Here is a 139,767-nt window from a genome sequence, read left to right as displayed (position 1 = left end):
ATTATAAGCAGCTGGCAGCTGTAGACAAAGGTCATATTTGCTCTTAGTGTGAAAATAGGATCCCAGGACAAGAAATGCTGTTTAGCGGCGTATCAGTTCTGGGCTTGCTATTAAAGTTGCTGTATAATGTGTGTGTGTGTGTGTTCGTGTAGGCATTTGTACACATGTCAGTTATATATTTATATGTAAAATTTCTCGCATATGCCCTGTGGTCCTGGAACTTTTCCAGGGCTTATTAAAACTTAGTCACATCAAAGGATGGGAAAGGCCTGCCTGAGTTTAGGAACTTGGAGAGCTTAACAATTATTTTGCACTAATTCACTCCTAATTTATCATCTGCTCTTGCCCTGATGAAAAGCACCCCTGTTTGATAGCAGCGAAGGTAATGGGCTCCTTTGAAAAACTGATTTTTGGCAATTTCAGCATGGCAGGAAAATGGGCAACTACCATTTTTGAAAGAATGCTATACATATTAGCAGAGTAATTACTATGATTATTCCACTTAGCATAGCCAAGCGCTCTAGCTGTGCGAGCGGAGCTGGTAATTTGGGCTGCGTGGTGAGCGCGCTGGAGGCGGCGGCTGTGCGGGGGCTGGCGTGCCGCAGGGCTCCCGGCAGGAACGGACCTGACGGGGCAAAGCCCGGACACGGGTCTCCGACCTCCACGGTGGCTCTTGCCTGAGGGACTGTCGGGCAGATCCAAGCTACCTTTCAGCCCCAATGCATATGAATAATTTGTGACCTGGGATAAAGCGTGTGTCAGTGAGTTGTATGGTGTGTTTTTCTTTTTTCCGGAGCCGCTGTGCCACAGTGGATGGGAGAGGAGAAGGTTGCTTGCTGCTGTCCATGCGGACCAGCCTCTGCCCGGGACTCGCAGGGTGACTTGTGATGTGTTGCTGGCTCCTCAGCAGCACTGATTTATCCCACCATCCACAGGGGAGCTGGGGCACAGAGCTTTAATGCATCTGTATCTCCAAAGCATAGAAGGTTGGTGGTTCTTGGAAGCAAACACTGGTTTGGGGTGACCAGCCGAGAGCGGTTCCCGGGACTGCGTTTCTGTAGCCTTCACCCACGTTTGAGAGGAGCAGATAAGCCACTTATGTGCCTGCAGGAAAGTGCGAGTCTCCTTGTCTGCGTTAAATCAGCCGCTGGCTGGCTGGCTCGGGCTGTTACTTGACCCGGCGTTCACTCTTTAAAGCCGAGAGAGCATGGTTTCATCTGGGGTTATTATTAGACTGCAGCGACAGGGCTGAAACAGCATAAGCCCAACTTCTAAAGCATGCAAATGCGTATCTCATCCCGGGAACCTTCTCCGCTGGCGTAATTTAAGGCCACTCGTTTCAGCTTGGGAGTTTTAATTTGAAATCGTAAATCATTAAGCTACCGAAATCAGGGTGCCTTGGTACGCGGTGCCTGCTGTTCCCGCGCCAGAGACGGTGAGCAGATGCACGCCGCCTCCGAAACCAGGGCGCGTGGTCGGGGCGAGCATCCTGGGTCGACCGCGGCAGCCGAGACGCTGCGCTCTTGCCCTGTTTTTAGTCTTCTGGCTTTTCTTGCGCAAGGTAGTGTAACGCTGTCACGTTTTAGTCCGTGCTGTTCACAGTTGCAAAACGACTGTTGCCGTTTCTGGTTCAAGCAAATCCCTCCTTCCCTGTTGGAAAATACCTTTCTCGGCCTGCGCCCGGGAGATCGGAGGTACGCGTGTCCCGACACAGGTGGGGGTTTGCGTGTCTGTACCCCCAGACGCGGGTTCCCCTGCAAGCCACGGACTCGCACGAAGGCCCAAGTTTGCATGCAGAAAGAGGAGCAAGTACAAGCTCCAAAAGGAGGCCCAGACCTCGCGCTTTGCTTTATGAAAATCAGGTCCCAGAGCGACGAATTGATGCATTCCTGTTGTTCCGCTGCTCGTTCAGTCCGGCTGAGCCGGCAGATAAGGTGTGCACAATCTGTACGTATTAGTGGGGAGAGCAGTTTAATTTCAGGCGGGGTTACATAATAAAAGTGATTATTGTGACCCCTCACTCTGGAGAGTTCTGGCCCTTTCAGTGAGAACATCATTTGACTTGCATGAAAACCTGCTTGGTTGAAGACCCTGAAAACGCGTCTTGTTTGCATGAGTGAGGTCTAAGTTCAGCCTCGTCCCCTGGGAGGTTGGGCAGACTATCACTTCACAAGGGCGGCTTTCATGTCAGCGCTGCTCTGGGTTTTCTCCCCCCTCGTGCGGAGAGCTCGCAAGACAGGGAATGAAATCCGTGCCGCGCTCAGCGGAGTGAGCCGCGCTGCGAGAAAAATGCTAGGCAACAAGTTGAAATGGCCTGACAATAGCGAGTGCTTATTTTGACAGTGTTTTTCTTCAATTGGAGATTGTACTTATAATAAAATCTGCACTTGGCTGATGGATTTTAAATAACACTTATCTCATGGATCAAGCCAGACGATATGTAACGCTGAGTTCCCTGTGCAGAACATGGGGTGTTTTCTTAATTATTCTTAGCTTCTATTCTGGGTATTTGTTAGCAACCCGTTCCTCCTGAAGCACCAAAGCTCCTGTGGCGGCTAAGATCACAAATGAAGGTTTCTATAATTTGACTAATAAGTAAGCATATTAAATAGAAGCAAGTAAGAGCCCTGAAAACTAAGTGAAAAATCATTAGAGTGGACAGGGTTTGGGAAACGTTAAATGTGGACAAACATAAATAGTTATTGTTTAGTTCAAAAATAAGATGGGTGGAAGAAAAAATCTGTTGGTATAAAATGGCTGTTGTAATTTGTTTTGTCAGAGTCCCAGCAGCTGAAGAGGGCTTGAGATACACTCCTCCCAAAAAAAGAAATGCAGCCAGAGGAGAAGATTATCAAAAGAGGAAAAGCTTTAATAAACTGCGAAGCCTTGATCACCCACTGAGAAACGAGGCTTAATTAGAAGCTTAGGCAGTTTCTGTCTGCGTGTTGGGGCTTCCCTGCACAGCGGCGCTGCGACCGGAGGTTTTGGGAATGGTTTGGTGCTGGTCTTGCTGGTTTTCTCTGAGGTGTCCTGATGCATAAAAATATATCCGTGCTTAACACCACAACACAAGTGCTCGAGGCGCAGGAGCCGGGAGCTCGTTTTAGGTTCGATGCTGAGGAGTCGGTCCGTTCCTCTGTGCATTCACTGCTCCTGGCGTGTCTCAGAGAAGGTGCTGAGTTAATAAATGCCATGAGTAGCACCTTTACGAATGTTGCTCTTTCTTTAAAGCTAGAAAGGCATGAAAATCTGTCCAAATAGATGAAATTAATGTTCTTGCTTCGTTCTCTATTCTGTTTCTGCATTAAATGCATCATTAGAAAGTATTCAGTAAAAACTCTCCCGGAGACTCAGCTCGGTGTGCATTTGCGCTTTACCTGTCAGAGCATCCCAACTTCCTCTCGGTTTCTGTTGAAACTATCACTTATTTTACCCAAGTGCCTGCAAAATGGAAAAGCTGTCTTTAGAAGGATATAAATAGGGACAATTTATACATCTTTATTGCTAGGGCTCCACTGACTGTTTGAAGGACAAAATAGAGCATTCCTGGGAATTTGTAAAATGTGGCTTTGGTGCATCGCTTTATCTACGTTCCAGGCACAACATAGATTTCAATTATGTCAAGCAACATGAGCAAGAGATGTAGAATTTATGCTTCCGATTCCTCCATTTAGTGGTGAATCAGGCTTGTTTGTATTGCCAACTAATCTTTATGCCAGATGTGTTAATATGCTCTGAACTCTTTTTAATTTCATACACTGAGGTCCCCGTTCAGCTTTTTTCTCTTAACAGCAAATCATCCAAACTTCAGAAGTGTTGAATGCAGAAGTTTGCAAGCGCACCCAGGGACATGTGCATGTGCTGTTGCATCACTTTTCATAGAGCGATACAGTCCACTCAGTTGCTCAGGGTGGGTGGGCTGAACCTGTTTCAAATGAGACACTGAAGTTTTACCTGCTTGTGAAAAATCCGAGTTCTTCTGTGGGTATTACACCTGTCTAGTGCTCGGTCCTTCTGGAAAAACATGTTTTAAAACGTATGCTCTTCCAAGAGATTGTCTGTCTTGTCAAAGAGCCAACAAAGCCTTCTATTTTTCTTACATGTGAAAATAAAGCATATCTTGCATCGATATGTGAGATCCAAGGGCATGTAGAGTAGTAGAGGTAGCCATCAAGTGTAGGGTATATCCCACGAGTGTCCATACCGGTGCTCAGAAAAGACCACAGAAGTGTGCTATCTTGCCCTTTTGCTGGGGTGGCCTCATCATGCCATCGCCATGGGGTGCTGACAGTTCGTGGGAGGTGCCCGTAGGGCTCTTGCATATTGTTTTGCTGTTCTGTCTTCTGCTGGAAAGCACTGCTGCTCCCACTCCATTACAAGCATGGGTGCTTTTTGCAGCAAACACAAACCGTGTTGAGGCGTTAGCCCATGATTCATCTGCTCGGTTGTTGCCAAAGCTGTTGAGCTGCTTCTACCACACCTGGGTTGCCTCCAGCAATTGTCTTGGATGTCACATCTCCTGATATCCTACTGTACTGAATGCTAGAAACTAAACCTGGGTACTTGCAAGGGTTTTGTCTGGATGCCATGCGTGTCTGTACGGCATCTCTTTAGGAAACTTCAGCACAATGCTGCCTTGTAGCTCCTGCTGCCCAGGGTTCATCTGGGGCTTTTTGGGTGCCTTCAGTTGTCACTAACCTGTAGCTGACGTAGCCCAGTGTTCCCTGTTGCTCAGAAATGATCAGAGAAGGGCAGCCGTGCTGGGTTTTGCGTGCCTGTCTGGGACCCTTGAAGAGGTAGGAACCGTAGGTACCGAGAGCGTAGGGGCACCAGCGGGCACAGACACCGCGTTACAGTTTGTCACTGACGTACCAGCTTTGCTCCGGGTACTACAAGGCTCAGCTGTGCGCAGGAGACACCCCTGCGTACGTCTCGGCCCCGGCGCTGGCGGAGTGCAGTCTGCCTGACATGCTAGAAATGCCCAAGGCGGTTCCTACAGCTGCTCCATCAGTACGGAGGAGGTGGGATGAGTTTGTCATACATTGGCCTCAAAGCATATGTATTTTAGAGGATTTGCATATGAGCAGTTGGTGTGGGAGCTGCATGGCGCTTACCGAGGGTGCCTGTGTCCGCAATGCGGGGCCGTGGCTAAGCTGTTCGGTGGAAGCTCTGGCTTTTTTTAGAGGGACCAGCAGTGTTTTCTTCTTGGTTGAGAGCTGGGGTGGTCATCCTCGGTCAGCTGGGCCTCCGGGCCCTCCCGCAGGAGCAGGGACGCGGAAGGGCCCCCGGCATGGACAAGCTGCAGCCCTGGAACGGAAAAGCAAAGCAAACATGTCTCAGCCTCGTGCCGGGAGCCAAGGCACAATGTTTTCCTTGGAAACGAATGCCGGTGGCTGCCTTACCCGGGTCGTGCTGGAGATGGGGGCTTTTGATGGCCGTGGTGCTCCCGAGGCCTTTCCCCGCTCCCGGCAGCGGCAAGGGTCCCTTGGCCGGGGCCGACCCGGGCTCTGCGCAGGCGGGGAGCGGAGGAGACGGCTCGGCAGCAGCTCGGGGAAGCGGCCGTCCCGAGCGGCCGGCGATGGGCCGGGAGGAGCCCCGCCGGCACGGCAGCCCCGATTAGCGACAGATCCAGCCTTTTTCCTTGCACCTCTCCTTTGCGACTTCGTTGGCTTGTCCAGCGCCTGGCTGTGCTTTCCCAACTGCCGTATTCGGAGCAAATGGCCCCGTTGCTGGAAATGAGCCTTCTGCAAAGACATAAACACAGGAAATACCTCCGCGCCCTCTAAAAAGGCCATATACCCCCCAATGTACACATGCGCACACCGCCTGCAAAATCTAATAACAACCAGTTTAAAAACATACTAAAAAACAGAAAATTTATGTAGCGTGACCCAAATTGAATTATACATTACAGCACTATAATTGATTTTTTAGAAGAGAGATTAAATTTATTTTATGCCTCACTAACTAACAGCTAGATTTACCTAATTGCTTAGAGTGCAGAGTTAGTATGATTCATTAAACCCCATACATGCCTGGGTACATTACACTGTGACTAAAGCTTCCCCGCTTCGAGCAATTAAAGTGGAGAAACTTGGGGCCTCATAAGTAATTGAATATAACAATGCAGCTTGGAGTTGCTCTGGATGTCTAAGTTCTTCAAGCAAAAAACACAAGTTCCCTCCGTTCTCCAGTGAATCATTGCATGAATTTTTTTGACTGGCATTGTTTTCTCCTATTGCCAAAAAAAAATTATATATGTGGGACAGATTTCATGCCTGGCTTCACAGTTTAATTTTATCAATCATAACATTAAAAAAAAAAAAGTGACAGCACTGAGTAGACATCCCCACTCTTCCAAGGAGAGACATTTTGGGTAGAACCTAGTAACATTTGGTAATTATATACACATTGCAAAAATAAAGGTAGCAATTTAGTAAAACAGGAGTAAGGAAAAATTACCGTTTTAGCAGGCAGGAGTGAATTAGAATTGTTTGTCACAGTTTAATAAAATCCCGCATATACACAAATCACACTGAGCAGACAGCAACAGTCGCGCGTCGGGTGTTGGGGAGAGCCGCAAGGACGCTTGCATGCAGCCTTGCTTTGGTCTGTCTTGCATGTGCGTGGCGACAGGCGTTATGACGTCTCACGTATTTATTTCTATGGGTGCTGTATCCTGTTCAAGGCCCGGAAGTACTCTTGTCGGTGCGTTGACTTTCCTCCTGAGCCAGCGCGCGTGGTCCTGTGCCGCCTTTCCCGTGTGCCGTTCAGACCTTGCGCTCTGAGCAGGATTTTTCCTGATAGCATCCGAGCGCCCCACAAACGTTCGCTGACGGATTTCCGCAGCGTCCCTGCAGCGCGTGATTATTCCCGGTTCCAGCTGGGAAGATGCAGCACGAAGGCCGAAGCGGAAAGCTCCCGTGGCTTTTGGGCGTGCGGGTAGCGCCACCCAGGACGCGTTTCCAAAGCGCCCTGCAGACGCGAGGCGACGGCCGCGCCGGGGAGCGCGGGAGCAGCCCTGTAAACCGGGAACGGTTTCGCTGAAGCCGAGACGGTTCTGTTGTGTACGGGTTTATCTGCTTTTAAATAGCTTGGCCTAGATCTCTCTCTGTCTTATTTGCAGATTTCATTTTATTTGGCCAGTAGAACTATTAGGAAAAATATCCTGATGTATTATAATCTCTTATCAACAGTGCAGCCCATTTAAATGCTAACTACGTTCTAGCTGCCTTTTTTCCCAGCTCCCGAGGCATTAAGGGTGCTTTCTGAGGTGAAGCACAGACTTTTCAGTCTGAAACACCGTTTGCTTTGGGGCAGGATATAAACCGACTAGCAACCTGCACAATTATTTTCAGTCCCAACAGTGAATTTGGTGTCGGAGAGAACCTTCTTTCTTTATACTAGGAAATAAAAAGATGTTTTTAACAAATAATACCCTTGCTTAGATAAAATATACTGTTCCTTTAATTTTAAATCCTGCAAGCATGTTATGTACAAAAGCAGTCTCCTAATCAGTGGAACTCCTTGCCTGCAGAATATTCAACATAGGAATAAAGTTTCCAGAAGTTGCATATATAAAATTGAAAGTCCCAGCAGAGGAGCGCCGTGCTAACTCTTGTCTACTAATTTCAGCAGAACATTTGGGGTGAGGAGGCACTTTGTACGATTATGAGAAAAATGATTAGTAGCCTTCCAAATGCAAGGGTGGAAATGTACACGGCATTAACACTTAATAAGCATTGCACAATACCGAATCATCAGTTTACTCACTCCGTGGAGCCCACAGGTCATAAAATTCAAGCTGGATTGTATGGAACTTCTTGCACAAAGGGCTTCCCATAACAAAACAAGCCTTTAATTAGCAGAGCATCACGCGAGGCTGAGGTGCAGCTTTCCCAGACGTATAGCTGGTGACGTTAATTACCGGAGGAACTCGCGCATGCATGATTTATGCCTTTGCGCTTGAGAGCCCGCTCTGCGCCGTGTTTCTCGGGGGACCGCTGCGGGATCGGGGCCGAGCTCCCGCCGGCAGCGGCCGGGTGCCGTGGGGCTCCCCGAGCGCCGGCGGGCACCTCCGTCCCTTCTCCCCCTCGCAACCAAAATTTCACGTTGCAGACGTGGCCGCTCTGCCTCTTGCTGCCTACGGAGGTCCTGGGTAGGGCGTCAGGAGCTAACTCTGCTCGTCTCCTGTTATTTGGCTGTGCTCTTGTCTCGCTGCCTTTCTTGCAGAACTTGGAGGTGTAAATGGCAAGGTCTGAGCAGAAAAAACGTGCAAGGTGCTCGGGAAACGCAGGTAGCTCAAGTTAATACGTTAGATTCATCAAAACTGGGAAATCTTGAGACCGGCTTAGGGAAAACCCGCTGGCGTGTCATGCGCCGCTGGTTTAGCGTGGGGCCTGTGACCTGAGATGTTTATGGTCTGCGAGAAGCAGGCCTGCAGATGTGGAGAGAGACAACAGTTTTTAAACCATTAGGCAAATCACTGTGGTCTTTTTAATTGCAACAACAGGTATATCATAGGAAACCTTTCAGCGAAGGAGTGTGCAATGCTAATGGAAACCAAAGCGTGTATGTGTTTTATTGCCTCAGAAATCTGTTGGGTGGAGTTTGCAGCACTGATATCAGAGATGTCTGTAACAGCGGTTTCCTCTTCTGTCTTAAGGGGCTCCTTTATTAAAAAGAAGCGAGGCTGGCAGTGTTACAGAGAATAGCTCCGAGGGAGATTTAGCTGCTTGTTAGGAAGATGCAGCGTGATAAGGACGACTGCTGTATGCGATGCAGCTCCTAGCCCTTTTTTTTTAAAAGAAAGATCAAAGGTTGCATTTAACAAAATGAGATGCCCTTTATGTCTGTACACACAGTCGTCCCTCGTAGCAGTGACTGGGAAGGGAGAACATCGTTAAGGAATAACAAATGGTCTTGTGAGGGTCCCATCCAGATCTCAGTGCTGCGAAGCCTAATTAGGATGTGGAGATAACGATGGAGCGCTCAGATGAATTTGCATGGGACTCTAGCCTGTATAGGGTATGAAAGTAATTTATTATGCTTATTAGAGGGAAGGCTTTGTTGCTGCAAACTGAACCCTCCTGAGAACTGCAGACCTCCTGCCCTGCACCTGCAGCCCTGGCCTGGGCCACCCTGCTGCCTCTCCTTAATCTTGGGAAGTTCTTCATTCAGGTGTTTCCTTTGGTTTTGTTTTGGAGGCTTGTTTCAGGCGTTGATCCAGCACCCAGTGAGAGCTGGCGGGGGGGAAATGGGTGGTGTGAAGCACACCCACCCACTCGCACAGGCACACGTGGTGTCCATCCAGCGAGCATCTCCGCGCTGCCCTTGGCCTGGGGAGGATGCTGAGCTGGGAGCAACCAGGACGGCGTGGGCAGTTTCCCCGCGTGCTCACGCAGGGAAGGCTGCTGGCTGCAGGGAGCTCTGCTCTGGCCATTTTGGAGGAGCAGAGGGCGCTCAGAGCATCCAGCGATGATTAGGTGATCCGTTTAAATCTAGCTGAGGCAATTAGAGGTTGAGCTGGTGACTAGCTGGTCACAGCATAGACCTGCCGGGAGGGAGTTGGGTGGTCACAGCCCCGTTCCCACAGGTGTGGCTCCAAAAAGCCCTTTTCAGGAAAGGAGCTTGTTGTATTTAAAGGAAAAAGAAGAGGAAGGTCCGATCACCCATGGGTTCCTCCACGAGAGGCTGAGCCATGGCGCGGGGCTGTCGGGGAGGAGGTGGCTTCAGCAGGTGGCCGTGCTTCGCCCTGGCCGTGTACCTGGTGGCTGTGTCCTGCCCCGAGGGGTGGCCCTGTCTTGCACCCGGGTAGCTGTACAGCCGTCGGAGTAACCCCGCGAGGACACCTGTCCTCCTCGAATCTGGCTAGAGACCGTTAAAATTGCATCGGGTGGCAATGAATGCCCCCAGCTACGTTTTGTATGAAGGAGTATTTTGTCAGCTTTAGGTTTGCTGCCATTAAATTTTCCAGACTGCAGCGCTGTTCCCCTCCTAGACAAAAGCATCTGATCTTCTCCTTTAAAGCATTTTGCTTATCTTGATTATTTTGCCTCTTGTTTATCCCTTTCCCAGAGTTAGTGATCTTTTCTGTGCTTAGCAGGTTTTCCTACAGCCACGTGAAGGGAATTTTCTGAAGTGTACAGTTCTTTGCTGATCTGAACAAAATCAAGACAACCTGTCTCTTGCTCACCCTCTTTGTTTAAAGTCCCTGATGTGGAGATCATCATTAATACTTCTTGCCTAATGAACATGTTTCATGAATAATGGCAAACATGTAAACAGGTTTCATCAGGCCAACTCCTCCTTTGGGTTAATTAGATGGAGGTGTTTTGGTTTGCTTTCTCTTTTCCACGAGCTATTTTTGATGCTCTGCTAGAAGGAAAAAAATATTGCAAGTGTTTGGGAATTTTGAGAGACATTCTTTTCCAGACGCAATAGTGTTTTCCTGAAGCTGCAGTTACTTTTTGGGCAAAAGCTGGCCAAACAAACCCCTTTCCGAGGGGTGGGGAGCAGCAGTGTGTGTTGACGCATGCTTGCAGGTTAACCAGCCGTGGACGGGATACAGCTGCTCGGAGGGAAAAGGTGCAGGATGGAGCTCAGGATTCCTACAAACGTGGAACTGAAGCACTAATTCACAATATAAAATTGCACTGCTTTGTTCTAAGAGTTTCTGTTGCTCTTCTAGCTTCGTTTATAATCCCATAATCCTAGGAACCTTATATGGGAAAGTTTTCCAGATATTTGGCCTGAGACAGGATAAGGGAATTAGGTCCTGGGATAAACTAGGAAGAAGAAAACCCCCTCAGGCCCGAGTAGACCATTTCCCTGTGGAATACATCTTAACGCCGTGCCCTGAACGTTCCCATTTCCGAGTTAGGGGTAAGAACACTTGCCCTTCCTCAGGTTTTGATTCCCAGTCAGCTCAAGCACTGACACTGCTTGGAGCCGCAGTTCCAGTTCTGGCTCCACTCTGGCTGGAAACGTTTGCATACCTGGTGGGATGGCACTGTAACTGACAGCGTATTAAAAAGGGGCAGTTCTGCTGATTTGCACAGAATAAGAATGGCTGAGATAGCATCAGTGAAAACCGAATCCGGTGAGCCGGTCTCTCATTGCAAAGAATTTCCCATAGATACAAACCCACGCGTTCAGCTGCACAGTGCTTGTGCGCGCCCTTCTACTTCGTCGTTACCCGAAGCCTCGCGCGAGGAGGGACACGGCACAAACGCCTCGCGTTGTTTGGTACCGACCGTGCCCTCTGCCACGAGGGCTGCCTCTGGGGCTGGGGCAATTTTGCTGTTTGCATGCCGGTTGATCTGGGAGGATTTCAAGCTCTTGTAACTGTGTACTGAAGAATCCCATGCACCCCATCCAGTGAACTCTTTTAGAGGTCTTTTAGTATAGCTGTGGCTTCTAGCAATACAGATAACATGGAGAGCAGAAGCGTAGGATAATAGCCCTGGTTTTCTGCAGCAATTGCTCAGGAAGAGAGATGTGAAACTGCCCCATTAACTGTTCTGGTTCTATCCACAGGACATCAGGAAAGGTCAGGGGTCCATTCGTTCTTACGTTGTTAATATTTTGGACTGAGCCACACTGGGTGATGTAGAGGTTTGGTCTACAACACGTCTGCCTTAATGAACTATAACAGCACAGAAGGTAATTATGTTTTTGTCTAGACCTGTCTAAGACCATCAACAGCACCTCATTACTTTACAGATTGTTAATGCTGTTGGCAGAAGTTGAAGATCCTCCTTGAAAAAAAATCAAATTTATTCTCTGTTGCAGCATACTTTAGTTGATGATAAATGATAAATAGGGGCTTGTGGCTAATTAGACCTTGCTTTGTCCAGAGGCAGATACATAACCGTAAACTGTAACCAAGATAAAAGAAAGAGGGGAAATGGCAGAGAACTCACATGAGGTTTCTTTTAAAGATCATTACAGGCTTTAGGAAAATTAGGGAACAAAACTGCTGCTGTTGTGTCAGCATGTCTTCTGTGCATGCAAGGCCTTACAGTTCGCTGTCGAGAGTCTGTGTGTGGATTAGTTATGTAGACCTATCATTTCTGTCATTTTTGCTATTCCAAATCTGATGAGGAGGAGGATAACCCCTGACGGTGTGTCCTATCAGCGCTTTTCAAAACGCATGGTACAGTTATTAACTTTTTTTCCCTCTCCCCACATTTCTGTCCTCATTCCTGGCTGTGATGCTGAGCACGGGGGATCTGCCCCAGGACCTCCAAAACATGCCGGTCTAAAGCTGTCATGCAACAGAGATGTTTAAAAGCAGATATGGGTGAAAATACCCATAATTATGAAAACCAAATCCAGCCTGAGGAAGTGAGGACGGGTGCGTGGGGAGGACGGCTGTTTGGGCAGCCGGAGGTGTCCTCCGCGTGGCCGCGGCGGAGCGCGGCTGGTCCGCGTGAAGGGGGCTGGTGGGGAGAGATTTCCTTGTCTGCGCTGCGATGCAAATGGGTGAAGCGCTGTCAGCATAAACGTTACGAGAGCAAAGATGTGTGTTGCGAGCTGACGGTAATGGACTTGTTGGGCACATGATTGATGGCAGCAGCCTTGGAAACTGCCAGAAGCCATTTCAATCTCTGTCTGGCTCTGAAACAGCACTGCACGGGGCGGCGGGCGGGGAAGTGGTGACGGACCGCCCTGGAAGGCCCCACGGTTACCTGCTCTGCCTTGGTACTGCTCGTTGCTTCTTTAATGGGCTCCTGCCCCGGCTGCTGCCTGGCACCTTCCCAGGGTTACCCTCTTCAGCTCTTGGGCATTTTACTGTCTCTGGCTCTGCAAGCAGGAATTGCTCGTTGTAGGAAAGACCCACGTGGGAAGGCTCTGCTGGCGGTGTCAGGCACACAGCTGCGTGTCACGCAGCCTTGTGTGACCGTGGCCTGCACTCAGAGGTGGCTTTATTTGTTGCGCTCCTTCTCAGCATCCAGGGTGGTCTTACACAGCCGGTACTCGGTGGCGGCGGCATGCTATGTCTATCTCTTTCTGGCAGCGAGAACAGTTAGATATCCTGACTAGCCTCCTCTGTCTCCATCTAGAGCTACAGAGTGCTCTCCAGAGGGAGGAACAGCAGGATCCACCGCAGCCAACAAGGACAAGTAGACTCAGTGCAAAGTGTGTAATAGAAGAGAGTCCCACACTATGGGAAGGATGAGCAGACCCTCCTCATCCCTGAATGATTCTGTCTATGACAGCTTCTGGGTGTGTTCTTGGAGATGCTGCCGGTTCAGCATGCCGGGGGGTGTGAAGGGATCAGTGATGGTGAAGGATTTCCGATCCTGGAAGGACAGCTGTTGTGTTTGCCCCCAGCCCTTGTCAAGGTGGTTGTGTTCTGGTGACTTCCTGCTTTTAACGTGAGATCTTGATGAAATACTTGTGTGGCTGCTTGTAGTGCCGTCGATGGAAAGCTTTTTCTAGGGTTTCAGGACATCAGTTCCGTTTCATTTTCCTCAGTTCGTGGCAGGCCGTATTGATTGCAGAGTGACGTATCGGTTACTTTTTTCGCTATGTTAATTATTCACGCTGTTCCGTATGTTGGACACCTAAGGATAAGTCAGGATAGGATAAATGACCAGAGTCATTTCTGAGTTTTGGCTGCATATTGCTGCTCAGTGCTCCCCGGAGAACGTGCAAAGTATTGTGACTCCTTTCTGAACTGAGCAGTTGGGTAAAGTTCAAGGTTAGGAAGAGCTTGAAAGGGAAAAGGTGGCAATGTAGCATGTGAGGAGAGGCCTGGAGCCTGTTCTTTGGCTGAGGCAAGTCAGCGCAGCTCAACTCTTCTCACGAGTGACCTGTGTCACGGCAGCTAAAGGTTCGACCTACTAGCGCCCACCAGTCTCCACCAGCAGACTTGTTTTTTCTCTTTTCCTTTCCCCTTAGGCCAAGCTGCCTGTGAACCATCATTCCCACAGTGAAAGGACCAAAATCCTACATGGAAAACCTCGGAGGCACCTGCAGTGCGTGGGTTAGGTTTTAAGGCCAGGCTTCTTGTGGAAACAGAGATCCTGCTATGAAGAGTTTCTCAGCTCCCCTCATCTCTAGGCTTCTAGGGTTGCTGAAGTGCCTGACCTTAAACCCGCTCATTGAATCCTGCTGGGCCTCAGCCCATTGTTACTTTGGGGTGAAAACCTACAGTGGAGGTTATAAGAACAACTGATAATTTTACAAGGGTTTTTTGTTTCTGTTTCTTTAGGATCTGATGACTTTCTGGGAGCAGCTGGAAAATCTGCGCTTGTGGCAGAGGCGTGAGGAGAGGCGGAGCGGCGAGCAGAGTAGGTGGTCCAACGCGTGAGATCCTAGATATCGATGTCACGGCAGTGGTGTGAAGAGGTAAGGGTGTGCGCGTACGTGTTATCCGACGTGCCTATCACCTGTGTGCATTGCCTGAGGACAGCGTTGCTTCAGTCTTTGCTCCTTATAGCTGCAAAGTAAACAGGGCTGTTCTGTGAAAAAGGTAAGTTTGGGTGGGCTGATTAATGACGCAGAATGCGTCTTCTCTTAGGAAGGTCTCCGTATGTTCTGTGTTGGTCAGTGCCTGGAAAGAGGGGCTACTATTAATTGCTCGTATTGGGGAATTACCCAAAACATGCTGATGCTCTCTGGCCGTATGGACAGGTGCAAGTGTCTGCCCTGAAGATCTTTCCATCTGAACAGACAAGGGGTGGGAAGTAAAAGCCTGCAAGATGTGTGAGCATGCAGGTGTTTATCTCACAAGTTGAAAGCTTGGCAAATAACAAGCGTTTTCATGCGGCTGTTGGATGGGGAAAGGGCTTTTGCTCATTTTTTCCAAGGGTTTGGTCTCTTTGCCAACATAACTATATGGGAATGCATAAAGGAGCAGACGGGAGTGCTGCGTGCTGTTTTCTTTGTCTCATCTTTTGTAGCAGTTCTTTCCCTCCTCTGCCCCTCCCTGTTGCTCTTTCACTGCTCACTCTTTTCTGCCAGGTAAGCCAAGGAAAGAGCGTCCTACAGAGGCCCCTTTTCTTGCCCACAGTCATATGGCCAAGCCAGGTTGCAGAGGAGCAAATGCCACCCCTGGCAGTGCTGTAACCTGTCGTCAAACTGTGCATGTCGCACGTTCTTTGTCACCCTCTCCTAACCTGAGCTCTGCAGGTGGTCCCCAACCTGAGCCTGGAGCTCCTTTCTCATGTACATCCCAGCCGTGACCCGTAGGTATGACTCAGCCCTCAAAACGGGAATGCAATTTCTGTTATCAGAAATACCTAGGACAGGATAAAATTGCTGTATGGACACAAAATAAGTTAATCTCAGGCGCTGGTAAGACACTACATACTGTGTACAGTCACGGGCCTTCATCTACGAGGGAAGACCTGTTCAGTGTAGAGCAGGCCAGGGAACAGCTGTTAGGATGGTATGGGCTATGGAGAGCCCATTTTACAGAGGGAGACAAAAATAAATTTGCTTCCTCAAACAGGAAAAACAGCCTATGAAGGAGGTTATGCTTGTGATTAGTAGATATATCAGGGGCATAAACGTGAAGGAAGGAGAAACTGTAATGTAGATGTGAATAAGTGGAGACTTGACTTCAGAAGACTTCGAGCCAGCTGAGAAGGCAAACGCTACAATAGCGTTTGCATGTAGTGGTGTCATGGTGGAGGCTGCTAAAGGGATTTTATGGCATGGTTGGTCAAGGATGGGTGCTGTAGCCTTTCCAGTTCTACACAAACAGAATAGTCTTGGTAAATTGGCCTATGCCTATCTGCTGAATAGGGAAACAGCTTCCTTATAGCTGTCTCATGAAAGGGCTGCAAACACCCCTGGTGAAAGGAGTTGTGGGCCCTATGGGACTGGCAGAGGGGTCTGCTGTCTGGGAGCCCCGTCTGCTCCCACGGCGCGCGTCCGAGCTGCGCTGGAGCTCCGGAGGGGAGGGTGCTCTACCGCAGGGCTCGAGGCGGTGGATGAAGTCGGAGCAGGGGTGAAAGGAATAGCAAGGGAAGTTCGGCCCCTTTGATAGCGTCGCATGAAGTTACCATGTCTGCACTGCTGAATTTAGGCTGGCCTGGCTTTCAGGCAGGCTTGAATCGAATCAGGTAGCTCAGACCCTGTTAGATAACTAATCTCACGTGTTCAGGTTTGATAATTGTAATTCTGAATGTAATCTGAAGCTGCTGTTAGGTAGGTGGTGCAAACTGTGTGGAGGCAGTTTTGTTTGACGTCCAGATGATCTGCCAGGTGACAAATTCCCGTCCAGGGCCCCATCCAAGCACTGCTGTCAGAGCAGGGAGGAGTCTTAGGACTTCTGCTTTCCATTGGCACTGCATCTCATGCAGAAAACATTGCTCGAAAACAAGTGCTCCCTGTCCACAGCCTGGCTATAGAGTCGAGAGTTTGCATCACTGAGCCCCAGCTGTGCACAGGAGAGAATTTTTCTAGAAATCTGAGGATACAGGACTTGCTCCCTTCTCCTCCTAATTCTCCCTTCCACAGCAGAGCATCTTTGTTTCTGCCAGGGAACTTGTAAGGTTTGAGGCAGCACAAACTGTTCATCTCTGTGACCCAGTCTAATTTAAGTTGTGTATCTTAGCTGCAGAAAGAAAATTAGAAAAAAAAAATCAAATCATAGTTCTGGAATTCATTGCAGTGTTTATTATCCTCTATTGTATTATCTTCAGTCCTAATACAGACTTTGCAGCTACACGGCATCGCTTGCTCAATGCTCTGCCAATGCACTTAACTTTGACCGGAAGAGATCGCTATTTCTTAGGTATAAAATGTTATTTTATTCCCTCGTTTTCAATGTTGGGGCTCGTTTTAGCGAATGTGATCATTCTGAATTGTTCTCAGCAGTAAGGTATTCTTTTTAATGGACTATTGAGCTCAGATAACAAATTTTAAATTATAACACACATGACCTAAGCCAATTTAAACTTAATCTAAAATGCCGAACAGCTATTACTCTAAATGGCTGAAAGAACACACACTCGCGGCGTTCTTGTTTAGAGAAAGTCTTTTGGTGAAGGAAACAAGGCCTCCAACCTGCAAGGAAGTTGAAACCTCGATGTAGTAAATCACGTGATGAAAGGAGACGCTTGGCAGAGCAGGGTGTTTTTAAAGCAGGCTTGTGTGGATCAAAATCTGAATTTAAACATTTCTGCATCTCTTCAGGCCACATTAAAAAACAGGCTACAAAGAAGCCTGCTTCAATGTGATCTTTTTTTAAAAGCTCATTTGTGTCTAGGCGATCATTAATTTACAGAGGCTCGGGGTTAGTCTGCTTTGAGATTGGCCTATAAAAAGAAAGACCCTGATCCTGCAAACAGATGTGCGGGGCCAGGGACCCGCGGCGCCCAGGGACGGTGCTCAGCCCTGGCAGCGCCTCTCGTTCAGGGTCTGTAGCGCAGCGTTATGAACGTTTCCCCATCTCACAGGTTAAAAAAATGAAGTTTCGATCGATATTTCCCAAAGGAGACATAGATTTTTTTTATTCTGGTTCTGGGTGCGGTTCTCAGGCTGTGGGTTATTCAGCGCGAGTGCCCCGAGATCGGTTTGGTGGTCCAGGCAGCCCTCGTTTCCGCAGGAAACGGTCCTCGGCGGCTCGGGGGGCTGCGCCTGCCGACCCGGCACAGCCACCGCTGCTTCGGGGGCAGCATCTCTTTTGACCCGTCTTGGCCCGTTCGATAACGTAGTTGCACCAGACGAGCTGGGGTGCTCGGAGGGGAAGAGGGGGTCTCGGAGGCGGCCGAGGAGGATGAGCTCTCTCGCGCCTCCTCGTCTGGAAGTTTTTCCCCGCAGGGTTCGTCTCTGTTCTCTGGGAGCAAGCGCTCGCTCCTCTTATAAATCTTCCATAATAACTGCAGCTCTGGACTGCGAGGCGTCCATGCCCAAAGGCACCGTGGGCAAGTTGGCAAGAAGGAAATAAAAACATAATTAACCCAAGCCAGGCAACATGCAGGAATATATCCTAGAGCAAGGGCAAAGCCTTATAAAAGCCAATATACCCCACCACCACACACACACACAGATGAAGATTGGCAAAGAAAAACACACTTGAGCAAGGTTATGAAGAAGGTTGCTCACATATTGCAAAGAGTGGCAGCGCTGCAGGTCCCACCTGGCTGAGTCGGCCCAGGAGAGCTCGTGGCCGGCTCCTCCGACCGCTCGCTGCCCGGGAAAGGCAGCGACGTGGCTACTGCTGGCAGAAGAGTGGAGGCTAGGGGCAGGCAACAGTTTCCATCCCAGTAGTAAATATATTTAGATATATGTTTGAACATCCATATAGGTATATATGGGGTTTCTTTTGGCCAAAAATGGTTTTCATGAAAAAGACGTGTTCATAGAAATTTTTGTCAACATCTTGTTGTGGGAAGGTCATCAGTGAAAAAATCCGCCTGTCAGATTTTGGTTGGTTTGGTGATAGTTTGCTGTCCTTGGTGGGAGAGGGCATTGCCACAGCAGGAGCAGTCAGTGAGGAGGGGCACAACACTTGCAGGGACAGCACGAGGTTGTCCTCCGCTCGCCCTGTCCTGCATGACAGCGCGCTTGCTCTGCCCGTGCGGCACTGAGCAAGGTGGCTTTGAATGGAAACCGCGTATTTGCATGGGTCTGCTGGTGGAGGGCAAAGGCTCCACACCTGGTGTACGAGCAGTTGTCCCGAGTTGGACCAGAGACCTGCATCCTGGCCTCTGCCCCCAGCTCCACACCTGGTGTACGAGCAGTTGTCCTGCATCGGACGAGAGACCTACAGTCCCTGGGGAGCAGCGAACAAGCAAGCACACCTGCCCATGCAGCGCAGTCTTCCAGGCTCCAACAGGTTGTGACTGAGGGACTTATTTAGGCTATTTCTGTCCCGCTCTGATCCTGATAAAATGCTCATCATCACGCTGTCCAAGGCCTTCCTATAATTCATTAAGCAGCTTGATTTAATATCTGTCATGTGTCTGTTGTCCTGTCCTCTGCCAAGGAGAATTGTCCACGGTTATGTATTTTGTTTGTGTATTATTTGTGTTGTGTGCACACTTGGAGCATCCTGCCATGTTCGAAGGGGCATGGGCAGTGTTGAGTCCTGCGCACTGGGAGGAAGATGCTGCTGGGTCGGGCCCCCCTTGCTCCTGGGAATCATTTCCTGCTGTCTCATTTGCGGAAAATCGGGGCTCCTGTCTGGGCTGCTCTGACCCAGGAAGAGCCTGTCCCCAGAATGAAGGCAGACACATTAGGAGTTGCTCCTTTGAAGTTAATGAAGTTGCAGAAGAACAAAACTAAGCCAGGTGTGATGAGACCCTGAGCCGGACGGCGCGAAGGGCCCTGCGTGGTGTGTGCTTGGCCATCAGCTGCCTACGGCTATCCCAAGGTCTTTACCAGGAAAAAGGAGAGCCGGGTGGGACGTGGGGGAGGAGTCACCAAGTTTGGGGCTCCATGCGTGGGGAGACGCTACGGATCGACTCTCCAAGTGCTAGCACCCACCTCTGCAAACAGGCGTCCGGCACCCAGTAATGTAGTGGGGCGCCCCAAGAGGAGCCTGCTGGCTTTTGAGGCCCCAGGACTAAGTTCCCACAAAGTCTGCGGGAGCTTCAGGGCACCCTGAGCAGATCTGCACTCAGCAGGGCGGCCAAGGAGCGAGGCCAAGCCCTGCAGTGTGCCAGAGGCTGCCAGAGCTGCTGGCAGCGTGGGTGACAGGATCCCAAGTGTCACATTTGCAGTTATTAAGATTTTACCAGCCGCTCTTTTTGTCTCCTCTTGCCTCTTCCAGATCCTCTTCCTCAGCCAAGCTGATTAGGTAGCGTTCCCGGAGGATGGGCTGGGTCCTCCAAGCTTTAACAGTGTGTGCAGCTTGGCTCAAGGAACATCTAAATTCAGACCAGCAGGATGGCTCCTCTTTTAAGAGTATTTGCTGATTGGAGAGTCCCTTGGGAGGGTGGAGGGGGAATTCAGCTGTGCAACAGCCTGGCATGGTTAACGGTCTGCTGACTCCCCTTGACTGTCCCCCAAACGTCCTGGACCCGGCAGAAACGACGAGGCCGGCGCAGTGGTGCGGAGCGCGTTGGGTTATTCCCCGTGTTGCGTAGGGGCGCTCGTGGTCCGTCTCCCGTGAAGGGTGAGACTCCTCGAGTGCTGGGCTGGGGAGCGGGAGCCGGGCGGCCCCGCAGCGAGCCCCGCGGCCGCGGCCGGGCCGGCAACCAGAAAGCCTATGTGCAAGAAATCATCCGTGCTGAATAAAATGACAACGGAGCTGTAATGCTTTGTGGAGTGTGTTTAATGAAAATATCAGCTCAGGCCTACAACACGAGGCATTCATGTATAATAAAATGAGGTTCCTGAAACACTTCAGAGCATAAACCATCTGGTCTGCTGTGATGTACTAACAGCTTTGACTAATTTTTAATGCAGGTTTTATGACGGATATGCACATCATGTTATCCATGCATAAGGAAGATACAGCCTAGCTGCACTTTGAACTGAACTGACTGATGATGAATTTGTCTCCCATTTTAATTACTTTCTGTACATTAAAGGTGTAGTGGACCATGTGAAGTGCTTTGTCTGTCTTATCCCCTCTGTGTCCCCACGTTTCCTTAAAGCGCTGGAGCTGCCTCCGCTCCCTTATCTGCAGCGACGTGTGCAGGCAGCAAAAAAGAGGGAGATCAAGTAAAAACTGCCTCAAATAGGATTTGGTCAATAAACACATTGGGCCACCAGCAACAAGCGCATTTCATGAGGTTAATTAGTTCCTATTAATTATGTCCCTTGAAATTTTCTCCAGTCCATATGGCAGGGATTGAGTACTGCCTGGTGATTTTTTGCAAGAAGAGCTCACCATTTTATTCAGACAAATCAAAGCAGTAGCTAACATTTGCAAAGGGCTTTCAAACTGAAATCTGTCTTGCGCTCACACACTCTCAGCTGTCTCTTGCCAGTCTCTTTCTCTTTAATGAATTTTTAAAACATTTTATCAACTTCAAAACATATTTATTTATTTAATGCAACCCAAAAGTGGAACCATTTATCTGAGCAAGCCCCAGACTTTCGGGATGTTGCTAAAATAGGGCTGGCTTTAGTCACACTAAACCACGCAGGCATGATCAACCCCAATAAAACCCTCCCTGGACTTTTGCCCGTTTTTCACTGAATTTCCAGGCCTAGATTGGGAGTCTGCCCCTCTCCTGACCGATGAGAATATCCATAGGAGAGCTGTTTCCCAGAAGGAGGGAGGGACCGTATCTGGAAGGCGACTGTCTCTTTGTATTGATTCTTCTGGAAAAATTCTAACGATTGTTTAATGGTTTAGTTTGGTAGGACTGTGCCCCAATTTCTTTAACCTTTTCCATCTCTTGAGAAGAAAAAAAAGAATTAAAAGCTTTCTTTCTTGAGTTATACATATTTATCGTTAAGAAATGTGTCTTTTGACCAGAAAAACAGTTTTTACTGGGTAAAACAGAACTTGTGAAACACTGAAGCCGTGCGTGTTGCGTGCCCTATGACCATCTGGCTGCTTTTCCTTAGCGGCCGGTTCCTGAGCTCTTGCTAAAAACCCTGCGTAGCCCCAGATCCGAGCAGTAGTGAGCGCACCTCGGAGAGGCAGGTATGCCTGCATCTTCCAGAAGGTATTTTACATTTTTAAGGTTTCAGATGACCAACCCAAATGACGCACTGTACTGTAATAACGAAGATGAAAAGTTTATTGAGTTAGCTTTAAAAAATTCTTAGCATGGAGTGCATTGAACAGGTTTCATGTTACTGGGAAGCCCTGGAGGAGGAGCGGGATGTTGTGTTGGCCCCCTTCTCCAGGCAGAAGGTGACAGCAGGCACGGACGGCCCCAGGCAGAGGCGGGGGCTCCCCGGTATTGTCGCCCACCCTGTTACCAGCTCCGCCGGGACGCGCGAGGTGGGATGCGCCTTCGGGCCAGTCCGCGCCGTGCCTCGTGCTGCTGGCTGCCGCGAGCTGGGCCCTTCGCACATGTGCTTTTACTTTAATTTCATTGGAGTCGGCTGGAGGTTAGATGACAAGAGTGCTCATTCATTCCCTGGGCGATGTGAGTCTGCACTGGCAGCAGGCGTGCGATTAGCATCAAATGATGGCCTTAATAGGCCAAAGATTTGTTAGGGAATCTGGTGGTACATCGGTTTTTAGAACAATGCCTCCAAAGCGTGCCAGCTTTCCTATCGTCAGCCTTGGCAGACTGGTGCTCTGTTGCCTGGGGCTACTTTATTTCAGGGATTGATCTCATTTATTGTGGCGGCGAGGTAGACAGCTGTTGGCCGCGCGAGGCCAGCGCGGTTGCCCGTCGTCATCGCGGCTGCGTTGGCGTCCGCCGGCCACCGAGAGCCAGCAAAAGGTAGAGTGTGGTTCCCCTTGTCAAACTGGTGAGCTGATTCCTCCTTCACAAACCCGATGTGTGCAGAGAGTGCAAAGGGCCTCTGATTTCTTTGATGTGGGTTGTACAAATAGAATTTTAAAGCTGCGAGGAGCTCCAGAATCGATGGTGGTGGCTCCAGGGAAAAGCCGGGCATGGCTTGGGAAGACACTAGGTTTCTGTTTTCTTCGTGGAGGTGCTGAGAGCTGTGAGCTCCTTTGGGGGTGGAGGGCACTCAGCCCTCTGTGGCACTGAGACGTGCGTTCGGGGTCACACCAAGAACACATTTCCATGCAAAGTGCCAGATAAGAAAGGGAGGCTAATCGTGACTGATTGCAAATGTAAATAAACTTTGGCGAAGTTTCATTGTGTGGCTGTATTGAAATCATACTTCCAGTTCCTATTTCCTGCAAAATCAAAGCTGAAAATGAATTTCTTTATTGGCTAGCTATAGTATTAGCAATTAAACCCTGCTTCAGGGCTTCTGTAGGCAAGATTGAGACTTTTTCTACCTCCCTTTCTCTCCTTCCTTTGTGTCTGAAACTGGACAGACTGTTAGTTGCAAATACATTATCTAATGACTTTAGTCCTTTGTTTATTTTGAAAGACGTTTGTGAACTGATCATGATTCCTCTAAATGCCGTCATCGTTTGTGGATGAATAAGCTTTACTGTGGTGTGAGAATTGTGCTTTGGCTGTTCAAGAGGTGTTATTTTTGATGCTTGCAACATTATACTGGTTTTACTCATTGATTGGCCAGCTGAAACACTTTAAATAGGAGAGTGATAAATAATGAATAACGCGTTTCCTTAAATGAATATCCAGACATGCTAAATTTCACAAACCTTTCGGGATTCACTGGTATTTGAAGAAATAAGCCAACGGTCATCTCATTGCTTGAGAAAAGGTAATACAATGGCCATGCTGTGAGTAACAGCGGATAAAACGCACCATGTTTTAATAACAGGGCTATCCACAGATCACTTCTTACATTATCTGGCCAGCTTTAAATGGAAGCTTATATTCTAGTCTCACCTTGGGAAAAAAAATCAATAATGAGATTGGGCTTGGTGACTGAACAGAAGAGAAAGCAACAAATCAATTGCCAAGGAAAGAAATCCTTCTAAGTGGAATGAATTAAAAAGCAAAAATGTTATTTTATTGGATGTTCATTTAGTCTTGCTAACAAACAGTCTGTTTTGTACACTTTTCCTAGAGGATTTTAATTTTAGCTTTTTCTTCTGCATTTTCAGTTCTGTTGTTTCTGCAGATCTCAACTAAGTGAGCATCTTGAATAGCCTTCTCAGATCTGCCTTAATGGGGCTGTTCTTTCGTTAGTGGCAATAACAGCAAGTTCAGTACTTAAAACCATGTGCTGATTCAAGCGGTTTTGTCTAGACTGCACTCGATCATGACACGCGGATATTAAATGCATCTCTATCGCTATGCGCAGCTTCAGACAGCTGCTGCCTTTGCATACCATGTTCCTTAGTGCAAACAACATTCTGATTTTCAAAGTTTATTTGGGGAATACCTCACAGTTGGCCGTGTTTGTTTAGGAAAAATATTTATACAAGTTGTTCTTTGAACAGAGACGCTCGCTAAGAGAGGCTTCCTGATGCCAGCATGAATCGGGCAGTGGAGGAGGAGTGGAAGACTTGGCACTGGGCACGCAGGACTGCGGTCATCGAGGTGGTGTTTGCCAAACCTGCTGTAATTAGGCCAGAGCGTGCAGGTTGCATGCACTGCTGTTGATGCTGCTTTACCTTAGCAGAGCCTCTGGTTTGGCGTCCCACCGGGGAGGCTGTGATCACAGTTTCCTCCCTGCTGGGAGACTCGCGCGTAGTTAGCAGCCGGGAAGCAGGGGCTGGGAAATCAGCGTGTTGTAGAGGCTACCTATCGCCTTCTGTTGGGCACGTGCAAGACTGCTGCTGCATTGCTTTATGGCTAAAAGGTTTGTCAGAGCAGAAGGAAATGCAAATGCTGAGGGTGAGCATGCAACATGTCTGACGCTTCTGGGGCGCTCTGGGTGCGGTGCTGCACAGATGCTCCAAGCATGCACGTCAAGTACGATGCATTCCCAAAACAGCGGGCAGACGAGGCATAGCACATGCCTTATTTCTGGCCTGGTCAGTAGCGATGTCTGGGATTTCTTGACTTTTCACATCCCAGTCAGAGCCCAGAACAAGTTAACAAAGTTCCCAAATTCTGACCAGATGTTATTTCCAGAAGGACAAAGCAAATTCTGGACATACGGTAGTGCGGTAAGAGATGCGATTGCGATGCTTGAGAGCTCTGAAGCTGATGCGGGAGCAGAGCAGATGTGTTGTCCCAAGCGACTGACCTTGACGGGGGCTTGCTGAGTTCCCGTAACCCACCGTAGGCCTTGGGCTGTTAAAGACATGTCCTGAACCAGCCACATATGACCCTGTTTATCAGGCCAAACCAAGGAAGATATCCAGGCTGGCATGCGTCTATGATGCCATTAGTGTCGTGACTGTCTTCATACGCTCATCCTTCCCTCTTCTCTTCCTCTCTGAAGCCAAGTCAAAAGAAAGTATCCAGAGAAAACCTGCACCTATGGCTTGAGTCAAACCGTGTGAGAAGACGTAGTGGTAAAGCGTGAACGGGTGACTGCTACGAGCTGTCATAAGCTAAGGAGGCTGAAATGCTTTATCGTGTGCCCCAGCGCTGCTGGGCTTTGACACTGAGATGCCCACAAAACGCTAGAGACATGCCTGGTCCTTGCAGGAGTCCATGAGTTGGTGGCTGTGGGATGCGCAGCATGGATCCTGTATGGAAAGTGTCTGATACTATACTGCCAGCGATGCTTTTGCCTCCCTCTGGACTATTTCGCATCGTGGAGTGCTGGAGATGCCCATGCCCGGATGCAATTTTTGTCTCCGACATGGATGTGACCTCCTGGTCTTTCTGAGGCTTTTTGGCAGTGCTTCCCTGCAGCAAGGCTGGGCTCTTGTTCCTGTACAAGCTTGGAAGCCAAGGCTGCATCTCCGTAGCGTGGTGTGCCACCTCTGAGCCCCTCGCTGCCACAAGGTGGTCACGTTAGCGAGGGATTCCCCAGGGCGGCCAGCATATCTGCTGCTCGGCGGTGACCTGCTCAGCCGCACAGGGAGCTAGTGGGGCCCTCCTGCAGCTGGGGCCTGCGTGGGGGTCTGCACTGCTTTGCAGAGACAGGTCCCCACGTGCTTGAGGTTGCCCAGGAAGCCTGAGGCCAAGCCCAGATCGGAGCAATTTCTCCAGTTGCGGCCTGATCGTGGGGCCTTTCTCTCCTGGAATAAGGTCCACAAAGTCCTGCGGTGCCCAGAGTGACACTGCGCTCAATTTTGGAGTGGTACGTTGAGGATGACGGTGTTGTTTCTGCTAGGGTTGTTTTGGGGATCCGAAGCGATGGAAGTGCTAAGTGGTGACGATGAGCCAAAAGGCGCATTCAGGGTTTTTTTCCTACCTTTAAACAAATCATAGTTGGGCAACAACAACAATAATAATAATAAAAAAGACTACAAAGGACTGGTGCTGCTCAAACAAGTTTAAAATCCTGAGTAATTGTTCCTCCGCCTGTCTCTGCTTTAAAGATCTGAGAGCCCTGAAGGGTAGCCACGAGCTCATTCTCGTGCAGCCAGCTCTGCTTGAAAGAGAGGAAAAAATAATTTGAATGCATAATTTGGAACTGCATGTAAATCAGCAACGTTATTCAAATCAGTCAATTTGCATCCGTGGATTTAAGGCTATACTGTATGGTAATTCGTGAACATTTCTTTCCTGCAGTCTGGAGTTCAAATTGAAAAAACAAAGGGGGATCTTGAGAAGGAAAGGAAAGAGAGGATGAGTTAGTAAAACGGAGCTGGCTTTTCCCTCTCCTTGCATCTGCATCCGCACGTCCTGTCCACAGGGCTGGTGGGGACCAGCCCTGCGGAGGGCTCTGGATGTAGAGTTGGGACTGAGGATTTCCCTGGCTTCATTTCCCTAATTTTGTTAACGGCTGGGTCTCCTCTCTCCGCACAAGGTTGCTGCGTGGCATTGGATTTGCAATGTGTTTGCGTGGGTCAGGCAGGGCAAGCGCGAGGCGTATTTCTGACTGATGGGCAGACTGATGGTGTTTCAAAGCACAGCAAGGACACCCCTGCAAGTCAATGACTGTTATCGTTTGGGCTAGTAGTATCAGTTGTAATAGGTTAGTTTTCCTTCTGTTACCTTCTGAATTTCGGGATGATGTTGAGAGTTTTTAAGTATTTATTCAGTCCCATCCACTATAGCGCAGTGGGGGATCCTGCAGGAGCTGTGTAACTAGGAACAGGCAGAACAATAAGGACAGATCATAGATCCGTCCATCTCTCTGCCTTGCCCTTGAATAGGACCTTTTGATTAGGGCAGAAGTGGGACTGACTTTTCCCTATGTGACTCAACATTTCCTGTTTTCTTCAGGGACCCAGAATGAAAAATACTGAAATGCCACAGGAATAGTTATTCTCACTTGTCCACAGGCAACCAGGGCAGGCGAAAGCTTTCATGTGGGAGAGTGTTCCCATGAGAGTCCCGACCCAGTTTTGTACACACAAGTGGTTTAAGTCATCCAAGCACTTAGCTGAACTGAACTTAATCTGCAGACCTCTTGAGATCAGCCCATTTCTATTAACTGCTCTAAATTTCAGATGTTATTGTTACATAAGGATAATACTGCTTTTCACATTGGGAGTCATGTTCTCCTAATCAGACTTAAATGGTACAAATTTATATATATAAAATGTGTGCTCCTCTGCAATTAAACACAAAGTGCTTCGTCTGCCCATGAAATCACTACAGGGTTCTGAACTTCTCAGAAGGAAGGAAGATGGTCTGAGGTACCCTAGTAAAGGGTGTCCAGGGTCGTGTTCAAGCCAGCATAGTACTAAATAGGCTACTGTAAGTCTTGAGGTGCTCAAGGGCAGCATGACCACTGCATGGAAGGGGGATCTGTGCACCTCTGCCATGTCCGATGTTGTGGACGGAGGAGTTATCCCTCCTCCTCCTCCTGACGCTCTTCCTGTGCCATGGCCGGTGATATCTGGAGCCTTTCTCCATGGAAGACTCAGACTGGTTTTTCCTCCTGCTAGATGGAGTCGCCGTGTCATGGGCATCGACTTAGGCCAAGTGACCGAGCCTGTGCTGTCTCTCTTCCTCTGCCTGAGGAGAAAGAAACTGGACAAGCTCATTGCCTGAAATAGTAAAGAATGGGCCCAGACCCAAGTGCCTGCCCATCTAAGGGTCTCTTCAAGTGCAGTTGTCTCCTATGAAGTGACAAATCACCCTTACATAGACCAGTCCACCTCTCCTGCCAGGGCTGCCAGCCCAGCCAGGCTGCCTGGGTGGTGGTGGAAGCGTGTATGAGATGTCCAGCCCCACTGGAGCGCCCCAGGAGTGTCTTCCCCAGGCTCTGCATGGCCCCAGGTTGGCTTTGGTCACATCTGACTTCTCAGCTCTAGTTCCTCCTGCTTGGTCAGGCAGGGGCAGTGCAGGAGAGGAAACCCACATGCTCCTTCCCATCTCACACGTGGCAGATGCTAGGCTTATCCTGAGGCCGGAATAATTAAGTCAACGAAAATGGATGCAAGACCTTGGCTTCACAGGAGAATAAAGGCACCTGGGGGGGGGGGGGGGGGACTGCTCTGAAGTAGTTGGCGTCAAAGGACAGAAGAAAGTCAGCAGCGGTTCTCCGTTCCCTATGGAGCAAGCGTGGGCTGGCCAGGCCGTTGCTTGGGTGTCTCCATCCCCGCATGGTTCAGAATTAAAATGGATTAGAAAGAACTATATAGGCAGAGCGCGTCTGGAGGTTGCGAGGAGAGTCCCGATGAAATGAGTGCGGGGGAAACGTCACTCAGAACTACTGGGGCTGGGCAGGGAGAGGCAAGCCGTGAGGTCCTCGTAAATAGGTTAGGTATGAAATTTGGCTGAAGAGAGCTCAGCTTCCACGGCCCTAAGTCCAGCATAAAAATCACTCGAAAGCAAAGCAAAAAGGCACGCTCATGTTTCAGGCAGATTACATCCATCCAGAGGGAGTAGGCTGATAGGTCTTTGTACGTGTGTGTTTCGGTTGCGTCTTTTGGGCTTTGCCATTTAACAAGAGAAAAAGTCTCACCGTCATTAAAAAAAAAGAGCTCCTGCAGACGTAGCGCACACGCGTGTGCGTACCCACACGCACCCGTACCCCGCGTCTGCTTCTACTTATCTGCTGCTCCGCAGGCGGGAGGAAGTGCTACACAGAAATTCAGCTTTTGCCGTGGAAGTAACTGCCTGCAGATGATTTTTTTCACATGTTTCATTTTCCGTTGAGAATTTGGGGCTGGAAGGAAGAATTTGGAGCTAGGAGTCCCAGCTCTCGGCACCGGGGTCGCAGCCGCGTCGCTGCTCCGGGGAGACCTCTGCGTGCCGGGAAAGCCCTCCGCGTCAGAGCCAGCGCCGCTGAAAGCAGAATACCGTGTTTAGTGAAAACGTTGCTGGGACCGGCTTGCGCTCGTGCACCGCTCCATCAGCATCCTTGCAGCGCCTCGTCTTGTGAGCGCCGGCGCAAGGAGCGCTGCCAAGCCAGGAAAGTTTGACAATGAAAGGATTCCATCATCACTCACACACACGTTTCCTAATGCTTGCTTTAATGCCTGAACATCTGGGAGAGATAGATTTTACGCTCCTCGAGTCGTTTGCTTTGGCTGCGTGGAGACATTTTAGAAACGCGCTGCGCTGAGAATTAGAGCTTGTGTGGGCCAAAGCGCTGTTGAAATTGGAAGCGTTGGGAGGGAATTATTTTAAAAGTGCATGACAAGTAATTAACAGCTTCCTGAAAACTAGAACCAGTTGAAATTCTTGCTTAAGTTTTTTTTGGTAAGAAAAATGGCTTTTTGAACAAATCATTTCTCTTTAATTCGATTCTTATTTCTACTGAGAATTTGGGAGGTTTTCTTAAAAAACAGATACTGTGATATATTTGGTTGCCAGAAAAAAGCCCTTTCTCACCCCGAAGTTTCCTGCTTTTTTGGAGGTGATAGAGAAGACCCACTCCCCCCCTCGCCCCAGGCGAAAAGGAAGTGTTGACAGAAACGGAAGAAAAGTTTGTTACTGTTTTTCACGGTCGAGCGGGAGCCGTTCCCAGCGTCTCTGAAGGCGCATCGCCACCCGTCCCCGCTGGCGCTAGCCGTCGCCGCTCGCCCGGCCGGCGGTCTCGGAGCACGGCCCCTCGCAGCCACCGCACCGATATCGCCCTGCCCAGCTGCTGGCTCGTGGCTTTCCGTGGCCGAGCGCGCTGCTGTAGCCCACGTTCCCCCCATAGTTACGGAGAAATAACTATATGGATGGCTCTGTTAAATTCAATTCTATGTGAAACAATCCGATTAGGCTACGCAGCTGATTAACGGCAACCTTAGTGGCGAAAGCTTCGTTAAGAGCGCAGTGTTATTGCGCCGGGCAGCGGAGGCCCCCTTACCGTACCTCCGATATTCGTGCAGCTGGGGGAAATTTTCTTTGCCAATAGCCTTCTGTATTGGCGGGGGACTCGAGGGACAGCGCTTGCAGATCTGGCTGTAATGATGCTAATATGCTGCTTTCTGGTGATTTTCTATTAATTGTTTGCACTCCCTATGTGTCTTCAATCCATTAGTTACACTTGCAGGGATCGTAGCAGCCAGTTAAGTTCTCCGGTCTGCCAGGGCTCCTGCAACGTCTTTCCTACGATCATCCCCAAAGCTAATGTTTATAATGCAATTGAAGCAATCCGTATCAGGCCTCGTCCCTCTGCTCTTCATTCAGCCAAATATAGTGAGAGCATCGTTGCCGGATTCCCTCGGGGTTGTGCCTGTGGAGTGATGATAAGGGAATCGGATTTTAGTGGCAACATAGAGGTGAAATCCAAAGATCCAGAATATTTAGTTATGTTTACCCACAGTAATCAGCTTCTCAAATAGATGTCACTGGGAAAGCTCTTGCTACATTGATTGCACTGTTCCCCATTTTCTGCCCGGGGGCAAACAGCTCTGATTAATATTTCACAACACTTTTTTTCTCTTGTGCTCAGAGAGCCTTGATAGAGAGACACAGAATATTTTACCATCTCTTGTGTTTGCCTGCTCCAGTAATCATTGGATTCAATCACTCTTGCAATGTTTTTATGAATTAATAACAGGCACTTTGGAGGGCTAGCGGGGAGATGGGAAATGCAATCTGCAGAACCTTAATGAGCACCGTGGGGACTAGATACCATGGTTTCTGAAACCCTCTCCGCGGCTCACTCTAAATCATCGTCTCTAAAATTACCTGCTTCCAGGCCGTTTTAGATGGCCCTCGTTTGGAGGGTAAGTACACCTGCCTTCCCACTGCGCCCTCTCTTTCATCAGCAGGTCTCATTTGGAAGCTGTCCCAATTAATTTTTTTTGCTTTAATAAAAGCTCACCTTTGTCAGCGCTGACAAAATGTTTATCTTCCCTGCCTCATTAGTGTTTCTGCCGACCCAGCCGCCGCACGTGACCGAAACGCCCCTCAACGCCGGAGCAAACGGGCCGGATCGGTGCTGATCGCCGCCCCCCGAGCGGCCGCCGGGCAGGGAAGAGGGAGGCGAGGAAGGGGCCGCGTCCGCTCTGGCTCCTTCGGAGACCGCTGCGGGAGCGGCCAGGGTGGCGTAGGGCCCGCGGGAGCCGGGGACCTGCCTGGCCGGGCGTTATCCGCCCAGAGCGGCTCCGAGGAGACCCTCCGCGCCGGCTGCTTCCCGGCCCCTCCATCGCACGTTCCCCGGGTGCGGGAGGGCCGGGAATGCTGCGCGTGGCCTGGCCACGACTCTCCTCTTCCTCCCTGGCCTCCGGGCAATGGGATCCCAAAGAAGAGGCGATACATCCTCCTGGGCGTCCATTCGGCGCGGGGGGGGGATGAAGGCAGTGACGTGATATCTCACGTGAATCCGTCCCCTTCTCCCTGCCCCTCTGAATCAAGCGGATGCCTTCAGATGCTTTTGCGTGGTGACTTCCAGACAGCACGTCTAGGTGGCTCCTTTTTTCCCTGGGAGTTTATAGGTAGCGCAGAGACCCCACGGTGCACCTAAAGCCACCCTTGGTAGCTTTAGTTGTTCCTCCTGATCCGCGTTGCTGTGAACTTCATCTGCAACGGTGTCTTAGCCTAGCTGGCTTTGGTCAGGTGTTCTCACAGTCTTCCCTGCTCTTGAACAACTTTCCACTAAGAAATATCCCTGGTTTTCCACTTGACAGCTCTTCCAAGATGTCATTTCTTCCCAAACTGAAACTGGTGCATGAGATGATGGTGTCTCCCAGCCCAGGTCCTCTGCAGTCTGGTGCTCTGGTGACCCACGCAGGTCTCAGCCGGCCGAGGCGAGGTTACCCCCTGCTCGCTGGTGGCGGGCAGGACCACGCTCTTGCACCACCGAGCTGCGGTGGGGTTCGGCCCAGAGCAGCTTTGCGGAGGTACTGTGGCTCTTGCTGCTGTTCGGGTGCTTCAGCTCGCCCGTCGGCCTCGTCCCCGCACGGCGCGTGGCGCTGCTGCAGGCATTCGTGCCCCAGCGCTGCCAGCAGGACTTCCCACGGCAGCTGCAGAGCTCCAGGGACCCTCCGGAGCCAGCGTGTCCCCTGCAGCTCCTGGTTTCACTTTTTCACCCTGCTTCTGGGTTTCAGCTGAAGGAGTGCAGATGTTTCTGTAGTGCCTCGAACGCGTTGGCTGTCGGTTCCTGCCGAATCCTTGAGGAAGAGCGTCCAGACAACCTTAACTAGACATGCAATTCCACTTTTAAAAATTGTCTGAGTGGAAATTTGGCCACTGGCAGCACAATTGTGTTTCAGTCTTTAAAGCCAATTGGAGCCATTAAAATACATACTGTGGTCCTCTTGAGGAAACGTAGTTGTTGATAGGGCATAATTTTACAGAACAAGCGTTGGGTCTTAATCCAACGCTAGCGTTTGTACAAGGTCGTCTATGAAGCGGCCAGGAGCGATGGACGAGAGAGGCTGAAGCCGAGAGTCCTTTCTCGGTTCCTCCGGACGAATGAAGTCGCGGGGAACAGGCGAGCTCTTTGGGGAGGGTTTGCAGAGACGCAGCCGCGGGCGCCGTGCCCAGCTCAGCGGGGACCGCGACTTAGCAGCCTGCCGCAGCCTGCCAAAGCGTTGCAGGCCTCTGGGGAGGAGCGCCTCTCCGTTGGCCTCCGCCTGCGAGACGAGGGCTGGGAAAGGGCGTCCCGGGCCTCGCTCGAAGCGCTGGCGGGAGGCAGCGCGGCGGCTAACGCTCGCGCCGTGCCTCAACACGGGACTTCTGGCACTCCGGACTGTCATCCAGCACTTTTAATTGAGGACTAAATAAATGAGGGGGGGGGGGGGGGGGAAAAAGCAAATATTCCCCCCCCGCCCCCCCCCCCCCCAGAGGGTTGCAGCTGTTGGGTGTTTTCTGCGCTGAGAGGCGGCTTTGCAAGTCACGGTTTCCCCGCCGTGCGGCCGGGGCGGCACGGAGCTGGGCGGCGCGACGCCCGCTCCCGCTGCGCGCAGGCGGCCTGGCTGCGAAGCCAGATCCGTGCCGATACGCAGCGTAGGGAGTGACCCCCGGACCGAGCTGGTCTCTTCACAAGCGCAGTGATTTATTTTCAACTCCCCCCCCCCCCCCCCCCCCCCCCCCGGACAGAAAGTTGCACTTCATTTATCAGCGAACGCAGAACCATCTCCGACTTTGGACGCTCCTCGGTTTTCACTCTGCTGTGTTTACTTTCTATTTTTTTAATTGCTTTTTAGAAGGCTGTGCTCAGCCTACAGCTATTTTTGAGATGTGGCACAGAGATCTAGTCTGGGTGACTAACAAGTAATTTATAGCGCCTTGGCCGGCCCCGCTGCGAGCGCTCCTGCTGGCGAGACAGGCGTTACCGCGCGCAGACGTGTCGGGACGCGTGCAGCAAGTGCCTTTGAGCAACACCTACCAGGCTCTGAGCGGCTTAAAGCAGCGTGAAGCTGCGTTGCAAACGAGCGGGCTGGCTAACGCGACGCGGGCTCGGACCGGGCTTTCCCGCCGGGGTAGCGGCAGCGCGCGCCCGGCCGCCTTGGCCGGCGGCTCTTGGCTGCGCCTTCCTCGGGGCTGGGTGCAGGGCTGCACCTGGCCATGTATGGGCAAAGCCTGGGTCGCCTGCACGCGCGCGCGCTGCCAACGGATCTCACGTTCAAAGAATTTCCCCCAAAACAAGGTCTGAATATTAACCTTCCCTGCTGAGTAACGAGCCAGGCTTGGCACGGCTCTAGCGATTTCCTATGCTGATTTATAGCGTAGGCAAGCACAGCGCTCCCCAGGTCGGGGAGACAAGCACAGGACGCGGCCGTGACGGCTGCGCCGCGAGCGTCCCAGCCCCGTCGGGCTCGGCGGTCCCTCCGGGGCCTGCAGCCCCCGGCGTGCCCCGTGGCAGGGCGAGGGGCGGCCGCGGGGGCTTTTGCACGTTCCCCCCTCCCCTCCACGGGTAATTGCAGCGCCGGAGCGGCGCTACCTGCCAGCGGAGCGCGATGAGCATCCTTCTTTCTTCCTTCGCCTCTGAGCTGCCAGCTGATTTTTTTTTGTTGTTTTTCCCCTTTTTGCTTGACGGTGCTGTTGAAAAAGCGCCTGAACAATAGCCTGCGTTTATCCAGCGCGTGACAGCCTGCCAGCTGGCGCCGGATCAGCCTTCTCATCCACTTCCAGGGCTCTTAAAGACAACTGTCCCAAAAACTCGGGCGTGCATTGCTCTGAGGAGTCCCTGCTCTCTTAAATGCCTGGGCACCGGTACAGCCAGTGTTTAATGCAGCATTCTTGTTTCCTGGTTGCCATTTTCTGCAAAACAATGGGGTGTTTTGCCCATGAAATTACTGCTCTGATTAGGAGGAATATGCCTGTCATTAGACTTTCAAATGTGATCCTTTTTGCAGCGGAGCGCTGGCAATCCGGCCCAGATTACTCCAGCGATATTTCTGTTCCTGAAGGAAATAGCAAGTGCAAATAGGGCAATTTTATACACTTTACTGGGGAAGGATATTCGCATTGAAGGATGCTGTTGTGTTAGCAGTAATAGCAGCTGGGGCCAAAGCACACGCAGGCTCCACCAGGCCACTGCAAAAGCTGCAGTTGCGACACTTCTTTCTCTCTCTCTCTCTCTGTCTATGCACATAATAGGCCACATTTTAATAGGGGCCCAAGCTGAGGCCTTCCTTCGTCTCTTAAAGCATGGTCTAGGACCAGACTGCTCCCAGTCCCCGGGGAGACCCTGGCTGCAGGTGCGTGGGTGAAATTCCTCTGGAGCCAGGCCCGGGACAGGACAGACAGCCACAGTTTTCTCCTAAAGCTACGCCAGCGCTTCAGCCTTGACCTTGAAAATCCAAGGCCCTGTAATTCAGAGCAGATGTTTCAAGTTTCTCCAATAGCAGAGTCATGTCAGAAATCCCTTTTGAGTGGTCCTGAGAGAGAGAGAGAACAGTGGAAGGGATCTGAGAGTCTTGTCTCCAGGCTGGCATGTTTGCGTGGAGCAGCGCGGGGTGCATGGAGCAGCGCGGGGTGCAAGGTCTGGCACGAGGTGCACAGAGCAGCGCAGGGTGCATGGAGCAGCGCGGGGTGCAAGGTCTGGCGCGAGGTGCACAGAGCAGCGCGGGGTGCATGGAGCAGCGCGGGGTCTGGCACGAGGTGCACAGAGCAGCGCAGGGTGCATGGAGCAGCGCGGGGTGCAAGGTCTGGCACGAGGTGCACAGAGCAGCGCAGGGTGCATGGAGCAGCACGGGGTGCAAGGTCTGGCGCGAGGTGCACAGAGCAGCGCAGGGTGCATGGAGCAGCGCGGGGTGCAAGGTCTGGCACGAGGTGCACAGAGCAGCGCAGGGTGCATGGAGCAGCACGGGGTGCAAGGTCTGGCGCGAGGTGCACAGAGCAGCGCAGGGTGCATGGAGCAGCGCGGGGTGCAAGGTCTGGCGCGAGGTGCACAGAGCAGCGCAGGGTGCATGGAGCAGCGCGGGGTGCAAGGTCTGGCGCGAGGTGCACAGAGCAGCGCAGGGTGCATGGAGCAGCGCGGGGTGCAAGGTCTGGCGCGAGGTGCACAGAGCAGCGCAGGGTGCATGGAGCAGCGCGGGGTGCAAGGTCTGGCGCGAGGTGCACAGAGCAGCGCAGGGTGCATGGAGCAGCGCGGGGTGCAAGGTCTGGCGCGAGGTGCACAGAGCAGCGCAGGGTGCATGGAGCAGCGCGGGGTGCAAGGTCTGGCGCGAGGTGCACAGAGCAGCGCAGGGTGCATGGAGCAGCGCGGGGTGCAAGGTCTGGCGCGAGGTGCACAGAGCAGCGCAGGGTGCATGGAGCAGCGCGGGGTGCAAGGTCTGGCGCGAGGTGCACAGAGCAGCGCAGGGTGCATGGAGCAGCGCGGGGTGCAAGGTCTGGCGCGAGGTGCACAGAGCGGCGCAGGGTGCATGGTGCAGCGCGGGGTGCAAGGTCTGGCGCGAGGTGCACAGAGCAGCGCAGGGTGCATGGAGCAGCGCGGGGTGCAAGGTCTGGCGCGAGGTGCACAGAGCAGCGCAGGGTGCATGGAGCAGCGCGGGGTGCAAGGTCTGGCGCGAGGTGCACAGAGCAGCGCAGGGTGCATGGAGCAGCGCGGGGTGCAAGGTCTGGCGCGAGGTGCACAGAGCAGCGCAGGGTGCATGGAGCAGCGCGGGGTGCAAGGTCTGGCGCGAGGTGCACAGAGCAGCGCAGGGTGCATGGAGCAGCGCGGGGTGCAAGGTCTGGCGCGAGGTGCACAGAGCAGCGCAGGGTGCATGGAGCAGCGCGGGGTGCAAGGTCTGGCACGAGGTGCACAGAGCAGCGCAGGGTGCATGGAGCAGCGCGGGGTGCAAGGTCTGGCACGAGGTGCACAGAGCAGCGCAGGGTGCATGGAGCAGCGCGGGGTGCAAGGTCTGGCACGAGGTGCACAGAGCAGCGCAGGGTGCATGGAGCAGCGCGGGGTGCAAGGTCTGGCGCGAGGTGCACAGAGCAGCGCAGGGTGCATGGAGCAGCGCGGGGTGCAAGGTCTGGCGCGAGGTGCACAGAGCAGCGCAGGGTGCATGGAGCAGCGCGGGGTGCAAGGTCTGGCACGGGGTGCACAGTGCAGCGCAGGGTGCAAGGTCTGATGCAGAGTGCACAGAGCAGCATGGGATGCACAGAGCAGCGCAGGGTGCAAGGTCTGGTGCAGGGTGCACGGAGCAACGCAGGGTGCACGGAGCAGCATGGGGTGCAAGGTGTGGTGCGGGGTGCATGGAACAGCACGGGGTGCAGGAGCAGTGCAGGGTGCATGGAATAGGGCAGGGTGCACAGAGCAGCGTGGGGTGCAAGGTGTGGTGCGGGGTGCATGGAGCAGCGTGGGGTGCACGGAGCAGCGTGGGGTGCAAGGTGTGGCACGGGGCAGCCTGCTGGGCTGCGGCAGGTCCGCTCAGCAGTGCAGGGTGCTGGGGCACAACACTCCGGGGTGTTTTGGGGTTCCCGCTCTGGAAAGCTCGGTCCATCTGGAAGCGAAGGCGCCGGGGAGGAGGCTGTTCTGCAGCGCGGCCGTTGCAAGGTTGCCCAGCACGGCGAAAGCGTTGTGCCGTGGTTTCAGTAGTGCTGTTCTGCCTGGCGGAGACGGCGCCCGCGAGAGCGGGGGCCGGCCCTGGGACACCCCGTGCTGCCCTGCGGAGGCTCTGCGGTGGCCTAGCACCCCACAGCCAGCCTCGTCCGTGTTCGTGGGAGCATTTCACCCTGGTCTTGTCCTAAGAGACCTCGTGGCAGAGGCTTAGGTAAGACATCTAAGATATAGAATGACATGAGCATCTTTAAAGTCAGCAGCTCCGAAGAGCGCTGGGGTGCAGGAGGCTGCTTGGCCGGGACAGGGGGGTTATTTGCTGCTCCATGTTTCGGACCAAGAGAGGAAAACTCTCTCAGGCCATAGGGAGCGCGTGGAGCTGGCGTCTGCTCCTGGGCTCGGTGAAGGTCGCGGGCTCTCCGCCAGGCTTTCGGTGGCGCAGGTCAGATCCGTGGTCCGGTTACTTCTCCCCGCTCCCTTCTGTGCTCAGCTCTTCCCTCTGGCTTCCCTGGACGCGCAGAGCTCGGCAAGCGTGTCCGAGCCCGGCCGGGAACAAAGGCGGCTCCGGTTCCCAGTCCGCTGCTCGTACCACCAGACCGAGCCTCGCTTGCCAATAAAATGTCTCTTCCTGAAGCCTGGAGAGTTTTTTCCGGAGTTGAGCTGATATAAATTCCCACCGGAGAGTTTGAGGCTGGCAATCAGCTTACTCATTCTTCACTTATCGTTGCAAACCTCTGACCTTCAAACATCACTGGTGCGGTGCCCAACTGAGCAAACTCAAATGAAAACAGATGGTGATTCACTAGTACTTCCTTATTACGAGGAACGGGGCCTTCGCACGCTTCCTGGCCGCGAGGGCGACACGCTGCCTTAAATCTCCCGGCAGATCCACATGCCACCTAATGACCCACGTGGGGATGACAGCGTATCAAGGAATTCGGGAATAACCCTTCTGCAGTGCTCAAGGAGAGCTGGAGATGTGGAGCGCTGCGCAAACGCTAATTAACCCCGGCAAGGGCCTGGGCGGGCAGGGAGGAACGATCGCCCGGGCTTTGCCGGAGGAGGCGGCGAGGGCCGCGAGGAGCCGAGGTGGAGACGGGGCTGGAGCAGGGGAGCGGTGGCACGTCGGGGTGGGAGCTGTCCTAGGAAGGCGTCAGCCCCGGTCCCCAGAGTAAACGCATTACAAGGCCATACCGTAAGCCGAGCGTAATTATTCCACTGCCTTTGCAATGTTTCCGTAGCACATCAAGGGCAAAAAGGAGGGAGCGGGTAAGGATTTGAAGGGTGTTTTTCCTGCCCCTTCGTTAGGGACACGAGCGAGGCAACTGGTGTGCCACCAGGAACGGAGGAATGCGGCAGAAAGGGGAGGGGGGAGAAAAGAAATTAATAATTATCTAAAGCGCACCCCTATCACTGTTCATCAAAATTTGCCCGTACTTCATTCCAGCCTCCTTTCTTCTTCTTGCCTCCAGTAAGTACTTTAACATCCTTTTTAAAAATTAAAGGGGGAGGGTTATGGAACAGATAAGAGATAATTGCCTAGCTTTGACTCTTCTATTGATGTGAAAATAGGATTGGAATTACTCACTCTGGTTGAAAGGTTAGTTGAAGGTTATTACAGGAAAATTGTTATTCATACATTTTTTCTGTGCTGCTGGATAGCCTAAAAGATTAAATTCACAGAGTGCATAATGACCCATCACAACGGACAATGGTGGGAATAATCTCCAGAGACTCTAGATAACAGAACAGAGACTTCTTTGAATAATTCATGGTTCAACAGACATCCCTCACTAACAGATTACATGTGAGTTTTCATTAGAAAGGAGATAATTTAAAGTAGCTTTAAAAATAACCGGTATTTTTAACGGAAGTGGAATTACCATAAGCATTTATGCAGTTTGTTTATGCTTTAATAAATCTACTTTCCTCCTGACCTTCATGCCATGGGAACAAAATGCAAAGGGATAAAGAAAGTCATTGTTTGCCACAATCCTACTTTGGTTCTCATGCCGGGGCTGGAGCGTTGGGTTCCTGCTCCGCCTCGCACTCCACTGAGTTCAACCTGCAGGACGTAGAGATACCCGCAGCTGGGAGCGACACCCAGGGCATCCTGCCGGCCGGAGCACCCCGGAGGCGGACCGCGCCGGGCCGGGCGCGCGGAGCCGAAACGCTGGAGTCTGTCGCCCCGGGTGGGAATTTCGGACGGGGACTGGCTCGGCCGGGCGTCGCTCCCGTGCCCCGTCACCGCTCGAAGCCCACGCTGTCTCGGGATTTTAATTTCATCCCAGAGGACAGCTGTTATACCTTAAGCAGCGGATTGTTAAAAGCACGTGTTTGTTAAGGTTTAACAGAGGCTTGATACGCATCTGTTGCATTGTTCTGGGCTTTAACAAATATTTCTTAAATAATTAATTGGTATTTAGTAAACACATAATAGGTAGTTATCTCCTCTGATCTAAATTAACTCCTAATTAAGGTTATATTCCGGGCTACGGGCTGCTAGGTTGCCGCTTTTCCGACGGCGGGGATGAGGCGGGTTGCTGTCGCCCTGCGGACGCGAGCGGGACGCCCCGCTGCCGCGACGCCCCGTGCCCGCGCCGTGCCCGCGCCGGGCTTCGGGGGAGCCGAAACGCGGTCAGAACGGCCCCGCTCCGCCGAGGCGCCGCGCTGCCCTCGCCAAACACCTCGGAAAATGGCATCTCCCGTTGAAGGGTCCATTGTTCTTGCCCTGTTCCTGCAATTAATTACTGTGCTTTAACGCTATCTGCGGAGATAATTGCCTGGCGTTGTGTCAGCCAGGCAGCAGCTCGGGGTGCATAGTTCTGGCTCGGCGCAGCCGGTCGGCTCGAGCGGGGAGGGCTAACCCACCTGCCCGTGGCGGACGCGCGCCGTCCCCTCTCACGGCTGGGCATCGGGTTTAAACAAGGCCAAAAAAAAAAAAAAAAAGAAAAATCCTGGGCCATCCTTATTCTGTATAAATGGTGCTTGGCAATACGTCTCCGCCGGTGAATCACTTCCCAGCTTTGCAGCCTTCGTCACGGGTTTGAGGGCAACTGTTTAACTGCTCACAAATTAAGGATGGTGGGGGAGTATAGATGGTAATTATACAGTAAGGTAAGATAAAGCAAATATTTGAAAGATAATTCATTTTTAGCATAGCTGGCTGACGTGCGAGCATGCCTTTGGGAGAGCGTCAGCTTAAAAAATATTTACCTTGAAACCACGCTGGCTCCCATCAGGTGCATCTGTGGGCAAGGTATAGAGCAAATGTTAATTACAGTAACATGTAGCCGCTCAGCAGCAGGCCATCTACTGCAATCTCTTACGTGTGCACACCGCTGTTGAGAGGCAGAGCTCACTTAGCACATACGAGGGAAGGCTGTGACCTGAAACAACTGTTAAACAGAAAAAAGACGTAATTTTGCTGCCATCGGTAGCGTTTCCCTGGATTTCCGCTGCTGCTGCCGAGAGCTGAACCCGTTGCGCAGTCTTTGGGAAACAAAATTGTACTTATTTTGTAAGAGGTAAAATACGTTTGCTCCGATTGTCATCGTCCCGTGGCTGAAGCAGTCTGCAACCGGCCGCTCACTGAGTCGACCCCGGCTCGAGCTCGGAAACGCTCGAGCGGGCGGACGGCGAGGGGCACGCCTGCGGAGCGGCCGAGGAGCCTCCTGCTGCCTCCCCGGCGTCCCCCTCCCGGCGCAGGGTCCTAGACGCGCCTGTTGCCCTCGGTACCCTCGCTGCGGCGTGAGCTTTTTTTTTTTCTTCCCCTTCGTCCATCGGAAGTTCCGTTTCTCTGCTCATCGGGGTGATTTGCCAAAGCGAGAAAGTCTTGCCAAGCCCGTGTCCCCTCGCCTGCCCTCGCTCGCTTTGCCCTGGTGCTTGGCACGCCGAGCTGAGGGCAAAGCAACGAAGCGCCGAGGAAGCGGGAGAAAGTTCTTGTCTTCCTTGCGGCTGGACGGCTGCAGCCCACAGGGCAAGGGGCCTGTTGCGCTGGGAGGGAAAGTGAAGCAAAACCTGCGCTTCCTCAAAACTGAAGTTTTCCGCAGTAAAATTTTGGGTTTTCTTCTTTTCCTCTGAAATATTGCAAACTTATTCTGGGGAAAAGCATTAAGGAAATATTTGATGGGAATCAAAGCGTTGAGTTCCGGTGAACTGAACGTTGCAGTCCGGTTCGGTTTGCCGCTAGCTTGTGTCGGCGTGTGCCGCCCTGGGCCCTCGGACAGCAGCTCAGCCCGAGCGCCAGGGTGTCCCCGCCGGCTGGGACCCTCTGGGACCCGCCGGCGCGGGGTGACGCCGCGGAGGGACGCGCGGCGGGCCAGAGGACGCACCTTGGGGCCTGTGCTGGAGGCCAGGACTGCTGTCTGCAAGCCCGAGGGCGTTGCTCGTCCTTAGGCGCGCGGGTCCAGCTCTCTGTGAGCCGTTGCATCTGTGTGCTAACGGACGCACGGGTATAAAGCTCGTGCAATTGCACGTTAGGCAGGAACTTGCCTACAGGAAAATATCTGAACCTTGTAAATACTGCCCGTAACTATGGTCCTAGTGGGTCATTAGCTGTGTATTGTAGACGCTAGGCAAGACGTCCTTCCCGGTGGCAAGCAGCGCTGCTATTTTTTGGTCAGATCCCTTCCTAACTCTTCTTTGTCACTGTTTGCACTAGGTGATCTTATTTCTGCCCTTAGTGGTTTATCCCACTCTATTCTTTGTAAGAGGATATAAAATCCCAAAAGATCTGGCAACCTACACTGGAATTTTAATGAGAACAATAGCGGCGGAGGCCAAAGGTCCCCGCGTTGACACGACAAAGAGCACGTTCTGGGCTGCCGGCCACCAGCAAACGGGATTTACGACTGGCGTCCAACGTAACGGGGACCAGACGGGCAAAGCGTTACTCGCAAACTAACCGGCAGCGAAGGGTGTCGCGCGCGGCGTGGCGATGGAGGTGGGCTGCAGGGAGGTGGGCAGGTGGGCTGCAGGGAGGTGGGTTGCAGGGAGGTGGGCTGCAGGGAGGTGGGTTGCAGGGAGGTGGGCTGCGGGGAGGTGGGTTGCAGGGAGGTGGGCTGCAGGGAGGTGGGCTGCGGGGAGGTGGGCTGCAGGAGCTGGGGTGCGGGGAGGTGGGTTGCAGGGAGGTGGGCTGCAGGGAGGTGGGCTGCAGGGAGGTGGGTTGCAGGGAGGTGGGCTGCAGGGAGGTGGGCTGCGGGGAGGTGGGTTGCGGGGAGGTGGGCTGCAGGGAGGTGGGCTGCAGGAGCTGGGGTGCGGGGAGGTGGGTTGCAGGGAGGTGGGCTGCAGGGAGGTGGGCTGCGGGGAGGTGGGCTGCAGGAGCTGGGGTGCGGGGAGGTGGGTTGCAGGGAGGTGGGCTGCAGGGAGGTGGGTTGCAGGGAGGTGGGCTGCAGGGAGGTGGGCTGCGGGGAGGTGGGTTGCAGGGAGGTGGGCTGCAGGGAGGTGGGCTGCGGGGAGGTGGGCTGCAGGAGCTGGGGTGCGGGGAGGTGGGTTGCAGGGAGGTGGGCTGCAGGGAGGTGGGCTGCGGGGAGGTGGGCTGCAGGAGCTGGGGTGCGGGGAGGTGGGTTGCAGGGAGGTGGGTTGCGGGGAGGTGGGCAGACGTGCAGCTCCGGAGCGCTTCCCACGTCATCCACTGCCGAGCTGGTTGGGGTTTCTCTGTTGCATCCGGAGACCTCTGTCCCGCCTGAAACGCTGATGCTAGTGGGGGGGTTTATGAATCATCTCCCAACAAGGGGGGCTCCGAGTACATAACTGCAAAGCCACGAAACAAGAAGCGCGGGGAGCAGGTGCCGCCGCCACGGGCGCAGTCACCTCCCGCCGCCCGGGCAGCAACGCGCTGTGGCCGTCGGGTTCCCGGGGCTCCAGAGCTCGCGGCGTTGCCCGCTCGGGCTCGGGTCTGCCGCAGGGCACGTGCCGCGGCTGGGGAGGGCAGCAGGGGCGCGAGGGTAGCGCCCGTCTCCGCCGAGGGCTGTTCACCCGCCTGGGAGCATGCAAGCCCTGAGTTTAATTAAAACTGTGCAAGGGAGAATCATGGAGGTTCCCCGTGATCCTGCCTGTGTGCGGCACGTGCGAGGGCACGGCTGGGATTAGCAGCCGGGATCGGTCCAGCACCTCGGCAGGCTGCTGCCGTGCACCCGGGAGAGGGGCCGGGAGGTGCCCACCCCGGCGTGGGACCCCCGGGAGAGGGACCGGGACGGTGCGGGCCAGGAGCTGCCCGCCCTGGCGCGGGACCCCCAGAAGAGGGGCCAGGAGGTGGCTACCCCGGCGCGGGACCCCCGGGAGAGGGACCGGGACGGCGTTGGCTGGGAGCTGGCTGCCCCGGCGTGGGACCCCCGGGAGAGGGGCTGGGACAGCGCGGGACTCCCGGGACAGGGGCCGGGAGCTGCCCACCCCAGTGCGGGACCCCCGGAAGAGGGGCTGGGACAGCACAGGCCGGGAGCTGGCTGCCCTGGCACGGGACCCCCGGGAGAGGGGCCGGGAGCTGGCCGTCCCGGCACAGGACCCCCGGGGGGGAGCCGGGACGGCGCGGGCCAGGAGCTGGCCGCCCTCGCCGCCCAGCACGGTCGCCCTCCACGTGGGTGGCAGATGCCCCGGAGGGTTTGCAAGCAGAGCAGCAGCGTGCGGATCGTGCAGTGGTGCTTCTGAAAAGCCAGGTGCTTTGGCTACTGTTCCCGATCCCAAGAGATCCAATGCTTTTTGCAGCCTGGAAGGATTTTTTAACGTTTATCTTGTTCTCCTGGATTATACAGTAAATGCCTTGGGCAGCCTGCACAGCAAAGGTAACTGGGGTGCTTGGGTTTTTCCTTCTTTGATGAGCAAAGGAGATCCTGACAAGCTGTGATTGAGAGCACAGATGATGAAGCGTTAAACTGTAAATAATTCCTCAGGTACTATCCCGTCCAGGCTTTAATTGAGAGGAATTTATCCCCACGGGGAAAATGTAGCAGGCACAAAGATGTTACTCTTACCCCACCCCTCCAGGTATAAGGGCTTGTTGTAAATAATACTCAAGTCTAAAGGATGTGAATGAGGACTTTTATACATTTAACATGAAACTCTAACATCTTTTTCCACTAAAGCTTCTGTCAATAAATCATTTTTTAATTATAAGCTTAAATTATCAGTTAAGCATGTCTAAATGATCTCTGGAGTGATTTCTGGTGTGAGATGTTCAGAGCAACATTAAGGAGGTCTAGGAATACAGTTGTTCTCCTTCTTTTTAAAAGGCCTTCTCTTTTTTCCATCTCCTAGAAAACTAACCACTCAATTTATGTGTGTCAGGTGGGATATGAATGAAATGAGGCTATAATAACACCTTAGCCCACCCCTAAATTAGGGAATATACAAATCCATATCCAAATTTTATGGCTCAATTCCATCTGTAATACATAAGAACAGCGCTGGTTTTGATTTAGTGCTAGCTTCTGCGCTTACCCTGCGTACCATAATTTGTCTTGATATAGTTTAGCAGTGCCCAGTGGCTGCTGGGTAGGTGCCCTATAAATTGTTTAGAGGATAATAACGCTCTTCTTTGCAGAGGGCCGGCGTCCTCCGCCGCAGGCACGCGCTGCCTTGTCTCCGCACGCGCAGACCGGCCTTTGCTCCGGCCCTGCCTTGGGCTCTGTCCTGCAGGCTGGGCTGCAGCTCTCCCGTCTGCAGGGGCGTCTTTTTTGTTGTCTTCCCTTGACATTGGCAATTGATAGAACTTCTCCGTGACCTTCTGTTTGGAGAAACGGGTTGTTTTTCCCCCGGATTGCACCGTCGGGACCCCGTGGTTTCACTGCGAGTGGACCATGGCCCTCCCCGGGTCGGGAGGCGAGCCACGGCCGTGGTTACTGTGCCCGCTGTAGCAGCTGCCAGGGACAGGCCCATGGCCCCCCTGTGACACAACCACAGCTTCAGAAGCGGTCCCCAAGCTGCTGTTTTATTCATCCTCCTTGTCCTCATGCCCTCTCTTGCCTTCTACCTGCAGCTACCTCGTCCTTTCTTGCTGGGATACCTCCAACTGCCTGCTCTGAGGGCCACTGGCTATTTTGTACTGGGTGAGGCGTTTTTCTCTTCTTCTGACATTTCTCACGAGAACTCCAAAATGCTCCATTTCAGTCCAAGGTGGCACAGGGAAAACATTTTTTTTTAATTCCAGTAGTTTTCAGGATGGAAATTGGGCCCTACATGCTCAAGTTCTAATACCTTGCTGGAAAAAAAGCTGCTGTCTAAAGGTAAAAGGTTAATGGATCTACACCTCATCCCATAAAATAACAGCGATTAAAGCTGTCCAGCGTAACTGTTCATTAAAATGTGTAAAAGCAGATGAAAATGGTTAAGGAATGGCTAATTTGGTCCATAACTGAAAAAAACCTCCCTGTCCTGTTAATGAATCCAGTCCATTGAGTTCATTTTCTAGGTAAGTAAAAAATAAATCCTAGCCCCCGTCTAGCTGCCAGCTGGGTAGCCACATGCAGTGAGCACTGCTTGATTTAAGACAGTGTGTCCTTGTCACACTCATTTAGAGGAGAAGGACTGGCTGGTTCACAGCTCTTAGCTACAGCATAAGACTCACATTTAAATGAGAGCATCCTAATTTTAGCTAAAGAAATGCACCTTTCTGTTGTTAACCAGGCTGCATTATGTGGTCCAAAGCAGGATCTTTCAGGTTCTTCAGGGAATCATCAACATCTAGAGAGAAAAGCATGAAAAACTACATGCTAGATATTGCTGTGTTACGTTGGCACGTGCTTTGGTGGTAGATGGAGCTGGATAAGTGGCATTTGGGTTCTCTTTACCTCCAGGAGTGGCTTAGGTTGCTCCAGTAGTCTTAAGGATCAGAGCAGGGTTGGGATTTGACCCCTGGTTGCACACGATTGGTGCTGCCTGCTTTAGCAGAGAGGCTTGTGCAGAAGCTCCCGGATGTCGTCCGTGGGATATTACCGACCCATTCCCAAGGGCAGTACGGCAAGATCTCCCTGGGAAATGATCCGTGCATGGGACAGGGGTGCTCCCTGGAGAAGACGCTTGGCTGCAGATGGTAGATCCGCCTCAAGTAGATCTGTGTGTGCAGAGGGGAGGAAGCTGTTTAAGCATTTTATTCTGGGGAGCAGAGAAGCCTTGCAGGCAATGAGGGGTATATGGACAAATCAATGATATTTCATTAAGTAAAAGGGAAGAGCACCTTCTGGAGAGACAGACCTCTCATCTCGAACAGCAGGCAGAACCAGGGACCCTTTGCTCAGCAGTTTGCTCTCTGACCACTCAAAATCAATTCAAGAATTATTGCCTTCTTCACAGGAGGAGATTTATAGCATTTCCCATCCCTGTGTTGCCCATGTTCCCCTAATTAATGCGGTTAATCAAGGCTGGATGTCCTAGTGATCTGGGTGAGGAGATGTGAGCTGCAGTACATGTGGTCTGTCCCCATCATGAACTGAGAAACAGGAGCTAAATTTATCCGTACAGCAGAGAGCAATCTGCATTGAGGGGTCTTAGCAGGTTAGCATGAAATGCAATTAATTCAGGCCATTTTCCGATACCTTTTTTTTCCTCTGAGAGGTGTCTAACGTGTAAATTGTTGCCTGAGACCATGCACAGACTGACCTGCTGCTCTTCCTGAGAAAGAGTAGAAAATCTCTCTGTGTTTTAAGAGTCCTGGAGATCTTCAGATGAGAGTGTTATTGGTATCCGATAGCAATCCTCCTCAGCTCCTCTTATCCTCCCCAACTAGTCTCTGATTTCTCACTTTCTTTTCCTCTGCCCCGATTAATCTTATTTTATGGATTCCATGACAACACAAGCATCTGAGGATCTCGCTCTTCAAACCGTTATTGAATTATGTGCAAGGAGATTGTGCTTGCTCAGCCTCAGAACCACATTAACCTGATTACACTGTGAAGGCCGAAATTGCAAGAATTAACAGGAATTTTAGAAGCACACCATGTTACGCAAAGGTGCCTTGGTTCTTTATATCGTAATATAACCAGCTGCCCCCAGTGTGCTAGGAGAAAAGACTATAACCCCCCCTTCCACCTTCCTTGTGTCAGAAAAGAGCAAAGTGGGCAGTGTCTGCCCATGCGCTGGGGCTTTGCTCCCAGCGCCTGCGCAGTGGGAGCTCTCCCAAGTCCCCTCTCCATCCCTTCAGAGGTGCTGAGGCTGTCCAGGAGGCACCTCAGCCCCAGCACAGTCTAGAGCAGCCTGAAGACTACCTTAAACTGTCCACAGTGGTAACAGCACATCACTGTGACCTTCTGGCTGTAGTCCTTCTTGTCTGCAGTGGCTTATGTGTAGCCTTGCATGAAGGCCGATGTTGCAGAACAAGTTTAAGTGAGACTTCATAAGAGTTGGGACAGGCCTATAAACTCATTGCAAAGCATAGTTATACTGAATCATGCTGAGGTCAGGTACTGACCAGCCTCTTCTCTGTAGCAAGTGATTTGCAATTCATTTGCTCCTGACAGCTGCTTTCGGTGCTTTTACTCAAGCAGGTAGCATCCCAGGGACATCCTGGCTGGAGGTCAGGGCCGGAGAGGCCTATGCTGGAACAAGTCTTTGTTCTGCTGCCAATTCCCTTTTTAGAGAGCTTTAACTCTGTGCTCATAGTTGTGCTCAGATCATGCTTTGGTCTGAGCGCAGAGCGGTTGCAGCTGTGTCTCCGTGCCTCGTCCAGGCAAGGCATGGCATGTTCACCACCTTCCACAAGGTGCCATAAACCATCTGCCTTTCCAATAACATTTCCGGAGGAGGGGTGCATGGAGCAATCAGTCCTGGGATCTGTTACCCGGGATGGGGCTTTGGGTGGGAGGAAATCTAGGAGGATGGAGGACAAGCATCCACCTGAGGTTTGTTAGTGCTCCATTAGGACTCCTGGCCCTCCACCCTCAGCACTTCCACCTGTGGTACTTCTTTCCTCCTCCCCACTCCTCTTCCAGCTCTGCTTTTCTCTCCCTGGGCTCCTTCCCTGGGAGTACATTGGTATCAGTCAGGGAAGGTGTGTTGGGGTTGGGGAGGGGGCTATAAGGCTGTTTGTCTCATTGTCTGTGCTGAGCCTTCAGCTGGCACTCCTGCTCCTCCTTACTTCTCCGGTCCCATGCTACTGGTAGGTACCACCAGTGCTTGGTCAGCTTCAGTGTTTTCTTGATCTCTCCTGGAGACACCTGGAGGGTGGCTGTTGAGGGAAACTCATGCTTCCCCTGAGGGAAGAGCTTGGGGACAGGGTGGCCCCAGGCCACAGCTCTGCCCTGGTAGCCTGCTGTAGCTGACAGCACTGCACGGCCGGTCTCTCGAGTTGCTCATGGTTGAGGTGAAAGCAGCCGAGATCCCTCAAAGGCGGGAGCAGGGGCAGGGGAGCGTGCCCCGGGTCAGTTTGGCAGCACTTTGTGCCAGCAACGCGCCTCCGCCCCAAGGAACAAGGACTCCTTCTGCTCCGAGCCAGGCGATGGGGGCTCTCTCCGGAGCCCTGAAGGAAGCCAATAAAAGCTTTTGTGGACGTGTCAGGCTGCCACGTTGGCCTGATGGAGTGGGGTGCAGGAGCTGGAGCTATGGCAGAGCTGGAAGAATATCCATTTTTGTCACCCATTAAAGAAATTGCTGGTTTATTCCATCTGGTAAGCGGACCTCAATTACTGCTAACGCAAATGAGAAACTATCCCTCAAAAAGATCGGCTAAATTGGGAACGTTCTGGCTCCCTTCTTTCCTCTTGTACTGCTGTTTAATTTCGATAGGCATCCGTTGAAATCAGCAGCCTGCTCGGTGGGGCTACTGCAGCTGTGCAAGGATGACCTGTGATTTATAGACAGCCCGGAAAGCTAATAAAAGAATCGATAATAGGAATAGCATGAAGGATGCGCCTGGACAGAGCCGGAGGGAGGGAGGGTGTCGCATTAGCTTACAGGCTGCAGTCGTGTTCGTTTTTATGGGCCAGCCTCCCTTGCAGCTAAGGGGCATCTGCCCGTGAGCCCGTGAATGGGTTTCCAGGTGAGCAGGGTTAGGCAGTCCAAGCACAAAGAGGACCAGCAAAACCAAGCAGGAGTGAAGTCCCGTGCCCGCAAAGCTGCACCTCCAGCCACTGGCCCTGCATCAGCGTCGAGTGGTCGAGCACAAGGATTCCCGAATTAGGCAAGTGCAGCATTTGCTCAGGTGGGGGTGAGGCCAGCCGACCTCCGGGCAGGGGTCCCGGGTAGTGCAGCGTTCCCGGGATCCTTTGCCATCCGTTCTCCTGTAAACGCCGCTGTGGAACGGGCCTCCGAGCCTGGTGGGTCGTTACTGACACACATGTTCTGCATTTAACCGTCGTTTTCTAATTCTTACAAACGTGTAGCCTTCAACAGGTTGCTTTGTAAATTCCTCTGTATCTACAGCTGCCATCTAGTATATCTGCTGAGGGCTTCTGTTATTTAAATAGTGAGAACTTGCTGTGAGTTTGTTTTCAAAATTGAACAAATTTAGTAAAATAAGGGTTTTGCTGTTGTTCAAATAAGTGTTTCCCCACTGAAATGGTGACATTTGCTCTCAGACCAGCCAAAGGACTTACTGTCTCCTGCACAGGACTCCTTGGCTCCTTCTGGATGCTGCTCACATACAATCACTATGAGGGCTGGTATTTTAAAATGTCCGTTCTCAGTTGTAAGCGTGTGTATCCCCCCAAAAAGGCAGGACTGTCTGCGCAGCTTTGTGGAGGCATTGCCGTTTCATGATTGCTGGCCCGGAGAACTTCCACGCGTGGAGGTCTCCAGGGTAAGCCGGCCCCACGCCGGCAGCAGGGATGCGTGCAGATGTTGTGCCCTGGGCAAGGGCCAGGCGAGCTGACCTGGACCTTGACGTCCTCCTGGGACCAGTCTCTGTTTCTGTCCGCTGGGAAACGACGCAAAGCCTTTCTGCGAGAACCAGTTGTGGAGCTTTGACCTTGGCGAGGCCTCAGCTTTCCCTTTATCTGTGCAGCCCCCAGCACCCCAGAGTCCCCCACCTATGCCTGGGGTCTGGTGTTCTCCAGAATAAACAGGCACTAAATTGTCTTTTCTCTTTCCTATTTTAGTCCAGGAAGGCTTTGGATAATTTCAAGCCACACCTTTCTTTTTGCCAGTGATCTCTGTAAAAGGAACAGGAATAAGGCAACTGAAATGCATAATGCCAGAGGTAATCCAAAACATCTAGATAAGAATATTTTTGTGTATTTACTTTCATCTTGTCTGGCTGAGTGACTATAAGCATCCCCAAGCCTTAAGGTAAAAGCATGTGTGTTGTGCCTTTTCTGTATTCAGCCTTACAAAATACACACGCAGTCCTTTAATAATGAAAAAAGCAGATGATATATGAGACACTCACAGGCTGTTAGCACTTCTATGCATCACTGCTGAAGAGTTTTGTAAAGAAATTGTATTACCTGGCTAAAAAGAAGACAAGTTTTCCTCCGAGTCCTGTGGTTTGGATAAAGCACAGAGGGAGGCACAAGGGGAGGTGGGGGCAGGTTTGCCGTCGCTGCAGATTGCCGCAGCAACCCTGAATTTTGAGGGCCGATGGGGATTTATACCAGGTAAGAGACAAGCTCGTGGGCTTGTTCATCTAGTGCAAGTAACCCCCCGGCGATGCTGCAATTCCCAGGCTAGGCTGTGCCGCCAAGATGACTTTTCTGTATTGCTGGTGGCATGTTCAGGTGCTCATGGGGAAGCCTGCAGAGATCATTGCCCGGGTTGGCCCGGATGGGCCTTTTCTCTCTGCTTGGCGCTGTTTTATCCAAGAGGGCTTCTGGAAGCTGGAAAGCGTTTCAGACCTTGCCAAGTTACCGTGCGGCTTTGCCTTTCATCATTAGCTTTTATTGTGCCATCCCAGTGCAGGTATTGGATGTGAATGCTTAGGCAGCGTTCCTGCCGGCAGATGTGCATGGGAGCCTTATTATTGTTCTTTATTATTTCTTTGTGTTGTAGAGCAGCACAGAGGGACCCTGGCTAAGGTCAGAGCATTGCAGTGACAGGCAACGAGGACCTGCAGTGCAAATAAATTCCAAATTAAATTAATAAAATGAAGTCACCCTGGTTATGAATCTGTTGAAATCAGTGGGGCTCTGACTCTGCCTTGAAAAGAGCAGAGTCGGGGCCGCTCTCATGTTCTCAGCTGCCTGCGCTGTGCTGTGATTGCCAGTGGACCTGTTTATTTTGAGCAGGCCAGCACAGGAGAGCTCTCAGGGTTTGGGCGAGGAGCAGGTGTCATGGAGCAGCTCACCTTCCAGGTAGCCAGGAGGGTTTTCCCATGTCAGCCAGGTATTTCTGCATACCTGGTTAATTAAGCAGAGTATGTGCTGTTCTGGGCTGGGGGAGAGACTGGGTGGCTTCTTGTGGCCCCCTCATTTTGTATGTTTTAATACGTGCAAGTGATGAGCAAAGGGCTTTGCGCGTTGTGTGCAGAGGCTAGGGCTGGTGGCTGGTTTTGCAGCTGAGATGGTGCATGCTTCATGCCTTTGGACCATTTCCTCCACTTTGTAATTTACCCTCCTGAAGCCAAGCTGTGAGTTCCCTCCCTCTGTGGCTTCTTTGCACTGAGAGCCTGAGGCCAATTTCATTCCTGTGACTGTGTAGTTCTGCCCAGTGCCCGAGTGTGGCTTGGCTCGGAGGAGCCGGCGTTGTTTGTGGCATGCCTTGCATATTCTTGGCCCTCTCCCTCCCATCTGGAGGATGTTCCTCTTGTGCCAGTTGGCCTCCTGCGGGCTGCAGCTGCCTGAGCGTAGTGTAACATCGCTATGGTGGTGCTACCTGCCTATGCTGCACCATCTCGCTGCGTGCATCCCATCCTGGGAGAGTGCGTCTCACTTGGAAAGGTGGTTTCCAGAATCAAGGAGTGTCTCAATTTCCTATTTTCCATGAGACTTTTTTTATAACAATCTACCCAGTCATAGGCTGCCAACATGAGTCCTTTGAAACCAGGGGAACATATTTTGCTCACAGCTAAAGCATGAGCTCTCCAGAGTTGAATAGAGGACAGCATTCCTCCATGCCCGCTGTCTCTGCAGATGCTGGTTTCCAGCCTTCTCTTGGGTACGGGCCACTGTTAAATCTCAGGCTCGGATGCGAACCACATGGAGGTTTTATGTGGAGCCCTGGCCCACAGTGGGTTCAGGTGGCACTGTAGATAACTAGCTCAACATGCAGAATTTTAAACCTGTGGTAATGGTACATGTGACAAAACACACGCTCCTGTGCTCCCAAGAGATCATGTGTGCAACTCCTCCGAGCTTCGGTGAGGTCCAGGAGACACACATATTTTAGGGTCAGTATGTGAATTGTCAGTGTACTGTATAGTACTGTGTACTTAGGCTGTGTTTTGGTGGGGCTCCCAGAAATTAGTGCTGCTGTGAACTGTATTTCTCTGCCTTGGATGGAAGATATAATTTTGGGAGAGGATGAGTTCTACTTGACACCTATAATTATCCCAATTTTTGGATTAAGTTATTTCTCATTCACTCCCTTTCCTAAGTGCACCGAGACTTATCACTGAGCAGCAATGTGCATAACCTGGAACCTCGAGACCGTGGTCGAGGTGCCACATACTCGTATGACTTCTCAGACGCGATAGCAGGCAACAAGTAACTCCAGGGGAAGCGTTTTCTCATGCCTCACATGGCTGGGGTTTCTGCCTTTTAAAGGGGCATGGAAAACCATATGAAAAGGGGAGGTGTTTGGTCTTACTGTGGCCTTTGTCTTCAGTATGATAGAGGCTTTTGGATGGAGCAGGAGAAGCACTGGGAGAAGGTTGGTAAAAGAGGCAGATGGCACTGCCTGGGTGCACAGGATGGGCATGGTGCTGCACGCAGCCAAGAGCTGGGAAGGAGCTGGCAGGCTGTCCCTCGAGGCGAGCGCATGTCCAGATGGGCCACACAACGCGATTTCTGTGTTTGCATGGGGAAGTGTTCGCCCCGTCTCTTGTGTGCTGAAAGGCCCTTGAGCAGCTGATAGAGGCTGAAAGACACATCAGTCCTGGAGCTCTGTTTTGCTCTGCTGAGCAGCATGTGTAGACATTACCTGGTCCATCTCGGACCCCAGCAGCCCTGACCACGTGTAGCTGTGAGCATGGTTTGGGGCCACATGCGCATCGTCATGCTCATGTTCTTCTCAGGGCTCGTGAACCCAGAGCAGCTACTGAGCTTTTGGGGTTTGTCTTATGGATTTCAGAGGCTGTTTCAGCACTCAGCTCTCTTAAAGCAACAGATTGGCAGCTTTTAGATACCATATCATACAATTATAACTTCAGATCATTGCTCATTAGTTCCTTGGCCGTCAAGTGACTCATTGTAGCCTGTAGGCTTGAAAAAGTTGCTGACTGCTTGTCTTGCACTGTGATCTGTGTTGTGTTGCACAGTTTTCCTGTCTGTCTGTCTGTCTGTCTACCCACCTGCGCTTGCTGCAAGAGCAGTTCTTTTCTTGTGAGCCATAGCTTGGTGATCATTTCTTTTATGCTGCTGATATTCAGAATAAATATCTCTGTTGTCCTGCACTTTGGGGAGTGCTGCAGACTTGCTCGCCTGCTCGGCAAGTGGTACGCAGAGCCTGGGCAGCGGGGGCCGGGGAGCTGCGGCGTTCCTGCCCTCCCGGCCTTCGCGCGGGCGCTGCTGCCCGGAGCGGCGTGTAGCACCGGCTCAGTGCCGTAGGGGTGTCCCTCAAATCCTGGCCCTGCCTGCAAAGCCTGGTCGTTGGGTGCGTGCCCCATAGCCAGCATCTGCTGCTGCTTCAGCCACTTCCTCAGCGCTGGCACCGGGTTGTATTTAATTAGGACGTGCTAAGCCTCCCACTCCAGCCCTTGCTTGCCATCTGGAATAACGGGGCGAGAGCGTGTTCCTTCGCTATTTGCTATTCTCACTGTTGTTACCAGACTGGAGCTGGACCCTTGGAGTGTTCGAAGTCAGTATCTGGGTATATGTTTTTATGCACGGTATATGCAAACGCTAGATAATTTATTTAATAAAACTATTTTTATTGCACTTCCCGGTGCTCCTAGTACCAGCTGCGATGAGAATCACTTGGATGTTAAAGTGCTGTTGACAAAATTGTTCCCACTGGCATGTATGCACAGATGCATATCTCCCGCCCTGTCAAAATTCAAGGTATTAGAAGGGTGAAGTCAGGAGGCATAAATATCATCTAGCTGTTCTGAGACACGCAGGGTCCATTTTAAGACAGAATGCCTTTAATGAATGATTGCCTCTGTTCAGGGTCTGTGAGAAATGTATTCAAACTGCAAAAACCAACACAGCAGTCCTGCTGGATGCTTCAGCAGATTGGCATGAGATGGAATAGAAGTGGACTTTGACTTTCTCATCCCATCAGCTTACAGGGTGGGGACGAAATGGTTGGACTTAGCGAATGGCTAAACCCAGCCTTTGGATAGAAAAGCTTTAAGTATCTGGGGATGCCACTTCAGCCAGTTTCATTTAAACTCACATTTGAAAAATTAGAGAATAAATTGAACAAGATGGGACATGTCCATCCACCCCACTTTCCTGGGGGGGTTAAGGAGACTAGGACAAGACGTAGACATGGTACTTCTTGCAGTAACGTTATGTTTTCTGGTAATCATGAGAATTATCTCAAAACCTAATAGATTTTGGAAAATATTCTGCTCAGGTATGCTTCGGCCACGTGGTTCCCACGTTGGGCTACCAGCCTTGCTTCGTTGGCACGTGTTGAGGTGGCCGTGCAGGACGAGCAGCCCGTGTGCCCTGGCAGCGCTGTCACCAGACACAGGGACCGTTCTGCCAGAGAGACACTGCCGAGAGTTTGGGTCTCAAGATGAGGCGAACGCATCTGTTCTGACATTTTCTAACTGTAGCCATGAGCTAAATGCCAACGGGCAGGTTCAAAGATCCGGTTCAGGAAATAAGCTGGGTCTTTTAATTAGCCAGTGATTAGAGGTGAGCTTTTGAATGTTGATACGGCTGCACTCGGTGCCGTTTGGTTTCCGTGCGCTCCGTATTCCTGATCGTTTCCTTCTCCGAGAGATGATCCGTGAGCATATCCGCGTGCGAGCGGGCGTTTCATCTCAAACTTCACCTTAACCCGGCAGTTCTCCGGTGCGGCTGCTGTTTGCCCCCCAGAGGAGGCTGATTCCCTGAACGCCACGTGGTTTCACGTGCAGGAGAGGCAGGCTCAATCAGGAAGCGTCTGTCTTTTAATTTATCGCTCCCGAGTGCTGCTTACCTGCAGGGCTTTTCGCAAGCACGGCGAGTCCCAGCTGCTCCGGCCGGGAGGGATCATTAGCATCAAACTATCCACAGATGAAATGACCACAGCCCTGAGAAACCGGTCGATACAGGAGCTGGCAAAAAGCACAGAGGGAGCGTGGCAGCGCGAGAGGGCCGCTGTGAGGAAGGGGTTTTGCTGCCCTGCAGAAGGGAGCTCGGCAGACGAGAAGCCGGGAGGCTGTTTCAGAGGAGGCCGGCTCCTGCCGCGGCCGGCAGCCTGGCAGTTCGAAGGCCGAGGGCGTTTGCGGTTCTGGCCCAGCCCTTTGCAGAGCGATGGGCTGTGATTCATTCCTGAGGCCTTGGGAACTCGTTTTATACCCTGGTGCGGAGGAAACGGCCAAGGGAGGCGGTGCTTTAGCAGCACGCGTGTAGCGTCTGGGAGGACCGACCACCAAAATCCTCAGGAAGGGGAAGCGTGTGGGGTGGGATTTCAGGAAGGGCTTGAGGAAGCCCCTGAGATGTGGCTGGTGCTCAGGAGAAGAGGAGGGCTTGCAGTGGCGGCCAGCCAGCGTGGCGGGTCGGCTTGTAGGTGAAGAGGTTGCATTGCACTGCGTTGCCACCCGCGCAACAGGGTCCGAGGACAGCCAAAATGTGGGTAGCCCCGAGCTTTGGGAAATGCTCCTTCCTCTTCGGAGGGAGCCGGCCCTTCCCGGCGCTGCTCTCCACGGGGCGGCAGGGATCAGCGTGGGCATTGCGGTCGCCGTCCAGCCACCACAGCTCCGTGGCTCCGCGATGGGAGTGCGATGACAGCTGAGTTTGAGGAGGAGGAGTAAACAAGCAAGGAAAATAGGAGATAAATAGCAAAAGAATGCTTCAGCCCGTTCATCCTGGAGCCGTACTAAATGTACCATGAATGATTCCTTACAAAATTGAGCTGTATGTACACTTGCTTGATGGCACTGCAGTGAATCGCTTCTTTAGTAAATCTGTCATGTATGTGTAGACTTTATAGCTTTTTTTTTTCTTTTTAATGTAAGAACTGTGCATCTCTTCAGGTTGAGTATCTCTTGCCGTGAGCGAGATTAGATGCCATCGCGTCGGCCTGAATCCCCGGTGCGCTGGCTCGGGGCTGCGTTGGGGGGTGTCTCCACCCCGGGATGTCTCTGTGCTTGCCTCAAGCGCAATGGCTTTGTCTCAAACGCAGTGATTTTACCTCAACTGCACTGGTCCGGCTCGCATCCGGCAGGGAGCAGGACCATTGCGTTTGAGGCAAAATCCTGGACGTCCTCCGCGGCGCTGGAGGCTGCAGGAGGCCTCGTCCCAGTGCCTGGGTGCCCTGCAGCACCCTGTGCAGGTGCCCAATTTCCTTATCGGTTAGTCCGGAAGAGGAATATTTCTTATTTCTACTCCATAGGGTCACTGAGAGGGTAAATACATTAATGGGGCTCCTGGACGGATGGCGCTGTTAAAATAAAACGTCTGACTGTTATTTGTACATTGGATTTTGCTCTAAGGGCTGCTGGCAGCCAGCTGGTGCCTGTGTATTTACACGCTGTACTCGCAGTCCATGGGACAGAACAGATATATTTTTTAAGATACTTTCTTTTTCCATAAAAAATATTTGATTGCAGTATTGACAGAACTACTGATGTGAAAGGGCAAGGAAATATTTCCAGATGCTTTATCTGACAGCTGTAAATTCCATCTCGTGTTGCTTATTGACCTCTAATTGTTTCCAGCAGTAGCGCGAGACAGGAAGATCAATAGGACCATGGAGATAGTTAATATCCTCGTGGTGCACTTAGCTGTAGTTAGAAAATACCGGAATTCATCTTCCTGTGATTTTTAGCAGGTTTGTAATTGAAACATTAGGTGCCTGTATGTTGAACTTCTCCGTGGGTTGGCTTCTACGTAAAGCATTAATCTCATGGAGACAAGAGATTAGGGCATAAGATTATTTTTTCACTAAAACATTTCCACCTGAAAACGATCAGAAACAGGAGGGACAAGTCAGCTGGTTTCACAAAAATAGGCTGGTCTGAACCTTTCCCCAAAACCCTTAGTGGTTTTAGGTCTGGACCGGCCTCCTGCCTCTCCGTCTTTCTTTGTTTTCGTGCCGCTTAACCGTTTCTGGTTCCCATTAGCGAGGCAGCAGGGGCAGCGGCGGGGCCAGCAGCCCCGGGGAGCGCCGGGGCAGGACGCGCCGGCGGCGCCCGGCCGCCCCGGGGTCCGGCAGCGCCGCGCGGGCGTCTCCGCCGGGCACGGCGCGCGCGCGCCTCCGAGCTTGCGTGAGCTGGGGCGGCGGCGGCATGCAGAGCGACGCCGTTCGCAGGGCTTTCGCCGCTGGCGGGTTTGCGTTTGCTCTCGGCCTCGGTCGTTCGTCTCCAGGCTTTTGTGTCTCAACCCAAGCCCCGGGGCGCGTGCGGTGAGGGTGTTATCCTGAGTCCTTGCAGGTCGTCAAGCCGCCGTTGCAGCCCGCGCCGGAGGGTGCCGGTGCGCGCCAGGGCCCTTTGGTGGGTGCAGCCGTGGGGTGCACGCAGCCCTGCCGCCCCTCCAGCTGCCCCCCGGACGGAGAGCGGAGGCGTTTCGGTGCCTGCCCTCGTTTCCTAAGCAAACCGAACACCGACTGGGAACATCGTTCGCCCCGCGCGCGGGACGAAGTGACGCGTCCCTGCAGCCAGCCCCAAGGCGAGCGGGCACCGCTCCCCCTGCCCTTGCCCCAGGCTTTCCTGCGTCGCCATCGGCACCGGTGGCCGATCAGACGCGTCCCTGTGAAGCCAAATCACCCGTCGTGCTTCCCTGAGCTGTCCCTCGCGCTGCTGGGACCCTCCTCAGTCACCTCACCGGGCCCATCTTTTACAATTTTGTCTTTTTTCCTGCACAAACAATGACCTAGTGGAGAGCGGCACGGGAGCGTGCTTACCTGCGTGGCCGCTGGTCTCCCACGAGGGCAGCGAGAGTTTCCTGCTGGGCTGACATCAGCGGTTACATGAGATGCGACGTTTCCTTCGTGGCCTTCCAGGTACATGTCACCCTTTGTATTTCATTTGCATTTGAGGAATTCAGACGACCCTAACCTAGTGGAAAGATGCAAATCAGATTGTTCTCCCAAAGAGCTTGACCACCTCATTTGCGCTGTAACAAGGGAGGGTTGTGCTCTTTTTGCTGGCTAATGAGGAAATACTGTGCCATCATCTGCAAAACAAACATTCATTCTTCATATATTTCAAATAACTCACTTGCATGTGGTTGCCTAGAGCTTTATACGGTCTCTGGAGCCTTGTTGCTTATCTCCGTTTTTCTTCATGGTAACCCAACCAAACCACCTTTTGCCAACATATTTTAAACTCAGCAGCTTCTCAGACTGGTATATTACTAAGTGCTGCAGTTTTCTTACGCTGTGGAGGAAGGATATTTTGCAATTTTCAAATTACGACCTGTAATGCTTAGAACAGTGAAATGATTTCCAGTCGCTTTATTCGGAGCTGAAAGGCAAGTGTATTGATCGACTGCACATCATATTCCCTTGGAGGTCTTGCTGTTGCACCATTAAAGCTGCACAACTGGGGTATCCTTATATATCGCCTTGCGGGTGTGCGCAGGCTCCGAGGTGATTACAGACGATGCTGGAATGTGGCCACCAAGACCTTCCTCCCAGCTCCTTGCTGGGAGCCGTGGGCCACGTGAGCCGGGAGGCTGCCCCGCCGGCAGGGCAGGCGCAGGCATCGTCTCCGTTTGGGGGCACTCGTCTCCACTCGGGGTTTGGGAAGGGTTTAGCTGCGGAGGAGTCACCGCGCCGCTACCGCGGTGCGGCTCTGCCAGGTCTTATTGCAATTTCTATCATCTTTCCCTGGGCTCCTTGAGCTCCCTGTGCGCTGCGCAAGGCCAGGCGTCAGCTGCTCGCTTTGCATCCTGGCACTTAACCTGGGGTGGCTGCCCGCGCTGGAGGGCATATTTACCATGCAAACATAAGGCTTGCCCAGGAAAATAAGGTGCGCTCCTAGAGGCGCTGAGCTGGCGTCCGGCAGAGCGGGCGCTCCGCTCCGCGTGTTTGCCGGGTGCTTCCAGCTGGGACGCACACCTGGCTGCCTGCGCGCCCCGTGCCGGGAGCGGAGCTGGCACCGCGCCGCGGGCACCACGCACGCCGCCCAGCACTGGTGCTGCTTGCAGCCAGAGCCAGGGAAAAGGAGGAATTTTTAGCAGTCCTTTAATCGTTTGTGTCACTACACAACAGATACGTTTGGATTTTGGAAGTAATTTGGGTTAACCCAAAGTGAACTATTTTATTACATTAGCAAGAGGGGATTTTTTTGTTTCCTTTTCAAAGGAGAGGAGGAGGAGGCCCAGCCCTTCGGCTGCCTCCAGCATTCAGTGGTAGCTGGTGCGAGAAAGAGTAGGTGAGCGGTCCTTGGGGATCAAAACTGCAGCAGCTCCACCTAGGTCCTGGTTTCTATACTAGGCAAAAGCAGGTCTGGTCCTATAACCTCTTTTCTGGTGCTTCAGTTATCCCGTCCCAGCGGGAAGAGGTCGTCTTCCCGTTGCATTCCCACGGTAGCTCCCAATGACACGGGTTGCAATGGGGTGAGAAGCGATGGAGCTGCGGGTTACGGCAGAGCAGCGGCCGCGGCACCACCGACCCTCCCGGCCCCTCCGTCCAGGCGCACGGCCCCTCCGCCTCCGCTCCACGAGGTCCTCCTGAGCCACCGCAGGTAGCAGCCCGTTTTTGCTGCTGGTGTGTCCGAGGCGGCCCGGACGCGCCTGTTCTTGCGCGCTCCGGTCTGCTTCCCCCTTTCCAGAGGGAAGGTTTCCATTAAGATCAAGCGCATTCCCTTGCAGCACAGAGACATTTCATCTCCGTGCGTTTCCTCCCATGCGTGGCATTTCCAACATATATTTTCTTCAGCGGCAATGTCTTGTGGGTTTAATGCATTTAGTGCAATGTTACATTTTATTATATAAACATGTGTAAACACAACAGTAATGGGCTGCACTGATGACGGTACGGCACAATGAAAACCAGATTATATCCTGTATGAGCCAGTCTTGTTTACGTCGGCCGCTGTGGGATAGGGTTACTCCTGGAAGTCCAGAAAGCGTGAGCAGACATCCTCAAAGTCCCTCGCTTTTTATGCTGTTCAGCAGGCCCTCGGAGGAGCAGTGCAGAACAAAGTCTTGTTCCACTTTCAGGTGGTTGAAATGTTTTCTTTCATCTCTTACAGTGGCAGAATTGGCCCATCAAGCATGGGATCAATGGCAAGCCAAAAGCCGTGTTTCAAACATGACAGAGACTTCTAATAAATCACCTTTCATCCAGTTTTCTCAAAAGATTTTGAAACGTGCATAAGAATTACTATAGCCAGAGCTACTCAGAAGAAAAGGGGTTGGTTTCCATGAAGAATCTTGACCAAAAAAGGGAAAAATAAGACAATTTCCAAGTAGAGTTCAAAGTCTTCCTTGATTTGTTGAAAACAAAACAAAAATTTGAGCAAAGCGTTTCAAGTGAAGTGTTTCGTTTTTGCCTAGCTGATGTCTCAGCAAAACATCACCGCAGGGAGCAGAAACTTCCTCCACAGGGAACGCGTGGTCCGAGATCCAGGAGGGCTCTTGGGCAGCCCCAGTTGCACCTCGCTTCGCGGACCGGAGGGGAGCTGGTGGCTGCGGCGAAGCCCCGCTGCTGCGCCGGGGCCAGGCCAGGCCGGTCGCCCCGGGGGAGCCGCTGCACCAGCCTCCACCGATTTGGTCTGTAACTCGAGACGAGTCGGTTCCCCTCGCTGTGCTCCGTTTCCCTGCAAGCTTTTGTTCGTCTTCCCTACTCGCATCGTAGCTTTTCAGGACTGACGTGGCTTTTCCAGATGTGCATGCAGCACTGAGCAAAGTGGGATTCTCCGCTTGTAATTCCACTCTTTTGGGGTCCTCCGTAGTAGCGTTCTAGCATACAGAATTCATACTCCGATGTTTGTCATTATTTTTAACAAATGTTACCGTAGTGCAGTTTGCTTTGTCCAGTTAAAATGTTGCAACTTCTCCTGTCTATTAAATGGTTCAGTATTTCAACTCTTCGCTATAGATTTGGCCTGACTTCTGATTTTGGAAAGTCAGAATTCCCCATGGGGTAGAAATCCCATTTTCTGACCAAGTGTTCAAGGACAGCTGATAGTCTGAGTCCTATAACATAGGCCTAATTCTGCCGCGAGCTCACTGGGAAGTGCGTCCTGGAGCAGGAGAATTTTCTCCAGGGCAATCAAAAACATCAAATCTTAGAAAATCTTTGCCAATCTCTGTCTATAGCAGCTCTGATTAAGATTCTTTATTTTGCTTTGGGACCCATGCTGTGTCGAATCTTGTGCCTTGTAGAAGTGGTATTTTCTGTGGAAATTGCATCCCCACATCTTTTGCTTCTGAAAAATCCTGTGCTTTCTCTCTGGTGCTCTGTTTCTTGCTGTTATTTTGAGCAAGGCAGGATTTTTTTTCTCTGTTAAACTTCAGGGAGGTTCATGCTAAATTAGCACTCTCATAACGTTCTTTGGCATCTTTTCTCCCTAATTCCTCAGATCATTTTACACAGACGTAGCCATAAGAAGTCATTAGTGTAATCTGAGATAGTACCAAAGCAATCCATTCCACTCGGCAGCGCAGAACAGAACTGGGCAGCTGGTGTTTAGGTTTTGGATTTAATTTATTTCTTCTGAAAGGTGCTAAACTGAAATCCTGGGAGGGCAAGGCTCCAGATTCCTCCGCGGGAGAGCTGCGGCACTTCCGACGGGAGGAGCAGCCCTTTCCCAGCTCGCTGAGCCCTCCTGGCGCTGGAGAGGGCATCTCACGCGGTGGCCGGCGCCCAGGCGCCGGGTGGCCCTGTCGGCTGGGGCAGCCGCGGCGCTCGGGATGCCGCCGGGAGAGCCGCACGCGCCGCCGCGCCGGCCGGCTCCCACTGAGCCGTCCAGGGCTTCCTCAGCGGCTGTTTGGGATTTGCACGGGGGCAGAGCGCGCAGCGCGTTGGCCACCGGCGGGGAAGCGGTCGGCGCCTGGGCAAGGCCGACTGCTCCCGCAAGCTGTCCTGGAAAGGCAGCGCCTGGTTCAGCTGGCAGGGCCGGCTCGCGGGGGGACATACCACCCGGGCGGTTGTGGGGGCCGGTCTCCTCCGCCGGGTTGTCTGCAGCGCCGACGTCCCGGCAGCGCTCGCCGTGCCCGGGAGCCGGAGCGGGCGAGCTCCGACTCCCGCGGCAGCCCTGGGAACGCGCCGCTGAATTAACGGGTGGAAGAAAGGGTTTTGAAAGGCTTTGCAGGCTTTTCGGGGGCGCGGGCACTCCTGGTCGTCCGGTAAGGCCAGTGCATTAGCCGAGACCCCACGTGCAAGACCTGGGAGCTGCAAGAGAAGCCGCTGGCGAGCGATCGCAGCCGGAGGGCGCGGGGCACCGCCGCCAAGCCAGGACCGACCCGGCTCCCCAGGGCTTCTCTTGCACGCCGGCTGGCGCAGCCTCTCGCTTGGACTGACCTTCAGCTGAAAACTGCCGTCTGCGGAAAGTCAGGTATTTTATATCTGTGAAAATAAAATTCTGGAAACGCTGCTGAAGAGAGCTGGCGGCGAGAAGTTATCCAAGCTGGCGGCGGGGGAAGCGCGCACGGACGCAGCGCGGTGAAAGCTCCCGCCCTCGTGGCTCCAGGGCACGGGGCAAAGCCCGACGGCCCGGCTCGCGCTCGGACGGGGCCGGCGCAGGGAGGATGCACGGGAGCAGCGGCCCCTGGCAGGCGGCAGATCTCCCCCTTCTGCGCCAGGAGAGGCGCAGGAAACGCCCCGACTCCAGCCTGCAGCTGCACGCGATTAAACCTGGACCCGTATTAAAATGACAAGGATGCAGGTAACAGTGAGCGAGTTATTGTCTGCCCAGGAAAACGCAAACAGCTTTGCCGCGATGCCTGTCATAATGAATCATGGCAGAGCAGTAATCTTTCATTAGAACATTCAGCACTAATTGCTGGCAAAATGCCACGTGCCTATTTTCTCATTTTAACAAAACATTTATGCATGAAAGATTTAATGCCAGGTATCAAGCATATCATTGTAAATTTACCACTAATTAAGCCTAATTAAAATAATTAAATGGCTGTGGAGTCACAATGTGAATTAAAATCACATTTCCTCTTGTGCGTGCGCGCCTCTCTTCCTACTGCCCTTACTTCGAATTTAAGATACAAATATTTTCCTGTTCAGATTCATGCGAAGCGCCTGTGTGGCAGAGGGGATTTCATCATTAAGATAATGCTGCGATTTGATGGTAAGTTTTTCAGTTCCAGGACCTCTTGAGATTTTTCTTTATCTGGATGAAGTATGGACAATTTGACAAATCTGTTCCTCCAAGCAGTCACTTGCTTTTGCATATTCATTACTCATTGGATTTTTAATCAAAGTCGCTGATGGACCCTTTGCACCACAAATAACTCGGTCATGAATAATTTATCGTGTTTAGCTCGTCGTTGTTTAGAGGCTCGGGATGCGGGAGGCCCCGCGATTGGTTGTGCGCCTGGCCTACTGTAAGCACCACATGGCGGCTGCAGATGTTAGGTTTTCACATGTGCATAGCTCATCAAAACCAAAAACGACCTGTACCCATGGGCATGAGCCGTCCCTCGATAGGCCATCTGCTTCCCACCGAGTGGTAGGTGAAAACAAACCTCGGTGAATTGTGGGAGCGATATTTGTTTTAGTGCTGTTGGTGCAATGGATGCTATGCCTCCACGTACATGCCTCTCATTTCTTTTCTCTTTTTTCTTTTCTCTTTTTTCTTTTTTCTTTTTTCTTTTTCTTTTCTTTCTTTTTTTTTTTTTTTTTTTTTTGCTGTAGAGGCTTTAAATGGTGTTCCTGCCCCATTTTCACAGCTGCATGTGATTTTAGGTTATGTGAGCTTCAAAAGGCAGGTTGGCTTGGGGCATCTGCTCCATCAAAGCGTGCAGAGCTACGGGCTCCTACACCCGGCTGAGTCTCGCCCAGGGTGTCCTGCAGAAGCCCGTCTCCTGGTGCCCCAGTCATTTGCCGGTCTCGCTGTTTGGCAGAGCTGCGCCTGCGCACGTGCCCCCCATGCCGCGGGTGCTGGGGACCCCCTGGTTGGGGACTTGCTCATCTCCCTGGCGGAGGCGCGGGAAGCCTCCCGCCGCTCAGCTTTCCTCTGCAGGGACCGGCCCCGGGGTCCCCTTGGAGGCCTCTGTGCCCCCGGGAAACCCGGCCGGCTCCTCGGGAAGCTGCGCTGGCTGCTCTCCGGCTGCTCGGGCTGGTTCCCCTCCGAGTGCACCCGTGCCCATATCTCCCCGAAGGAAGGGCACCTTCCTCCCACCCCAGGAAACCAGCGTTTAAAAGATTGCCCGCTCTAGTTGTCTCTCAGCCCTTGAGTTTAGCTAGTCTGACACGGCCCTTGCAGGAGAGGCAGAGCAGGACACTCAGAGCGGTACAAAGCAGTTCAGGTGCTGGAGGAGCTGTAAGAATTGCTCTCCCATCACTGAAACAATTAAATGTGAAATATTTGTGATTTTACCCCAAAAGGAGGTAGGCACGTGAGGGGCAGAGGAAAGGAAATCGTAAATGAACTCTGTGCCGTGAAACGGCAGCGGCGGCCAGCGTTTCCCTGCAAAAGCGCCGGAGCGCCGGGGACTGTAAAGCAGGCAGCAGGGGAAGGCAGGCACTTGGCTTCCCCGAGGATTCGCGTCCTTCCCTGGTGACCCCCGGCCTCCGCAAGGCCTCGTGGGCGACGCGGGGCTCGATACAACCGAGCGCACTTGAGTTCTGCTAATCCTCTTGGTTCCTCTGGGAAAATTAGAAACCATTCAGCAGACAGAGGAAATCTCTACTTCAAAGGGGTTTGATTTCTCCTAGAATCGTTATACATTTTGGATGCCTGATAAAAAGGCTTATAATGCTGGTCTCAGTAATGAATAAAATTGCAATTGGGGTTATGAGGAACCCAAAACAAATCCCTTATTTGCCCTGTAAAGGAGTTCTTCGTCAGCATGTTTTCTGGGTGAATGTGCTGTTGCTCCTGCACTGATTTATGTACTTGTTTAGCATTGGGCCAATCTTTACCCGATTTCAGGCAGTAGTGGATATAGGACCAAACATATTATCAAGCAAAAATTCCGTGGATGGATTGCTTTATTGATTGATTTTCTTGATTGATCATTGAGGTTTATTGACTGATTATTGATTGCATTACTGGATTGTTTTATTGATTCATACCTAATTGCTGGCTCGTTTCCGTGACTCACTGATGCCCTTTAGCGGTTTGGTACAACTCCGTCTTTCCTGGTGGTTTTCCATGTAGAAAAGGGAGGAAGGAAAAACTGGCTCAGGAAAAACACGGTGTCATGCACGAGTTAGGTATTTTGTGTATCTAAACCAAAACTAGCAGGGTTGCCGGCTGGGAAGCTTTTGGCCCTTTTCAGGGCAGCTCAGGAGTGACAGTGGTAACACTGCTTGCTGAGACTTTACTGCTAAAAAACCCCATGGTACCATCAGAGGAGACTGAGCCTAGCAGAGCCTTCTGCTTGGATTAATGGTAGCAAACAAGTGGGCACGGACCCCCAGGGCTCTCTTCAGAGCCTGGTCATAGTCAATCTCTAGTAGCATCTGGGAGAAAATAAAGTATCACCCCTGGTTCCTGTCCTGCTGCTGCAGAAGTTGGAAGGGTGGTAAGTCGTGGGGAAGGTCAGCTCTACAGTCATGCTGGCAGCCGCGGGAAGGGGAACGCGTGCTAACACAGCGAAGTAAGTGTCAGGCTGCACACCTAGGAATGAAGTTATCAAGAGGTCAGGAAGTGACCTGATCACGGTACAGGCTGGAGGAGGAGATCTCCGGCTGCACTCGTTTGATAGAAGCCAGAAAAAGTGCAGTGAGGAATTAGGTAAAGAAGCGAGACCATGGGCAGCCGGCCAGGGCCTGTCCTCCTGGGGAGGACAAAGCCCACAAGTCTCCTGAGCAGGTGGCTCCAGCTGAATGGGGAGCTTGTGGGCTGGCTTGATGGAGAAACCTGGGTGAGCTCCTAGAGCTGGTAGTGCTTAGGAGGCTGCTAAATGGTTACTTCTGTTCTTAAAACCTCTGATGCTAAGTCTAATTGGAAGTAAGTTGTTCCAAGCCTCATCGTGGCTTGTGTTTGACAGAGACAATAGAGGTCCTTAATTACTGTGTTCTTCCACTGCAAAACTGGTGACTTTCCTTTACTTTGAAGACGCTGAGTTTCCTTTCAGAGGCTCACCCACTTCCAGAAATTCATCCTTGTCTGCGATGTAATTAGAAGACTGTGGCAGCCTTGACAAACTTTTACCAGTGATGCACAGCTTGTCGGCCGCTAATCGGGGGATACAGGCACAGCTGTGTTTTTGTCGGTCTCCCAAAGGCATTTGTCAGTCAGTGTCAACATGACATACTGTTGTACAATTTGTCATGGCTCAGGTCTAAACATCAGTGTTGCTGTTTGTTTTGTCCAACTGTGCACGGAATTGGCTGCAGGTTAAAACGACGGGAGGAGAAGCGTGGTCCCCAGGGTGGGGTGTCACCGACCTGGCTCTGCGGTCTCTAGCCGGCTGCGGATGATGGATAGCGTCAGTGCATCACTGCCTGGTGCCGACTACTTATTCAAATCACTTGGATGCAAATCAGGTACCGTTAAGGCTCTGCTATTTTAAGACGCTTCACTCAAACGTGGCATGGATGTGTGGGTGGAGGAGCGATCCCGGGCTCTGAGCTGACAGGAGGTGGCTCAAACCGCCCTCTGACAGCTGGCAAGGTGCTAGCAGGGAGCAGCCGCTTGATCCGAACACTTCCCGCAGCAGCGTTCACACATCTCCCGGTGTTTTGACTGCACCGTGGCTGGAGCACAACGTGAGACCAAAAGCCAGCTGAGCATGATGGAAAGGTGCAGAAGGTCTGGGTGGGTTTAGCCCCTGGTAGGCGAGAGGCCTGTTCCCCGGGAGCTCGCCGCACTCGGCTGAGCGGGCTTTCAGGGGGGATATCGGGCGTAGCGCCTTGCCTTGGGTGCACAGAGGCATCAGCCTCCGTCCGCGTCAGCCCAGTGGATGCCACACCCACGCAGTGTGGTCCCAGCTTGGGGGATGCTTGCTGGCTCTCCTCGCATTGCATATTTGTCTTGGCCCTTCAGCTGCTGGAGTCATGTGCGTAGAGGAGACTATCCGCCGTCCTTCCAAAGCAAAGGTACCTTTCCAGCCCTTCTGGCTGTGAAGAAGAGCTTGAAAGACCTGACCCATGGCCTAAAAAACCCAGAGGCCAATAAACCATCGCTGATGTGTGCCGGGTGGTTTGCCGGTGAAGGTGGAGAGTTTTACCCTAAGCTCCTTTGCTTTTCTGCAAGGCAAGAGGAGAGGAGGACCGTGCCTATGAGTTCTTCGCAGCAGCAAGACTGGCGTCTTTTGGAGGGGGGTCATGGGGTATTTATTATCCGGCCGTGATTATTCAGCCAGGCAGCCTGGCACTGGGGTCTGAAAAGGAGGTTGACAAGGTAAAATGAGAGAGGCCGGCTGGCGTGGAAGCACGTTATTTACTGCTGCCGGAGCCTGTGTGGTCCCCCGCCGGGTTTCTGACGCCGCATAATGCACCGTGAGGCCTCCTTTGTATGCTCCCGGCGGCTACTGCTGTATTTTAGACCCAAATCACTCGGGTAAACCCTGGGCAAGGCTCCGTGCGCGCTGATTAACCTTTCGCTGCCCAGGAACGGGCCCGCGCCGCCCCGCGGCCGTCCTTCCGGGGCTTTCGCAAGAGGGAAACCAGTCTGCGTGGTTTGCGTTAATTAATGCTCGGGCTGAGGCCGGGGAAGAGCAGCTGAGCGGCCCGATCGCTAATCCCCAGTAAAGTCCCCTAAGCCTCTTGGCAGCGCTGCGGGCAGGAGGCTCCGGCGTGGCGCTCCGGGGAGGGAATGACCGAAGGGAGGTGGACAGGCGCCGGGGGAAGACCCGGCCCCAGGTATGGGCAGATGCAATATCCCGCTCCTGCAGGACTGAAATTTCCCAGGCCACAACATGGGAGGTTGGTCTTAAACTGAAAGGAAGAACCATGCGTTTAAGCCTCCTTCTGCCGAAGGTTGGAAAGAAAAAGAGAGAGGTGGGGGTTCTCGTAAACGTGCTGAGATGGAGCCGAAGAGCAGGGCACGGGCCTGCGCCTGCCCTTGCGCACGGCGCTGCACCCAAGGTGACCTCCTCTCTCGACGCTGGACCTTCGTCTCCTCGCAGCTTGCTTTCACCTGCTGAGCTTGGGGTATCGCGCAGCTGCAAAGCGCTACCCATTTATCTCCTTCGTCTCAGCGGTTTGCAAGATGGAGTTGTATTTCTCTTCTTATAACCCAGGAAAGAAGTAGTTAGGGTTTTTTTTTCTTTCTTTTTTTTTAAAAAAAAAGGTGTTGCTTTTCCGAAGCAAGCTCTCTGTAATTGTATCTGTGAAGGTAGATGCTCTGAAAGCCTACGGGGAAAAACACCCTCTGGGTCCATAAATAATTCAGCTGCTCTAAAATAGACCATCGGCAGGTTGCTCCGCTGCGGACGTGTCTGCAGATCGCCGTTTTGAGTCTCAGAGACAGAGCTGCCGCCGCCGCCGCAGGGCCGGCCGGCGTGGGGGATCGCCCTCCTGCAGACGGCGCGAGGGGCCGCGCTGCCGTCCCGCGGCGTCCCACCGATCAACGTATTGAGTTACCGTCCGCGTGTGGCCGAGCTGGAAAGCAGCCCGCTGCCCGGGACGATGCGGGACCGGGCGCTGCGTCGTCGGCGTGGGCGGCAGCCGGAGCCGGAGGGGGCCGGTGCCGCGCGTCTCCTCTTCGCACCTCCGCGCCGCGGGGCGGGAGCTGGCCAGGCAGCCTCTAGCTGCCCTTTAACGTTACCCTTGTCCTAAAAGGCTCATTGCTGAAGTCCTTTATCACCTTTCTGCTGAACGATATGATGAATAATTAACTTCTCTGACTAATCACTCCTGGGCTTTATACACTGAGAGCCTTGTAAAGGAGCACTTCTACTTCCCAGTTTAAATATTAAAAGCAATAGCAAAACATTATTATATCAGTATCTCCTGCAGCCCAGCAGGACTTTCGGAGGTTAAACAGTCGCCAGAGCAGCATATCCTTGCGTTTCCCAGGCAGTGCAGCATCCTGCTCGGCCACAAACTCTTCCTGGCAGGGCAAGAAGCGGCGCTAGAGCTACCTGTGTCGGGGCAATACCGTGCTGAGAGAGGGGAAAGCTTCGGTAGCAGTGCGCAGCCTGTTTGCTTCCTATGATTTGAACCGCAAAATGAAATCAACCCATAGTGGGGCAAATAATAGGCCAGCAGCGAACCCGAGGAAGCGTGCCACCGGCAGGTCTCCGTGTCTCCTCTGGCCAAGAAAGAGGTTCAACGCGAGAGTGTGTTTGAGCAGGAAGAATAAGGTAAAAATACGTCTTTGAGATGCAGTACTACGAGATATAATTTTTAACTGTAAGGTCAGAAACTGCTTTTAACTCCTAAGAGGCGATGGCTGGCAGCGCGGGCAGCGAGGTCTTGCTGAAACTGGGGTCCAGCCGTGGCTGCAATCAGCAGAGGACGGGGGGAGCGGCTGGAGGCGATGCAAAACGTCGCGCGTGTTCCTGTGCAGCCCGGAGCCCTTCTTCACAGTGGTTTTGTCTCCGCGTGAACGAGGAATTTCAGTTTCATCGGGAAAAATTCTCATTTTATTTGTTCACGTCCCCAAGAAAAATCAGATCGAATTTCAAACGTGGAGAAATCACTGGTGTTGCCTTCCGGGGCGAGGGGGACAGCGGTTTGCCGGGCAGCGCTGCCGTCAGTATCCCAGGCGGCTGCCGGCGGCCGCGGAGACGTCCACGGAGCGGCACTGGCAGCTCTCGCGGGCGTGCTGCAATGGCAGCCCGGGAAAAGTTCTCCTAGAGGCGTAATGAAAAGCTTACCAGCACCTTTCACGGCATCGCGGTGGAAAGAGAGCATCAGCAGAACGGGTGGCACTGTAGGAAAGAAAGAAATCGCTAAAAAGTGGCAAAAGCAAAGGGAAAATATCTGAATAGAGCTTGTTTATGAGCCCCCCCAATCATTGCACTAACAGTGCTCCGCAGGTGATACCTAAAAGTAGTTTCACAGTTTCAGGTTTAAACTTAAGCCAGCAAGGGAGATGGATAAAACCGTTCTTTCTCTTATGTTCTGGAGTACGATGGGTTCTGGGACATACGATTTGCTGTGAGGTACCGTTTTTCCAGTTGTTTGCTGTGCATCGTATCTTCCCCAAGTGATAAAACTAACACAAGCCCCTGTACGGACACAGACGTATTATTATAGAGGTATTTTAAAGGTACCTCTTCTGGCAGTTATCCTTCCTCTTGTTGAACACACTAAAAAGATTCAAATGCTTCAAATGGATTAAGCATTTGGTTTTGCTTGGATTAAATTTTTTTCCATGAATATAAACCATTTTGCATTTCAAAATCCTTCAGCAAACAGAGCAGTTTGCCTTTGTGTTTGCTAATTTAAAAACAAATATTTGCCTGCCAAGCAAATATAGTCTCTTAGGATGTGCTATTAATAGGATAATTAGGCAGCCGGTAATGAAAAGGATTGCTGGTAATTATGGCAAGATTTGTTTTGGCATTTGAAGGCAGAAAGGGAGGCTGAAGTGCTAAAATCTACCTTAGAGTTAATTAGTGCTATTAGAATACACCTGAAAAAATAGGCCAACTAATGAACACTTCAGTGTGTTTTTAAAGAGGCAGTGCAGGTATTTTTCCTTGTGATGTTTAGAGAGAAAACAGAATCCCTGTTTCTTTAAGCGAGAGGCACAGCGCGGGCGACTCGTGCGCGGGGAGGGAGCTGCTCCCCGACGCTGGAGCGAAGCGTCCCGTCTCCTTCCAGCGAGAGGCTGAAAGAGCCCTGATTCCCCAAGCAGCGCAGAAGCGGAGATGTTTGCCCACGATCTTCAAGCGGCTCAGCAGATACCCGAGAGAGCGGCGGGAAGGTCCCCTGCGCTCCCCGCTTCCAGCGCTGCCTGCAGCACCGCCGCCACCGCTGGCCATCCCCAAGGGAGTCATCCCGCCCGGAGAAGCCCGGGGAGCACCTCGGGGCAGGGCAGGCGGCGTGAAACGTTGCCCGCTCCTTGCCGAGGCCGGGCGTTGCGCTCGGAGCGGGCGCCTGGCGTGGCGGGGATGCGCCGGCCACCCCGGTTCCCGGAGGAGCCGATGCGGGCGGCATCCGGCGCGGCGCGGTGGCTTCCCGCTGCCGGGGCTGGCGCAGGACCGCTGGGCGGCCGGCTGAGGTCAGCCCAGCCGAAACCTTTCTGTTACGTCAAACCGCTCCTTGCTAATAGTTAACCTTTATCTTGAGGTCCGTTTGTTGGTATACTAAAATGCAGTAGCTGGATCTAAAATGATTAATTAGAAAATTACATTTATATAACCCTCTAATCTGTATTTATGTGTTGCCAAGGGCAGAGGGAGAGGTAGGGGAATTACATCCAGATTAGCTCTGATCCAAAAGAAGCCCAGATCTGAGATTATTTTGAGAGCAGAAATGATAAAATTGTACTGATTCAAGGCAAAAGAGCCAAAATTAGGATTTTTCTTAATTCTCCCCTCCCATGATTAAAAAAAAAAAGAGAGAGCGAGACAGAGAAAATGAATGCAGTGGGGTGGTGCCTTTCGGAGGTTACTGGGTAACGGCCCCCGAGTTGGCTCTGTAAAGCAAGAGGTGAGATTATAGAAAAAGCTTATTTCCAGCTGAACATGGCCTTCAGTTTCCCAAACAAAATTGCTTTTATTCTTCTCAACATGTGTTCAAAAAGATTAAAGAGCTGTAAGCTTGCACAGCTTAATAAGAGTATGCATTAGAAGAGTGGCCTGGAACAGCAGTGCAGAACAAGTCCACTCTGGTTTGGGGAGGATTTGAAATCCTGTTTATTGAATTATAAAGAACCTTAAAGGATAAAGGATATTGAAGTATGGATTTTAATACTTTGTGGTATTTGGGGGAGTTATTTGATCACAACACATCATTTAAAAAGTATTTTGTTTTTTTGTTTGTGAGTGGTTTTCTCAATGTAAGGGAGCGGGATTGATTACGAAGAGTTAACTGAAAACTAGGACGTGGCTCTGATGGTTTTATCGATTTGGAATCTGATTGCTATAAAGAATACATTTTCTCTGTAATTATATGGACAAATTAAAGATGAAGCCTAAAGGCTTTTGTGGATGCGCTATTAACTGAAAAAGTAAGACTCGGGTAATGTTCCCGAATAGATTCATGCGTGGGTTTTATGGCAGAAGGAAATTTTGGTTTAAGTTAATTCTGGAAGTCTGATGTAGCTGAACGCGTATTTTTAGTGTGTCAATCACAATGGTATTTAAGTTACTAATAAGATCTGAGGATAGGCAAATTGATTGGAAGAAAAGAAGTGACTCAAAAGGCCTAAAATTTTAATCAGGCTATTTGGAGGTCTGAGGCTCGCGGTTAACCCAGCCGGCTGCGGCTCTGCCTGCCTTCTTGGGGGCTGGAGCCGGCACGGAGGGGTGGCCGAGCCGCCCAGAGCCCGCGTCTCCCAGCGTCTCTGCCCGGCCAGAAGAGCCTGGGAAAGGTGGAGGGTGCCCGTGGGCTCCTGAGATTCCCAGGGCGCCGTGCCGGCTCCGGAGCGCCCGGCGAGAGCCGGGGGGCCACCGGCTGCTTCTCCCACCCGGAGCTGCCGTTCTTCCAGGGTTCGCTCCCCACGAGCAAGAGCAACTTTAAAACAGGAATCGCTTGTTGGAAAAGGCGCTTCTGCCCTTTCTTCCCCAAACCGAGGCTTTCCCACCGCGAGCTCCTCCGGAGCGGGACTGCCCGAAGAGTTGAGGGTTTGCCGGGGTGGCCGGACGGATGGATTTGCAGTTTCTAAGCAGCCACGTTGTCTGTGATAACTTATGCTGTTCTGCTCTGTAAGAGGATTGGGCAGATTAAATGAAATCATGAGACATGCTATGCAAATTACATCCCAAATCAGATTTTCTGTTGGGGATTAGGGTTAAAATATTGGAAACGGTCAACTTTTCCCTTGTCTGGTCTAGAGGGTGCACTTTCCAAATGAATTAGCAAGTGTCAGATTTAGAGCTATAGCTGATACCTCGGTGTTTTCAAGCCTGATGGTGAATAATAATAAAAATATCCCTCCGCTACTGAGTGTGGAGTCGGGCAGCTCTTGTGGCGTTTCCTGTTTCCCGCTGATTGGCTAATCTTCATGAAATTTACTGGGAGAAAATCTAAACCAGCAGCAAAATGTCTTTGCATGCCTATTTCTACTCGGCATTATGCATGCGGCGGCTCACGACTTTCATTCTCCCTGGCCTCCGGATCAACTGGCGTTTGTGCTTTTCACAGATTAGTGCTTTGGACAACTGGCTGCGCACCCCCAGGCTGCCGGGGGCACAGGCAGAGATGTAAATCTGCTAAATTTCGGGGGCGCTCTGTCCAGGGATCTGCTGGAGTTTTGCATTGGGTTACTTTATGTCTTCCTAATCTCTTTTGTTCGCTAGTTGGGCAATGACCTACTGAGTGATGGATTTGAGGACGAAAGGCATTAGCAGTCCCTGCAGCTCCCACTTTTGTAATCCACCACAAACCGATCTCATTTTCAGGTGCTCTGTATTCTTTATGTGACAATTAGCCAGGGATCAGGCTCGGCAGCACGATGTTCTCGTTCCAAGGTTTGAATACTGCCGTTGCTGCCCAAGAAACGGTTGCCCTTATCGTATTTGCTTGGGTGGGAGAATTGCATTCTTGCCGCGCACCCAAAAAATGCCGGTACCAAAGTAAATAAAAACGGAATTGGCTTTGTTATTAACTTGAAACATTCCTGGGCAGGCTGTGAATTCGTGAAGAGACGCTGTCAGGCCAGGCACAGTGACGGCAGGCTTGAGAGGAAGGGACGGACTGGAACGGAAGTCTGGCAGCAAATTTCTAAATAAAGAAATAAATAAAGATAAATCTGAATCTTTCTGTGACTCAGAGCAATTTGCAATGGAAAATAACGTTTTAGCCAATTAAGGCTCTCCATACTGTTTCGGTGCCGGACACAAGAGCGTTATAGTATATGCTGTAGCATATAGAGCCAGGCCGGGTCCCGACGGTGCCGGGGCTCGTGCGTGCGCAGCCCCGCGGGGCCGATCCTGCTCCTGCGGGAGCAGGGATTTCGGAGGCCGGCTTTCACGGCCATCGCTGGCCCGGGAGGTTTTTGGCACGCAGCTGAGCACTTGCGATGAGGGAGCTGTTGCATCGCCTGGCCCGGCCCTGGCTCCCGCCGCAGGAGCGGTGCAGCGCCGGTCCCGCTCCTTTCCGAGGCGGGAGGCGCTCGGCCGGACCGCGGCGTTGGCGGCCGCGGCCGGGACGCGCCGGGCGGCTGCGAACGCTTCCCGCGCTGTCGGCCCCCCGCTGCCACAGCGGCCGCTGCGAATCTCTCTTTGAACAGGTGAAACTGCAGCGCAACGCATCTCACGTCCAGCCTCGGCGTTGCTGGCAGGGCGGTCGTTGTCGGCAGACCGGTTCCTGGTCGGGATTTACGGTTGGGAAACGGTACGAGACATCGCACCGACCAGGGGAAAGAAATGAGAGCTCTGAGCCCCGGGGTCGCTCCTGCGCGGTGGCAGCGGTGGCAGCGGGGCAGCAGGAACAGGCTTCCTCGGGCGGCCGACGTTTTCCCGGGCGCCTCTCCCTGCAGCTCTCCTCCTTTGTGCGCTCCTCTATTCAGCCCGAGATTTAGCCTTTCACTGCCACGGGCTGGGAATAACCCAAATCTCTGGCTGATCATTAACCCCTTTAGACTTTCTCATGTTCATTAGGCTTCATTATTTTTTGTTTTCTTTCTAAAACCCAGGATTGTAGCTCATGAACTGCATGTTCTGTTGGCTTCCTGCCATTTGGAAAACTGTTCCATTTTTGGAACAGCCTTTTCTGCTGTAAACCAAGGCCGTCCCCATTAAAGCTTAAAACCACTCAGTGAAATTTGCACAGGTTTCTGGGTTGCGCAGGTTTTGCTGCGGGTTTTTTTTTTTTTTTTTTTAGGATGTCGTTAGAGTTGCTGAGATCCAGGTCCCGCTGGAGCTGCCCAGACAGCACAGCCAAGCCTCCTACTGCCCTGAATTTTAGAGGCTTCGTTTTTGTTCGGGTTTGGCCTCCGGCAGTCCGTGCGGCTGGAGTCGCTGCGGGGGCAGTTCTGCGCTAAAGCCCCCAGGCCCCCGGGTTCGGGGGATGCCCGGCCCGGTCCGGCCTCTCTGCAGCTGTTTGTGCTCGGGTCTGAGTTAGCGATGTCTTGCGCATTTATTTTTCAGCGGGAGCGAGTGCAGCAGGGCCAAAGCGACAGCCACTAAACGTCCCCGCTGGCCCGTTCCCGGGGGCTGGCTGCGCGGTTCTCCGCTCCCGGCACCCGCGGGAGACGGCGCCGGGGGGGCACGCGGCGCTTCCCCCGGCCCCCGTCGATAGCTGATGCCGCGGGATCCAGAACGGCGCGCTGCTTGGCGTTCCACGTGACGCGGCGGGCTGTGTGTTTTGGCTCGCGCGCTCTGTGTGTTTCTTTTTAAACATTTCCAGCCTGGTTCAATTTGTTTTCTATTACCCTCAGCTTCGGTGCCTGCACAGTTTGTTGATCAAAGCAGGACCCGTTGGCTGACATCGCAGCGCTCCCAAAAACGGGGGGAGCACGACCCCTCCGTGAACTCCTTGGAGAAATGGCATAACTCAAGGCTGACTGGCTGTTAGTGGGGGTTTTTAAGACACTGGCCCTTGGCGAGACCCAGTTCCATCATTTCATCATAAACAATTAAAATCAGCTCCGAGGCCTGGGTACGTTTTGAGACCTGCGGCTTTTAAGGCATACTTCCCTTGTGGGCCCTGCACCCGTACGCAATTCCCTGCAATCAAGTATTAATGAAGAGAGGGGTTTTTCCCGCGAGGGAAGGAGAGAGCTCTCCTGCTGCAGGAGGGCGGCCTAGGCGAGCGTACCTAGGCGCCGAATTGCCAGCGGTGTGCGGAGGCACCGCGCGACCGCTGCCGCCTTTCTCAGCTGTGCTGTCTGGCCGGGATTAGGCAACATTAGTGGCCACAGCTGAAGGCTTCCAAAGGCAGATGTATGAGCTGGCATCGTGTTGCCGTTTTATTTGGTTTTTTGATCCATTCCTGGAATGTAAATTAAGGCAGAGGAAAAACATATGGGGCCAAATTCTGCCTCTAGATACATGGGCACTAGTCCCACTGGCTCCGACATCAAGGGGAGCTGCACCCGCGGCTTCGGCGGATCTGGCACAGGCTGCGCGGGGAGGGGTGCGGAGAGGCGATGAAGGGCTTGGGAAGCACGTTGGGAGATTTCCCCGAACGAGCAGCTCTCAAAGCTCGTCTCCCCGGCAGGAAGGGCTCCAACCCTCCCATCGTTCCTGCTCTTGTTGAAGCTGGCTCTGCCAGCTCCCGACCGTGCGATGCTCTTCCACAGCACGGGTGGGAGGGCGAGGTGTCCCCGGTTGCCGGTCTTCGGTGGCGCATAGTGCTCACTGGGCAGCTGACCATGCTTTCGTTGAGGCGAGGAAGTCTTTGGCCCTTCACCACGAGATGAGCTGGGATGTAACCCCTGATCTGTGGGAGGTGGCATTACTTACAGGACAGCCCGTAAATACGTGGGAACTGGCCTCCTTCCTTGGAGGCCACATGGGAAGCGCCCTCAGCCAAGAGCATCCGCCAGATGGGACATGGGCTGCCAGCCACTGATCAGGTGTCTCTTCTAGATGCCTCTGCGTCTCCTGGAACGAGGTGGTGAGACAACGTGGGGAGAAGACACCAAACACAGGGTTGATGAGGTCCTGCCTGCTCCAATGTGACTCTTTGTGAAGACTTGATCAAATGAATGCCGCTTCTCAAACAGCTGGAGAAGGTATGGTGAGAACTGTAAAGAGCAGTGGCAGGAGGTAGTGGGTCTGGAAGTATCCTATGGGGTGGAAGTGGTCAAAACTATAGCCAGAGAGTAAGGCTGTTTGAAAACAAGGATACTGTTGGGCCAGCTCCAAGAGCTTGAATAACGGAGAAGATGTGCGAGAGCTCAGCACAGCTCTCTCCAGGCTATGAGGGCCCATCTCCGGCCCAGTCTCCTGGCTCCTAGATAAAACCGTCCTGGGAACTGGTGGGCTTTGCTTTGTCTTAGCTAAACTAAAAGTTTTTCCCAGCACTCAGGCCACAAGTATCCCCTTCTCATGTGGCAGAGGAGGCTGATGAACTGGGGACAAAATGGTTGAAGAATCAGCTCAGTGACGGGCCCGAAAGCCCTCACGTTGGTCCCAGAGGGTGGACGGGCTCACTACACTGTGAAAAGGGGGAGGGAGGGGCGTGAAATTTTGGTGTCAAAAGCAAATTCCAGAAAGTTAAATCCAGCTTGGAGGGCTGGCCTGCTTTTGTGGCAGGCAGATTAATTCTCCTCGCAGTCGGGCGTATTGGCCTCCTGAGCTGTTTCAGGTTCCAGATCGCAGCCTTCTCTCCCCTGTAAACATTTGCTAGATTTGTGCACTGAGAAACAAAGCTTTTGTGATGGGTTTCCGAGGCTGATTTGCTGCATAGCTTCAGAAAACACATTGCGTTTCTGCGGTGACCTTAGCTGTGCAAACTGGAGCTGAAGTATTGAGATTCATTTATTCAGAGTGTCTCTTCCAGTTAGTGTGACTTAAGCATTCCTCATACTTGATACAGGAGATGCTCTTTGTCAGAAAGAGCAGCCCTGTGAGCTGTGCACCCTCACCATCCTCCAGAGCGCCTGTAAGAAGCTGACACTAAATAAATAATACTGGATTAAGATGTGGGAGAAGTGCTGTTTTCAGGTAGTGAAGTGTGGTGTTCAGCGATTGCCTGGCTTTTTTCCTGAAGTTTCTGCAATGTCGACAATCTAATAGGCCAAAATGCGCTTCCTTAGCAGAAAAGCCACAGGATATTAATGTTTAGGATGAGAAAAGCTTTTTTCCACGGGCTGCGTAGGTGCGAGCCGGAGGCCCGCGTTGCTCTGGCTACGCCGGCGGCGCTGAACGGGGGCTTACCGCCAGGCCAGGAGGGCTCCGCGGGCCCCGGCGCTGAGCTCGCGCAAAGCCCCTGCGTGTCGTCCCGTCTGGAGAGTGGTCGGTCGGGAAGCCGGTGCAGATCGGCCCCCCGGTCTGAGCAAGCAGGACGTGCCTGGCTCGGGGTTTGACGTCCAAACCCCCAAACGCCGGGGCGCAGGGTGTTGCGCGCCGCTGTAGTTAAAGCACCAGTAATAGGATTTGCGGGGGCTGGAGCCAAGGCGTAGCTGCCGCCGAGCCGCGTAGGCGGTGAGGGGGGGATCGTGCTGCCGAGCTGACCCTGCCCGGAGCCCCGGATGCAACGCCGCGTACGCCGCGCGGGCTTAATGTGATTTGTTCCAGCAGGAGCCACGGGAAGCGGCAGCTGGGGCCGGGAATGACTGCAGCGCCGGCTAACGCACGTGCAAACGGCACCGCTGAACTGCATCTGTCCGCGGGAGAGGGCCGAGGCGCTTCCCGGCAGCTCTGAGCTGGGCGAAGGCTTCTCCCGGCGCCCGATCCCCGGGCTGACAGCGTGAGGACCGTGGATATCGCCGATTTTCTGCAGCGAGCAGGATGTGTGGCGCGCCCGGCCGGCCGCACAATAGAGATTAGGCCTTGTGAACGTCCACCGGGTTTGGGACTCTGCCTTTCTGAGCGCTAAGCTCCCCCCAGCCCCCTCCGGCTTAGTCGGCGCCATGGAAAGCCCGTGGCCTGCAGACAGCTGTATGGTAAATAGTTTACAGTATATTCCACCCAGGGACGCAAAGTTAATTTGGAAAGAGGCAGTATGGTTATTCAGAGCTTGTCAAGCGCAATGAAAACGTACAAACTTCAGGGCGCCGCAGTGATTTCAGCACGCACCTGCAGAAACGCTCTCCTGAGCGCTCGATCGCTCTCCACCCTCGCCAGGGGCATCTCCGGGGCGCAGCGTGAACTATTTATTTTGAAAGTGCTTTCCTGTTACCTACACGCTCAGAAATAAACCTCTCAGCGCAAAGACCCGCGCTTCCCCTCGTTCTCGCGGCGCTCCGTGCCGCACCCGGGGGACGGATCGGCACCCCGGCGCCAGGCTGCCGGCTTGGACGGGCGCCGTGTTTGTTTGCTCTCGCCACAGCCTGCCTTGCCCTGTCTTTTACAGCTTCCCTTTAAAAATCAGGACTCAAACATCACTTTTGTGCGCAGGTCAGACTGGTTTTAAGCCGGCCAACGTTTTCAGATTTGGGTGGCTAGAAGGAATGTCTTCCTCTTGTGTTTGGGCACCTCCATAAAAGCTGCCTAATTTCCAGAGGCACTCAGCGTTTGCAGTCTGCGGCTTCCCCCGTCATTCACATGCCAATCAGCGAGCGCTCCCGGTTCCCGGGACCAGTGTTCCTGATGTAAATTACAGTTTACAGTGAAAGCAAGGCTTGTGAGCCATCATTATTGTACACTGATCAGACGTGTACCTTTCTATTACAAATGACTGAACCTCTATGCCGTGGCAGGCCTTCATTCAGTTTGCTCAAGCCGGGAAGAAAGACCCGGCTTTTCCAGCAGCTGTCCTGAAACCCCCTCCGGAGGCTCGTGGTCCCACCAGGCTTTTGTTGTTCTGACCTGAAGCCTCAGGGATGCGGCGAGCTCTCCCTACCGACTTTCTCTGGGCTCGCTTTCTTCTGAGCCCCAGCGGTCGGGGTCTTCAAACGTGCTTCGGTCTGCGTGCCGAGGCGCAGGCTCCGTGCGCTGCATGCAGCGCGCGCCTAGCTCTGCGTGGGACCAGGCCCCCGCGCTGCCCGGAGAGCGCAGAAGTTGGCTCCCGCCTGTGAGAACTCTGCGTTAAGCGCTGAACCATTTTGGCCACCTGCCTAACTAGCTCCAGGTTGGGTTTGGTGTTTTGTTGTTTTATATTTTTTAACAGAAAAGGCCTTTTGGTCACATTATTCAAATACGGGATTAAAATGTAACTCCCTGAATTCAAAGGTTAAAGTAAGTCACGATTCCCCCATGCACTTCTGATTTGCCCTAGCAGCAGAGGAAAGTCTCTCTCCAGATCCAGTTTAAATTATTCCAGAAGATGGATTATTGCTTCTTTTGTGTCTTGCAAATTTAAGGGGGGGGGGGGGGAGGGGGGGAGATTTTATATTTTCATGGATTAATCTTCATAAGGGGAGCATAAAGGGTAAGTCATAATAATGTGGGTTTGAATTAAACTTCTAAACTTCAAGCCCCTAAGCCTAATAAGATTAGAATGTGCATACCTCAATACCACATTAAAAGGTCATGTTCGCTGCCTCGAATCCTTCAGCCGCGGACTCTTAAACACATTCCGGTGGCATCCTGCATGAACTTCCAGTTGCACCATATTAAATCGGATATTAATGAAAACTTCCAAGGGATGTTTATATTAGTTCCAGAGAAAGAAGTGCAAGGCACACCTCAAACCAGAACCCGAGCTCCACGCCTTTCTTTTGCACACAACTATTCACAGCTTTTTGTTATTATTATTTGTTTTCCAACAAATGGGCGAAATAAGGTATTGCGCTTTCAGGAGCACAGCCTAATGCTGAAGGGGCTTGCTTGGAGACAGGAAAGCCCTTTAGGGATGAAACTCTTTGCTGCGCACTGGGTGAATGGAGTTTATACTGTGGTTTGAGGCTCAGGCTTAGCCGGTGGCCACGGTTGCTGTCTGGGGGAAGTTCAGGCTGTGGCTTGTGGCCCATTGCTCTGCTGCCTCCTTTCCAGATCAGCCATGGCATCATTCCCCACCTCATCTCAGCCGGGCCCAGGTCAGCTAAAGCCTTTAAATCCCAGCTCTGCAGCCCCAAGCCTTTTGATCGAACCAGATTAGGGAGCCACTGTCCCAGCAGACGGGAAGAGAAGGTGCTTCCAGCAGGAGTGGGCGTAGGCTAGGAGAGGTAAACTCTGCCGGTCGCGGGTGCTGCAGGTACGGAGCCAGAGAAGGCCATTGTGGGCTCTAAGGAAAAACAGCAGCATCCCTCCAGCAGCATGGCGAGGGCGGCTCTGCTTGCTGCGCGCCCGTGAGTGCTCTTCTGCAAGGAAGAAAAGCCGAGGGAGCTTGGGAGCTGCACCGAGTCGTTCATTCACAAGGTTCCCCTGTTTAGCACTTCTTATCCAAAGTGTTTCACAGCTTTTACAAGTTAGCTTTGCCATCAAACTGGGCATGAGCAACATAAATGGAGAAAGGGCAGTTGTGTCAAACATCTTCCTTTAAAGGCCACACAGTCTCCACAACTCTAGATTTTTAAGGTTTGCAACTTCTATCAAAGAAGGCTGAAGAATGGGGTGGACCCTACGAAGAAGGATGTATTTGTATTGCCTAGAATATGTAAAGGTATAACTTGCTGATCTGCATCATTGAAGGCTCAAGCACAACCAGTTTGAAAGCAGCAGATGCATTAATCATCTCTCTGTTTACACAGTGTGCGGAGGCTGCTTGAGGAACAGGAGGAGCCCTTGCGGGACGTCGGGAGGGTTTCCGCAGTCGACAAGAGAAGGAGGTTTCCTGAGCTCCAGCGCAGCGGTGGAGGAACACGAGGCAGGGGAGGGTCTGCAGTCCTGAGCGAGCTCGGTTTTCAGGGCAAGTCTGAATTCCACCTGGGACGATCGGGAAGCCAGGGCAGGCTGGGAGAGGCAGATGTGCTTTCTGCATGAAATCCCAACACATGACCCGGCCATCGGCCAAGCGGCTCTCCAGTGAAGCCCGCAAGCTGTGTTCCTTCGCTGTAGACAGGTAGGTGCTAACAAGGTAATGCTGGCCTTGGCCTCGCAAACTCTGGGCAGGCATCCAGGCCGTGAAGGTAGCTTCAGATCTCACATCAAGCTGTCTCCATTCAACGCTAATAATGCTTTCTCTGGCCTCTGTACACGGGTCTTGTTCTTCCTAAAGACGGTCTCCCGCACGGCGTGGAGAGGCCTCTGGCCGGCCAGCGCTGGCCGTGCTCTCCTTCTGCAAGTCTCACCATTTAAGGTGTCTTTGTCAAAATCTGAGGCATCCAAAAGCAGTTCCGAAAACCATGGAGAAAAGATCTGTCATGTTGTTTGTTTCCTTCTCAGAGGTATGAGATAAAAATCCCATTAACATCCCCACTAATGGCACGTTCCATCAAAGTGAGACTTGTATCCCCTTGGGTCTTTATAATCTCCAGGACTTGCCCCACCACCCCTCGAAAAATGTATTTCTTTTAACCTATATTCAAAGGCAGTAAAGGAGTTTATGCACTGTGTTTTTTTTCCCCTGTCAAACAGACTAAGGAGATTGCTATGCTGCAAATCTGATATAAAAGATTTCTTTTAAAGTCACTGATAGATCTCAATAAATAATGAGCTCAGTGTCTGAGACTGCTTCACAGATATACTAGACTATAAAAAAATTTAAATGGCTGTTACTTAAAGTAAAATAAAAAAAAAAGAAATCTCTGTAGTGTATTGCATAAAAACAATACCAGTGGGAGAAAATGTGAAGTTCTGTCTACAGGAAGAAGAAACATTTTAAATTGCTATCTATTCATACCTGAATGCATAATGTTTTTGAGCTGCAAGTTTACATACATTTGCAGAAAGAAAGAGCCAAGAATTTGTGTCTTATTTCCATGAGACAAAGAGAATGCTACAGAAATGTTTTTATGCATAGCCTGTGACTTGCCAATTGGTCCAGTATAAAGAGACAAAACTAAACTATTCTTGTTATAAGAGGCATGCAAACACAGCAAATACAAAAGAGGTATTTTAACCGATGTATAGCAAGAGCTGGATTCTTTCTTCAAGAAAATTAAGAATGTCACTTGCAATCAAGATCAGCACTATGCATTAGCACTGCCTGGAGCAGGGAGAGTTTCTCTGGCTGTGAGAGACCCACTGAGGCGAGTCGTTTCTCTGTAGGCACCAACAGAAGGCAAAAATGGAAACAGAACGGCTGCAAAGTGGTTATGCTGCTGAAGAGTAATTTTTAAGTAAATATAACTTGATCGTGTTGCTCTGGCCCGGTTCTCCCCGTGACGCCCTGCTCTCCGGTGGGGTGAATCTCTGAAGTCACCCCGTTTCAGGACAGCCTGGCTGGACCAGCACCGGCGCCCGGCGCTTCCTTCCTTCAGCGCAACCTCGGACCGGTTTCTTTGCCCAACCTTTCCGGCCCTGCTCCGGTTTTCCTCCGTGCCTTGCTCCGCCGTGGTCCCAGCCCTCGGGTTTTCCTGAACCCAGCCGGCAGCGGGAAGCTGCCCGTGCCTTTGGAGAGGTGCGGGCAGCTCTCCGGAGGCTGGCGCTGAGCCTTCCCCTGGCTGCGCCATCCGTTGGGGGATGCCCCGCGTCCCTGCGTGGCCGGAGGGCCCCAGAGCCGGGGCGCAGCCGGGGCCGGTGCCGTCCCCTCTGGGCGTCACGCCGGCTTTCCGGCTGCCTGTGTGCCGGGGCCGGCTGGGAGGGGGCTGCGCGCAGCGTGCTCGCAGGTGAGGCTTTGCGTGCCAGCTGCTAGGAAATGCCTTTGCTCGAAAATATGTTGGGGTTGTCGGGTTGTTTTGCTTCCCGAGTGTGGTATGCGGAGAAGCCGGGAGCGCCCCAGCCGCGGAGCGCGCTCGTTCAGGGAAACGGGTGCCTCCGGAGGCGCGCGGCCGGCGGCCAGGGCTGGCGCGGGGGCCCGGGGCCGCGGCAGCGCCGGAAGCCCCCGCCGTCGAAGCTCTCCTATGCGACCGGGAGGGAGCGGAGGCTGCTGCCGTGCGGGACCCCCCGAGCGCTGGGGCTGCCTTCCCTGGAAACTGGGGGAGCGGCAGCCCCCCGACCGCGTCGGACCCGGAGCCGGTCCTGCCCGCTGGGCGCTCTGCGGTGCCGCGGCGGGGTGCGATGGACATAGCACTTCCGGGGAGGCCTTCGCTCTCCTGTTGAAAAACCCTACAGACAAATGTGGGTTTTCCCTAGGTCCCAAAGGAGCTGTGGGGCTAAGCACCGCTTCGGCAGAGCCTGAGCGCCGCCGGGCTTTCCTGCGAGCTCCTCCGAGGAAAACGCTCGGGAACGTGGTATTTGGTGCAGCCGAGAGCTCAGCCCTTTGAGGACAGACTTGGGGCGAGATGAACGTCGGAGGCCGCCGAGCCGATCGCAGGGAGGAGCAAAGCCAAAACCGCCCTTCCCCAGCCGCGCTCGCCCCGCGGGAGTGAAGAACAGCAGCCTGGCCCCGCGCTGGGGATGTGCGCCCAGCGGGCGAGCCCGCGGCAGCTTCCCGGTGGCGATGGCGATGCCTCCGCGGGCGGAGCGGGCGCGGGGACGGTGCTGGACCGCCGGGACCGGCCCAGCCCTGCTCAGGGGCGGTGGGGACGGTGCTCCCGCCGGACCGGCGCCTCGTGTCTCCGTGTGAGACGGGTCCTGCTGCTGGGGCCTCTGCTGCTGCCGGCCACGAGCCGTCGCCTCGGCCGTCTCCGGAGCCTCCTGCTGCGCCGGACGCCGGGTCTCTTTGAAGCAGCCTCCTCCGGCGCCCAGGTGGAAGAATATTAACGGCTATTAACGAGCGCTAGGAGCGGAGCAGGATGCTGCTGCGGGCTCGTCGAGAGGATCTGCCTCGCGTCGCCGGGAAGGCGATCGGTTCCCCAGCGGCCAGCCGGAGCAGGAGAATAGCTGGAAGCGCAGTAAAACGTTTGGAAGAAGTGCCCACGGCCCGGGAGGCTCCCGACGGCCCGGGAGGCGCCTGCCCCAAAACTGGGGCTGGTTTTTTGGTGACACATTCGCGGCTTGGGGCAGCTGCGGCCACCCAAAGGACGGCGACGCTTGCAGCTGACACAAAGTTACCAAACTATTGCTACAAAACAGCTACTCAAAGGAAAGACTTCTTCCGCTTGGTTTGGTCCTTACTTCGTGGCGTTCGTCACTCGGTGCGCGAGCCGGGGTAGCCCTTCCTCTTACAGGAGGGCAAACGGGACCGTGGCGCGTGCGTCCCGCGCTGATGAGCAGCGCCCGGTGACACCTCCTGTCCCGTCACGGAGCCCCCAGTCCGTGCGGCCCGCCTGCGCTTCCCTCGGCTTACCGAGCAAAAGGCCGCCGGTGGCCCGAGGACGCTGCCAGGCAGGGCTGCCGCCGCCGGGCGCAGGCCACGGCCCTGGCCCGCCGAAGGCCGCGCCGGCTGCAGCGAGTGCGAGGGCGCAGCGGGGCCCCCCCGGCTCCCGGCCGCTTGCCCGGGGCGCCCCGGCGGCCCAGGCTGCCGGCCGAGCGGCGCCCGCTGCCGGCGGCTCCCGCCGGCCGCAGGGAGGAGCGCGTGCCGAGGCCGCGCCACCTGATTTGGGGTTTGCAAAACCAAACTGGTTGCCAGATAATCAATTGCTTTCTTCCTTTTAGCGCACAGGAAATCTGTGGCGGCGGCGGCGGCGGGGGGCGGTGGGGGGGGGGTTGCTGTTTTTTTCAATTTTTTTTTTTTTTTAAGGGAGCGTGCATTCCACATCCATTTTAACTTCGCCTGCCCTGGGGGATTTATAGCCTCTATCCAGTTTTATTGTTGATACAGATCTTTATCTGCCCTGGGCTTATAACTGACATTTAAATTACACTGCAAACAATGAATCAATATTTATGGATTACTGGTCCAATACATTCGCCAAGCGAGTTGTTATGGGATTCTGTCTCCCAGCAAACAGGACAACGAGGTCAAGGTCAAGGCTTTGTCTAATGAGAAATAGGCACAGACAGGAACTGGCAGCCCAATATTGACTGCCTAATAGGAATGCATTTATGTTAGTCATTTAGCCGAATGTATTGAGCTCTTTGTTAATTTTCTCATTCTTGTCATTTTCCCGCTGATAATTGTGGAGAATTTAAAGCCCAGAGCCTGGGATGTTTCCCCCTGCCCGTAGCAACCCGGGCGGCCGGCGGCCCTGCCGAGCCAGCCCCGAAGCAGTTGTGTCGCAGCGTGGGCGCAGCGTGCACGCGCCCGCACGCCCGCGCGCGCCGCTCCCCTCCCAAGCACACACCAAATATAGACTTGCGTTCTTTTCATTTTTTTTCAGCCCTGTTTTTCCGTGCGAGCCGGCGAGCGTGCGTATGACTAACTGCTCCTGGATGGTGTTTATCAGCCTCAGCAGCTGTCGGCAAATTCAACCTATACGGCAGGAAACAAGAGAAGCCTGTCTCGCGCCTGCTTCGTTGCAAACGCTTTCTGGGTTTTGGACTGCTCAGCCTCAGATGGGACTCTGCATACTTTTCATCAGCTGAAATCAGCAGTCAAGCTGGCAAAAAAAGAGCACTGCTTTTTTTCTTTTTTCTTTTTTGGCCCTGTTCTGGTGCGGCGCTGGTGCCTGTTGCGCCTGGGTAGCTGCTGTCTCAAGGCAGCGATAGCACCACGGCTGCTCGTTGGGAGGTGGCAGAGAGGCGCAAGCCGCCATCCGAGGGCCCTGCAGGGTTTTACAAATACTCATTTATTATGCTTCATGCGGCCCTTGGAAAATAGGGGAGCGTTTTATTTTATCAATGAAAAAAACTCAAATTTGGTAGAACTCAGTTTCTGGTTTTCCAGAGTTGGCTGTGGGAATGGATGGAGCCGCGGCAGGGTGAGGGGCCGGGAAAACGGCGGGGAAAAGCCGCTGCCGGGGCTGTGCCCGAGCCCCCCGGCCGGCTGGGCCAGGCCTTGCGCGCGGCTCGGAGAGGGCGACGGACCAGATAAAAATGGAAACGGGGTGGGGGGGGTTCATTTTGTGACACTTCTGTTAAAGGATGTGTTTATCCCTCTTGTTAAAAGCCAGATGAAAAGTTTAAGGCCCAAATTAGTTTTGTCCTCTTGCATTCGTTTATTTACATTATAATAATCCAGCGCCTGCGAATTGTGTCAATTATTCTCTCCTCTTGGCAAGCCAAGAATTCTTTGTTCCTCGCTAGTTTACAAAAGTGAAATATAGGTGAGGTTTAGGACCTTTTAATCCTCCTATGTAATTACTGTTCCCTACAGACACCGCCGCGTTTTACAATCGCTGCGTGTAGCTGCTAGACTCAGATTAGGCACACAAAGTCCCTTCACTTCATCAAAGGTTTCCTTATCTAGCCAAGACAGCAGAACAACAAACGATCCACAAATCTCCGCGGACCCAGTGTTTATTTGACCACCGCTGAAATAAATAAATTTGCTCTAGACAAGCCCGCGGAGGCCTGGAAATGTCCCTGAGAACGCGGCGCTGGGCCGGCCTGTGGGTGGGAATTTTCGAGAGCGTTACGGGCCAGGGACTACAGTGGGGCTTTTGAAGTGCTTTTTCCACATTTTATGAGACCCAATGAGGATGAAACTAAAATGACATGAAGAAATAATCCTTCATTCAGCCCTGAAAGGATTATTCTAATTACTTTGATTATTAAAGATCAGACAGATTTTTTTCAGCATATGAGCATAAGTAAACCAACCCAGAAATACAAATCCGCACTGGGAATTGAAGAACGTCTTAAGTAAACAGAGGGAACAAATGAGTTGTGTGACAGATATACAAGGCTTCTGTCTACAGCCTTAATCAGACGGGCCTACCACTGGTTTACTGGAGGCTAGGCTTTTGTGAGAGCCTGAATAGGGGCTAAATATCCCTTGAAATCAGAACTCTTTGGCTTCACGAGTGTATAGGCCGCAGTCTTGCTCTTTTCAGATGCAAATGCGAGTGGTTTTCTTCTTTATCTCGGTAGTAAGATGGTGGTGTCAAGCTGGGCCTAGATGAATAAAACTGAGAATTTATGCTTTATTGAGATCTATTTTTTTCCCTAAGCCTCATTCCTCATTCGCTCTCTCGGAGCGAGGGGGGAGCACAGATGGTCTCTCCTGACCTGCTATTTATCATTCCCGCAAAAGCTTAGTCAGTGTAATGCTCCACAGCAATTCATTTAAGGACTCTGTTTGTTTCTGCTGATGAGGACTGTTAATTTGCACAGCAGTCTCATTAGGCCTAAACCACCAATTAATTTCTTTTGTTCTCATTAAATGGCTGATTCCTAAACATTTCTGCAGCAACAATGGGCGGCTCAGAGCTGCAATTCAGCCACCCTTCAGCGCTTGGCGAGCGCCGGTGGCTGTGCAGCAGGTAACGCCGGCGAAGGGCGCTCCGAGCAGCCCGGGCGAACAATGGCCCCAGTTAATTTTCTCAGGCCCAATCCAGGCATGCAAAACAGTTCATTAAATACATACATCTTGCCAGCAAACAAATAGCTAAGCTGAGAAACAAGTGTTCCTGAATCCTGGAGGCTGCAATCACGCAGGCTTGGGGGGACATGAGGAGAATCCAGAAGCGCTTTTCCGGCGGACAGGGACGCCGAAACAAAGAATTTTTCCAATCGTTTCAACATGTCTAAAATGAGGGTGTTTTTTTTTTTTTTTCCCTCTGCACTCCATTATGGTTTTATCTGATTATGGGTGCGTTCTGGCCAAGAATATCTTGTGGCTTGTATTTTCCAGCTTGGTCACACAATTTGCAGCCGCATTGAAGAGTCCTTGACTGTCTCTTAGCAATTTAATGCCAGAAAGTGTCAGCTTTTGTCTGACAGTGATGCTAGGGCAACTACTTAGCCTCATTTGACATTCCTGCAGTTCAGTCTTTCTTCAGCGAATGAAATACCCAAGGTGAGGTTACAAAATGGCTTGTGTTTTACCCCCCCCAAAAAAAAACCAACCCACAAAACCAGTCATGATAACCTCTCTGAGACAGCGTTACATCAAAACCCTGCTGCAATCAAACTGCTTTCTAGAATAATGGGCTCACTTGCTCACTCTCAAAGTATTGCTGGAATTAATTTTCATATGGGCCTTGGATGTGCATTCAGGCATAATTGCTCTTTTAAAGCTGCTGCTCCGGGGGGTGGGAGGGCTGGGGGATGCATTTCGCGTCCTGGCAGTGTCTGCAGTGCCGTTTGCACTGCAGTGCACATGACACTCAAATGCGCACAGTAATATTCCCGCATTTTTGCTTTCCCTTCTTTCGCCTGGTAGCAGTGATTCTGCGCTTTACTGCATAAATATTTTCTTTCCTTTGCTGCGCACACTTTTGTTCTTTTCCCAGCAGTTAGGAGGTCTGGTGCACAGAGATAAAATAAACGGGGCGAAAACGCTACCCTTCTCTGTCAACTCGCAAGTCTGACAGATTGCTGCGTGTTTCACTTTGGGTGCAAACACTGATTTTGTCCATTAGTCTCACAGTCTCATGCGTGCTTTTTAAGGTGCTGTTGTTATTAACAGTGCTTTAATAGACCAGGGCTCGTTACGCTCTTGCTGCCGGCCAGGTAGGAATATTACCCTTTGGACAAACCGCTGCTTGGGCAGCGGTGGCCGATTGGGCTCTGGTCATTTGGAGGAGGCACCTTGCAGCAAGGCGAGACCCGTCCTTTGTGACCGTCCGTCCGTCCGGCACCGACCGTCTCCCAGCGACTTCCCTCGCTGCAGGACCGAGGGGCCGGCAAGCGGGTGCTAGGCTGGGTGCTAGGCTCACCTGCCGGCCAGCCTTTCCCAGCGCGGCGCGGACGGCGCCTTGCAGGCCGGAGAGGCCACGGGCGGGCCGGGGCTCCTTACTGCAAGGAGCGTTTCGGATGGCTCCTTGAGGTCGTTTTTGTCCTTCCATGGACACGTGCTGTAGCTGCATTTCACCATGCTCGGCCCGCTGCCCCATGGAGCGCGCGGGCGAAGTAAAACCCTTCTGTCTGGTGCTGGGCCAGCCTGAGCGCTGAGCCCCCGCCGCTGGAGGACGTTATTCCCCGCGGCGGCGTTGGCGGAGGCTGCTGCCCGGGGCGGAGCGGGGCCCGCGGCTCCCCGGTCGGCCTGGAGCGCGGTGCAGGCGCCGCGGGCTGGGCAGGGAGCAGCCCGGGAACGGCGAAGCCGCTCGGACGCAGAGCTCCGCTGCGGCGGCCTCTCTGTCCGAGCGCTGCCTGACCCCCCGCCGCCCTCCTCCGGGAGCCGCTGCCGGCCTTCGGTGCGGGCCTGCGCGTAAGGACAAACGCCCAAAAGTGCGGCGGACTGCGCTTTATCCCTAGCGGACCAGGGCTGCTCCGCAGGGGCTTCCCGCCGCCTCCCCGCGTGGCCTCCCGAAGGAGGCGCCCGCCGCGGGCCGGCCGCCAGGACCGCCGGGGCCGCCGGGGCCGCCGGGGCCGGGCTGGCAGGCGGCGCGCGACTCCTGCGCAAAGCGAGGGCAGCCGTCCGCTGCCAGCCAGCAGGAGCGCGTGCCCGGCCTTGGGTTGCTGGTACCGGCAGGTTCCTCCGCGTTGCGGCGGGTCGGGCCGCGCGGGGAGGAGGCGAGGGTGCCCGCCGCAGCGGGGCGGCCCGGCGGGGAAGCCCCCGATGGTGCCCGACCCTCCCGGCAGCCGCGTGGCTGCTGCAGGGACTTGGAGCTGCTGAAAGAAACCTGTCCGGTTCCTCGAGCCAAAACAAATTTCGAGGGGAGCCTGGCCGGGCAGCCAGGCTGGAGGAAGGCTCGTGGAGGATGCAGCGAGTTTTTCATAGCACTTTGGACGACGGGTTGCTAATTACAGCCTCGCACGCCCTGCAAAGCCCCGGGGGGATTAGCTCCCTGGCTCCCCCCCCCCCCCCCGGCGAGCTCAGCGGAAAGGCGGCCACCGCCTCAGAAGCTGCAATTAATGCAAGAAGGGGCCCTTGATTGCAACGGCTTGCTAAGCTCCTGCTTTTGAGCCTTTCCCCTGATTGAGGTGGGGGCCAGCTGAAGGATTTCATCATGCCCAAAGCCACCAGCGAAGCAGCTGCGCTTCCCCGTCAGTGAACCGCGCGCTGGGGCAGCCGGCGGCCTGGGAGGGCCGGGAGGGCACGGGGGCTCGGCGCTGCCTTGGGCGGGCGCGCGGGCGGGCTCTGCTCCCCGGCACGGCAAGCGAGGGGAGCCGGAGCGCCGGAGCGAATGCCGGGGAGGTTTCCCGGGACGGGGCGCGTTGTGCCGGCCGCGGGGGTGAGAGCCGCCGAGCCAGACCCCGCGGCCGCGAGCCGCGCCGCAGCCGGCGCTCGGATCCTGGCTCTGGCTCTGCAAACGGGCTGCGGTATGAGAGCGGGCAAAGCACATGCCAGCCCAAGCCAATTAACCTTTTCCATAGCCCCATATCCTCATGTGGCAATCCATCAGCAGCCAGTTAGGAAAAGCCGTGGCTAAATAGAATTACTGCCAGGCCACGAACCAAGCTGAGAAAAGGAGGGTGCAAAACGGCCGGTGGGTCAAAAGCCGTCGATGCCGTTAAATAACAATTACTTATTGTGTTTGCTGCGTTTGCTAGGATTTATGGTGTCGTGGTGGCCTGCCGGCGCGAGCCAACAGCTGCTGCACCAGCAACGGGTAGTGGGCAGTGGCGGTGGGGCAGGGGCGTCCTCCGCGCCCTGGAAGCGAGCGGCGGGAGCAATGCACTCGCCCAGGCCGGCAGAGGTGACCGTGCAAGCCCGACCCGGCCCGGGCACCCCCGTGCCGAGCGAGCCCTGGCCGACCTCGGCGGCACCGGTGCTCCCGTCTCGCCGTTACCATCTCTGGAGCCGCCCGCCCGCAGGTTCCTGCCGCGAGCCGCTCTGCACGTGCACGGCAGGAATGACGTGCACCCGTTAGGCGATTTGCATTTGTCTCCATTACCTGGGAGAGGAGCACGGTGATCCTTGAAAAGGGCCCCGTGTTGGGCCATGCCGCCGCTCCTTCCACGAGTTTCCTGCACCTAATGAAGACAAATGAACGTTACCGTAACCTGCTCAAGCAATTCCCGTTCGAAACGCCGGGACGGGGAGCCTGCGCTTGTGGCGAGCGCTGAGGACGCGCAATAACCCTTTGTTTGCTGTGCTGCCTTCACTGATGCAGCGAAAGCAAGTCGATGCCCCTGCTGCAGCTCCCCGAGGAGTCGTCGCTGTTAGCACTGTGAACAATGCTTTTTTTCTTTTGCTTATGAGCTCCTGTCTCGTTTGCCGTTGGCAGCTTGGCCGTGAGGCCTGAGCTTCAGCAGCTCTGGGGACAAAGGTGTTTGGAGGGCGAGAGGTTCGTTTTGGAGAGGTGACCACCAGAGCCAGCGGAGGTCTCAGCCTGGCGGGTCCTGCTGGGGCTGTGACCGCCGACGGACGGGCTCGGGGCAGCTCTGGGTGGCAGCGCCCTTTCGCAGGAGAGCTGGGAGCTGGGCGGAGATTTTTGCGAGGATGAGAATCGGACCAGCACAGACGGGATGGGGCAGGACCCCGGGGGGGGGGGGTCTTTCCATGTCCCACCTCTGAGGGAGGACAGGAGCTGAAGGGTGACCTTTGAGGGACCAGAAACACCTTCTCGCAGGTTAGTATTTCCAGGAGCTTCACCCAGCCAGATCCTCCCAGCAAAACGGCCTAAACTGCAAATTGCTTAAGAACATTTTGCTTTCTCTCCCGAAAGGCACCATCTTATGGTCAAGCAAGGCCGCAGGAGGCAGACAGGCAAGACAACTGGAAAAGCCGAACCACGTTGTAACACTGGTGGAGAAGTTGATGGCAACAAGTAGAAAGTAGCTATGAAAAATATATATTTCTTAAAACCAGTGTCATGTTACACTGGAAGATGGGAAAGGCAATAAACGCAAGGCTGCAGTTTGCTAAGAACATATGTGATTCAAGAAAAATATCTAGGCCAGCAGAAGTTAAGGCCAAGATGACCTTTCAGAGCAAATGGTATGCTGACGATAGACTCCTGATCTACATGAGGACGCAAAAAGGGCAGAAATGTTCAGTAAATGTTGGTCTGGTTGTTAGGAGGAAGGCAAGGTTTGAATCACTGGTTCATGATGAAAGACTTCCCCTTCCCATGGTACTCCCAGGAACATTAAACAGCTACTAAACCAGGTGTTTTTAAATCAGCAGGTCTAGTTAAGCTGCAGGCAAAAAGTTTCAAAACAGTTGGTCAAGAACATTGGACCATTAATGTTGATTTTCAATAAGTCTTTGAACACTGGGGAGGTTCCAGAAAAGAAAGCTAATGTTGTGCCGATATTTTAAAAGGGCAAACAAGATGACCCAGGTAATTATAGGCCTGTCAGTCTGACATCGATCCCAGGAAAAGTAATGGAACAGCTGATACGGGACTCAATTAATAGAGAATCAAAGGAGGACAGTGCAATTAATGCCAATCAGCATGGATTTATGGCAAACAGCTCTTGTCAAGCTCTCGTGATACCTCTTTGATGAGATTATAAGTTTGGTGAGTGGGGGTAAATGCTGAAGGTATAGATTTCTGCAAAACATTCGCGTTTAAGGAGCTAGAATAGTGCAAAACCAACGCAGCGCATGCAATGGCCAAGGGCCTGGCAAACGGCGGATCTCGGGAAGTGCTTGGGAGTGGGGGCTCCTTACGGGGCAGGGGTTTTTCTAACTGGATCCCCTGGGTGCTGGCTCTCGCAGACGGTTTACCATTTTTATCAGGGACCTGGAGGAGGAACAGCGATTATTACTGCAATTTGGCAGGTGGCGCGGAGATTAAGGGAACAGCACGTAGCGAAGAGGATGGGCGCTCACTCGTGCCCAGCAGTCCGGATCGCTTGGTAAGGCAGGCGCAAGCAAACAATACGTGTTTTAACCCAGCCAAACGTAAGACCGCGCACCTGGGAGCGAAGACCCCAGGGAGGTTTCCGAGACGTGGGCCGGGGCCCAGGGAGGGGGCCAAGCCGAGACCCTGGGAACCGGCGAGCGCGGGAGGCTGTATCGCCGCTGCGGGAGCCGGCTGAAAACGGCCCTTTTGGTTCAGTGCCGGGATGGAGACGTCTCGGCGAGGCAGAGGGACGGGCTCAGGTCAAACCGCCTCCTCCAGGAAGCTGCTCTGTTTTAAAAGCATGTCTAGGGGCACCTAAAACTGGTTGCATGACCTGGGAGGAAATGTAACACTTTCAGGTTATTTAATCCTTTATTTAACCTTTAAAAGGTGGGACAGCTTTTTAAATAAAATAAAATAAATCAAGCCTGTATGTAAATGCAAAGGCAAAATTGCATTTTGGAAATGTGACGTTCTGAAGCAAAACATTTTGGCGTCTTTAAAACAAAAATCTCCATTCGTGTTTGTATTTTCGGGCAAAACCCATGAGCCGGTTCAGCTCCGGATTCCCGCTGTTCCTGATCCCCGCCGGCCCCAGACGCCGGCCCTGGCGAGCCCGGAGCGCCGGGCGGACCCTGCCGCGGCGCGGCGCTGCTCTGGCACGTGCGGGGCAGGCGGCGGGGTGGAAACAGGCGTTTTTGGTGTCTGCGGTGCGCAATGCCTTTGGGACCGGGGGAAGCCGGGGCGGGCAGTTTGTGCTCAGGTTCGTAGCTCGGCTGCAGGGCTGCGATTTGCAGGACAGGGAGGGATGCCTTTGCTAGGCTCCGGGGCTGCTCTCCAGCCTGGCGGTACCCACTACAGACCAGGCAGAGCTTGCCATTTAGTTCCGGCTCTTAATGCATTTGCAAAGGCCGATGGGGGCACGGAGACCTCCGGGCACGTACACAGCCGTATTTATTCTTTACCCTGTTGCCCAGCCCCAGTAGCGATCAATTGCCATCAGATGCAAAAGCCCTGAGCGAGGCAGTTTCCACTGTGTCGCTCTCTGTCCCGGCCCGCCGTGGCTGCCCCCCGCTTCCCGGGGGTCCTTGGCCCCGCGGCGGCGTGGGCCGGCCTCGGCGCAGGGCCCTCGCGTCCTGGGGGCTCGGCCACCGCCACCTGCTCTGCCCAGCTCCCAGCCGCTCTTCTGGGGAACCTTCTCTTTAAAGTATTAGGCAGGTTATAAAAATGTCACTGATGATTTGCTCATGTTTTCTAAACTGTCGTTAAGAATTTATAGTCAGGACAAAATGTAAAAGGTGGGGGGGGAGCCCTCATGTTTTAAGCTGAGCCTCTCCATAAATTAAAGAGATTTGCTTTTGAGGGTGGTCCGCTGAGCTGTGTGCCAAAATAGTGTGTGTTCAAAGAGCGAGGATCATGAGGTTAAGTGTTAGGAAAGGGGAGGGGAAAAGTAACTTACTGAAGAAAGCGGTGCATAAAGCAGGGAAAGGTCCTTGCATCTGCCAGGGTGACTGCCAAATCATTGGCGCAGGGAGCTGCTCTGGGGGGGTGGGACGCCGGTTAATCCCAGCTGCCCTCCCATTAGCATGCAAAGCTGTGTTTTTGCTTTGAGGAATTTTCAAGTTGCTTTTGGAGATTAGCACTACTGGGCCGTCAAATGCTGATGGCTGCAGAAAAGAGCTGCAAAGGGACAAACAGGGCAAACCTTCAGAGCAACACGAGCATTTTCCACCCCAGCCCCTGGCGCTGGGATCTGTGGCCTTGCGCGACTCACCAGGCAGGCGAGCAGGAGGTAGAAAGCAAGACCCTTACAGATGAGGTGGTCTTGGTTTCCGTGGCACGGTGCAAGCCAGCCATGAGGGTGTGCGGGTCCCATTTATAGGTGGGAGCGAGGCAGCTGTTGTCCTCCCAGGAAGGAGCAACTGGACTGGGTTTCAGCAAACTGGGCAAGCCAGCTCTTGTGCTGGCTTGGACTACCTGGCGCGTTGCCTGCCAGCCATCAGAGCGCGACGGAGGGTGGGTTTGTGGCTCAGGAGTGCTCCTGGGCTGAGTTTCTGTCTAAATGGCTCCTCTTCCTTGGAAGATATTTATCAGCATAGAGTTAAACCTCATTTAAACTGGCCAGTGGGGTGTAAACACCGTGTTTCATGTTAAGCTGGTTTAAGAGAAGCAGATAGCTGCATTATGGCCCAACAGTGACCTCCAGCCCAAAGCAGTGGGGACACCGCCAGACTGGGAGGCCCTCGAGGAGAGCGGCATGAGCCCCGGCTCCTGGTCTGTGACAGGCCGTTAGCAGTGTCGAGGGACCGCTGGGGTTTTCTAGTTGTTTTCCTGATCGACGTCTTACTCCGGCTGAGGAACGTGAAACCCACAGGAATTTCAACTCTCTGCAGCCTTGCATGGACCAAACATGAAGCGGTGTCTCCCATTCGTTCTTGCAATGGGACTAAGAAAGAACCTAAACACTAGCCCAAAATTATCCAAGAGCCCCAAATTTGCCAGAAACAACAGTGTTTTGAATGACTGCGAGTCTGCAGTCCAGGGAGTTCTAGATTTGGCAAAACGAGGTCTTTCCCCAGCTCCTCCCTGTTGCGAGGTTAGTGGGTGGTAAGGATGCGCCGTGCGCACGTCTGCAGGCTGAGGGGCGTAGGCTGCAGTGGCCTTTCTTCACATACGGAAGTAATTCAATAATTAAAGGAGAATACTTGATTCATATTTAACAAACCCTGCGGTTGCAGTTTTCGGAGCACGCAGAGGCGTTGGCCTGGGACGGGTGCCGGCGGGCGATGCCAGGGCTGGAGCAGCCCCACGAGCGGGCTCTGGCCCCGGCCCTGGCCGGCCGGGGGCCCCGGCAGCGCAGAGGACGCGCTCTCGCAGGCCGGCAGGGCAGCAGCAGCGCGGGGCCGACCACGCGCCTGGGAGCCATGCAAGGACGAGGGGAGGCTGGGGCGGTGCTGGGAGTCGGGGGCTGGCGGCGCGCGATGGGGTCAGAGCTGAAAGAGATGCAGCGGAGCCGCTGTGACAGCGGAGCCCGGTCCCTGTGGGAAGCCAGAGGTGCCCGTGCTCCCAAACCTCTCCGGCACTCTAGCAACTCGTTTGTTTAAATAAACCAAGGCGAGTACATGCTCTGTGCGAGAGGGCACCACGCGGAGCGAGCGGATGCTTCCTAGGGGATTACCCCATGGAAAGTACTGGCTTCTGGGGAAAATGGGGGGCTGGCTGGAGCCCTGGGAGGGGCAGAAGTTTCTCAGCCCATCAGCTCCCGCTCTGCCCTGCATCCAGCTCCTCTGCGCAGCGGCACAGCCACCTGCCACCGCCACCACCACTGCCACCACCGGCGCAAGCCCTCCCGGGAGAGGTAGCCCTTCCCGGGCTCTGCGCTTCTCTCCGCGCTCTGATATTACATTTTATGCTTTGACCTTTCTGGCTTTGATCTTTAGCTTGCTTTGAAACTTGGTGTTTTCAGAAATGTATTGACTTTTACAGTTCCTTCTCCTGCAAAAGAGCAAGCTGAAAGCAGCCAGGGCCGTCACGGTTTGCTCGACAGGAGCAGGAGGGCATAGCTAATGCTGGTGTGCCATTGCTGCCTGTCCTTGCTGGGTGAAGGCAGGGGCTTGCAGGCCCGCGCTCAGTGCCTTTGACGGGCAGCCGTCCCGCTCGCTTGGTCCCCAGCTCCTCCTGACCTCAGAAAGAAGATGGCCTCATCACTGCTTTGAAATTTTGTACCTTTTCATTAATTTTTCATATCTGAACTATCAGGGAAATGTTATGCGGGCGAATTTAACAGCATCAATAGAAGACTAAATCCCTTTCATGATGCTTTTAATAACCTTCTCCTGTGCTTGGATAACCGATGCAAGCAGCAGCTGTTTTACAGCTGTGAAAGGGGTGAGCAGGGGAGCTGGTCACCCCGAGGCTGCTGCTGGCGGCGTGCTCAGCCCAATGTCCTAGCGCCGTGCAGTCTGGGCGCTCGGCTCTGCGTGCTCATGCTCTTCTCCACCAGCTGGTCTCCTTCAGCCAAGCCTGACAGGAGTCCTGAGGACTTAAAGGTTAAAAGTTTCAGAAAAATGGGGGGGGGGGTCAATGTAGAAGAGCGATGCAGAGCATGTTCTTGCTGGGGGGGGGCGGCCTGCAGCGCGAGCTCAGCCCTAATTAGACACTGGAGAATCCCCCTGGGAGCACTGTGAAAAAAGCGCTGGTCAGAGCCAATGTCTTCTAAGCCACCAGAGACTCCAACCGCAGCTGAAAGGGTGTATAACGAGCCAGGCCTCATTACCGCCTGGCTGTCACCCTTCCCACGCGTTGTTGTGGCACCAGCCACGCGTCCCTGTGTGGTGGACACCAAACCTGCGTGTGCAGGACGCGGTCCTTACCCCGGGGGGGCCTGTGCTCACCGTGGGAAGGGCAGCCAGCATCACAGAGAGGATAAATGTCCTTCCCAGGGCTGTGTCCAGGCAGCTCCCTGGGGTCCCAGCCTGCTGCCTGGACACCGACTGCGGTTGCCACAGCCCTGGCACAGCTCGTGACACAGCTGATCTGCAGCTAACACCCTTTGCAGCTGCTCTTTTCCTTGCTACCTGACTCTCCTCAGCCGCTGCCGGTGCAGCAATGTCACCGTGCCCCGGCCGTGCCGCTCTCCCGGCTCCTGGAGCAAAGCGCGGAGCCTTTACTGCCTCCGCCGCAGCCTTTGGGAGCCCGCGACGGCAGGAGCGGGGCGGACGGGGCGGTCCCGCACGTGCGCCCAGCCCCATTGTTTCCCCTCCCTGCCCGGAGACCGGAGGCCTGACCTCAACGACGGCAGACGGGACGATGAGGCCAGGCCCCACCTTGCCCTGGTTAAGAGTAATGAGCCTTTAAAAATAATGCATCTGTCAGCATGTCGCGAGCTAGCGGGCTCCCTGCACAGCCTATGCAGTGGGATAATATATTTATCTGCAAGCAAGGTATAAGGCCACGAGTCCAAAGCTGCAAATCCTCACAAGTGAGTATTAATGGATTATGCCTTTGCAATCCATTGCCTGTTCTAGTTATACAACAAAAATTGGGATAATAAAACAGCTCTTAGTGTCAAAATGTAATTAAACTGCTTCAGTATGCCTTGAGAACAGCACAGCTGCTTTGTGCTGCCATAAAGCATTTTAAAACTGCTGGGCCGTTTGCTTGGGTGCCTAAATGAGAGCTCCTGGATGCAACCGTGGCTCGTACACGGCGGCGGCTGCTGGGAGGCGCGTCCCTCCTCCCATAAATTGCGTGTGACATGCTCGCCCGTATAACCACAGGTCCCGATGTGCTGCTGACTTATGCTCTCCCTCTGCAACGACACCCGCGGGCTGAGCTGCAGCCCGAGCTCAGCTCGAGCCCGCGCTGCTCGTGGCGCCTCGGCCGCCGGGCTCATTGCTCCGGTTTGCGCCCGCGCAACCCCCTCCAAAAGCGTAGCTAGAAAACGCAAACGCCGCAAAGCAAGGGCAAGGGGAGCGGCCCAAACGCCTCCGCTGGCTCCGGCCGGCCCGGCCGCAGCTCCCAAACCCGAGCACCGCAGCGGAGGGGCCGGCTGGGGAGGCCGGCGCCCGCCACGGCTCCGCAGCAGCCCGGACGGGGCGCGGGAAGGCGGCCGCTGCCGCTCAACCGCCCCGCGGCCGGCGCGGGTTAGGAGGTAAGCGCAAAGTGAACGAGACCTTTCAATATACTCTCGTTCCTGACTTGTACCGGCTAAATGAACCATTAATTAACCTCTCAGCAGAAGCTATCAAACTTGCACGCGCGGAATACCAATTATCGGTCAGTCGCGGTATTTATTCTCATCCGCCCTCATTACACGTCCCAGGTGTTTCCCAGCCCTGCTCCGGCGGCTCCCGGGCCCCCGCCGCCGCTTTGCCCCGCGATGCTCCCCAGGGAGGGCAGGGGACGCCCCGCCACCGGCCCGGCTGTCCTCGCGGGGCTGGAAGGAGGGGTGCGGGGCTCGGCCCGAGCTCCCCGGGGCACTTGCAGTGCGAGACTTTTCCTCTCCCCCTTTCCCCCCGCTTCCGTGCACGTCCCATCGCTGCGCTCACGCTGCCGCGGGTTTTGCTTCGTTGCGCCAGCAAAGCAAGCGGCAGCCTTGGAGCGTTATCCCAGGCCGCGCTTCGCTCGAGCGCTGGTTTTAGCTCTGGTGAGGTTGGCGAGAGCTGTGATTTTTTTCGGGGGGGGGGGGGGCGTGGGTGTGGGGGGGTGTGGGGGGGTGTGCGTGGGTGGGTGTGCACACGCGCACACGTGCGGCTGTGCACGCAGCTAGCTTTATCATTTCACCCATCTTCTCCCCAGGGTGCCGGGGGTTTTGGCTTTTATGTGTAACAATAAAAACGTGCATTGTAGCAAAACACGGGCTGGTCAAAATTAGACTAGTTAAGTCTAAAGAATTGTTTCATCTCAGCTCAACAGTAATAATGAATCTTTTTTTACAAGATGAATTGGTGAACAGCCAACTTCCTCCGGGGCAATTCCTGTGCAGTGTTGATCCCACTGGAATTTACCTTGGGGAGAAAAAAAAGAAGAAGAAGAAAGAAAAGTTTTAAAAAAAAAAAAGGTTTGAAACTATCAAATGCTGCTACTATTCATAACAACATGTTATGTAGCCCAGCCGTTTACTGACAGCGCAGCGATGGAGCCGAGCCTTTCACAGACACGCGGGCGCACCGCTTTTCTGCTCCGGCGGCGCGCGCGGCACGCGCGGGCGAGCGCCGAGCACCTCAGCGGCGGCTGCCCCAGCGCAGAGCGGCCTTTGCCCCCTCGCGCGCTCCAGCCGCGGTCCTGCCTGCGCCCGGGCCGTGCCCCTCGAGCGCAGCTTGCGCCTTCACTGTCGGGGGGGGGGGCCGGCTTGTCGTCCGAGGCGGGCGTGCAAAAGCCGTCATTGCCACCGGGCAAAGAGGGCAGGAGCCTTCTGCCCCATCCCCGTCTTCCTCGACCCCCCCCGGCGGCGGCTTGCACCGTGCATCTGCCGTAGGGCCGGGGGCCTCAGGGCCACCCGTCACCCGGAAAAGGCGAAAGCAGCCCCTCGGCAGGCAGAAGAAGGAGCGGGGCGAAGGGCCGCGGGGGCGGAGGGGCGCCCTCCTCCGGGGGCGGCAGCCGCGCAGCCCTCCGGCGTGGGCCCAGGGCGTCAGCCGCCCCCACGGTTCCTCCAGCGGGCAACACCTCCGCAGGGTGTCTGCCGTTGCGATGTTTGGTGGGGGAGCGGGGGGAGGTTGTTGCTTTTTTCAAGAGGGATTAAGCTAAATTCGTTTTTACCTGCTTCTGCAGTTTGCCCCTGGGAACCGGAGAAGCAGCGGTGCCCGAGCGCAGCAGAACGATAGCCCTCGGGCCGCAGACGCCCGAGCACCGCTCTAGCTGTGCCGCTCGGCGCGGGGACGCCCTTCAGCCAGGCAGACAAAGCAGCCGGGAGGGGGACGGCGCGTGTAGCGCGCAGCCTGCTCCCCGCCACATTGCAGACAATGGTAACGCACAATCATTCATTATAACTCAATTACAGTAATTAAAACTGGTGGGATGCAGCGGCAGAACAGACGAAGGGAGTAGTGCCAACAAAATTTACACTCCGTGTCATCAGCCAGCGATAACAACAGCTGACGGTGTCCCGGAGCCGCCTCCTGCCATCTGCTCGCAGGGCTGCCGGGAGAGCCGGGCGCGAGGTGCCGCCGGCCGGCGAAGGGCCCCGAGGGGCCGCGGCCCCCGGCAGCGCGGCCGGGGCGATGCGCAGGGCCCCGACCCCCCCGCCGCTCGCCTCCCGGGACGCGGACGGCGGCGACCCGAGCGGAGCCCGGCAGCCGCACAGGCGCCGCCGAACACACGGATTTGGGCCCAGACGAGCAGGCTGCAGTCGGGCCAGCGTCACGGCCGCGGCGCGAGCGGCCACCCTGCACCTCGTTTAGGGTTTGGGGCTTTTTTTTTTTTAAAGGCAAGCTAACAACCTCTGTCTCAGCGCCAGGACTCAAGCACTGTAATTTGATAATTACTGGTTATTTGAAGTGCAATCTCAGCTGACTACCGACGCTGCTAGCCGGGCTGGGAAGGCGGCGAGGAGGCCAGCTCCGCGCGGAGGCTGCGGCTCGGCTCGGGCTGTAACCCCTGTCGCTCCCTGAGGCCTACAGTCGTCCCCAGGAACAGCCCTACCGCAGCACATAAGGCAGGACCAAGCCGCAGCGTAGCCTCCCAGGGTTAGCAGCTCCCTTCCGACGTCCAGCAGCTGCCAGGACGAACCATCCCGGCCGCCTCCTCCGCGGGAGGCCTTCCTCACCCTGTGCTCACGAAAGGAGGGCACGAAGGAAAAGGGGGTAACGAGCCCCAAAAGGTCCCTCTGGCTGGGCCCCGCCAGGACAGGTCCCCCCCACCCCGGGTAGCCCTGGCGCTACGCTCGCCCCTGCTCCCGGCTGCCCTCGCCGTCCTGCCGGCACGGGGCTGCCGGGACGTGCCCGGCGCGGGTGGTGCCCGCCGAGGCCAGGACCCCTCGGAAAGCAGAGCCCGGTGCCACCGAAGCTGCAGGCACAGGCGGCTCACCCCGACCCCGGCGGCTCTGCCCAGGGACGGAAACCTCCTCGGGCCCCCGCCAGCCCCAGCCGCCGGCCCCCTCCCTTGCTTTTGCCGTTGCAAATGCAACGGGACGAGCATTTCCCAAAGCACCTTTAGCGCTGGAGTTTTGTTTTGCATGGAAGACCTGGCCAAAATAGCACTCACAACAACGGGGTGCTCAGTTTTTGGATGGGGCACTGGAATTTTTGGATGGGGGCTGGCTTTTTGCATGGGGCACTGGGTTTTTGCATGGGGCACTGGGTTTTTGCATGGGGCACTGGGTTTTTGCATGGGGCACTGGGTTTTTGGGTGGCCTTGCGCCCAGCAGCCTGGAGCGGCGCGGCCACGGCCACGAGGCCACGCTGCCAGCGAGGCCGCGCCGGGCGCCTCTCCGCAAAGACCCCCCCCCCGGCTTTCGCTAGCGAGGCTTTTTGGTGACCCGTATCCCAGAGTAACGGGCAAATCAGCCGCCCGCACTGTCCACGGTCAAGCGATTTGCTGACCCGACAAGTGAAATCGCTGCCTGCGCGTGACGGCGTTTCACAGCCACGCCGGGCCGAGGCTGAACTAAAAGCATTTTGAAAAACCCTTATGAATATCTAATCAAAAATTAGTGTGTGGGGCTTGGAATACTTTAATTACCAAGTACAGGCGTTCAGAGCCTTGCTGAGCACATAAATGGAAATCAGGGCGACTGCTCGTGGCTGTAACACCTCCTCCGTCAGCACTTTCTGAAAGGTTGTAGTCAAACCAAATTAATTACAAAGGGCAACAGTTTGCTGGAAACTGTTGAAAGGCAGACGCAGCAGAGCATCCGCCGCGCAGAGGGGCGGCGCGGGGAGGGGGCTCCTGGGGCGGCAGCAGCCTGGCTGGCCAAGGTGAGCCTTTCTACTCCCGCGCATTAACCTCCCCGAAATCCTACAACAAAGGCTTTCTTGCAATTTTTATCTTGTAATGGTCCCACGTGTATGCCCCTCGTTCCATTCAACTTAAAATCAGATTTAAATGCACTCATCACCATTTACCGCTGTACATTATCGGAAACCCGAGCAGTTAGAGTGCTGCTCCTGCTTTTTATTTCTCCCTCGCAGCAGGCTCTGTCATGTTCAATACATCACGGGGGAAGCCCCGGTAGGATGTTACATATGTCCTAGCTCAAGGAAAGTGCTTTGTCTCTGTCAGGGGGCGGCCGGGCCAAAAGCAGAGGACCGCTCCGCTGCGCAGCGGTGGGTTTGGAGCACGGGGAGCGCTGCCGCGGGCCCGCGCCGTGCCCTGCTCTCGGCAACGCTGCTGCAGGCCAAGGCCAACCTCCCTCTCCAAGGCTCTGCGCCGGCTTGCTGCAGGGCTGCTTCCTGCACACAGGCTGCAGCAGGGCAAACAAAGCAGCCCGGTCACGTCGTCAGTCTCGCTCTAGAAGAAAAGACGGGGTCAGGGATGCCTGGCACGATGCCCCGCGCAGCCCCCGAGGCAAGGGGGGGACGTTCAAGGAGGCAGCGGGCCCTCAGCGGAGCATCGTGCGCGGGCGGCCGCGGCCAGCCCCGGCCGAGCGTCCTCGTGGCGCGGGGCGGGAATCAGAAGCGCTTTACCCACATCCGCCATGGGGAAGTGGGAGAGCAAAAGGCTGGCGGCGATGCTTTGGAGGCTAACGCAGCCGCTCTAACGCGCCCGGCGTCCGGTTCGCTTTCCCCGCGGACTGCAGCACCCTTTGCCTCTCGCAACAGCCGAAGGGGCGCCGGGGAGGAGGGCGCAGGCGGACCGCGGGCGGCCGCGCCGCTCGCTCGCTCGCTTGCTTGCATTAACAACGCAGCGCAGGTTTCCAGAGATCAAATGGTTTATAGACACTTCGTTTTCATTCGCACTTCATTACATTTACGTTTTATTCTTTTTTCTTTTTTTTTCTTTTTTTCCTCCCTTTTTTACAAAAACCAGTTGTAGTTATTAACAGCTGTACATATTCTGCTACATACTTTGGTGTAAAGTTGCGAGGTCTGACTTAGTAACCCTCCGCCAACTGAGCTGCATGCAGGTCCGTTCGTTCTTTTTTTTTTTTTTTTTTTTTGGAGAAAAAGAAAAAGAAGCGGCAACTTGCAAACCAGTAACCACGCAGGCGATGCCGTCGGGGGACGTTCCCGTTTTTCCAAAGCCCTCCGCCCATTTCCAGTGCAGTGCGGGGCTGCTGCGAAGCGCGGGCGATGCTCTGAGAAGGCCCCAGCGGGGACGGTGCTGGCCCCGAGCCCCGGCCGCGCCGGCGCCTGCCCCGCTGCGGGCACCGCTCTGCCGGCGAAGCCCTCGCGGAGGGTTTTGCATTGACCGTCCTGCCAGCCAGCCGCTACGGCCCCCGGCGCTCCGACACGTACGTAACCGCCGAAACGAGCCGCTCTAGCCGATGAGCGCGCACCGATGCAGAGCTGTTGGAAAGGGGGAGTTTCTACAGTCATTTTTCTGAGCGTAACTGCACTTAGAATCTCTTTCCTTAAATGCAGTTTTACTTCAAAGAGCTGTTTCTTCTTTCCGTTGGACAATTAGTGCGTCCGATCAATCCCACGTCCTCCTCTTTGCACGGCACGGCGATGTCCCTGGGCTCAGAGGCACATAACCGCTCTGGAGCCCCACAGGCCGGCGCCTTGGGCCTGGGAAGTTTCCCTTATTTTCGCTTTTAACAGAAAAGGGTAAAACATCTCAAAAAAGGGGGAAAAAACACTTCCCACGAGATTTCCTTTCAACCCCACCGCTCTCCGCGCTCTCCCACCCCAGCCGCGGAGCGACGGCGGGAGCCCCTGGGCCCGGAGCGCCGAGGGAAAGGCGATCCCCGCTGCAGCGTCCTCTGCACCTCCTCTACTGGCAATGCAGTTAAAACAGGTAGTTTTCACCTTAACCCTAACGACTTTTGACCAGATTAAAATCAAAAATTAGAAAATAATTCATAAAAATGTAGTATAAAAATTTTCTTCCATAGCTACAATACAGGGTGAGCACTTCTGCTACACAAATATTTTTATTTCCCATTATTTCTTTTTTACCCTTTAGTACAAAATGCTGAAATGCAGGCCTGTGCGGGGATGAGTTTTGCTTCATTGAAACCTATATACCAGAAGACACAAGACCATATAGCCACAGGACCCTACCAAAGCCAGCCCCTTCCCCCCACCACACACAAACCCTACTTGTTAGTAAACTTTGTTTTAAAAAATTGTATTTTAAAGGTTATCAATTCTAATTCTTTACTTTCATTTGAATACAAAACACATAAGTTGCTATTATCTTTCGTGGCTCCCTGAGCTGAATTTACTATGCTTTCTTTGAAATCATTCCGCATTGTTTATGTCCGAAGATCAAGAAGGGCTTGAGCAGAAGTTTCCTAGAACACGGACTTCCTGTTTTCTTCAAACATACGAGCACAAAAATCCATATAAAAACTTGATTGTTTTGCTGATGTCCCGTCAGTAGCTGAAGACCCAACCGGCTTCGCTGCAGTCCATACAGTGTTCAAACATGACTAACACACTGAACAACTCACGTGTACAACAGTAGGAACAACTTTCACCAGTGGACATCTTTGCTCAGTCTGGTTACAAGCTGCATGTCAAAGGAGCATCCCAAACGGACGCTTCCGGGGGTAAGGAAAAAAAATTGCCACCACCAAAACCATCAGTGGAATACAATTACAGCAGACAAAAAATACACAACTAGTGTACCGGGAGGGGTCCCCCACCCTTCCAATTCTATTTACTAGTCCGTTATTTACATTTTTCACAAGTCTTATGCAGAACGCACAAAAAAAAAAAAAAAAAAGAAGTCACAATAAAAAATAAGTCCTTTATAGTGCCACCAAAGCGCAGACGGACAGAACCAGAAAACAAAAAAAAAAAAAAAAAAGAAACCAAAACCCTAAAAACCAAAACAAAAATTTTGTTTAGGGCTTCAATGTGTGCCATATTTGCAGACCTCCAAATGAATCCGTACGTTTTCTAGAGCCAGGCCTCCAAGGCGAAACCCCGGTCCACGCACGCCTGGCGGAGCCCGGGGACCGGCGCGGCGGGACCGTCCCCGGACGCGCGGCTGCTCGCGCCCCTCCGTCCGCCAGAGTCCTGCTGGAGCCGACAGCCCCGTTAAAATCCGCGGTTAATAGATGACCTCGTAGACTGTGGCCTTCTTGTCACCAGAGCCGGTTACGATGTATTTGTCATCCGCTGAAATGTCGCAACTTAAGACAGATGAAGATTCCTTAGACTGGAAAAGGAAGGAGCGGAGGGAAAAAAAAAAAGAAGGCAAAATCAGTGCGGTTTCCCGACGAGGCGGCTGCTGCAGCAGCGTTTCCCGCGCCGGGGGCTGCGCGGAGAGGCAGGACCACGCAGCCGGCCCTGCCCCGGGGCCACCCGTACCTGGAATATGCTCGCTCCGTAGGGCGTCCGCCAGGCGTTGAGGAGGTTGTCCTTCCCGGTGCTCACAAACCATTTACCTAACCCCAGGAAAGACGGCGTTAGCAGCCCGCGGACGAGAGCGGCGGCCAGCCCTGGGGCTGCTGCTAGCAGGCGAGGGGCGATGGGGGGTACGGGGAGCAGGGAGGGTTTTACGCCCCCCCGATCTCCCACCCCCTCTCGAAGCAGGCCGAGGACATGCGCTGCCACCGCCAGCCCGGGCTTGTCCCAGCCTCCGCTGCATCGGCGCTGCTGCGGCTCCCAGCCGGCCACCAGCCGGCTCGGCCCCCACCTGCATCAAAGCCGCTGGCTCTGCCCCGCTCCCTGCCCTCCCAGAGCCTTCCAGCTATTCACACGCTGATATTTTATCGGGAGGTTTTCCTACGATGCCTGTCCCAGCCCCTTTCCTGCGGAGAAGCATCCCACGCTCCCCCTCCTACTGCTGCATCTGCACGCCAGCAGGGCTTTGGTTCCCCTCTCCCCACTGCGATGCTGTTTGGCAATTCACAACCTCAATTAGGTGGAGCAGCAGGATGGTTTTATAGGGATAATCCCCAATTCCATCATTTGCAGGACAAATCCTGCCCATTGCTATGGCCTTGACCGTACCATGCATGGTACCTTGCTGCAGAGCTGGCTGCAGTCCTTGCTCAAGGTCTTACGCAGAGGTCTGACTGTAGGCCAAGTCAGGGGAGCACAAGGGGAGCACAGTGTCTTTCAGTGCTGCAGGAACTTACCACAGTAGGCAAATTTCAGTGAAAGGACACAGCTCTCATGGAGATGCAGCTGGTATTTGTCGGGTTTAGTGTGGTGCAACACTTCCACGTTACTGCTCTCCATCCCCACCGCCAGCCACTCGCCTGTCGGGCAGTATCCCAGTGAGAAGATCTGCAAGGACACACAGAAGACCTCAGGGGTGGAGGTTCGCACTTCCTCCTCGCACCGTCGCAGCTCTCAAAGCCGCCGGGCCGCCGGCAACCCCCCGGTGAGCCAGACGCTACACATCCACCCTCGGTGCCAGCGTGGATCATGGTCTGCCGCTGGTCCTGGGGGCAGGAGACAGGTCCCCACCACGGGTGGCAAAAGCTGAGCATCCAAGGCACAAACAGGACCGTGTGATGGCGAACTAGGGATGGATGCGTCCGGCTAGCGAGGGGAAGCGCACACTTGCTGCCCACTTCTTCCCCAGCTTGGGTGCCACCACAGCTCAACCCAAGCCCAGGCTGCTGAGCCGTCGATGTTGCTTGGCTCTGGCTCTGCCGGAGGCAGAGGATCAATACCAGCGATGCAGCACGAAGCAGGAAGGCTTTATTTTAATATGTCCTGACTTTTTCAGGGAGACATTCAGGCACGTCGATGATGGCACGGGGCTGCGCTGACAGCGTGCTTCTCCGCAGTACTGCACATTTCTCTTGTCTCTGATCTAGGCGCAGTTTAATAAAAATGAAGGCCTGTAGCCCTCTGGTTGAGCTTTGCCCGCAGAGCTGACAGCAAGGCCAACAATTCAAAAGAGAAACGGCCTGATGGGCTGGAAAGGACGTAGCTCAGTCCTCGTAAATCAGTTGTCCCTAGCTGTCGAAACGCCAGGTTCAACAAATCCAGGAGCAAGAAGAAAACAGCTCTGCCCCTGCAGCATGATCCTTTTCCTTGTTCTGAACGAGGCATCCCAGGTTGAAAGGCAGCCTCTTCCAGGGACAGGATTCCCGCCAGGGTATTTATGTATTTGGACGGAAAGTATCTTTCTGGCATTCTCCAGAACAGAAAACTGCATGGAAGGCAGCATGACTAAACCAAGCTCTACGTCGTGGTTACTCGCAGACTGGAAACCGCGATGGCACAGCTTCTGGATGCCCGGCCTCGCAAAGCCATGTGTTAATACCAGGAAACCCTGACCGCCAGTGCCTTGGGGTTAACAGCTGGGGCTCAGCAGGGACCTCCGAAACACTGCTGCATCTCTATACCCTTCACACGTGCTCAGGTTGTTCCCAGCCACAAGGTACTCGTGGAGATGGCTGGCCAGCCTTGAAGAGGTGCGGCAGGATTTGGAGGCACGTGTGCACGTTAAACTCAGAGCTGCGGCATGAGCCCTGGGGACACGGGGACTGCTCCATCCCCACAGAGACAGCCGCATCTGCTACCAGGAGGACACCAGCTCCAGGCTCTGCCCCTCTGCACACAAGCTCTGGGTGGCTTCCCAGGACACCGGTGCCCAGATCCCACAGATGCTGGGCACCGAGACGGTGCGGCAGGGCCAGCCTGGAAGACCTGAGCAGCATCCCTAGACACATACCGGTTTCTTAATGACAGCCTAGTCTTTCAGTGGATGAAAAAGTAAGGAAAGAGCAGCCAAAACAACAGCCGGGGGAGCCCTGCAGCTCTTCCCGTCTTGAACGCTTTTATATTACACCTGGGACATCCCTGCACAAAGCTAGCGAGGGCTGGCAAGAGACCATCCTCCAAGCAGGAAAAGCCTCCTTCCACTACCACGCACAGGCCAGCTGCTCCTGCCACCTCTGAGCGGGCCCTGTGGTGTCCTGCTTCGGGAGCGCACCCAGCCTGTGGCTGCTGCGTCCTCGGTTCGTCGTGCACCGCACAAGGTTAAGTACTGAACGAGGCAACGAGTTCTACAGCAAGGCCAGGATGTTTCCCCTCTTGCGGGGCTCCGGGACACCCAGTGCTTACCTGGGACGTAAAGTCATGCTGCTGCAGCTGCCTGCCTTCCCGCAGGTCCCAGGAACGCACCGTGTTGTCCAGACCACCCGTCCACAACTTCGTACCGTCATGAGAGATATCTATGCAGCTGGCACCATCCGTGTGCCCTTGAAATTGCCTTCAAAAAAAGAAATTTAACCCTTCAAGGAGGAGCGCTAGCACAAACCACGTAGGTGGTTTCAAAGGAAGCTCAGAAAACGCCTGCAATTGTGCAACCCAAGGCTAAGAAAAGCATGACGCAGGGAGCTGGAGGCAGGAAAAGGGAAGGAGGCTTTTTAAACGAAGCAGTCAGGGGAATCATGTTTCTGATCTGCCCTACAGGCCTCGTATCGGCTTCGCAGGGAGGAGAGCGCTGCCTGCGTGACGTGCCCTGCCCAGCACCACGCTCTCTAGACACCCCAGGGTGTCACTACAGCCATTTCCCCTTAGGTTGCATTTTCAAGGCTTTCCTCACACCAAGGGCATCTGGAAGCCCAACTGCTCTCCTCCCGTCCCCTCTACTCAGGCTCAGCCACCGGCAAACCAGGAGCTAACGTGAAAGAGCTTCTTCGCCAAGGCACCAGTGTGAACCAGCCCGTTCGGTTAAGTTACAGAGAGCACCACAAGCTGGCCCTCTCATTGCCATCCCCGGGGTTCTCATACCAAAACGGCCAAAAGATCCCAGATCATACGAGCGCGCAATCAGCATGCTCCAAAGCTCCCCACCCTCCCGCTTTGGCCACGCAGGCGGCGAGGCGCACGTACCTGACGAGCGTTTGGTTGTGCAGATCCCACACGGCGATGTTGCCGTCGCTGCAGCAGGAGAAGCAGACCTTGGCGTCGGGGCTGATGGCCAGCGCGTAGCAGGCCGGGGCGGAGGAGGTCAGCTCGGCCTTGATGCGGGGCGTGGGGGACGCCAGGTCCCAGATGGTGAGCGTGCTGGCCTCCCCTCCCACGATCAGCGTGCGGCCATCGGGCAGGAGCTTGCAGGAGCGGATGTAGTTATCCCTGTTCTGGGGGAGGGAGAGCAACGGTGCCGTTACCGGGAGGGACGCACAACCCACCGCGCTGGAGGTGGGGAAACCACAGGGGACAAGTTCTGCTTAGTGACGAGCAGCGATCTGGCAGGGGCTTGCGTAGGTGCCAGGGATAATCCAGGGCAGCTGATCCGGATGCTGCAGTTCCCCGTGCAAGGGAAAGCGGTCCTGCCCCGAGCCCGCCTTGCCCTTACCAGGCAGTCCAGCTGTGAGATGGGGCTCTTGCTGCCCGGCTGGCTGATGTCCCAGATCTTCACGCATCCTTTGCCCCCGGTGTAGACGTGCCTGGTGGGGTTGCTGATGGTCACGGCGCACACCACCTCGCCGTGGCTCAGCGTGTTGATCTGACGGGCGTGCCGGGGGATGCCGGGGCCCGCGAGGGCATCGTGGGGAAAGGGCACCGGCTGCATCTGCCCGTCGGCGCTCACGTGGAACGAGTAGGCTCTGCCGAGGGAGGGCAAAGGAGGCATCAGCCCCACGGAGAGAGGGTTGCTGCAAGGGCGGCATAAGGACAGGGCAGCACTGCAACCCAGCCGCCGGATCGCGCTCGCGTTCGGGTGGGAGCTGGCCAGCGCCGGGACACCACGCGGGGCCGGAGACGGCAGCCGGGCTCCCTGCCCAGCGGTGGCCGCGAGGAGGAGGCAGCTGGAGGCCACTGCTGCTCTCCAGGCGGCTGGTCCCAGAGCGGGGGGCACCCTGGCCGAAGCCCCGCGCTCCTGCCCCCGTCTCCGGCCGCGGGAGAGGAGGGGACGCGCGCTCGCCCCGCCAGCCCGCCCGCACCACGGGGCGCACAAGGAACCGAAAGGGCTTACGGCTTCCCGCCGGGGATGGAGGCCAGGCTCGTGGGCAGTCCGGGCGCCCTCATGGGCGGGTGCGGGTCGAAACCAACCTGCCGAGAGACACAGGGCTGAGGCCGGCCAGCGCTGCGAGTGCAAACGCACGGCTCCCACCCCACGAGCCCAGGCAGGCACGGGGACACGGAGCGGGGTCGGAGCACAGCGTCTCCCGCTTCTCCTTGCCTACTGTCGGGCTTAACGTTATTTTTTCCCCCAGCAGAAAGGGGAAAGGACTTGGGAATTAGCCAAGGAGTTGGGGCCTGCAGTGACCGGCGCGGGACGAGCTCGCCCCCTTCCCTTGCCGCGTCTCAGCCCCCGGGACATGCCCCAGCCTCCCGGCTGTGCACCGAGAGCCGTCAGGGCTGGGTGCTGTGCAAACCCCAACCCCGGCATTAATGGCAGTATTTTCATTCTTGTTTTGATCAGGTTTCACCTTAGGCATGTATGAGCAAGTACTTAGCAAGAAAAGGTGAAGGTGGCTGTGCAGCAACTATTTTCCAAGGGCAGAGGCTAATAGAAACCCCAATGCAGCAGTGCATGCTCAGCACCCCAAGGGGGAGAGGCTCCACTCCAGGCACCCTCCAAAGGCACCCTCCAAAGGCACCAACACCACGGCCCACGCAGGGGAGCCCCCCGCTTCCCACCACCCGGGTCCTCCCCGTGCCCGCCACCCCGCCGTGAGCGAGAAAAGGAGCTAAAAGTGCTACGTACAGCTCCAAAGCTCACCATTGGCGACCGGCCGTAGGCAGCGGCGGCGGCGGCGGCAGCGCTCATCTGCGGAGGGATGTTGTGGAGCCCGGCATAGGCGCCGGGGCTGGTCAGGGAGCCGTTCATCTCGTGGTGCCCCATCATGGCGAAGGGAGCAGCGTACGAGCCCCCGATGGAGATGGGCGTCCTCAGGGCCGAGGCTGCGGACAAGGCAGGGACACGGTCACGGGTGGGACACCGATGACATCTGGCACTGCGGCCAGGGGAACGGCTCTGGGGTACCACGTGGCTCCGGCCGGGTCCCGCTCATCCCAAAGGAGGGGATGCAAACGCTGCGGCTGTGCCTCCCTCCTTATCCCTTAGGTGGTGATGGGGACAGCCTGAGCCACCTGCATCCTCATCCTGAGCTAGACTACGCCCCCCGATCCCAGAGCTGCTGTGTCCCCCACGGAGGGCATGCCCCAAGGCTGTGCTGGGGCCACCGGCAGAGCTGCGGTGCTGGGATCCCCAGGGCACTGGGAACCCCACAGCACTGGGATCCCCGCGGTACCCACCCAGCGGGTCCATGCCTGTTGGCTTGCCAGGCATCGGCCGGAGGCCCGGAGTCGTACTCGTCCCCGGGGTCGGAGCGTCGTTCCTCGGCGTGGGAGTGTTCGACTTGAGCCCGGGTGTCGATGATTTGTCATTCTGGCCAGAGAGAGGAGAAAACAGGGGATGAGGCTCAGCTGCTGGCATCCTGAGGCAGGATGCATGCACAGGGTGCACCGCCGCTGCCCGGCCAGCGGCTGCCCGGGCCGGGACCCCTGGGCAGAGCAAGCCACCTACATGGCCCAGGTCTTTAGTCTTGGAGGAAGGAGTGCTGCTGGACGAGGCGACTGAAGCCGGGCTGTTTGGCGCGTCGCCTTTCTTCAGCCCGCGGGCTTTGTCTATGCCGTTCTCCGGAGGGGAGTGGGCTGGGCTGACACGGGGGGTGGCGGGGTCCTGCAAGACGGCACAGCACTCAGCCACCCCGGCAGCGCGGGGGCACCGCCGGAGCGGGCGGCCGGGCCGGCACCGGGCAGCCCCGCGGCCTCGTCTCTGCCCACCCTGCGCCGAACGGCAGGGAGAGGCCAACCGCGGCGCTCACCTCGTTGGAGACATCCACAACCAGGTCATCGCTTTTGTCACCATCGCTGTCCTGGAACACAAAGCGAGTCACCACCCTGCGGAGACCTCCCAGACCCCGGGGCAGGGGGACAGCTCCCCGGGGAGCCCAAACCCCCGGCTCACGCAGAAGTCACCCACACCAGGTTTGAAAAATTTTACCCCAAACCCACGTCCTTGCATTTAAAGTCCTACCCGACGGGTGCCACGCGCCCCAGGCCCCGGCTGGTACCTCCGTTCGAGTTTTCAGTCCCCGCACTGCACAGCCTGGCTCTAGACCGCCTTTGCGACTCACATATCGGCTCATGTTGTCCTTCTCCTCTGCTTTCCGCTTTTTGGAGTCGATGCCGTAGTCTGTGGAGCTCCGGTGTTTCTCACTGGCTCTCAGGCTTTCCGAGGGCGAGACAGAATTATTCTGGAATAACAGGAAATAAATAAATAAATAAATAAATAAATAAAATTCAAGAGTTAGGAACATGAGAAAATGGGATTTCACAAGCAGCAGCTTAAAAGGCACAGCAAACAGGGTCCCGCCGCACTGCTAGCTAAGGAGCGGGCCGTGCCCGGGCTCCTACATCCTGCGAGCGGATGTGTCCGGGCAGACCCCGCGCGAGCGTGCCATTTCTGCAAGGCCTGTTTGCGGGCACCGGAGGCTGCTCACCGCAAGCAAAGAGCAAAAACAGGGAGGAGGAGTTTGTTATTTGAAAACGAAAACCCCGCAAGGGAGTTGCTTGCAAACCCAGCGCCTCCCGGGCGGGCGCTGCAACCCGTCAGGCAGCTACTAGTAAATAAAGACGCACAAAAAGGCTCGGTCCCCTAGCCCAGCCACAGGCGCAGACCCCCGTGCCTCCAGCGCGAGCCCCCAGGGAGCTCTGCTCGCCCGGGGAAGGCCGGGGCGGCTTGCTGCGTCCCCAGCGCCGTGCTCCCCAAAAGCCCACGGCCGCTTTCTGCTGGGCTTTGGGGAGCCAGGACGGCATCGCCCGCTTTCGTCAGGGGAGCGAAGGACCCAGCCGCGGGGACCGCTCCATCTGCGCCGAGCTCGGCCAAGCCAAGGGGCTTTCAAAAAACCTTCTGAAAAAACACGTGTCACCACGCGCCGGGGGGGTTCGTGGAGCTCAAAGCCACCCGGTGCAGCTCCGGTTAGGGAGGGGGTTTTGTGCTCGTTTTCAAGTACTAACATCCAGAAAACATTAAACGCGTCGGCTTTTCCAGGAAGGCCCCTCGCACGCCAAACGTTGGCTTGGAGGGAAAATGGCAGCGCGAAACCTCCTTTAGAGGGAACTGGAAAAACCCCAGCAGCTCGGCCCGACCTACAGCCCTGCAGAACAGCGACATCCCCGTACAGATGCAATTCAATTAGTTTCTCCGAGCTGCAGGAGAAATTACCATCATTTCATTTCTTCTAACAGAGCCTGCCACCCCTGCTAAGTAGAAATGTTTCTAAGCTCCTCTGCCTCCCTTTCTTTCCCGTCTGAAAAGGAGAACTAAAGCAGTTCATGTTTCTCCTCAGTACCCAATAAGCAGCTTTGGATAACACCAGGGCCTTTCTTCTCAGGCAGTCATGCTGAAAAACCTTGCAGCTACCAGAGAATCATGTCAGGCATTTAGAGGCATCGATCCATTCAGCCTGCTGCTGGCGCACCGCCAAGAAACTAAATATTTTTTATTGCTCAGGCAAGGCTAGGAAAATATGAATGACTAACTCTGATTATCGTGCGCATTAAACCTCCACAGGGAATACTCTGTATTTTATTTTATAGATCAGGAACATTCCCATCTTTCATAGCCCCCTCCCCGCACCGCTCCCTCCCCTCCTAACGAGCGGGTTAATGATGCCCAATTCCCCTCTCCCCCCTTAAACGGCACTTTTCTTTCCATCCGCCTTCGGCTCTCAAAAGGCCCATTTGTGGTCCCGGCGCCGCGAGAGGCCGGGGCGCAGGGACGGCAGGAAACGCGGCGAAGCGCGGCCTCGGCCGGGTTTTGCCCCGCCAGCTTTGCGCGCCCCGGAGCTGCGCGGCCCCCGAGGCGGGGGAGAGGCTTCCTCTGCCCAGCGCGGCCACCTTCCCCTTTTCTTGCGAAACGCCCGATCACGCACTGTAAGGCAGAGCCCAGTCAAAACAAGAACCAAAACCCTGCCGCCGATGCAGAGATGTCAGAGGACAGGAAAAAAGAGGCTGCGCTGGAGGTGACAGTTGCCCTCCACCACGGCTGTTCAGATGGTTAGTTAACTGCTTGACCTTCCAAGTCCTACTTAACGCAGCGTAATAGCCCAAACCATCCCGACAGATTAGATGACCCAAGATAATAGAAGAGTGATCAGGAATAAAATAGCTTTCCTAATCGCCGAAGGATTTCTATCCGCGCAGACTTGACTGCACTCATTCACAAAGCTTAGTCAATTGAAACTGAATCTTAAAGCTGCGCGGCAATCAAAAAGATTTAAACCAAATCTCGTAACTGGCACGGAGGAGGTCTCCTGGCACGACGCGGAGGGCTGCTCCGGCACGACCCGGCCCAAGCGGCCGTTTCCACGCAACTCTCTTTTTTTCAATATGACCCATACAAAAGACATCCCTCAAGCTCACGCCCAGAAGTCTGGTTTTTCAAACAATAGATAAAATAAAAGCGCACAGTGATCAGAAACTAAGATAACGGGGCGGGAGGGGGGAGGAGGAGGTAACTGAACTTACTGCACTTGAGTCTCGCTCTTTCAGAGGAAGCCAGTGTCAGAGGCGAGGTCACAGCCAAAATAAAAGAGAAGACAGAAAACAAAGCAAGTTAGAATAAGTGTTAAAACAGAAAATAAACCTAGAGGATCCTCATTACATAAGATCTCCTGCCTTAACTCAGAACGTATCTGGTCTCTCTTCAGCTTCATCTTAAAATTGATTTTCCTTGTTCAACCGGCTCCCACTCTCTCCTCCCCCGGCTTTTTTTCTGTCAAAGTGATTTACACGGCAAAATATAAAGCGCATAAAGGAAATGCACTGCAGTACAAAAGGAAACAGCATCAACCTGAGGTATTGATACACTAAGTCACAAATGCAGGAGAAGACGGTACTGCACATCCAGACTGCCCCTCTCTGCAGAATGACAAAGGCAGGCATTGCCACATTAGCAGGATGTGGTTTAGTCATTAATTTATATATAAATAGCCCCATTTTCCCTGGGATCTCCTGGTAATTTAAATCCATGCAGAAAGATGAATGTAATTGGATAATTCCTTCCAACAGATTTTTCTCACTGGCTTTCATGGAGAAGGAAAAAAAAACCTAAAATCCAAAAGCAGCAGAACCTAATAGGTTCATGACATTGTAAGATAACTACCCTGTAAATGGACATATTAAGGGGAAAGATCTCAGATCTTGATATATTAACGGACAGGGGGATTTGCAAGGAAAATCTTCACCACTGTTAATTTGCAACTGAAGTCAGGCACCATTTTTCTACTAAAGCGATTTTCTTATTTCTAAAAAAAAAAAGATAAAACAACAAGTTTGCTAGTGAATATTGTTGGTTTCCAGACCAGCAAAAGTCTCTGGGTAGACTCCTTACGGGATGGAGAGGAGACAGGAGAAGGGGTGCATTGCAGTTCATCAAGTCCAGATAACCTTTCTCATTCATTTGAGGCTGGGGATTTTTTGGGTTGGTTAGCTTTTTTTTTTTTTTTTTTTTTTTTTACGTAATACCTCACCCACATGCATTCCCACTTACTCCAGTGAGGCTTTGCTTTCTACTGCTACTCCCATGGCTAAGCATAAGGGATTGCATACAAAAAGCGATGCCTGCAAAGCATCTGAGCGCGCACAGGCTGCTGGCTGCAATCCCCGCAGAGAAGCCACCGGCGCACGGGGAGGCAGGATTTGCAGCTAGATTCCCCCAAAGCCTCCAAGGACTCGAACCTACGTGCAAACTTGGCGGGGGGAACACGGGCAAATTAACCAGTCAGAGCGCTCAATTTGCCGGTGCCAGTTTTTTGCAGCAATTTGCATTCGCTGTCCTAAACGGGCAAAGCAAGCCTGGAGCCGGGTCCCCGCCGGCGCAGCGCCCTCCGCTCTCACCTCTGTGGTCCAGGTCGTGGTGGTTTTTCTCGTCCTTGACGGCGAGGTGCGCCTGGCTGCCCAGGGCGCCGAGGGCCAGCAGCCCCGAGCTGCTGCCGGTGACCGGCGGGATTCCCGGCGGCTGGAGGCCCGAGGGGTGCGGCGGCAGCTGGACCGGGGGGCCGTGCGCGGCGTGAGAGAGGTGCTGGGCCTGGAGCTGCTGCTGCTGCAATGAAACCACCAGTGAGCCGGGGAGGGGGCAGGGGACGCGGGGGAATTTCGAGGAACTTTGCAGAATTTCGAGCGACGCCACGCAGGCGCCGAGCCGTGGCGCGGCAGCGGGAAGAGCCCCGGGCAGGGCCGTGCCCGGCGTCACGTCGGGGCAAGGGCAGAGAGGGCGAGACCCGGTGAGAGCTGCCCAGCTCGTCCGCCTGAAAGGAGAAGCCTCGTTAGCGAGCCAGGAGCGGGGCCGCAGGGAGATCGCCGCCGCCGCGGGGCCGGCTGCCGCCGCAGGCGCCTGCGGCGCGGCCAGGGAGCACGAGCGCTTCCGCGGCACGCTCCCCCCGGGCCCGGGCCGCCGGTCTCCTCTCCGATTCACGGCGGTTGGCGTCATCGCTGCGGATCCGGCTGTTTCCGCTCCCCAGCGGACGTAAGCAAGAGGGCAAGGCAACGCGGCCCGCGAGGCAGGACGCACCTCGGGGGGCTGGAGCGCCAGACGCGAGGCTCGATCAGACAAAGAAACCTCGAGCATCCTTCCACGCCCCCTCGGAAAGCAAAATCTGTGCTCGTCTGCGAGGGACTAGTTTTAAGGCGCTGGGCAGGGAAGACAAAACCGCCTGCAAAGTGCCTCCGCGCGCTCGCGAGAAGCGGGGCTGGCGTCGCACGTCGCGGGCGGCAGGCGCCCGCGCGGGAACCGCTGCCCCTGCGCTCCGCGGAGCCCGGTGCCCCGAGGCAGCCCGCGCGGGGCTCGGACCGCGGACGGGTCCCACCGCCGTCGGGCACCCGGGCGCTAGCGGCGCAACCTGCCCTGGGGACCGCCGGCACGAGGCGAGCCGCCCGGGCCACCGGGCGCAGCGCCTGGGGACGGGCTCAGCTCTGCCCGCGCGCCTGCAACGCCTCCTGGCGCACGCAGCCGGGCTCGCTCGGCCTTCGCGAACCCTCAGCCTCGGCAACCGCCGCTCGGCGCCGGCCCCTGCCCTGCTTTGCTCCCCGGGGCCGCGGCGCGGGCAGGAACGGGCGGCCGCATCCTGCAGGGCAGCTGCAGGCAGAGGGGCGCAGGCGAGCGACGGCTCCAGCGAGGGGACGCGGGTCCAGGCGCGGGAACAGCCTGCTCGTTTTCGGCTGGAAAAAGCTAAACTACAGCTTAGGAGAGAGGAAGGAGAAAAACCAAACGCATCCCTTGAATTTCTGCTTGCAATGCAAACCGGCTTGAAGGGCAAGCTGAGATGGCAGCGGGCTGGTTACGGGATGCCAGCCCGCCCCCAGAGCCGCGGGCCCCGACTCCGGCGGCTCCTCCACCCCACCTTCGCTACCGGGTTTCGCCCCTCTCCGCCGCGGCCAAGCACGGCGGAGCGGGTCACCGCATCAGGCAGCTTCCCGGTAAACCGTGCTGCGCTTGGCAGATGACCCCGGAGGAGGCAGAGGGGGTCCGGCAGCCCGCCAACGGCACGGCCTCGGAGCGACTCGGCTCGGCGGCTGCGGCAAGAGCCGGCGCCCCAGCTCGAGGGGGCTCCTAGGGCTCAGCGCGCGCTCCTGCGGCCAGGGACGGCGGCGGACCCGGCGCCGCCGAGGCTCCGCGAGCCGGGCCGGGACGCTGCCAGAGCCAGCCCGGCCTCGGCCGCCCCGGAGGGCGCCCGGCGGGGCAGAGCTGCGCCAGCGCGGAGCCTGCAGCCCGCCGCTTACGCAACACGCCTGGGAAACGGGGACAACTGGGTTGAACGCAGCAGGGCAGGGACTAGAGGGGGCCCGGAGGTCGGGACCCTCCGCCCCCGTCAGCCCCGGGAGGTGGATCCAGAAGGTGCTGGGGGAGCCTGGCACGCCGGCGGCCTTCCCCCGCGTAACGGCCGGGCTCTTCTCGCCGGGGGGTTATTTACCCTGGGCAGCTCCAAAGGAGCCTTGTGTCAACAGCGCAAGTACGCGGTGGGAAGGGGCTCCCGCAGGGGCAGACCTCGGCGGCTGCAGAAAGTTCTCCGGGTGACTGGCCCGGCACCCCCGGCTGGCCACAGGCAACGGCGCGGGGGTCCCACGCGCCCAGGACGGAGCAAGCCCACCGCCGGCAGCGAGCGCCCCGGCGCCTCCCGCACGCTGCCAGCACCCGGCAGCCGCCGCGCTCCCGCTGCGTCCCCCAGCACCAGCCAGGACGCGGCTCTCGGGGAGCGGAAAAAAAACAAAAAAAAAACCCACGCTGAGGCCATTTCTTCTGGGGAAGCACTGGTTCCACCCTCCTCGAACAGGCACTTGTGATCAGAAGGGCCTATTTTAAGTAGTAGCAGGAATCGGTGACTTGCTGTCACATGCTGCCGCTGTGCCCAGCGGGGCCAGGCGGGAGGCAGAGCCGGGCGCGGGAAAGCCGGGCAGGCGACCCACACCTGCACCAAGCTTTCGGTTTCTCAGCCCTGTGCGAGGGGACAGGGGAAATCCCCGCCGAGGACGCAGCCTGGGTCAGATCTGAAAGCGAGTAGCTGCTGTTTCAGGGAGAGGATGTGAGTTATCTTAAAATGCAGCTTCTTCCAGGTCGCAAAAAAAAACAAGGCCTCAGATAGGGCAGAAGCCAAATCTAGAAGACAGTTAGGCATTTGCAATGCTATTAAAAAAAAAAAAAAAAAAAGTTATTCTGTCCTCACAAGCAGGAGCCCGCCGGCTGGGCTGTGCTGGGGCCAGAGGCACCCACTTCCCTCGGAGAGGCGCTCGCTCTTCGCCACGCGCGTGTGCGGACACCAGCCCCCGGAAAGCAGAGAACAGAGCCCAGTCTCTCACGGAAATTAATGAGGCTCTTTCCAGTCCAAGTCTCACGCGGTTTCCACTCGTCCAAGCGAGGCCGAGGCCGGGCTGCGCGTTTTGCCGAGCGTGCCTCGAGAGAACGGCCTCCAAACGTTTTGCAGCGCAGTGCACTCCTCTCTCCCGCGAGCTTTCCAGGAGCGGCCATCACCCCGGGGCTGGGACGCACCAAGATCCGGCGCTTTACCGTTAGCCTCTCCGCAGCTTTCCGGGGGGGGGGGGAAACACGCACCCAGCGCTGCCGCCCGGACGCTCCTCCTGGGAGCCCTTCGCCCCAGGGCAAAGAGGAGGGCGCGTGGTTTGGGGCATGCCCGTGTCCACGCCACGGCCATCAGCGTCCTGGCACAGCCCAAGGAGACTGGGCTAAGCCCCATCCAGATGGGGAACAGCAGCACCCGGTCGGGGCAGAGGGGGAAGACGAGAACGCCCCCACCTTCGCCCAGCTCCTCCCTCCACTGGAGCAGAAAACTGCTTGGTTTTCCTGTTGTTAAGTCGCCAACAAACAAGCGCATCCAACAGCTCGGTGAACTGCGTGGCACCGGCCCCACATCCTCCGAAACTGCCCCCGCGACATCCCAGCTCCGGGGCAGAGACGGGGAGACAAACGTCAAGACGCAGCGTCCTGCCGGGACCCAAGATGCGAGCCCAAGCGCTCGCGAGCCGTTTGCGCCCCTCTGGCTGCCGGGACCGGGCTAGCAGAAACCACCTCGGAGACTTCCCCGCGTAGCAGAAGATCGCGTGGAAGCGTCACCTCTCTGCGTCAGCCGCTGCTATCCGGCCCGGTCTCACCTCGGCGCTGCTGTCCACACCGCCGGGCAATGGAGTAGCACAGGATCGCACCCCGACCGTGCTGCGAGCCGCCTTCACGCCGCCATCCACACCTCCGGACGACGGAGAAGCGCAGGGATCGCGTGCCTAGCGTGCACCCCGACCATGCTGCGAGCCGCCCCGCTGCCGCCAAGCCGCTGCGGGGCTGCTCTCGCCGGTCCCGCGCCCGCCTCCGCCGCTCTCGCCGGCCGGTTGCTCCACTGTGGTGGTGCACGCCGCCCCGCGGAGCAGTCGATACTTGTCCCTCCTGCGCGGCATTAAAAAGTTGCATCCTGGAGACGCCACGGAAGGGGCCGAGCAGAGGGAAGGAAGCGGGGTCGCTCAGCAGCGCTGTCCACCCAGCGCCTGCCCTGCTGGAAAAGTCTCTCCACCTCCAGCTCCCTTCTCCGAGAAAGGTTGTTCTTAAAACCCGCAGCTCCAGGGGCGGCAGACCGCGGTGCCCGGTGAGACCAAGCCGGCCAGGGTGGCGGGGACCCCTCCTGCCGCCTCCGCCCTCCGCAACGCATCCCTGCAACCCCAGCGCCGGGGTCAGCACCCGCGGGCCGTCGCGCTGGGTCAGTGCCCCACGCGTCACCTGGCAGCGCGGACAAGCTGGGGCGCTCGCCTCCGAGCGGGATCACGTTTCTGTCCAATTAAGCAGTGCAAACGATGCAGTATTTATGAGGGTTTCAGACCGGCAGCCGATCCTGGGCTCGCATACAGCCTCGCAGGGCCACGGTGCCCTTTCAACATCTCCTCAACATGCCTGAGCCGAAGAACAAGTTAAAACCAGCTCAGGACTTTGCACTTGGGTTTTTCACCTGCTGGTGCGACCTAGAACTGGCTTTACTTCCCTGTAGAGCCAGGACCTCACCCTTGAGCAACAGTGTTTTACAAACCTAATGCTGAGTGACAGCGGAGCGCTAGCGAGACCAAAGAGGCCCAGGAAGACGCCAGGCGAGGGCTGCCGGGGACGGTGGCCGGGGGCTTTGCCGAGGTAGCCAGCAGCTCTCCTGCGAAAAGGCCCTGCAGTCCCAGGGTGGGAATTCAGCAGCGCCCGGCTCCCTCGCTCCAGTCCTCAGCCCAGCAAAAGGAAGTCGGTTGGAGATGCACAGACCCAAAGATGTTTTCCTTCTGGGATCTCGAGGAATGTGCCAGACAAATATGGTTAAGATATGAAGAGGTTACGATTTGCGAGAAAGGCTGGCAAGGAATATCTCGTATGTAGAGTGTTTTTAATTGGATTATGTACATCATGCTTCATGCCTTTGTTAACTGATTTAATGGTTCACCACTTAAGTTCACCACTTGCGTTAAATTTAGTAAAGTAGTCTAATCATTTCCAGAGCTATAACCAAATCAAGGGCTCAATTTCACAGAAGCCTGAAGCAGAGGAACTGTAAGACAATGGCCTAGATGCATAAAATTAACAGTTCTTGACCTCAAAAGGGGCAAAAAAAAAAAAAAAAAGAGAAAAAGGTTTTAATGATTTGGTGCATTTTTGTGTGTGTCAGTTTTGTTCTCAGCACCTGCACCAAGATGCCGATGCGGTGTAGAAGCGGAATTGCCTTCTCTTGCTACAAGGCGTCCCAGAAGCCCCCCGCGCAGCTCGGCTGCGCCGCCGGGCTCTCCCCGGGACGGCGAGGTCCTCGCGGGTGCCGCTGCGCTCCAGCAGCCCGCACGTGCCGCAGCGCGCTATCGCGCTCCACTCGAGAAGCAAAAAAACAAACACAAGCACTCCCGCCCCACATGAGCGACCCTACAATAACAAACTGGTGCACGCACACAACAGGGAGAAATTCAGTTCGGTGAAGAAGTAAGAAGCGCTCAGTTTTGCATTGCGAAAGGGGTCACGAGGCAGGTGCAGCAGCGGAGGGCCGTGCCACCCTGCCGGCGAGCCCTCCCGCCCGGGCGATGCCGACCCGCAGCCGCCCCGCTGCCCACGCCGCGGCAGGCAGCACCTCCTGCACACAGACCCCCAGCGCCAGAGGGATCCTCGTTTCCCCACTGCCCTGCGGGCACGAGAACGAGCACAAAACCCAAGGGCACGAGGAGCTGGAGCGTTTGGCACCCGCACTGTGCGGACATTGCACGAGAGCGGTGCAAACTGCACCCCGGGAAGGGCCTGGGCGCTGCCGGGTGCACGCAGCGCCGCGGGCTGGTTACCCGCTGCTGGATCCACCGCAGGCAGCGTGCAACAGCGCTTCGTCAGGGCGGCCCCGGGGGCTGCTACTGCTGCCCCAGCGGACGGGTGCTCCGCGGCGCTGCAATTGCAGCGGGCGCTGTGCCCCGCGCGGCCCCTCGCCCACGCTCCCAGGCGACGCCGCCCTCGCGGCGGCCGCCAACCCGCTGCGCGCTCCTGCGCCGCGCTCCGAGAGGAGGAGCGCCCTGCTCTGCCCTCCTCTTCAATGACCAAAGGGGACAGTGATTTCTCGCTATCTTCCTTCCAGCAGCCGCTTCAGGGCCCCTCCCTTGACAAGATAAAAATAAAAATTAAAAAAAAAAAAACAAGCCCTCCCCTCTCCCCAGCCCCGCAGCAGCGCTTGCCTGGATTAACTGCGGGTTCGCTGCGAGCGTGCAGCCAAGCGCGGCCCCACAGCTCAACGCTCTCCTCTGCTGCCCATAATTCCTGCCTTGTGAAAGTTCGTCAGGCAAAACGATTAAATGGCTGGCTGCTTAATGATGGGACGACACTTGCGTTAGCTCTGATCCAAGGAAGCAATTACCTTGAAAATGGGGGTCACAGGCCTCGCTCGTTTACCTTAATTGAATTCCAATATCTGCCTCTAGCTGCCTTGGCTCCTAACTATGAGTCAAAGAAGCCCATCAAAGCAGAACGTCTCCCTCCTTTTCAGGTTTTCTGCTATGGCTTCAAGAGTTCACCTTCCCGGTAAAGGAGGCAAAGGAGGCACGAGACACTGACGGCAGCAAGACAGCACGAGAGCCCCGGCGCGAGGCTGCAGCAAGCCCGCCGCCGGGCGCCCGCATCTGCTCCCAGCGATGAGGGGCAACAGGAGAAGTTCCCAGGGAAACGCGTGCCACACCAGGCACGTGCACAAGCATGATCTGCAACATCTTAAACACAAGGACTCTAACGCCAGCGCAGAACGAACGAGGCATGCTCCTATGTCTAGCCAAGTTCCCACTGCGTGCCTCCGCGTGGGCACCAGCAACCCAGTCCCACTGCAACACGTCCAGGGCAGAGGCGAGCGGCTGCAGCCAACGCTTTGATCTACCTTAAAGGTTGCTGCAATCCAGAGCACCTTCCTCCACTTACGCCTACCCATAAAAAAAGAAAAATGTATAGAGTCTTCAAGTTTCACGGGACATACAAAATCAACAAGAGCTTTATGCTGGCAACAGCTCCCACCACAGCCACGATGAGGCTGCTCCAAAAGGGTTCATTAAAAAGCATGAAGAAACAAGAGCAGGTTAAATACAAGCTCAGAGGCATGAAGGAGAAGCTTCCTTGAAGCTTAAGAAAGAAGTGTAAATAGTTACTTAAAAAAAACAAATACCTAAACCCAGAAGGGCTCTAATGAAAGTCTAAAGTCAGCACACAAGGACACCATGACCGGGGACTCGAGTGTCCCACAGATAAGGCCATTTGGGGCTTCAATACAGGGCAAGTTTCCTGTGGGACTGAGGAGACCGTTACATCAATTAAAGAGACAATAAAAATCGTTAGTCTTAAAAGGCAGGAGATCCTTGCGCTAGACCCTGGTAACATTCAAGTGGGTAACTCAATGCATGGAACAACAACTCCGTCAAGCTTACAGCACATTTCACATCAACAGTACAAACAGAGACATGCCTGGGCTCAGGGACCTCCAGGAGGGCTGGCTGGTGCGCACCTGCCCCGAAACTGGGAACCCCCTAAGGACCGCTCCCCTTGGAAAACCGCGGCAGCTGCCCCGGGTCCAGCCCGCCGCCAGCGGGCAGAGCCACCGCCAGCCAGGCGGGAGCCGGGCTGAGGAGCTGGAGGACGCGGCAGGGGCCTTTTAAACCACGGGCAGGGCAGGCACACGGCACCACGGCCAGAAGCCGGCTACCAAACTCGGAGGCCACCAAGCTTAGCCCGTACGGGCTCTTGTCGCCGCATTAGTGCCCAGAGGGCAACGCGGCCCCGCTGCCCTGCGCGGTGGGTCCCAGCCCACAGCCCTCTCGATGCCCAGTCGGGGGTTTCTGGCGGTTTGGGGCTGTCTGGAGGCGGCGGGGTGGCCGGGGTGCCGCAAGCCGCCCTTCTTTAACGCCACCTGAGCGCAGGATTGTCTCTGGCTATGGTAAATGATAGGAATAAAAGGGGTATACACACGGTGAGAGGCAGATTGGGAAGTCCACGTACCCCGATGATAGCATTCAACTCCGTCATTGTCACTTGCTTGGCACGCTCAACAGCCTGTGCGACTTGCTGTTGGTGCTGAGGGGACAAAGGTTCACGGCGGCGTCAGAGCGGGCTGCGAGGGCGCAGAGCGAGGCCGGGACCCCCGTGCCCCCAGCCCCGCGGCCGCGGCACAGAGCGGCCGGCGAGAGCTCGGCACCCCCCTTTCGTCTGTTTCGCTCGTGTCCGCAGCAGCCGAGGGGCTGGGGCGCAATCCCCCCCCCCCGCTATAACTCATGGCGGGCAGCAGCAACCCGCCTGGCAGCTCTCAGCCCTTTCTCGATTTGCAGGCTCGGTGCACCACGGAGGGGGCGCAGACCCGTGCAGCCAAGCAAAGCCTCTTGCAAATATGCTTCCCTTCCCCAGCCCCATCCCGCTGACCCTCGGAGCAGCCCGCAACCCCCCGGGGAGCGCGGGCGCACACCGAGACGGCCAGGCAGTCTCCGAGGGCACTGGCTCTGCGGGGCGGACGCCGGGGAGGTTTCCTCCTCCAGGCGCAGCGGCACGGCGCCTGCACCTCCCGAGCAGGGAGCTCTGCTGCTCCCCGAGGGTCCCATCGCATGCACGTGGGTCCCAGCGCCGCGTCTCGTGCAGCACCGAAGAGCTGCCCCCGTCTCCCACCCTGCGCCCCCCGCTGCGCCCTGCCCCCAGCAGCAACAGCGCTGCCTTTCTGGGGAAAACCCACACAGAGGAGCACTTCCATCCCCTGTCTGAAGCGTGAAAACGTCCTTACCTCTTGTGACAGAAAAGGCATGATCTGAGCTAAAATTGTATTCAGTCTTTTAGCAATTTCTGTCTAAAAAAAGGGAAGAAAAAAGACAGCAGTTAGTACAAAGCGGTCTTGTGTGGACTGCACAGAGACATTAAAAACATTAAAATTAAGCTTCTCAGAACAAGCAATTTGCATCTCCTCCCCATCCCTTCCTGGCTGCACAAGAGGAAGCAGCTACTCCCAAAAGAGGCAACGAAAGCGCACTCATGTGTGCTCCGCGCTCGCCAGCTTGGGAACACGGGCGCGCTCTCCCCACTTCATACTTTTTTGACATTTTGGTCCCGCTTCCATCACGGGACCGAGTGTTGCAAACCAACCCCAGCAGCTTCACACTAGCCTGTACTTCCTTTGTTTCAAGAAAATAGAGGTTAAAGACACAGACCGCAGTGGCAAGGCATCCTTGCTAGTTCTAGCCCACTAGGATGCATCCCTTCAGTGCAAAGCTGAACTGCTACAAAAACAATTTTTAGCCTTCTAGCAACAACAGACTTACGGAAACTATTCATACTGGCTCTTCAATAACCTCCTCTCCAATATGTTACACAGATAAACACCACTTCATTTACTATCAAACAGCTAAGCCTGGGACTGCAGTGCGGAGCTGTGATTCTTGCTCATTTATCTGGGCATCCAACAGAGCACCCGATCATCAGGGTAGCTGGTGCTCCCCGAAGCGCGAAGGTCGAGTACTCATCTCTCCCACCACCCTGCTGCATTGGAAAGGGAGCCCGGCAAGGGCCCTGCTCGCACGTGGAGCTGGTGCAGCTCCCTGCGTGGGAGGCAGCGCTGCACCGTGCTGCCTGCCACAATTCGGGAGACTTCTCCAACCGCACAGTTTCTGAAAAGACTGGATTATGTAAAATGGATTTTGCACGTTCAGCCCGAATCGTGTGTGTGACAGCTTGTCGAGATCACGTTCCATTCCTGGTGCTTATTTGCAGGAGTTAAGTTTCTTCACGAGAAACCTCTGCAAACATTAACCGCCCTGTGCATTAAGTGTTTAGTCAACAGAAAGTCTTGGCCAGTACCACGAACAATGTATGGTTTACTCTGATCTTGACTTCATCGAGATCTTTCCCCACCCCCAAACTAAAGCCATTTGAGCTACTTTTGCCATCCTTACATCACACTCAAGAAATTTAACCCATAACCATTTACACCTGTCAGCTTGACCACATAATTTAGGAGTTTAATAATAACAGCCTATGCTGTCAAAGTGTGGTTTCTGCAACATCTCTATTAACTTGGAATAACATTTTCCTCGAGTGAAAACCCGGATTCACATTTCATGCGAGTCAGCAGTTCGTATTTTAAACCCTGCTGCTAGGAGCTCCCATTCGGATCTGTCCCGTGCTCCCTGGACAACGCTCTTGCTCCACAAACAGACCTGAAAGTGGGCGTAGAAACACCACGGACCCAATCCAAGGCTACAGCACTGCAGAGAAATCTAAATTTCATGGCGGGCAGGCCCTATCCTGACATTTAGCACCAAGACTCCCAGCCGCACGAGGACCCCGAGGCGGAGGGCCATGACGCGACAGCCGGGCAGACGAGCCCCACGCAGCTCCCGGGGAAAGGCTCCGCATTAAAGCCCCGAACGCAGCTGGCCCCAGGCGCTTGGAAATGCGATTTCAACCCCCAGAGCTCCAGCCAAGAGGAAAAACCCACTTTGACCACGTACTACGGCAAGTAAGAAATTCAGCACCGTGCACCCCTGAGGCTGGTGCCAGCGCGCGGGGCTACGCCAGCAGCACCGGAGCTTCCTGCAGGATTCCTGCGGCATCGCGGAGAGCACGCCTGCATCTCAAGAGTTAAGTCGGGCAGCCGTACCGACCAAGGCAGCTGTTAAAACAGCTCTTGGTCCAACTCAAACAAGGTCTGAACAGCCATAAAGATTCAATGCGGCAACAATGGTCAGAGCGGAGCCCTGGAACGCAATCAAACGCCAAAAAATTCCTTCTGATCGCTCCAAACAGCTCGTTATCAATAAAACAGAAGTGATTAATTAGGTCTCGCTCCAGCTTTTCCCACACACCACTCTCGATCTGCAAGGTGCTTCTTCCACGAGATGGCCAGAAGCTATCCTCTTGGTGAGAAAGGGACAGAAACGCTGGAAATCCAAATATTGTAGTTTTGAGGGGGGAAATTCACGCCACTTGCTTCAGGGAATTGGGTAGAAGCTAGAAGCGCTTCGTCAGGATTGGCCTAATGCTAGGTTAGAAACCAAAGCAAGAAAATGGCTGATGGGTCACAGAACACCAATACTGCAAGCAGGCGCTTGGAGAACCCCAAACCTTCCTAACCCAGACTTATGCCCGCAGAGGAAATTGCTCCCAGGAGACAGCGCATCCCACTAGAGCTCACAGGCTTACTCCGAGAGCCTCTTACAAACCACATTTGGTCATGCAATGGCACATTGCTTAAAACAAATAAAAAGGCAGTATCTTTATTCTGGCATTGCTAGTTTGCACTTCAAAGAGATGGTGATATTTCTGGAAGTCTTTTCAGAAAGCATCCCGGTGATCAGATTACACCTGATGCTTTTATTAGCTCTTTTAGAGGTCATGAGATTTTGCTGGGTCTCTGTTTCAAGCAGGAGGCATCTGAAAGTTACTGCATTTTAGATTCAGGTGCGCTAGCTACAGTCTGAAGACATCAGTACTGTAATGACCTAAACACCAGGATGCAAGGTTCACGAGGAAGTCTATACATTTAAGATATCCTTGCCCAGAAGGGAGAGGAACCTCCTGAAGTTCAACAAAGGCAAGTGCAGGGTCCTGCATCCAGGGAGGAACAACCCCATGCACCAGCACAGGCTGGGGAACTGACCTGTTGGAAAGCAGCTCTGCCAAAAAGGACCTGGGAGTCCTGGTGGACAAGTTAAGTACGAGCCAGCAATGTGCCCTTGTGGCCAAGAAGGCCAATGGCATCCTGGGGTGCATTAGGCAGCGTTGCCAGCAGGTCGAGGGAGGGGATCCTGCCCCTCTCCTCAGCCCTGGGGAGGCCTCACCTGCAACACTGTGTTCAATTCTGGACTCCCCAATACAAGAGAGACATGGAGCTCCTGGAGACAGTCCAGTGAAGGGCTATGAAGATGATCAAGGGACTGGAGCATCTAGGGGACTGAAGCATCTCTCCTATGAAGGAAGGCTGAGAGAGCTGGGCCTGTTTAGCCTGGAGAAGAGAAGACTGAGAGGTGATCTCATCAATGTGCATAAGTATCTGAAGTGGGGGGGTGTCAAGAGGATGGGGCCAGGCTCTCCTCCGTGGAGCCCAACAACAGGACAAGAGGCAACGGGCAGAAACTGAAGTACAGGAAGTTCTATTTCAATATGAAGAAAAACTTCCTCACTGTGAGGGTGACTGAGCACCGGAACAGGTCACCCAGAGACACTGTGGAGTCTCCTTCACTGGAGATATTCAAAACCCGCCTGGACACGATCCTGTGCAACGTGCTCTAGAGGACCCTGCTTGAGCAGGGGGGGGTGGACCAGATGATCTCCAGAGATCCCTTCCAGCCTCGGCCGTTCTGTGATTGCGTGCGAGGAGAAAGGGCTCTGGCCAGCGCGAACTTCCAAATGCGTTCGCCAAACGCAACTTCATCTCGCTAGTCTTAAACGCGCTTTGGACTTTTCATCCGTAGTTCCCAAAACATTTTTTGCAAACGTCACACTGCCAAGCTGCTGGGAGCACACGGGAAAGGTGTCCGAGAAACACCACCCGGTAAGGCAACGCCGGCACCCGAGCTCAGCCCGACCTGCTCGTTAAGGCTGCTCCAGCCAGCACCCGCTACCTCCGCCCTGCGGGACTGCTCGGCTCCCTGACACCGACTCCCCATGCTCTCCTAAACAAAATCAGGCCATGAGCTAAAATGCAAAAGTTAAACCAAGCCAAGGTGCCGCTTGCAGACGGGTGTCGCAGCGCAAGGAAGGTCGAGCGGGCCGGGATCCGCGGAGGCGCCGCCGGCCGCGTCCCTCCCCGCGCCCCGGCGAGGCTGACCCGGGCCGGCAGCACACAACGACTTCAAAGCGCGGCGGTGCCACAGATAACCACGGTGCTGCTTACATCACAAATTGCTCGGCGATAGGTAAACCTCTTTAAAGGCCTTTTTGGCATTGACGTATTGATTAGATTATATATAAACTACAGCTCCATTAAAAATTTATTCCTTCAGATGAAACCTATTGGATTCTTGATGCAACAAGCACTAAATGCATTGCTCTTTCAGGGCGATTACTCCTCAGGAGGAGCTCGTCTTAGCTCTTTCTTGCTAGCCCCTCACAAATTCTAGAACAAATTCAATCCTTACTTGAAGGGAAAACAGTGGTGCCAGCACGAGCTGGAAAGGTCGTTTAGGTGTAAAGGAAGGAAAGACTCCAACATCCAAACAGGTCGGCGCAGCGGAGGAAGGAGAGGCGGCTCCTGCGCTGTCGAGCACTGCCGCAGTCCAGACAAAACGCACAAAGGACAACTGCCCTCGGATTCAAGTCCGGTTTTGCCCAATCTTCCGACCAGAATTTGAGGAAAAACTTCATGCTCCGCAAAGAGAGAGACTTCCCACGTGGAACTCAGCAAGCAAGAACGTATTAGATGTCCAAAGCGTTACGTTTACAGCTGTGAGGTTTCCTGTTAGCATGCGATTCAATCATCCTTAAGTGTTCCTTCACTCCAACTTTCCCCGTTCTCAGGCGTATTGAACTCTGGTTGTGCCCGCTCAAAGCTTGACCGGGAGGGAGAGGGGCTGGTGGGCTCTCGGGGAGGAGGCGAGGGCCTCACGCCGCCCCCGTCGCGGGGCGGCCCCTTCCGCAGAGCGCGAGTCCTCCGCGCGCCGCCGGGCGGCTCCTGCCGCGGGAGGGCACCGCGGCGCGTTTGGGGCTGCCTACGGCATCGGCTCTGCCGATCGGCGCTGGACAAAAGGCGGGCAGGGGCGCCGAGGGGAGCGCCAGCACCGCGGGTGGCTCCCGGTGCCGCCCCCCGAGCCCCGCCGTCAGCTAAGGTCAGCCGCCGCGCTGCTCCCTGCGGCCACCTCCACCGCAGGCCGCGGCCGTGCACCGGGGTCCAGCCGAGCCGGGGGGTGGCAGCGGGAGCGGCACGGCTCCGACCTCGAGTCCTCGCGCGGTCCAAGGCACGGCCTCCCCGGCGCCAGGCTTCGTGTCCCCTCCCGGGCCGATGCTGGAGAGGAGACGGATGCGGGGACAAAGCCACCCAAACCCTCCGCTCGGCAGGAGCGGCGGAAGGAGAGGGGCCAGGGCAGAGGCTCCTGCTGGGCCATGCCCAGGACCCCAGGCCATCGCAACCCACCCGGCAGGTCTCGGGGTGCAAGCCCTCCCGCCCAGAGCCACAGCGGGCCCGAGGACAGGGCACAAGACCCAGCTTCGCCCTCGCACCCTGCAACCCCGTCCTCCTCGAGGGGCGTTTTGTCGGAGAGCAGAAGACGCTCAGGGCTGAGCCTGCACCCGCGGGGCCGACAACGGAGGCGCCGCTCGGAGCGCAAAGCCCGCTCGCCCCGGCCGCGCGGACCCCCGCGCCTTGCCGCCTGCCCCCCTCGAGAAACCCGCCGCGCCGGGCTTGACGCCCCAGATGGACGGGGCCGCCGCTCGCTCGAGGTTCACCTGAGGCAGCGGGATGCCCAGAGCCAGCTCCGCCGCGCTCGTTAGAAAGGGCAAGGAGTCGGGAGAGACTGAAATCCCGACTAATCCCCCCTCCGCCTCCCGCCCCTGCCAGGAATCTGACCTGCTGCCGCACAGGAGACACTTCTGGTTTGGTGTTTCACGAGCAGGGAGGGGGCGAGCGAGAACATTTGCACCAGCTATAAATCTGCCGCGTCAAGAGACGGCCTGCCCGGCCACGGGCCGCGAGCGCTGACGCCCGCTCTTAAAATGGCCAAAACAGCCACCAGAACCTGCGGCGCTCAAGGGCACAGACAGGCGCCGCTGGAGCCGAGTCAAGGGACGCCCGCGCGCAGCGGCATGGTGTTAAATAGCTCCCAAGGCCGGGTGTCAGCAGGGGTCCCCAGGCCTGGCCTCGCATCTTGTCATCTTTACACCTGGACGCGGCAGAGGGAAGTTTAAAAATAACGCTGCCTGCCTTCGGCCGCAGGATACGCCGAGCGCCGCTGAACCGAGGAGCCTTGCAAACCCCGTAAAACACGCGAGCAGGAAGAGCTGCAGTCTGAAACCAGACCACCAGCGCCTCGGGGGCCCCAGAGCCCGCTACGCTCTCACCGTGCCCCGCAGCATTCGCTGGGCCAAACCAGTTTAGCCTCGGCCTCCGTCAAGCGAGTAAACAAAAGCTGCACCGCTACCTCACTTTTCTCAAGCCAGACCGCCCCGGCCTCACCGCCGCCCCGCACATCGCGCCCCGGAGCTGCCCCGGCGCGCAGCACGCCACCGCGAACGGCCCAGGCCAAATCCCCGCGGGGCTCGGGGCCCTCGGGCCAGCCTGGTGACGGACGCCCAAGGGAAGGGGACGGCGACACTTGCAGAAACGCCCTGCTCAGGCGCAGCGTCCCAGGCGCACGCCCGCAGCCTTTCCGAGCACCCTGCAGAAAGCCCCAGGTCCGGGTCTCCCCCGACCCGGCCCGCAGCTGCCCCGCGCTCGCGAGAGGCCCCGCGGTCATCCAGAGTCAGACACGTGCATCAGAACAAGCTGCTTCAGATGGAGTTTAGGACCAGACTTTGGGCCACACCAGACTAATCGCCAATAATACTTGCCCTTGCTTAGTGATTCAAACGGGGTGGGACGAAGGCCAGGGACATGGCGCTGAATGCAAGGCACAGCTCAGCTGGCCCTCCCTCCTCTCGAGGAACCTGCCAAAACTTGATAAAGATTTTCCACTGCAAGCTTCAACCCTTGAAGCAACAGGGGCTGGCAGGGCCGTCCACGGGCGACCGTCTGCTGGCCACGCTAACGGGGCGCCAGCGTCGCTTGATGGTTCGCAAGAGAGGAGGTGAGAGATCCCAAGGAGAAGTCCTCGCCCGCAACGCTAACGAACTCCCGCAGAGGAGCCGAGCTCTCTCCTCGGTAACTCCACGCGCACGTTGAAGCTGCTTCCCAGAACGGGCCAGACCGGTCCGTACCGACCCAACGTGCTCCTCAGCAGCCCAAGAGCCTGCTGCGCTCTGCACGCCCCACCACAAAACCCTAACCAAGCACAGGAAAGGAGTGGAAGGAGGAGGACAGAGAAAGGAAAGGAGTAAATCATACCACCGATGAAGCACCAGAAGCATTTGTTGAAACCAGGATATTGTCTCTTTAAGCACATGAAAATAAGGCCCTTGAGCAGTGTGGTTCTCACTCCGGCACACAATTATGGGTACTTTCAGCTGTCTACCACTATTTCAAGTGCTCTCTCCAACCAGGCTGTCAATGGCATGTTGAAAGCTATTTGCGGCTGCTATCATTATTAGCAAAGTGGAGAGCTTCGCTGATGAGAATTAAATTCGGGGAGGGGGTGTGGAGGGGCGGGCCACAAGCAGTCATTACACAATTACCGCCAGCCGCAGGCGAGCGAGGCCGCTGGGGGCACGCCGCTGCCGCCGGCGGGGCCGAACCGGCCGCGCGCGGGCCGGCTCACGCCGACCGAGGAGTCCTAGGCCAGGTGGCACCAAGCAGTTAAACTGCCTGAAAACTGTTTGTTTCTACCTTAGGAGACCTGAAAGTATCATGCTAACAAATTACTTGGCTTCTGAAGTATTTAGCAAGGAGTGCCAGGTAATAATTCGCTAACGAGCGCGACAGAAAGTATATTGTGTTCGTGGAATATTCTAGAAAAAGCAGGCTTCTTTCCTCATGCAAGTGTCAGTAGGGTTTAAATTTGTTCCAAAGCATTAAGTGTTTAAGCACAAAAACAAGAAGTGCTTATGTGGAGAGTTCTCAGGCATTTAAAACAAAAAAAAAAAAACACCCAGGAACAAAGGTTCTCTCCTCCAAGGTGTCTTGTTTCCCAACCTGAAATTAGTTTTTCTTTTGGAATGATTATTCCATTAGATTGCATTTTGCGATTATCTAGAAAGATCTGAATAAAAACAATGCAAAAACAACATGGGAAAGAAAGTTGCTTTGTAAAATCAATTAACCTTAAAAAGGGTTTCATTCAGGTTATATAAAAAAAAGCACAAGCCTTATTTAAGAAAGCTGAGCTTGGATAACAGTATTTTATTCACTAGAAAGACTGTGTCAGATATAAGGAGCAATTCACTGCGTTATATGCAACAAAGTGGGTAGTCACTTCCTAAATATTTCCTTGCATATGGAGTTGTTTATGAAACTACTTTTTTTTTTTTTACTTAACAAGAAACGAAATGAGAATAAAGAAATACACATGGACACATGTGTGCACACTTAATATTCAGTGTAGAAGAGATAATCTGTTATATAAGCCTACAGACAGACAATCCCCTTTTGCTTAAAGATGAAGTATCCATCAATGTTTGTCTCAAGCAGATGTAATCACAAGCAGTCAAGTCTGGAGGGCAGGACACCGCATGAATAATTCAAGCACTTCAGTCTACTTGATTGTGTGCAGATAAACACAAGTCAACCGCTAAACAGGTCAGCTGATAAACTTGTTTGTTCAGGACTAGCCACCCTCAACCAGATGCACCCAGGACCCGGGCTGCAATTAGCAGGGGATGTGTTTAGCGAGGATGCCGCAGTCAAGAACAGGGGCAAACCCTCTTCAGAGGCTCCCTGCAACGCTCCAGGCTGAGCTCTCCCAGCTCCAGCCCTCCGCTCCCTCGCCCCGTTTCCGCCTGGAAGCGCGCTCCGAGCGCCAGCTTCAGCTGCCGCCTGCTTTGTTTTTCCGCAGCACCGTGCACGTTGCTGTCAATTAAAGAACAAGACAGCTTCACCTCCCTAAACTTCCCGGATCAGCAGAGCACCAGGCACGCAGCATGTGTCACCCAGAACACCCAGAGCCGGCGGGGAGGGCTTTGCGCAGGCTGCAATAGCTTGGAGAATATCGGTCTGCCGAGTTTCAAGGCAGCAAAGCTCAGAGCAAAGCGCTTCAGACCCCGGGTTGGGTTCCCGGTACGTTCGGAGTGGCACCCAAGACGCGAACGTTCACGCGTGGCCACGTCGTAGAGCGGGAACCGCTCCACGCCGGCACCGGGCAGAGCTCGGGGAGGCCACGCTCGCCCTCCCCCCGAGAGCGCGGACGCGCTGCAACGGTACAAGACACAGCGCTCCGCCGACTCCAGACAGCCTTGCTAGGACGAAACGGCCACTAAGCATTTTCAGGTTCCTCAGTTACCCTCCGAAACCATTCCAAACACTTTGCCTCACCAAATGCCACCGGAGAAGGCACCATATTTGATTACACTGCATTACAGAGCGGATGTCAGAGCTGAGAGCAGAATGTCCCATCAACATAGCGCAGAAGCCAAGAGCTCTCCTCCAGCTCTCCTCACCCCTCTCCAAGCCCCTGACGCTCAGCCAGTGGTGCAAACCCTCTCAGACTAGTTTTTGGTTGCAGCCATTCACTGGTGAAAAACACACTACACGCCTTGGGAAATATCAATAGTTTGCAAAGCTTTGAGCAGGAGAAGAAACTCAGTGTTTTGCAGAACCATTTCAATATCTCTCAGCATCTGCACAGAGCGAAGCCGATCCGGCCCCGTGTGACCGGGTGGTAAAATGCATTCCCTCGCAGGAAAGCGGCTTTCACGATCGTTTGCTTCACTCTAGTCCCTTGAGCGTTTCTGAAGGGATCGCAGGTTCCGTTTTCCCTTTGATGCATGCAACGCCGGGAAGAGGCCCTGCCCAGGAGCCCACAACAGGCCTAAGTACAATTTCTACATTCAGGGATATTTCTGGCTGCACCAAGACAAAACGTACTTTAGGTTCCCCCAGCCAGGGCAGCCCGAGCTCCCTCCTCGCTCCGTGGGCCCCCGGCTCCCCCCCGCGAAGGGGGCCCGAGCCGCAGGCTTGTTCACAGCCCTCACAAAGGCACCCGCGGCGCTGCTACGGCAGAGGGCTGCAGGCACAAGGACACTTTTGTCCAGGCAGAAGCAATGGAGAGAAAGAAGTCAGGATTATCTGCATGGAAGAAGATATTTTTAAAAAACTGAAGACTAAGCAGTAATTATTTTTGTTACTGTGTGCATATGTACCAGAAAGCCAAAGGGAACCGCCTGTAAGGAAGAGAGGCAGATTCCCAGACATACTGCTTTGAATTTAATCAGTCTATTAACAGCACTTTCTTAACTTAGGACAAGTGATGCTGCTATTACAAAAAGACACTTTGCAGTTGAACAGGGTTAGTTTGTGAATTGTAAAGTTCATGTCAACTTATATCTGCCTTAAGTTCTTAATTAGAACTACTTCTAAAACCAGTAAGCAGCAGCAGCACAAATAATCAGGTCTAATCTCAATAATAACTTTATTCCTTTAAGTTTTACCATCATGTGCCCAGCCTTTAGGCTCTTTAACTATAATCTTATCAAGGTAGCACAACACATTCTGCTATAGCCTTCTACATTTTTTCCTTCAGGCAAGTTATACATTAGAGAAGACAAAAAAAAAAAAAAAAAAAGAAGTAACAAACATTGCTTCATTTTCCAGATGCAAAGAGAAATGCATGACATTGAGCAACACACCATTAGATACCAGTATCCTAGAAGATAATTCTTTTCTAAGTCTCACGCTGCAGTGCTGAAAGTATCAGAGGTATGACCTTAAAAACAGCCAAGTTGTACCAATAACAAAACCAGAGGAAAACGCACCAGATAACAGTATTTTTCAAGTGCACGGGACATACTAATCCAGGTACAGATCCCTCAGTATGTAAGTCAATGCTATTTTCATCTCTTCTTATTTTTTAAAACCTAAGTTTCTCCTGAATACATGCAAAAAAAACCCACTAGCCTGCCATAAACTTACTGTTTCAAATGTAGCTCCTGGGCCAAGAGATCAAACCCAAAGTCACATCCCTGACTTCTGCACTTATTCCCCATTTACTGCAATCAGCATCTAATTTTTCTCAGGTTGAGAAAAGGACAACAGGAGACCAATCAGATTTCCCCCCCACCTTTAAATTACTCACCTGTTTGTGCATTTCAATATTCAAGCCATATGACATTTCATAGTACTAGGAAAAAAAAGCCAAAAAAAATTTTAATTAATTTAGCATAAGGTATTTGCATAAGGTTATTACCAGAAATCAAAACTGGTCAAAACTGTGCTTAAAGCATTTCTAGCCAAGGAAATTATACCTTGTAATAAGCATATGTTTATAAGGTTTAACTGGCATGCCTTCAGCAAGAGGACACTCCTTCTTACTCCTGTTTTCTTCTCCTAAGCTACTTAGGAAAACAAAGAGCAGGGCTGCGTGTGACAGGCGTCTGCGAGCCCCAGCAGAACAGGTACCACCCGCAGTCTGGCCAACAACCCAGCTTGTAACTGGGGCCAGCATGTATTTTTTCCTTCTGTGTCCAGCACTGCTGCTGCTGCTGCTGCTGGGACTCCAGGGAGTGGGTCTGACCTCCTCCTCCCTACTCAACAAGGGGATGCCTGGTCCTGTTAAACCGATTAGAAATGCAAATAAAAACATTTCCCACCTATGGCCCTGAAAAGCAAATTTAGCGAAGAGGCTTCCGCGGCAACAAAAGAGCCCTGCCAGCCCCCGGGGAGGGGGAAGGATGCGCCGAGAGGCCTGCAGCCGCCGCCAGCGGAGCCGGGGCAGGCGGCGGTGCCCCAGCGCCCCGGGCGGGGCGCGGCGGCCGGCGGCAGCAGAAGGGGTTAACAGGAAACTTGCGTTATGTTTTCAGCCTTTTTAAGTCTCTGCGGTGCTCCGGCGGCAGCCAAACACAGAGCGAGCGCCGCGGGCGAGGGAGGGAGGGAGGGAGGAGGGGGGAGGGAGGGGGCTGCGGGCGGCCGCCCCGGGCCGGCAGCCGGCGCCCCCCGGGCGGCGCTACCCGCCGGCGGCAGCAGCGAGACCGCGGCCGGGCGGGGGGGGCAGTTTGTTCCGAAGGGGCAATTCGCCTTCCGAGCTATCACACCACAGCCAGTCCCCTCGCCTGTTTACCGCTCCATTATCAGCTAATGACATTTGCAGTCTGATGCAAAATCTGATTAAAGTCTCTTACCATAACATAATGGCGCTGCATTTCTGTCTTTTCGTTAGCAAGCTTATCATATTCCACTTTAAGACTAAGAGGATAAAACAGAACAAATATATGTTTAAGATCCCGCAGCGATAAAGCGACAAGTCCACGTTAGGGGCGGCAGGGAGGAAGGGCAACGCTGCCCTTCTTAATGGCACTTCTGGAAGCCACGCCACCGAGGCCGGCAGCTCATCGCAGCTGTGAGCGCAGGCGGTGCTGGGCGCGGGCCGGCCGAGGCGCCCGCCCGCGGCCCGGCGGCGGCGGGGGGCCCGGCCCGGCGGCGGGGGCCCGGCCCGGCCCGGCCCGGCTCGGCTCGGCTCACCTGTGGTACTGCGCCTGCAGGAACTGGAACTCGTCCTTGATCCTGTCGCAGGACTCGGCCACGGTGAATTTGAAGCCCGGCTGGCCCGGCTGGTGCGGAGCCTGCGGGGAGCAGCCAGGGAAAGGCGCTGAGCGCCGGGGCCCGAGCGGGCCGGCCCCGCGGCGGCGCGGAGCGGGGCGGGGGCGGCGCGGCCCCCGGGCCGCGGGGGCCGGGACTCACCGGGTGCCGGCCCTGGGGGTACATGGCAGGGGTGGGGGCGCCGATTACAGGAGCCAGCCGCCGGCGCCGCCGCGCCTTGCCTCGCTACGGCGATCCCGACGTGCGCAGCTGCCCGCCGGCCACGGAGCGCTCCCGGAGAGGCCGAGAACTGGAACAAAGAGACAAGAGGAAAGTCCGTGCGGGGGGCGGAGAGGAGGAAGGGGGGGGAGCGGGCACGGCCCGGCCCGGTCGGCTCGCTGCGCGCCCCCCGCGCAGCGCAGCGCAGCGCACCGCACCGCCGGGGAGGCGCTGCGCGCCCGCGGAGCCCGGCCCGGCGGCGGCGGAAAGCCGCCGCCCGCAACGCCGCTCCTTGCGCCGTGGGGAGCCAGGTGCTTCCCCTCCGTTCGCCTCGCTTTTCTCCGCGATCCTCCTTTTCCTCTCTGCCCCCCCCCGGCTCCCGGCTCTCCCCTCAAAAAAAAAAAAAAAAAAAAGCCCCAAGATATTCCTCCTGCGAGAAGAAGGGGGAAGCAAAGCCAGGAACTAACGCCGGAGTAGCACGACTGCCATGGAGAAGAAGAAGGAGGAGGGAGAGAAGGCCATACACATCCGACTTTCCGGGCGACGCAGACATGCAAAGTGCGAGCCTTGACTCCGGCGGCCGCTCTCGCCTCTCGCCGCGCTTCCCCGCCGGGCAGCCAGCGCCGAGCCGGGGGCGGCGCGGGGGGCAGCTCAGCTCCTTCCAGCCGTCATCGCCGTAACTCCACAAGGCGCGCTGCCGCCGGGCCGCTCCGCTGCAGGATCCCGCGGCCGCGGGGGAGGGGGGTCCAGAACCGGGGGGTTCCCAGGCGTGGGGCGGGGCGCCCAGGGGAGTCCGAGGCGCGAGGAAAGGCCGCCGGTGCCGGTGCCGCGGTGCCCCCTGCCCTGCGCAGCGGCGCCCCGGCCCCCGCGATGCCACACGCAGACTGGAGGCAGGAGCCGGAGCACGCGGTCCGCACCGCCGCGAGAGCGCTCCGGCGAGGGGCGGCGGTGTAACAAAACCCGGGCGGCCTCCCCGCCGCCGGCCAATGGCAGCGCGGGGAACCCACGTGGGGCGGGCGAGCGCGGCCGGCGAGTGGGCGCCGCCGACGGGAACGTCACAATGCCATCTTGTGTCTGAAACTATGTATCGAGCGCGGCGGCGGGGCTGCCCCGGCGCGGCCGCGTGTGCAGCGCCGCGCACCCGCACCCGCACCCTGCGCGGCGGCGCTGCGCGCTCCCGGCCCGG

The 139,767-nt window shown here is 54.7% G+C and overlaps 1 protein-coding gene and 1 long non-coding RNA gene across 14 annotated transcripts; one reads left to right on the top strand and one right to left on the bottom strand.

Moving 5' to 3' along the window:
* Positions 1–78,862: 78,862 nt before the first annotated feature.
* LOC138068875 (uncharacterized) lies at positions 78,863–87,756 on the top strand. Its single transcript, XR_011143716.1, has 3 exons — positions 78,863–79,935; positions 81,497–81,807; positions 86,051–87,756. It is a non-coding gene; the product is annotated as an uncharacterized lncRNA (long non-coding RNA).
* Positions 87,757–104,084: 16,328 nt separating this feature from the next.
* TLE3 (TLE family member 3, transcriptional corepressor) lies at positions 104,085–139,554 on the bottom strand. 13 transcript variants are annotated; one of them, XM_068958103.1, is made up of 21 exons: positions 139,106–139,512; positions 138,525–138,672; positions 138,306–138,406; positions 137,966–138,029; positions 136,924–136,968; positions 125,841–125,903; positions 125,042–125,146; positions 116,944–117,148; positions 115,573–115,589; positions 113,115–113,297; positions 112,866–112,916; positions 112,565–112,720; positions 112,294–112,426; positions 111,743–111,939; positions 111,008–111,084; positions 110,390–110,639; positions 109,924–110,171; positions 109,150–109,297; positions 107,205–107,355; positions 106,432–106,508; positions 104,085–106,279 (listed from the first exon to the last, which is right to left on the bottom strand). In XM_068958103.1, exons 2-21 carry the CDS (start codon positions 138,546–138,548, stop codon positions 106,172–106,174), a joined length of 2,403 nt encoding a protein of 800 aa, XP_068814204.1. In that variant the 5' UTR covers positions 138,549–138,672; positions 139,106–139,512; the 3' UTR covers positions 104,085–106,171. The 13 variants fall into 13 exon arrangements, with proteins under 13 accessions (XP_068814204.1, XP_068814207.1, XP_068814209.1 ...); XM_068958106.1 differs by having other exon boundaries at positions 111,758–111,939; XM_068958108.1 differs by having other exon boundaries at positions 113,178–113,297.
* Between the last annotated feature and the right edge of the window lie 213 nt (positions 139,555–139,767).

Source organism: Struthio camelus, chromosome 12 (assembly GCF_040807025.1).
Source record: "Struthio camelus isolate bStrCam1 chromosome 12, bStrCam1.hap1, whole genome shotgun sequence".
Lineage (NCBI taxonomy): Eukaryota > Metazoa > Chordata > Aves > Struthioniformes > Struthionidae > Struthio > Struthio camelus.
Note: the sequence above shows the minus strand (reverse complement) of the source record. Positions and strands in the feature narration are given on the sequence as shown.

What these genes read in the sequence shown, in the direction of transcription:
- TLE3 (XM_068958101.1), bottom strand. Translation starts at nt 138,548, where the DNA reads ATGTACCCCCAGGGCCGGCACCCG. An exon ending in ATATTGAAATGCACAAACAG is followed by an intron (nt 125,904 to 136,923) that starts GTGAGTAATTTA and finishes CCCTTTTTTTAG; the next exon opens with ACAGAAATTGCTAAAAGACT. An exon ending in ACTGAAATTTGCCTACTGTG is followed by an intron (nt 106,509 to 107,204) that starts GTAAGTTCCTGC and finishes TCCTGGGGTTAG; the next exon opens with GTAAATGGTTTGTGAGCACC.